Source organism: Dama dama, chromosome 29 (genome assembly GCF_033118175.1).
Source record: "Dama dama isolate Ldn47 chromosome 29, ASM3311817v1, whole genome shotgun sequence".
Taxonomy (NCBI): domain Eukaryota; kingdom Metazoa; phylum Chordata; class Mammalia; order Artiodactyla; family Cervidae; genus Dama; species Dama dama.
This window is the reverse complement of record NC_083709.1, coordinates 8,395,050-8,539,228: the sequence shown is the minus strand read 5'-3', so window position 1 is coordinate 8,539,228 and position 144,179 is coordinate 8,395,050.

Genomic DNA, 144,179 nt, shown 5'->3' with positions numbered 1-144,179 from the left:
AAGAGGGATCCTGAGGTCACTGTAGCAACACGAAAGTGCTCCGTGGAACCCAAATCAACTCGAGATGAGAGCTTAGTCCCTGGCTTCGACTCAAGAGGAATACCAACTTTCCACAAGCACCTCAAGAGGAGGCTTCTCTCAGCTACAGGTATGTGAGAGGGACCCTGAGTTTGTGGCCTCAAGTGGAATGGACACCGAGATGCTCTGACTCAAAGTAAGGCTGGATATCCCAACAGTGAATTGAATGCTGGCTCGTCTTGCATCTCCCAAGACGAAGGGATGTCTGAATCCCCTGTGGAGACAACAGAGAAAGACCTAGTCCTCCGCCTCATCGCGACCGGAGGCCTCACATCCTTTGAAAACTCGAGAGTTCTGCGGAGATCAATGCTTCCCAAGGAGACGATGCCTGACTCTTCTTGAAAATGGATAGGAGATCCAGGATCCCTGTGGCACGTGGAAAAGAACTCTGGGTCTCCCGCTTCACGTGGAGACGCGTCCCAATTGCCATGCCAAGACTCGAGGAGAATCCCAAGTTGTCCCTCAAACCTAGGCAGGAGTCCTGTCGTCGCTGAACAAACACGTGTCTGGAAGGGCCCTCCCCTTCGTAACTCGAGAATATACCCCAGGTTCCTGCTGCAACTCGAGATAAACCATGAGACTTCCCCCTCGCTGTGAGATGAGGCCCGATTCCCCTGCATTGCGTGCAGACCAATTCCGTGTTCCACATCAAACGTGAAAGGAGCCTTGATTTCCTTGATGGCATTCCAGAGAAAACCCAAGATCACTGTCTCAAGTCTAGAGGGATCCTGAGGTCATTGGAGCAACACGAAAGGGCTCCGTGGACCCCAAATCAACTCGAGATGAGAGCTAAGTCCCTGGCTTCGACTCAAGAGGAATACCAACTTTCCACAAGCACCTCAAGAGGAGGCTTCTCTCAGCTATAGGTATGTGAGAGGGACCCTGAGTTTGTGGCCTCAAGTCGAATGGACACCGAGATGCTCTGACTCGAAGTAAGGCCGGATATCCCTGCAGTGAATTGAATGCGGGCTCGTCTTGCATCTCCCAAGACGAAGGGATGTCTGAATCCCCTGTGGAGACGACAGAGAAAGACCTAGTCCTCCGACTCATCGCGACCGGAGACATCACATCCTTTGAAAAATCGAGAGGTCTGCGGAGATCAAAGCTTCCAAAGGAGACGATGCCTGATTCCTCTTGAAAATGGATAGGAGTGTCAGGATCCCTGTGGCACGTGGAAAGGGACCCTGGGTCTCCCGCCTCACGTGGAGACGTGTCAAAATTGCCATGCCAAGACTCGAGGAGAATCCCGAGGTGTCCCTCGCACCTAGGCAGGAGTCCTGACTTCGCTGAACAAACACGTGTCTGGAAGGGCCCTCCCCGTCGTAACTCGAGAATATACCCCAGGTTCCGGCCGCAACTCGAGAAAAACCATGAGACTTCCCCCTCGCCGCGAGATGAGGCCCGATTCCCCTGCACTGCGTGCAGAGCAATTCCGAGTTCCACATCAAACGTGAAAGGAGCCTTGATTTCTTTGATGGCACTCCAGAGAAAACCGAAGATCACTGTCTCAAGTCTAGAGGGATCCTGAGGTCACTGTAGCAACAAGAAAGGGCTCCGTGGAACCCAAATCAGCTCGAGATGAGAGCTTAGTCCCTGGCTTCGACTCAAGAGGAATACCAACTTTCCACAAGCACTTCAAGAGGGGGCTTCTCTCAGCTACAGGTAGGTGAGAGGGACCCTGAGTTTGTGGCCTCAAGTGGAATGGACACCGAGATGCTCTGACTCGAAGTAAGGCACAATATCCCTGCAGTGATTTGAATGCAGGCTCGTCTTCCATCTCCCAAGTCGAAGGGATGTCTGAATCCCCTGTGGAGACGACAGAGAAAGACCTGGTGCTCCGCCTCAACACGACCGGAGGGCTCACATCCTTTGAAAACTCGAGAGGTCTGTGGAAATCAATGCTTCCAAAGGAGACGATGCCTGACTCTTCTTGAAAATGGATAGGAGTCCCAGGATCACTGTGGCACGTGCAAAGGGACCCTGGGTCTCGCGCCTGACGTGGAGACGCGTCCCAATTGCCATGCGAAGAATCGAGGAGAATACCAAAGTGTCCCTCGCACCTAGGCAGGAGTCCTGACGTGGCTGAACAAACACGTGTCTGGAAGGGCCCTCCCCGTCGTAACTCGAGAATATACCGCAGGTTCCGGCCGCAACTCGAGAAATACCATGACACTTCCCCCTCGCCGCGAGATGAGGCCCGATTTCCCTGCACTGCGTGCAGAGCAATTCCGTTTTCCACATCAAACGTGAAAGGAGCCTTGATTTCCTTGATGGCACTCCAGAGAAAACCCAAGATCACTGTTTCAAGTCTAGAGGGATCCTGAGGTCACTGGAGCAACACGAAATTTCTCCGTGGACCACAAATCAACTCGAGATCAGAGCTTAGTCCCTGGCTTCGACTCAAGAGGAATACCAACTTTCCACAAGCACCTCAAGAGGAGGCTTCTCTCAGCTACAGTTATGTGAGAGGGACCCTGAGTTTGTGGCCTCAAGTGGAATGGACACCGAGATGCTCTGACTCGAAGTAAGGCCGGATATCCCTGCAGTGAATTGAATGCAGGCTCGTCTTGCATCTCCCAAGACGAAGGGATGTCTGAATCCCCTGTGGAGACCACAGAGAAAGACCTAATTTTCCGCCTCATCGCGACCGGAGGCCTCACATCCTTTGAAAATTCGAGAGGTCCGCGGAGATCAATGCTTCCAAAGGAGACGCTGCCTGACTCCTCCTGAAAATGGATAGGAGTCCCAGGATCCCTGTGGCACGTGGAAAGGGACCCTGGGTCTCCCGCCTCACGTGGAGACGCGTCCCAATTGCCATGCCAAGACTCGAGGAGAATCCCGAGGTGTCCCTCGCACCTAGGCAGGAGTCCTGACGTCGCTGAACAAACACGTGTCTGGAAGGGCCCTCCCCTTCGTAACTCGAGAATATACCCCAGGTTCCTGCTGCAACTCGAGATAAACCATGAGACTTCCCCCTCGCTGTGAGATGAGGCCCGATTCCCCTGCATTGCGTGCAGACCAATTCCGTGTTCCACATCAAACGTGAAAGGAGCCTTGATTTCCTTGATGGCATTCCAGAGAAAACCCAAGATCACTGTCTCAAGTCTAGAGGGATCCTGAGGTCATTGGAGCAACACGAAAGGGCTCCGTGGACCCCAAATCAACTCGAGATGAGAGCTAAGTCCCTGGCTTCGACTCAAGAGGAATACCAACTTTCCACAAGCACCTCAAGAGGAGGCTTCTCTCAGCTATAGGTATGTGAGAGGGACCCTGAGTTTGTGGCCTCAAGTCGAATGGACACCGAGATGCTCTGACTCGAAGTAAGGCCGGATATCCCTGCAGTGAATTGAATGCGGGCTCGTCTTGCATCTCCCAAGACGAAGGGATGTCTGAATCCCCTGTGGAGATGACAGAGAAAGACCTAGTCCTCCGACTCATCGCGACCGGAGACATCACATCCTTTGAAAAATCGAGAGGTCTGCGGAGATCAAAGCTTCCAAAGGAGACGATGCCTGATTCCTCTTGAAAATGGATAGGAGTGTCAGGATCCCTGTGGCACGTGGAAAGGGACCCTGGGTCTCCCGCCTCACGTGGAGACGTGTCAAAATTGCCATGCCAAGACTCGAGGAGAATCCCGAGGTGTCCCTCGCACCTAGGCAGGAGTCCTGACTTCGCTGAACAAACACGTGTCTGGAAGGGCCCTCCCCGTCGTAACTCGAGAATATACCCCAGGTTCCGGCCGCAACTCGAGAAAAACCATGAGACTTCCCCCTCGCCGCGAGATGAGGCCCGATTCCCCTGCACTGCGTGCAGAGCAATTCCGAGTTCCACATCAAACGTGAAAGGAGCCTTGATTTCCTTGATGGCACTCCAGAGAAAACCGAAGATCACTGTCTCAAGTCTAGAGGAATCCTGAGGTCACTGTAGCAACAAGAAAGGGCTCCGTGGAACCCAAATCAGCTCGAGATGAGAGCTTAGTCCCTGGCTTCGACTCAAGAGGAATACCAACTTTCCACAAGCACTTCAAGAGGGGGCTTCTCTCAGCTACAGGTAGGTGAGAGGGACCCTGAGTTTGTGGCCTCAAGTGGAATGGACACCGAGATGCTCTGACTCGAAGTAAGGCAAAATATCCCTGCAGTGATTTGAATGCAGGCTCGTCTTCCATCTCCCAAGTCGAAGGGATGTCTGAATCCCCTGTGGAGAGGACAGAGAAAGACCTGGTCCTCCGCCTCAACACGACCGGAGGGCTCACATCCTTTGAAAACTCGAGAGGTCTGTGGAAATCAATGCTTCCAAAGGAGACGATGCCTGACTCTTCTTGAAAATGGATAGGAGTCCCAGGATCACTGTGGCACGTGCAAAGGGACCCTGGGTCTCGCGCCTGACGTGGAGACGCGTCCCAATTGCCATGCGAAGACTCGAGGAGAATACCAAAGTGTCCCTCGCACCTAGGCAGGAGTCCTGAAGTGGCTGAACAAACACGTGTCTGGAAGGGCCCTCCCCGTCGTAACTCGAGAATATACCCCAGGTTCCGGCCGCAACTCGAGAAAAACCATGACACTTCCCCCTCGCCGCGAGATGAGGCCCGATTTCCCTGCACTGCGTGCAGAGCAATTCCGTGTTCCACATCAAACGTGAAAGGAGCCTTGATTTCCTTGATGGCACTCCAGAGAAAACCCAAGATCACTGTCTCAAGTCTAGAGGGATCCTGAGGTCACTGGAGCAACACGAAATTTCTCCGTGGACCCCAAATCAACTCGAGATGAGAGCTTAGTCCCTGGCTTCGACTCAAGAGGAATACCAACTTTCCACAAGCACCTCAAGAGGAGGCTTCTCTCAGCTACAGTTATGTGAGAGGGACCCTGAGTTTGTGGCCTCAAGTGGAATGGACACCGAGATGCTCTGACTCGAAGTAAGGCCGGATATCCCTGTAGTGAATTGAATGCAGGCTCGTCTTGCATCTCCCAAGACGAAGGGATGTCTGAATCCCCTGTGGAGACCACAGAGAAAGACCTAATTTTCCGCCTCATCGCGACAGGAGGCCTCACATCCTTTGAAAATTCGAGAGGTCCATGGAGATCAATGCTTCCAAAGGAGACGCTGCCTGACTCTTCTTGAAAATGGATAGGAGTCCCAGGATCCCTGTGGCACGTGGAAAGGGACCCTGTGTCTCCCGCCTCACGTGGAGACGCGTCCCAATTGCCATGCCAAAACTCGAGGAGAATCCCGAGGTGTCCCTCGCACCTAGGCAGGAGTTCTTATGTCGCTGAACAAACACGTGTCTGGAAGGGCCCTCCCCGTAGTAACTCGAGAATATACCCCAGGTTCCTGCTGCAACTCGAGAAAAACCATGAGACTTCCCCCTCTCCATGAGATGAGGCCCGATTCCCATGCACGGCGTGCAGAGCAATTCCGTGTTCCACATCAAACGTGAAAGGAGCCTTGATTTCCTTGATGGCACTCCAGAGAAAACCGAAGATCACTTTCTCAAGTCTAGAGGGATCCTGAGGTCACTGTAGCAACACGATAGGGCTCCGTGGAACACAAATCAACTCGAGATGAGAGCTTAGTCCCTGGCTTCGACTCAAGAGGAATACCAACTTTTCACAAGCACCTCAAGAGGAGGCTTCTCTCAGCTACAGGTATGTGAGAGGGACCCTGAGTATGTGGCCTCAAGTGGAATGGACACCGAGATGCTCTGACTCGAAGTAAGGCTGGATATCCCAACAGTGAATTGAATGCAGGCTCGTCTTGCATCTCCCAAGACGAAGGGATGTCTGAATCCCCTGTGGAGACAACAGAGAAAGACCTAGTTCTCCGCCTCATCGCGACCGGAGGCCTCACATCCTTTGAAAACTCGAGAGGTCTGCGGAGATCAATGCTTCCCAAGGAGACGATGCCTGACTCTTCTTGAAAATGGATAGGAGATCCAGGATCCCTCTGGCACGTGGAAAGGGACTCTGGGTCTCCCGCTTCACGTGGAGACGCGTCCCACTTGCCATGCCAAGACTCGAGGAGAATCCCAAGTTGTCCCTCGAACCTAGGCTGGAGTCCTGCCGTCGCTGAACAAACACGTGTCTGGAAGGGCCCTCCCACTTGTAACTCGAGAATATACCCCAGGTTCCTGCTGCAACTCGAGAAAAACCATGAGACGTCCTCCTCGCTGTGAGATGAGGCCCGATTCCCCTGCATTGCCTGCAGACCAATTCCGTGTTCCACATCAAATGTGAAATGAGCCTTGATTTCCTTGATGGCACTCCAGAGAAAACCCAAGATCACTGTCTCAAGTCTAGAGGGATCCTGAGGTCATTGGAGCAACACGAAAGGGCTCCGTGGACCCCAAATCAACTCGAAATGAGAGCTAAGTCCCTGGCTTCGACTCAAGAGGAATACCAACTTTCCACATGCACCTCAAGAGGAGGCTTCTCTCAGCTACAGGTATGTGAGAGGGACCCTGAGTTTGTGGCCTCAAGTCGAATGGACACCGAGATGCTCTGACTCGAAGTAAGGCCGGATATCCCTGCAGTGAATTGAATGCAGGCTCGTCTTGCATCTCCCAGACGAAGGGATGTCTGAATCCCCTGTGGAGACGACAGAGAAAGACCTAGTCCTCCGCCTCATCGCGACCGGAGACATCACATCCTTTGAAAAATCGAGAGGTCTGCGGAGATCAATGCTTCAAAGGAGACGAAGCCTGATTCCTCTTGAAAATCGATAGGAGTGTCAGGATCCCTGTGGCACGTGGAAAGGGACCCTGGGTCTCCCGCCTCACGTGGAGACGCGTCAAAATTGCCATGCCAAGACTCCAGGAGAATCCCGAGGTGTCCCTCACACCTATGCAGGAGTCCTGACTTCGCTGAACAAACACGTGTCTGGAAGGTCCCTCCCCGTCCTAACTCGAGAATATACCCCAGGTTCCAGCCGCAACTCGAGAAAAACCATGAGACTTCCCCCTCGCCGCGAGATGAGGCCCGATTGCCCTGCACTGCGTGCAGAGCAATTCCGAGTTCCACATCAAACGTGAAAGGAGCCTTGATTTCCTTGTTGGCACTCCAGAGAAAACCGAAGATCACTGTCTCAAGTCTAGAGGGATCCTGAGGTCACTTTAGCAACAAGAAAGGGCTCTGTGGAACCCAAATCAAGTCGAGATGAGAGATTAGTCCCTGGCTTCGACTCAAGAGGAATACCAACTTTCCACAAGCACTTCAAGAGGGGGCTTCTCTCAGCTACAGGTAGGTGAGAGGGACCCTTAGTTTGTGGCCTCAAGTGGAATGGACACCGAGATGCTCTGACTCGAAGTAAGGCACAATATCCCTGCAGTGAATTGAATGCAGGCTCGTCTTCCATCTCCCAAGACGAAGGGATGTCTGAATCCCCTGTGGAGACGACAGAGAAAGACCTGGTCCTCCGCCTCAACACGACCGGAGGCCTCACATCCTTTGAAAACTCGAGAGGTCTGTGGAAATCAATGCTTCCAAAGGAGACGATGCCTGACTCTTCTTGAAAATGGATAGGAGTAACAGGATCCCTGTGGCACGTGGAAAGGGACCCTGGGTCTCCTTCCTCACGTGGAGACGCGTCCCAATTGCCATGCCAAAACTCGAGGAGAATCCCAAAGTGTCCCTCGCACCTAGGCAGGAATTCTGATGTCGCTGAACAAACACGTGTCTGGAAGGTCCCTCCCCGTCGTAACTCGAGAATATACCCCAGGTTCCGGCCGCCACTCGAGAAAAACAATGAGACTTCCCCCTCGCCGCGAGATGAGGCCTGATTCCCCTGCACTGCGTGCAGAGCAATTCCGTGTTCCACATCAAACGTGAAAGGAGCCTTGATTTCCTTCATGGCACTCCAGAGAAAACCCAAGATCACTGTCTCAAGTCTAGAGGGATCCTGAGGTCACTGGAGCAACACGAAATTTCTGCGTGGACCCCAAATCAACTCGAGATGAGAGCTTAGTCCCTGACTTCGACTCAAGAGGAATACCAACTTTCCACAAGCACCTCAAGAGGAGGCTTCTCTCAGCTACAGGTATGTGAGAGGGACCCTGAGTATGTGGCCTCAAGTGGAATGGACACCGAGATGCTCTGACTCGAAGTAAGGCAGGATATCCCTGCAATGAATTGAATTCAGGCTCGTCTTGCATCTCCCAAGATGAAGGGATGTCTGAATCCCCTGTGGAGATGACAGAGAAAGACCGAGTTCTCCGCCTCATCACGAGCGGTGGCCTCATATCCTTTGAAAACTCGAGAGGTCCGCGGAGATCAATGCTTCCAAAGGACACGATGCCTGACTCCTCTTGAAAATGGATAGGAGTCCCAGGATCCCTGTGGCACGTGTAAAGGGACCCTGGGTCTCCCGCCTCACGTGGAGACGCGTCCCAATTGCCATGCCAAGACTCGAGGAGAATCCCGAGGTGTCCCTCGCACCTAGGCAGGAGTCCTGACGTCGCTGAACAAACACGTGTCTGGAAGGGCCCTCCCCGTCGTAATTCGAGAATATACCCCAGGTTCCGGCCGCAACTCGAGAAAAATCATGAGACTTCCCCCTCGCCGCGAGATGAGGCCCGATTCCCCTGCAATGCGTGCAGAGCAATTCTGTGTTCCACATCAAACGTGAAAGGAGCCTTGATTTCCTTGATGGCACTCCAGAGAAAACCCAAGATCACTGTCTCAAGTCTAGAGGGATCCTGAGGTCACTGGAGCAACATGAAAGGGCTCCATGGACCCCAAATCAACTCGAGATGAGAGTTTAGTCCCTGGCATCGAGTCAAGAGGAATACCAACTTTCCACAAGCACCTCAAGAGGAGGCTTCTCTCAACTACAGGTATGTGAGAGGGCCCTGAGTTTGTGGCCTCAAGTGGAATGGACACCGAGATGCTCTGACTCGAAGTAAGGCCGGATATCCCTGCAGTGAATTGAATGCAGGCTCGTCTTGCATCTCCCAAGACGAAGGGTTGTCTGAATCCCCTGTGGAGACCACAGAGAAAGGCCTAGTCCTCCACCTCAATGCAACCGGAGGCCTCATATCCTTTGAAAACTCGAGAGGTCTGCGGAGATCAGTACCTCCGAAGGAGACGAAGCCTGACTCCTCTTGGAAATGGATAGGAGTCCCAGGATCCCTGTGGCACGTGGAAAGGGACCCTGGGTCTCCCGCCTCACGTGGAGACACGTCCCAATTGCCATGCCAAGACTCGAGGAGAATCCCGAGGTGTCCCTCGCACCTAGGCATGAGTCCTGACGTCGCTGAACAAACACGTGTCTGGAAGGGCCCTCCCCGTCGTAACTCGAGAATATACCCCAGGTTCCGGCCTCAACTCGAGAAAAACCATGAGACATCCCCCTCGGCGCGAGATGAGGCCCGATTCCCCTGCCCTGCGTGCAGAGCTATTCCGTTTTCCACATCAAACGTGAAAGGAGCCTTGATTTCCTTGATGGCACTCCAGAGAAAACCCAAGTTCACTGTCTCAAGTGTAGAGGGATCCTGAGGTCACTGGAGCAACACGAAAGGGCTCCGTGGACCAGAAATCAACTCCAGATGAGAGCTTAGTCCCTGGATTCGACTCAAGAGGAATACCAACTTTCCACAAACACCTCAAGAGGAGGCTTCTCTCAGCTACAGGTATGTGAGAGGGCCCCTGAGTTAGTTGCCTCAAGTGGAATGGACACCGAGATGCTCTGACTCGAAGTAAGGCCGGATATCTCTGCAATGAATTGAAAGCAGGCTCGTCTTGCATCTCCCAAGACGAAGGGATGTCTGAATCCCTGTGGAGATGACAGAGAAAGACCGAGTTCTCCGCCTCATCGCGAGCGGAGGCCTCACATCCTTTGAAAACTCGAGAGGTCCGGGGAGATCAATGCTTCCAAAGGAGACGATGCCTGACTCCTCTTGAAAATGGATAGGAGACCCAGGATCCCTGTGGAACGTGGAAAAGGACCCTGGGTCTCCGCCTCACGTGGAGATGCCTCCCAATTTCCATGCCAAGAATCGAGGAGAATCCCGAGGTGTCCCTCGCACCTAGGCAGGAGTCCTGACGTCGCGGAACAAACACTTGTCTGGAAGGGCCCTCCCCGTCGTAACTCGAGAATATACCCCAGGTTCCGGCCGCAACTCGAGAAAAACCATGAGACTTCCCCCTCGCCGCGAGATGAGGCCCGATTCCCCTGCACTGCGTGCAGAGCAATTCCGTGTTCCATATCAAACGTGAAAGGAGCCTTGATTTCCTTGATTGCACTACAGAAAAAACCCAAGATCACTGTCTCAAGTCTAGAGGGATCCTGAGGTCACTGGAGCAACACATGAGGGCTCAGTGAACCCCAAATGAACTCGAGATGAAAGCTTAGTCCCTGGCTTCGACTCAAGAGGAATAGCAACTTTCCACAAGCACCTCAAGAGGAGGCTTCTCTCAGGTACAGGTATGTGAGAGGGACCCTGAGTTGTGGTCAAGTGGAATGGACACCGAGATGCTCTGACTCGAAGTAAGGCCGTATATCCCTGCAGTGAATTGAATGCAGGCTCGTCTTGCATCTCCCAAAACGAAGGGATGTCTGAATCCCCTGTGGAGACCACAGAGAACGACCTAGTTCTCCGCCTCATCGCGACCGGAGTCCTCACATCCTTTGAAAACTCGAGAGGTCCGCGGAGATCAATGCTTCCAAAGGTGACGATGCCTGACTCCTCTTGAAAATGGATAGGAGTCCCAGGATCCCTGTGGCACGTGGAAAGGGGCCCTGGGTTTCCCGCCTCACGGAGAGACGCATCCCAATTGCCATGCCAAGTCTCGAGGAGAATCCCGAGGTGTCCCTCGCACCTAAGCAGGAGTGCTGACTTCGCTGAACAAACACGTGTCGGGAAGGACCCTCCCCGTCGTAACTCGAGAATATACCCCAGGTTCCAGCCGCAACTCGAGAAAAACCATGAGACATCCCCCTCGGCGCCAGATGAGGCCCGATTCCCCTGCACTGCGTGCAGAGCAATTTCGTGTTCCACATCAAACGTGAAAGGAGCCTTGATTTCCTTGATGGCACTCCAGAGAATACCCAACATCACTGTCTCAAGTCTAGAGGGATCCTGAGGTCACTGGAGCAACACGAAAGGGCTCCGTGCACCCCAAATCAACTCGAGATGAGACCTTAGTCCCTGGCTTCGACTCAAGAGGAATACCAACTTTCCACAAGCACCTCAAGAGGAGGCTTCTCTCAGCTCCAGGTATCAGAGAGGGACCCTGAGTTTGTGACCTCAAGTGGAATGGATACCGAGATGCTCTGACTCGAAGTAAGGCTGGATATCCCTGCAGTGAATTGAATGCCGGCTCGTCTTGAATCTCCCAAGACGAAGGGATGTCTGAATCCCCTGTGGAGACCACCGAGAAAGACGGAGTTCTCCGCCTCATCCCGACCGGAGGCCTCACATCCTTTGAAAACTCGAGAGGTCCGAGGAGATCAATGCTTCCAAAGGAGACGATGCATGACTCCTCTTGAAAGTAGATAGGAGTCCCAGGATCCCTGTGGCACGTGGAAAGGGACCCTGGGTCTCGCGCCTCACGTGGAGACACGTCCCAATTGCCATGCCAAGACTCGAGGAGAAACCCGAGGTGTCCCTCGCACCTAGACAGAAGTCCTGACGTGGCTGAACAAACACGTGTCTGGAAGGGACCTCCCCGTCGTAACTCGAGAATATACCCCAGGTTCCGGTCGCAACTCGAGAAAAACCATGAGACTACCCACTTGCTGCGAGATGAGGCCCGATTCCCCTGCACTGCGTGCAGAGCAATTCCGAGTTCCACATCAAACGTGAAAGGAGCCTTGATTTCCTTGATGGCACTCCAGAGAAAACCCAAGATAGCTGTCTCAAGTCTAGAGGGATCCTGAGGTCACTGGAGCAACTGGAAAGGGCTCCGTGGACCCCAAATCAACTCGAGATGAGAGCTTAGTCCCTGGCTTCGACTCAAGAGGAATACCAACTTTCCACCAGCACCTCAAGAGGAGGCTTCTCTCAGCTACAGGTATGTGAGAGGGATCCTGAGTTTGTGGCCTCAAGTGGAATGGACACCGAGATGTTCTGACTCGAAGTAAGGCCACATATCCCTGCAGTGAATTGAAAGCAGGCTTGTCTTTCATCTCCCAAGACGAAGGGATCTCTGAATCCCCTCTGGAGACCACAGAGAAAGAACTAGTTCTCTGCCTCACCTCGACCAGAGGCCTCACATCCTTTGAAAATGTGAGAGGTCCGCGGAGATCAATGCTTCCAAAGGAGACGATGCCTGACTCCACTTGAAAATGGATAGGAGTCCCAGGATCCCTGTGGCACGTGGAAAGGGGCCCTGGGTTTCCCGCCTCACGGAGAGACGCATCCCAATTGCCATGCCAAGTCTCGAGGAGAATCCCGAGGTGTCCCTCGCACCTAAGCAGGAGTGCTGACTTCGCTGAACAAACACGTGTCGGGAAGGACCCTCCCCGTCGTAACTCGAGAATATACCCCAGGTTCCAGCCGCAACTCGAGAAAAACCATGAGACATCCCCCTCGGCGCCAGATGAGGCCCGATTCCCCTGCACTGCGTGCAGAGCAATTTCGTGTTCCACATCAAACGTGAAAGGAGCCTTGATTTCCTTGATGGCACTCCAGAGAATACCCAACATCACTGTCTCAAGTCTAGAGGGATCCTGAGGTCACTGGAGCAACACGAAAGGGCTCCGTGCACCCCAAATCAACTCGAGATGAGACCTTAGTCCCTGGCTTCGACTCAAGAGGAATACCAACTTTCCACAAGCACCTCAAGAGGAGGCTTCTCTCAGCTCCAGGTATCAGAGAGGGACCCTGAGTTTGTGACCTCAAGTGGAATGGATACCGAGATGCTCTGACTCGAAGTAAGGCTGGATATCCCTGCAGTGAATTGAATGCCGGCTCGTCTTGAATCTCCCAAGACGAAGGGATGTCTGAATCCCCTGTGGAGACCACAGAGAAAGACGGAGTTCTCCGCCTCATCCCGACCGGAGGCCTCACATCCTTTGAAAACTCGAGAGGTCCGAGGAGATCAATGCTTCCAAAGGAGACGATGCATGACTCCTCTTGAAAGTAGATAGGAGTCCCAGGATCCCTGTGGCACGTGGAAAGGGACCCTGGGTCTCGCGCCTCACGTGGAGACACGTCCCAATTGCCATGCCAAGACTCGAGGAGAAACCCGAGGTGTCCCTCGCACCTAGACAGAAGTCCTGACGTGGCTGAACAAACACGTGTCTGGAAGGGACCTCCCCGTCGTAACTCGAGAATATACCCCAGGTTCCGGTCGCAACTCGAGAAAAACCATGAGACTACCCACTTGCTGCGAGATGAGGCCCGATTCCCCTGCACTGCGTGCAGAGCAATTCCGAGTTCCACATCAAACGTGAAAGGAGCCTTGATTTCCTTGATGGCACTCCAGAGAAAACCCAAGATAGCTGTCTCAAGTCTAGAGGGATCCTGAGGTCACTGGAGCAACTGGAAAGGGCTCCGTGGACCCCAAATCAACTCGAGATGAGAGCTTAGTCCCTGGCTTCGACTCAAGAGGAATACCAACTTTCCACCAGCACCTCAAGAGGAGGCTTCTCTCAGCTACAGGTATGTGAGAGGGATCCTGAGTTTGTGGCCTCAAGTGGAATGGACACCGAGATGTTCTGACTCGAAGTAAGGCCACATATCCCTGCAGTGAATTGAAAGCAGGCTTGTCTTTCATCTCCCAAGACGAAGGGATCTCTGAATCCCCTCTGGAGACCACAGAGAAAGAACTAGTTCTCTGCCTCACCTCGACCAGAGGCCTCACATCCTTTGAAAATGTGAGAGGTCCGCGGAGATCAATGCTTCCAAAGGAGACGATGCCTGACTCCACTTGAAAATGGATAGGAGTCCCAGGATCCCTGTGGCACGTGGAAATGGACCCTGGGTCTCCCGCCTCACATGGAGACGCGTCCCAATTGCCATGCCAAGACTCGAGGAGAATACCGAGGTGTCCCTCGCACCTAGGCAGGAGTCCTGACGTCGCTGAACAAACACGTGTCTGGAAGGGCCCTCCCCGTCGTACCTCGAGAATATACCTCAGCTTCCGGGTGCAACTCGAGAAAAACCATGAGACTTCCCCCTCGCTGCGAGATGAGGAACGATTCCCCTGCACTGCGTGCAGAGCAATTCTTTGTTCCACATCAAACTTGAAAGGAGCCTTGATTTCCTTGATGGCACTCCAGAGAAAACCCAAGATCATTGTCTCAAGTCTAGAGGGATCCTGAGGTCACTGTAGAAACACGAAAGGGCTCCGTGGACACCAAATCAACTCGAGATGAGAGCTTAGTCCCTGGCTTCGACTCAAGAGGAATACCAACTTTCCACAAGCACCTCAAGAAGAGGCATCTCTCAGCTGCAGGTATGTGAGAGGGACCCTGAGTTTGTGGCCTCAAGTGGAATGGACACCGAGATGCTCTGACTTGAAGTAAGGCCAGATATCCCTGCAGTGAATTGAATGCAGGCTCGTTTTGCATCTCCCAAGACGAAGGGATGTCTGAATCCCCTGTGGAGACCACAGAGAAAGACCTAGTTCTCTGCCTCATTGCGACCGGAGGCCTCACATAATTTGAAAACTCGAGAGGTCCGCGGAGATCAATGCTTCCAAAGGAGACGATGCCTGACTCCTCTTGAAAATGGATAGGATTCCCAGGATCCCTGTGGCACGTGGAAAGGGACTCTGGGTCTCCCGCCTCACATGGAGACGCGTCCCAGTTGCCATGCCAAGCCTCGTGGAGAATACCGAGGTGTCCATCGAACCTAGGCATTGGTTCTGACTTCGCTGAACTAACACGTGTCTGGAAGGGCACACCCCATCGTAACTCGAGAATATACCCCAGGTTCCAGCCGCAACTCGAGAAAAACCATGAGACTTCCCCCTCGCCGCGAGATGAGGCCCGATTCCCCTGCTCTGCGTGCAGAGCAATTCCGTGTTCCTGATCAAACGTGAAAGGAGCCTTGATTTCCTTAATGGCACTCCAGGGAAAACCCAAGATCACTGTCTCAAGTCTAGAGGGATCCTGAGGTCACTGGAGCAACACAAAAGGGCTCCGTGGACAGCACATCAACTCGAGATGAGAGCTTAGTCCCGGGCTTCGACTCAAGAGGAATACCAACTTTCCACAAGCACCTCAAGAAGAGGCATCTCTCAGCTGCAGGTATGTGAGAGGGACCCTGAGTTTGTGGCCTAAAGTGGAATGGACACCGAGATGCTCTGACTCGAAGTAAGGTCGGATATCCCTGCAGTGAATTGAATGCAGGCTCCTCTTGCATCTCCCAAGATGAAGGGATGTCACAATCCCCTGTGGAGACCACAGAGAAAGACCTAGTTCTCTGCCTCATCGCGACCGGAGGCCTCACATCCTTTGAAAACTCGAGAGGTCCGCGGAGATCAATTCTTCCAAAGGAGACGATGCCTGACTCCTCTTGAAAACGGATAGGAGTCCCAGGATCCCTGTGGCACGTGGAAAGGGACCCTGGGTCTCCCGACTCACGTGGAAACGCGTCGCAATTGCCATGCCAAGACTCGAGTAGAATTCTGAGGTATCCCTCGCACATAGGCAGGAGTTTTGACGTCGCTGAACCAACACGTGTCTGAACGGGCCCTACACGTCGTAACTCGAGAATATACCCCAGGTTCCGGCTGCAACTCGAGAAAAACAATGAGACTTCCCCCTCGTCGCGAGATGAGGCCCAATTCCCCTGCACTGCGTGCAGAGCAATTCCGTGTTCCACATCAAACGTGAAAGGAGCTTTGATTTCCTTGATGGCACACCAGAGAAAACCCAAGATCACTGTCTCAAGTCTAGAGGGATCCTGAGGTCACTGGAGCAACACGTAGGGCTCCGTGGACCCCAAATCAACTCGAGAGGAGAGCTTAGTCCCTGGCTTCGACTTAAGAGGAATACCAACTTTCCACAAGCACCTCAAGAGGAGGCTTCTCTCAGCTACAGGTATGTGAGAGGGACCCTGAATTTGTGGCCTCAAGTGGAATGGACACCGAGATGCTCTGACTCGAAGTAAGGCCGGATATCCCTGCAGTGAATTGAATGCAGGTTCGTCTTGCATCTCCTAAGACGAACGGATGTCTGAATCCCCTGTGGAGACCACAGAGAAGATCTAGTTCTCCGCCTCATCGCGACCAGAGGCCTCACATCCTTTGAAAACTCGAGAGGTCCGCGGAGATCAATGCTTCCAAAGGAGACGATGCCTGACTCCTCTTGAAAATGGATAGGAGTCCCAGGATCCATGTGGCATGTGGAAAGGGACACTGGGTCTCCCGCCTCACGTGGAGACGCGTCCCAATTGCCATGCCAAGATTCGAGGAGAATCCCGAGGTGTCCCTCGCACCTAGGCAGGAGTCCTGACGTTGCTGAACAAATAAATATCTGGAATTGCCCTCCCCGTCGTAACTCGAGAATATACCCCAGGTTCCGGCCGCAACTCGAGAAAAACCATGAGACTTCCCCCTCGCCGCGAGATGAGGCCAGATTCCCCTGCACTGTGTGCAGAGCAATTCCGTGTTCCACATCAAACGTGAAAGGAGCCTTGATTTTCTTGATGGCACTCCAGAGAAAACCCAAGATCACTGTCTCAAGTCTAGAGGGATCCTGAGGTCACTGGAGCAACACGAAAGGGCTCCGTCGACCCCAAATCAACTCGAGAGGAGAGCTTAGTCCCTGGCTTCGACTCAAGAGGAATACCAACTTTCCACAAGCACCTCAAGAGGAGGTTTCTCTCAGCTACAGGTATGTGAGAGGGACCCTCAATTTGTGGCCTCAAGTTGAATGGACACCGAGATGCTCTGACTCGAAGTAAGGCCGGATATCCCTGCAGTGAATTGAATGCAGGCTCGCCTTGCATCTCACAAGACGAAGGGATATCTGAATCCCCTGTGGAGACCCCAGAGAAAGACCTAGTTCTCCGCCTCATCGCGACCGGAGGCTTCACATCCTTTGAAAACTCGAGTGGTCTGCGGAGATCAATGCTTCCAAAGGAGACGATGCCTGACTCCTCTTGAAAATGGATAGGAGTCCCAGGATCCCTGTGGCACGTGGAAATGGACCCTGGGTCTCCCGCCTCACGTGGAGACGCGTCCCAATTGCCATGCCAAGCCTCGAGGAGAATCCCGAGGTGTCCCTCGCACCTAGGCAGGAGTCCTGACGTCCCTGAACAAACACGTGTCTGGAAGGGCCCTCCCCGTCGTAACTCGAGAATATACCCCAGGTTCCGTCCGCAACTCGAGAAAAACCATGAAACTTCCCCCTCGCCGCGAGATGAGGCCCGATTCCCCTGAACTGCGTGCAGAGCAATTCCGTGTTCCACATCAAACGTGAAAGGAGCCTTGATTTCCTTGATGGCACTCCAGAGAAACCCCAAGATCACTGTCTAAATTCTAGGGGAATCCTGAGGTCACTGGAGCAACACGAAAGGGCTCCGTCGACCCCAAATCAACTCGAGATGAGAGGTTAGTCCCTGGCTTCGAATCAAGAGGAATACCAACTTTCCACAAGCCCCTCAAGAGGAGGCTTCTCTCAGCTACAGGTATGTGAGAGGGACCCTGAGTTTGTGGCCTCAAGTGGAATGGACACCGAGATGCTCTGACTCGAAGTAAGGCCGGATATCCCTGCAGTGAATTGAATGCAGGCTCGTATTGCATTTCCCAAGACGAAGGGATGTCTGAATCCCATGTGGAGACCACAGAGAAAGACGGAGTTCTCCGCCTCATCGCGACCGGAGGCCTCACATCCTTTGAAAACTCGAGAGGTCCGCGAAGATCAATGCTTCCAAAGGAGACGATGCCTGACTACTTTTGAAAATGGATAGGAGTCCCAGGATCCCTGTGGCACGTGGAAAGGGACCCTGGTCTCCCGCCTCACGTGGGGACGCATCCCAATTGCCATGCCAAGACTCGAGGAGAATCCCGAGGTGTCCCTCGCACCTAGATAGGAGTCCTGACTTCGCTGAACAAACACGTGTCTGGAAGGGCCCTCCCCGTCGTAACTCGAGAATATACCCCAGGTTCCGGCCGCAACCCGAGAAAAACAATGCGACTTCACCATCGCCGCGAGATGAGGCCCGATTTCCCTGCGCTGCATGCAGAGCAATTCCGTGTTCCACATCAAACGTGAAAGGAGCTTTGATTTCCTTGATGGCACTCCAGAGAAAACCCAAGATAACTTTCTCAAGTCTAGAGGGATCCTCAGGTCACTGTAGCAACAGGAAAGGGCTCCGTGGACCCCAAATCAACTCGAGATGAGAGCTTAGTCCCTGGCTTCGACTCAAGAGGAATACCAACTTTCCACAAGCACCTCAAGAGGAGGCTTCTCTAAGCTACAGGTATGTGAGAGGGACCCTGAGTTTGTGGCCTCAAGTGGAATGGACACCGAGATGCTCTGAATTGAAGTAAGGCCGGATATCCCTGCAGTGAATTGAATGCAGGCTCGTCTTGCATCTCCCAAGACGAAGGGATGTCTGAATCCCCTGTGGAGACCACAGAGAAAGACCTAGTTCTCCGCCTCATCGCGACCGGAGGCCTCACATCCTTTGAAAACTCGAGAGGTCCGCGGAGATCAATGCTTCCAAAGGAGACGATGCCTGACTCCTCTTGAAAATGGATAGGAGTCCCAGGATCCCTGTGGCACGTGTAAAGGGACACTGGGTCTCCCGCCTCACGTGGAGATGCGTCCCAATTGCCATGCCAAGACTCGAGGAGAATCCCGAGGTGTGCCTCGCACCTAGGCAGGAGTTCTGACGTCGCTAAACAAACACGTGTCTGGAAGGGCCCTCCCCGTCGTAACTCGAGAATATACCCCAGGTTCCGGCCGCAACTCGAGAAAAACCATGAGACTACCCCCTCGCCGCGAGATGAGGCCCGATTCCCCTGCACTGCGTGCAGAGCAATTCCGTGTTCCACATCAAACGTGAAAGGAGCCTTGATTTCCTTGATGGCACTCCAGAGAAAACCCAAGATCACTGTCTCAAGTCTAGAGGGAGCCTGAGGTCACTGGAGCAACACGAAAGAGCTCCGTGGACCCCAATTCAACTCGAGATGAGAGCTTAGTCCTTGGCTTCGACTCAAGAGGAATACCAACTTTCCCAAGCACGTCAAGAGGAGGCTTCTCTCAACTACAGGTATGTGAGAGGGACCCTGAGTTTGTGACCTCAAGTGGAATGGACCCCGAGATGCTCTGACTCGAAGTAAGGCCAGATATCCCTGCAATGAATTGAATGCAGGCTCGTCTTGCATCTCCCAAGACGAAGGGATGTCTGAATCCCCTGTGGAGACCACAGAGAAAGACCTAGTCCTCCGCCTCAACGCGAAAAGAGGCCTCACATCCTTTTAAAACTCGTGAGGTCCGCGGAGATCAATGCTTCCAAAGGAGACGATGCCTGACTCCTCTTGCAAATGGATAGGAGTCCCAGGATCCCTGTTGCACGTGGAAAGGGACACTGGGTCTCGGGCCTCACCTGGAGCCGCGTCCCAATTGCCCTGCCAAGACTCGAGGAGAATCCCGAGGTGTCTCTTGCACCTAGGCAGGAGTCCTGACGTCGCTGAACAAACACGTGTCTGGAAGGGCCCTCCCCTTCGTAACTCGAGATTATACCCCAGGTTCCGGCCGCAACTCGAGAAAAACCATGAGACTTCCCTCTCGCCTCGAGATGAGGCCCGATTCCCCTGCACCGCGTGCAGAGCAGTTCCGTGTTCCACATCAAACGTGAAAGGAGCCTTGATTTCCTTGATGGCACTCCAGAGAAAACCCAAGATCACTGTCTCAAGTCTAGAGGGATCCTGAGGTCACTGGAGCAACACGAAAGGGCTCCGTGGACCCCAAATCAACTCGAGATGATAGCTTAGTCCCTGGCTTCGACTCAAGAGGAATACCAAGTTTCCACAAGCACCTCAAGAGGAGGCTTCTCTCAGCTACAGCTATGTGAGAGGGACCCTGAGTTTGGGGCCTCAAGTGGAATGGACACTGAGATGCTCTGACTCGAAGTAAGGTCGGATATCCCTACAGTGAATTGAAAGCAGTCTTGTCTTGCATCTCCCAAGACGAAGGGATGTCTGAATCCCCTGTGGAGCCCACAGAGAAAAACCTAGTTCTCCGCCTCATTGCGACCGGAGGCCTCATATCCTTTGAAAACTCGAGAGGTCCGCGGAGATCAATGCTTCCAAAGGAGACAATGCCTGACTCCTCTTGAAAATGGATAGGAGTCCCAGGATCCCTGTGGCACGTGGAAAGGGACCCTGGGTCTCCCGCCTCATGGGGAGACGCGTCCCAATTGCCATGGCAAGACTCGAGGAGAATCCCGAGGTGTCCCTCGCAACTAGGCAGGAGTTCTGACGTCGCTGAACAAACACATGTCTGGAAGGGCCCTCCCCGTCGTAACTCGAGAATATACCCCAGGTTCCGGCCTACACTCGGGAAAAACCATGAGACTTCCCCCTCGCACCGAGATGAGGCCCGATTCCCTTGCACTGCGTGCAGAGCAATTCCGTGTTCCCCATCAAACGTGAAAGGAGCCTTGATTTCCTTGATGGCACTCCAGAGAAAACCTAAGATCACTGTCTCAAGTCCAGAGGGATCCTGATGTCACTGTAGCAACACGAAATGGCTCCGTGGACACCAAATCAACTCGAGATGAGAGCTTAGTCCCTGGCTTCGACTCAAGAGGAATACCAACTTTCCACAAGCACCTCAAGAGGAGGCTTCTCTCAGCTACAGGAATGTGAGAAGGACCCTGAGTTTGTGGCCTCAAGTGGAATGGACACCGAGATGCTCTGACTCGAAGTAAGGCCGGATATCCCTGCAGTGAATTGAATGCAGGCTCGTCTTGCATCTCCCAAGACGAAGGGATGTCTGAATCCCCTGTGGAGACCACAGAGAAAGACCTAGTTCTCCGCCTCATCGCGACCGGAGGCCTCACATCCTTTGAAAACTCGAGAGGTCCGCGGAGATCAATGCTTCCAAAGGAGACGATGCCTGACTCCGCTTGAAAATGGATAGGAGTCCCAGGATCCCTGTGACACGTGGAAAGGGACACTTGGTCTCCCGCCTCACGTGGAGACGCGTCCCAATTGCCATGCCAAGACTCGAGGAGAATCCCGAGGTGTCCCTCTCACCTAGTCAGGAGTCCTGAGGTCGCTGAACAAACACTTGTCTGGAAGGGCCCTCCCCGTCGTAAGCCGAGAATATACCCCAGGTTCCAGCCGCAACTCAAGCAAAACCATGAGACTTCCCCCTCGCCGCGAGATGAGGCCCGATTTCCCTGCACTGTGTGCAGAGCAATTCCGTGATCCACATGAAACAGGAAAGGAGGCTTGATTTCCTTGATGGCACTCCAGACAAAAAGCAAGATCACTGTCTCAAGTCTAGAGGGATTCTGAGGTCACTGTAGAAATGCGAAAGGGCTCCGTGGACCCCAAATCAACCCGAGATGAGAGGTTAGTCCCTGGCTTCGACTCAAGAGGAATACCAACTTTCCACAAGCACCTCAAGAGGAGGCTTCTCTCAGCTACAAGTATGTGAGAGGGACCCTGAGTTTGTGGCCTCAACTGAAAAGGACACCGAAATGCTCTGACTCGAAATAAGGCCAGATATCCCTGCAGTGAATTGAATGCAGGCTCGTCTTGCATCTCCCAATACGAAGGGATGTCTGAACCCCTGTGGAGACCACAGAGAAAGACCTAGTTCTCCGCCTCTTCGGGACCGGAGGCCTGACATCCTTTGAAAACTCGAGAGCTCCGCGGAGATCAATGCTTCCAAAGGAGATGATGCCTGACTCCTCTTGAATATGGATAGGAGTCCCAGGATCCCTGTGGCACGTGGAAACGGACCCTGGGTCTCCAGCCTCAAGGGGAGACGCGTCCCAATTGCCATGTCAAGACTCGAGGAGAATCCCGGGTGTCCATCCCACCTAGGCAGGAGTCCTGACGTCGCTGAACAAACACGTGTCTGGAAGGGCCCTCCCCATCGTAACTCGAGAATATACCCCAGGTTCGGTCCGCAACTCGAGAAAAACCATGAGACTTCCCCCTCGCCGCGAGATGAGGCCCGAATCCCCTGCACTGCGTGCAGAGCAGTTCCGTGTTCCACATCATACGTGAAAGGAGCCTGGATTTCCTTGATGGCACTCCAGAGACAACCCAAGATCACTGTCTCAAGTCTAGTGGGATCCTGAGGTCACTGGAGCAACACAAAAGGGCTCCGTGGACCCCAAATCAACTCGAGATGAGAGCTTAGTCCCTGGCTTCGACTCAAGGGGAATACCAACTTTCCACAAGCACCTCAAAAGGAGGCTTCTCTCAGCTACAGGAATGTGAGAAGGACCCTGAGTTTGTGGCCTCAAGTGGAATGGACACCGAGATGCTCCGACTCGAAGTAAGGTCGGATATCCCTGCAGTGAATTGAATGAAGGCTCGTCTTGCATCTCCCATGACGAAGGAATGTCAGAATCCCCTGTGGAAACCACAGAGAAAGACCTAGTTCTCCGCCTCATCGCGACCGGAGGCCTCACATTCTTTGAAAATTCATGAGGTCCGCGGAGATCAATGCTTCCAAAGGAGACGATGCCTGACTCCTCTTGAAAATGGATAGGAGTCCCAGGATCCCTGTGGCACGTGGAAAGGGACCCTGGGTCTCCCGCCTCACATGGATACGCGTCGCAATTGCCATGACAAGACTCGAGTAGAATACTGAGGTGTCAATCGCACATAGGCAGGAGTCCTGACGTCGCTGTACAAACACGTGTCTGGAAGGGCCCTACACGTCGTAACTCGAGAACATACCCCAGGTTCCGGCCGCAACTCGAGAAAAACCATGAGACTTCCCCCTCGCCGCGAGATGAGGCCCGATTCCCCTGCACTGCGTGCAGAGCAATTCCGTGTTCCACATCAAACGAGAAAGGAGACTTGATTTCCTTGATGGCACTCCAGAGAAAACCCAAGATCACTGTCTCAAGTCTAGAGGGTTCCTGAGGTCACTGTATCAACAGGAAAGGGCTCCGTGGAGCCCAAATCAACTCGAGATGAGAGCTTAGTCCCTGGCTTCGACTCAAGAGGAATACCAACTTTCCACAAGCACCTCAAGAGGAGGTTTCTCTCAGCTACATGTATGTGAGAGGGACCCTGAGTTTGTGGCCTCAAGTGGAATGGACACCGAGATGCTCTGACTCGAAGTAAGGCCGGATATCCCTGCAGTGAATTGAATGCAGGCTCGTCTTGCATCTCCCAAGACGAAGGGATGTCTGAATCCCCTGTGGAGACCACAGAGAAATAACTAGTTCTCCACCTCATCGCGGTCAAAGGCCTCACATCCTTTGAAAATTCGAGAGGTCCGCGGAGATCAATGCTTCCAAAGGAGACGATGCCTGACTCCTCTTGAAAATGGATAGGATTCCCAGGATCCCTGTGGCACGTGGGAAGGGACCCTGGGTCTTCCGCCTCATGTGGAGACGCGTCCCACTTGCCATGCCAAGCATCGTGGAGAATACCGAGGTGTCCATCGAACCTAAGCATTGGTTCTGACTTCGCTGAACTAACACGTGTCTGGAAGGGCACACCCCGTCGTAACTCGAGAATATACCCCAGGATCCGGCTGCAACTCGAGAAAAACCATGAGACTTCCCCCTCGCCGCGAGATGAGGCCCGATTCCCCTGCTCTGCGTGCAGAGCAATTCCGTGTTCCACATCAAACGTGAAAGGAGCCTTGATTTCCTTAATGGCACTCCAGAGAAAACCCAAGATCACTGTCTCAAGTCTAGAGGGATCCTGAGGTCACTGGAGCAACACAAAAGGGCTCCGTGGACACCAAATCAACTCGAGATGAGAGCTTAGTCCCTGGCTTCGACTCAAGAGGAATACCAACTTTCCACAAGCACCTCAAGAAGAGGCATCTCTCAGCTGCAGGTATGTGAGAGGGACCCTGAGTTTGTGGCCTCAAGTGGAATGGACACCGAGATGCTCTGACTCGAAGTAAGGTCGGATATCCCTGCAGTGAATTGAATGAAGGCTCGTCTTGCATCTCCCATGACGAAGGAATGTCAGAATCCCCTGTGGAAACCACAGAGAAAGACCTAGTTCTCCGCCTCATCGCAACCGGAGGCCTCACATTCTTTGAAAATTCATGAGGTCCGCGGAGATCAATGCTTCCAAAGGAGACGATGCCTGACTCCTCTTGAAAATGGATAGGAGTCCCAGGATCCCTGTGGCACGTGGAAAGGGACCCTGGGTCTCCCGCCTCACATGGATACGCGTCGCAATTGCCATGCCAAGACTCGAGTAGAATACTGAGGTGTCCCTCGCACATAGGCAGGAGTCCTGACGTCGCTGTACAAACACGTGTCTGGAAGGGCCCTACACGTCGTAACTCGAGAACATACCCCAGGTTCCGGCCGCAACTCGAGAAAAACCATGAGACTTCCCCCTCGCCGCGAGATGAGGCCCGAATCCCCTGCACTGCGTGCAGAGCAATTCCGTGTTCCACATCAAAGGAGAAAGGAGCCTTGATTTCCTTGATGGCACTCCAGAGAAAACCCAAGATCACTGTCTCAAGTCTAGAGGGTTCCTGAGGTCACTGTATCAACAGGAAAGGGCTCCGTGGAGCCCAAATCAACTCGAGATGAGAGCTTAGTCCCTGGCTTCGACTCAAGAGGAATACCAACTTTCCACAAGCACCTCAAGAGGAGGTTTCTCTCAGCTACATGTATGTGAGAGGGACCCTGAGTTTGTGGCCTCAAGTGGAATGGACACCGAGATGCTCTGAATCGAAGTAAGGCCGGATATCCCTGCAGTGAATTGAATGCAGGCTCGTCTTGCATCTCCCAAGACGAAGGGATGTCTGAATCCCCTGTGGAGACCACAGAGAAATAACTAGTTCTCCACCTCATCGCGACCAAAGGCCTCACATCCTTTGAAAATTCGAGAGGTCCGCGGAGATCAATGCTTCCAAAGGAGACGATGCCTGACTCCTCTTGAAAATGGATAGGATTCCCAGGATCCCTGTGGCACGTGGGAAGGGACCCTGGGTCTTCCGCCTCACGTGGAGACGCGTCCCACTTGCCATTCCAAGCCTCGTGGAGAATACCGAGGTGTCCATCGAACCTAAGCATTGGTTCTGACTTCGCTGAACTAACACGTGTCTGGAAGGGCACACCCCGTCGTAACTCGAGAATATACCCCAGGATCCGGCTGCAACTCGAGAAAAACCATGAGACTTCCCCCTCGCCGCGAGATGAGGCCCGATTCCCCTGCTCTGCGTGCAGAGCAATTCCGTGTTCCACATCAAACGTGAAAGGAGCCTTGATTTCCTTAATGGCACTCCAGAGAAAACCCAAGATCACTGTCTCAAGTCTAGAGGGATCCTGAGGTCACTGGAGCAACACGAAAGGGCTCCGTGGACCCCAAATCAACTCGAGATGAGAGCTTAGTCCCTGGCTTCGACTCAAGAGGAATACCAACTTTCCACAAGCACCTCAAGAAGAGGCATCTCTCAGCTGCAGGTATGTGAGAGGTACCCTGAGTTTGTGGCCTCAAGTGGAATGGACACCGAGATGCTCTGACTCGAAGTAAGGCCGGATATCCCTGCAGTGAATTGAATGCAGGCTCGTCTTGCATCTCCCAAGACGAAGGGATGTCTGAATCCCCTGTGGAGACCACAGAGAAAGACCTCGTTCACCGCCTTTTCGCGACCGGAGACCTCACATCCTTTGAAAACTCCAGAGGTCCGCGGAGATCAATGCTTCCAAAGGAGACGATGCCTGACTCCTCTTGAAAATGGTTAGGAGTCCTAGGATCCCTATCCACATGGACGGGGACTCTGGGTCTCCCGCTTCATGTGGAGACGTGTCCCAATTGCCATGCCAAGACTCGAGGAGTATCCCGAGGTGTCCCTCGCACCTAGGCAGGAGTGCTGAGGTCGCTGAACAAACACGTGTTTGGAAGGGCCCTCCCCGTCGTAACTCTAGAATATACCCCAGGTTCCGGCCGCAACTCGAGAAAAACCATGAGACTTCCCCCTCGCCGCGAGATGATTCCCGATTCCCCTGCACTGCGTGCAGAGCAATTCCGTGTTCCACATCAAACGTGAAAGGAGCCTTGATTTCCTTGATGGCACTCCAGAGAAAACGCAAGATCACTGTCTCAAGTCTAGAGGGATCCTGAGGTCACTGTAGCAACAAGAAAGGGCTCCGTGGACCCCAAATCAACTCGAGCTGAGAGCTTAGTCCCTGGCTTCAACTCAAGAGGAATACCAACTTTCCACAAGCACCTCAAGAGGAGGCTTCTCTCAGCTACACTTATGTGAGAGGGACCCTGAGTTTGTGACCTCAAGTGGAATGGACACCGAGATGCTCTGACTCGAAGTAAGGCCGAATATCCCTGCAGTGAAGTGAATGCAGGCTCGTCTTGCATCTCCCAAGACGAAGGGATGTCTGAATCCCCTGTGGAGACCACAGAGAAAGACCTAGTCCTCCGCCTCATCGCGACCGGAGGCGTCACATCCTTTGAAACCTCGAGAGGTACGCGGAGATCAATGCTTCCAAAGGAGACGATGCCTGACTCCTCTTGAAAATGGATAGGAGTCCCAGGATCCCTGTGGCACGTGGAAAGGGACCCTGGGTCTCCCGCCTCACGTGGAGACGCGTCCTAATTGCAATGCCAAGACTCGAGGAGAATCCCGAGGTGTCCCTCGCACCTAGGCCGGAGTCCTGACGTCGCTGAACAAACACGGGTCTGGAAGGGCCCTCCCTGTCGTAACTCGAGAATATACTCCAGGTTCCGGCCGCAACTCGAGAAAAACAATGGGACTTCCCCCTCGCCGCGAGATGAGGCCCGATTCCCCTGCACTGCGTGCAGAGCAATTCCGTGTTCCACATCAAACGTGAAAGGAGCCTTTATTTCCCTGATGCCACTCCAGAGAAAACCCAAAGTCACTCTCACAAGTCTAGAGGGATCCTGAGGTCACTGGAGCAACATGAAAGGGCTCCGTGGACCCCAAATCAACTCGAGATGAGAGCTTAGTCCCTGGCTTCGACTCAAGAGGAATACCAACTTTCCACAAGCACCTCAAGAGGAGGCTTCTCTCAGCTACACTTATGTGAGAGGTACCCTGAGTTTGTGGCCTCAAGTGGAATGGACACCGAGATGCTCTGACTCGAAGTAAGGCCGGATATCCCTGCAGTAAATTGAATGCAGGCTCGTCTTGCATCTCCCAAGACGAAGGGATGTCTGAATCCCCTGTGGAGACCACAGAGAAAGACCTAGTTCCCCGCCTTTTCGCGACCGGAGACCTCACATCCTTTGAAAACTCCAGAGGTCCGCGGAGATCAATGCTTCCAAAGGAGACGATGCCTGACTCCTCTTGAAAATGGTTAGGAGTCCTAGGATCCCTATCCACATGGATGGGGACTCTGGGTCTCCCGCTTCACGTGGAGACGCGTCCCAATTGCCATGCCAAGACTCGAGAAGTATCCCGAGGTGGCCCTCGCACCTAGGCAGGAGTCCTGACGTGGCTGAACAAACACGTGTCTGGAAGGGCCCTCCCCGTCGTAACTCGAGAATATAACCCAGGTTCCGGCAGCAACTCGAGAAAAACCATGAGACTTCCCCCTCGCCCCGAGATGAGGCCCGATTCCCCTGCATTGCGTGCACAGCAATTCCGTGTTCCACATCAAACGTGAAAGGAGCATTGATTTCCTTGATGGCACTCCAGAGAAAACCCAAGATCACTGTCTCAAGTCTAGAGGGATCCTGAGGTCACTGGATCAACACGAAAGGGCTCCGTGGACCCCAAATCAACTCGAGATGAGAGCTTAGTCCCTGGCTTCGACTCAAGAGGAATACCAACTTTCCACAAGCACCTCAAGAGGAGGCTTCTCTCAGCTACAGGTAGGTGAGAGGGACCCTGAGTTTGTGGCCTCAAGTGGAATGGACACCGAGATGCTCTGACTCGAAGTAAGGCCGGATATCCCTGCAGTAAATTGAATGCAGGCTCGTCTTGCATCTCCCAAGACGAAGGTATGTCTCAATCCACTGTGGAGACCACAGAGAAAGACCTAGTCCTCCGCCTCATCGCGACCGGAGGCCTCACATCCTTTGAAACCTCGAGAGGTCCGCGGAGATCAATGCTTCCAAAGGAGACGATGCCTAACTCCTCTTGAAAATGTATAGGAGTCCCAGGATCCCTGTGGCACGTGGAAAGGGACACTGGGTCTCCCGCCTCACGTGGAGACGCGTCCCAATTGCAATGCCAAGACTCGAGGAGAATCCCGAGGTGTCCCTCGCACCTAGGCCGGAGTCCTGACGTCGCTGAACAAACACGTGTCTGGAAGGGCCCTCCCCGTCGTAACTCGAGAATATACCACAGGTTCCGGCCGCAACTCGAGAAAAACCATGAGACTTCCCCGTCGCCGCGAGATGAGGCCCGATTCCCCTGCACTGCGTGCAGAGCAATTCCGTGTTCCACATCAAACGTGAAAGGAGCCTTGATTTCCTTGATGGCACTCCAGAGAAAACCCAAGATCACTGTCTCAAGGCTAGAGGGATCCTGAGGTCACTGTAGCAACACGGAAGGGCTCCGTGAACCCCAAATCAACTCGAGATGAGAGCTTAGGCCCTGGCTTCGACTCAAGAGGAATACCAACTTTCCACAAGCACCTCAAGAGGAGGCTTCTCTCAGCTACAGGTATGTGAGAGGGACCCTGAGTTTGTGGCCTCAACTGAAAAGGACACCGAAATGCTCTGACTCGAAGTAAGGCCAGATATCCCTGCAGTGAATTGAATGCAGGCTCGTCTTGCATCTCCCAATACGAAGGGATGACTGAACCCCTGTTGGGACCACAGAGAAAGACCTAGTTCTCCGCCTCATCGCGACCGGAGGCCTCACATCCTTGGAAAATTCGAGAGGTCCGCGGAGATCAATGCTTCCAAAGGAGAAGATGCTTGACTCCTCTTAAAATGGATACGAGACCCAGGATCCCTGTGGCACACGGAAAGGGACCCTGGGTCTCCAGCCTCACGGGGAGACGCGTCCCAATTACCATGCCAAGACTCGAGGAGAATCCCGAGGTGTCCCTCGCACCTAGGCAGGAGTCCTGACATCGCTGAACAAACACGTGTCCGGAAGGGCCCTCCCCGTCGTAACTCAAGAATATACCCCAGGTTCCGGCCGCAACTCGAGATAAACCATGAGACTTCCCCCTCGCCGCGAGATGAGGCCCGATTCCCCTGCATTCTGTGCAGAGCAATTCCGTGTTCCACATCAAACATGAAAGGAGGCTTGATTTCCTTGATGGCACTCCAGAGAAAAAGCAAGACCACTCTGTCAAATCTAGAGGGATCCTGAGGTCACTGGAGAAACACAATAGGGCTCCGTGGACCCAAATCAACTCGAGATGAGTGCTTATTCTCTGGCTTCCACTCAAGAGGAGTACCAACTTTCCACAAGCACCTCAAGAGGAGGCTTCTCTCAGCTACAGGTAGGTGAGAGGGACCCTGAGTTTGTGGCCTCAAGTGGAATGGACACCGAGATGCTCTGACTTCAAGTAAGGCCGGATATCCCTGCAATGAGTTGAATGCAGGCTCGTCTTGCATCTCCCAAGACGAAGGGATCTCTGAATCCCCTGTGGAGACCACAGAAAAAGTCCTAGTCCTCCACCTCAACGCGAACGGAGGCCTCACATCCTTTGAAAACTCGAGAGGTCTGCGCAGATCAATGCTTCCAAAGGAGACGATGCCTGACTCCTCTTGCAAATGGATAGAAGTCCCAGGATCCCTGTGGCCCGTGGAAAGGGACACTGGGTCTCGCGCCTCACGTGGAGCCGCGTCCCAATGCCATGCCAAGACTCGAGGAGAATCCCGAGGTGTCTCTCGCACCTAGGCAGGAGTCCTGACGTCGCTGAACAAACACGTGTCTGGAAGGGTACTCCCCGTCGTAACTCGAGAATATACCCCAGGTTCCGGCCGCAACTCAAGAAAAACCATGAGACTTCCCCCTCGCCGCGAGATGAGGACCGATTCCCCTGCACTGCGTTCAGAGCAATTCCGTGTTCCACATCAAACGTGAAAGGAGCCTTGATTCCCTTCATGGCACTCCAGAGAAAACCCAAGATCACTGTCTCAAGTCTAGAGGGATCCTGAGGTCACTGGAGCAACACGAAAGGGCTCCATGGACCCCAAATCAACTCGAGATGAGAGCTTAGTCCCTGGCTTCGACTCAAGAGGAATACCAGCTTTCCACAAGCACCTCAAGAGTAGGCTTCTCTCAGCTACAGGTATGTGAGACGGACCCTGAGTTTGTGGCCTCAAGTGGAATGGCACCGAGATGCTCTGACTCGAAGTAAGGCCAGATATCTCTGCAGTGAATTGAATGCAGGCTCGTCTTGCATCTCCCAAGACGAAGGGATGTCTGAATCCCCTGTGGAGACCACAGAGAAAGACCTAGTTTTCCGCCTCATCGCGACCGGAGGCCTCACATCCTTTGAAAACTCGAGAGGTCCGCGCAGAACAATGCTTCCAAAGGAGACGATGCCTGACTGTTCTTGAAAATGGATAGGAGTCCCAGGATCCCTGTGGCACGTGGAAAGGGACCCTGGGTCTCCCGCCTCACGTGGAGACGCGTCCCAATTGCCATGCCAAGACTCGAGGAGAATCCCGAGGTGTCCCTCACACCTAGGCCGGAGTCCTGACGTCGCTGAACAAACACGTGTCTGGAAGGGCCCTCCCCGTCGTAACTCGAGAATATACCCCAGGTTCCGGCCGCAACTCGAGAAAAAATATGAGACTTCCCCCTCGCTGCGAAATGAGGCCCGATTCCCCTGCACTGCGTGCAGAGCAATTCTGTGTTCCACATCAAACGTGAAAGGAGCCTTGATTTCCTTGATGGCACTCCAGAGAAAACCCAAGATCACTGTCTCAAGTCTAGAGGGATCCTGAGGTCACTGGAGCAACACGAAAGGGCTCCGTGGACCCCAAATCAACTCGAGATGAGAGCTTAGTCCCTGGCTTCGACTCAAGAGGAATACCAACTTTCCACAAGCACCTCAAGAGGAGGCTTCTCTCAGCTACAGGTAGGTGAGAGGGACCCTGAGTTTGTGGCCTCAAGTGGAATGGACACCGAGATGCTCTGACTTCAAGTAAGGCCGGATATCCCTGCAATGAATTGAATGCAGGCTCGTCTTGCATCTCCCAAGACGAAGGGATGTCTGAATCCCCTGTGTAGACCACAGAAAAAGACCTAGTCCTCCGCCTCAACGCGAACGGAGGCCTCACATCCTTTGAAAACTCGAGAGGTCTTCGCAGATCAATGCTTCCAAAGGAGACGATGCCTGACTCCTGTTGCAAATGGATAGAAGTCCCAGGATCCCTGTGGCCCGTGGAAAGGGACACTGGATCTCGCGCCTCACGTGGAGCCGAGTCCCAATGCCATGCCAAGACTCGAGGATAATCCCGAGGTGTCTCTCGCACCTAGGCAGGAGTCCTGACGTCGCTGAACAAACACGTGTCTGGAAGGGTACTCCCCGTCGTAACTCGAGAATATACCCCAGGTTCCGGCCGCAACTCAAGAAAAACCATGAGACTTCCCCCTCGCCGCGAGATGAGGACCGATTCCCCTGCACTGCGTTCAGAGCAATTCCGTGTTCCACATCAAACGTGAAAGGAGCCTTGATTCCCTTCATGGCACTCCAGAGAAAACCCAAGATCACTGTCTCAAGTCTAGAGGGATCCTGAGGTCACTGGAGCAACACGAAAGAGCTCCATGGACCCCAAATCAACTCGAGATGAGAGCTTAGTCCCTGGCTTCGACTCAAGAGGAAGACCAGCTTTCCACAAGCACCTCAAGAGGAGGCTTCTCTCAGCTACAGGTATGTGAGAGGGACCCTGAGTTTGTGGCCTCAAGTGGAATGGCACCGAGATGCTCTGACTCGAAGTAAGGCCGGATATCTCTGCAGTGAATTGAATGCAGGCTCGTCTTGCATCTCCCAAGACGAAGGGATGTCTGAATCCCCAGTGGAGACCACAGAGAAAGACCTAGTTCTCCGTCTCATCGCGACCGGAGGCCTCACATCCTTTGAAAACTCGAGAGGTCCGCGGAGATCAATCCTTCCAAAGGAGACGATGCCTGACTCCTCGTGAAAATGGATAGGAGTCCCAGGATCCCTGTGGCACATGGAAAGGGACCCTGGGTCTCCCGCCTCACGTGGAGATGCGTCCCAATTGCCATGCCACGACTCGAGGAGAATTCCGAGGTATCCTTCGCACCTAGGCAGGAGTCCTGACGTTGCTGTTCAAACACGTGTCTGGAAGGGCCCTCCCCGTGGTATCTCGAGAATATACCCCAGGTTCCGGCCGCAACTCGAGAAATACCATAGGACTTCCCCCTCGCCGCGAGATGAGGCCCGATTCCCCTGCACTGCGTGCAGAGCAATTCCGTGTTCCACATCAAACGTGAAAGGAGACTTGATTTCCTTGATGGCACTCCAGAGAAAACCCAAGATCAATGTCTCAAGTCTAGAGGGATCCTGAGGTCACTGTAGCAACACAAAAGGGCTCCGTGGACCCCAAATCAACTCGAGATGAGAGCTTAGTCCCTGGCTTCGACTCAAGAGGAATACCAACTTTCCACAAGCACCTCAAGAGGAGGCTTCTCTCAGCTACAGGTATGTGAGAGGGCCCCTGAGTTTGTGGCCTCAAGTGGAATGGACACCTTGATGCTCTGACTCGAAGTAAGGCCGGATATCCCTGCAGTAAATTGAATGCAGGCTCGTCTTGCATCTCCCAAGACGAAGGGATGTCTGAATACCCTCTGGAGACCACAGAGAAAGACCTAGTTCTCTGCCTCATCGCGACCGGAGGCCTCACATTCTTTGAAAACTCGAGAGGTCCGGGGAGATCAATGCTTCCAAAGGAGACGATGCCTGACTCTTCTTGAAAATGGATAGGAGTCCCAGGATCCCTGTGACACGTGGAAAGGGACCCTGGGTCTCCTGCCTTACGTGGAGACGCGTCCCAATTGCCATGCCAAGACTCGAGGAGAATCCCGAGGTGTCCCTCGCACCTAGGCAGGAGTCCTGACGTCTCTGAACAACCACGTGTCTGAAAGGGCCCTCCCCATCGTAACTCGAGAATATACCCCAGGTTCCGGCCGCAACTCGAGAAAAACCATGATACTTCCCACTCGCTGGGAGGTGAGGCCCGATTCCCCTGCACTGCGTGCAGAGCAATTCCGTGTTCCACATCAAACGAGAAAAAAGCCTTGATTTCCTTGATGGCACTCCAGAGAAAACCCAAGATCACTGTCTCAAGTCTAGAGGGATCCTGAGGTCACTGTAGCAAAATGAAAGGGCTCCGTGGACCCCAAATCAACTCGAGATGAGAGCTTAGTCCCTGGCTTCGAATCAAGAGGAATACCTCCTTTCCACAAGCACCTCAAGAGGAGGCTTCTCTCAGCTACAGGTATGTGAGAGGGACCCTGAGTTTGTGGCCTCAAGTGGAATGGACACCGAGATGCTCTGACTCGAAGTAAGGCCGGATATCCCTGCAGTGAATTGAATGCAGGCTCGTCCTGCATTTCCCAAGAGGAAGGGATGTCTGAATCCCCTGTGGAGACCACAGAGAAAGACCTAGTTCTCCGCCTCATCGCGACCGGAGGCCTCACATCCTTTGAAAACTCGAGAGGTCCGCGGAGATCAATGCTTCCAAAGGAGACGTTGCTCACTCTCTTGAAATTGGATAGGAGTTCCAGGATCCCTGTGGCAATTGGAAAGGGACCCGTGGTCTCCTGCGTCACGGGGAGACGGGTCCCAATTGCGATGCCAGGAGTGAAGGAGAATCCCGAGGTGTCCCTCGCACCTAGGCAAAAGTCCTGACGTCGCTGAACAAACACGTGTCTGGAAGGGCCCTCCCCGTCGTAACTCGAGAATATACCCCAGGTTCCGGCCGCAACTCGAGAAAAACCATGAGACTTCCCCCTCGCCGCGAGATGAGGCCCGATTCCCCTGCACTGTGTGCAGAGCAATTCCGTGTTCCACATCAAACGTGAAAGGAGCCTTGATTTCCTTGATGGCACTCCAGAGAAAACCCAAGATCACTGTCTCAAGTCTAGAGGGAACCTGAGGTCACTGGAGCAACACGAAAAGGCTCCGTGGACGCCAAATCAACTCGAGATGAGAGCTTAGTCCCTGGCTTCGACTCAAGAGGAATACCAACTTTCCACAAGCACCTTAAGAGGAGGCTTCTCTCAGCTACAGGTATGTGAGAGGGCCCCTGAGTTTGTGGCCTCAAGTGGAATGGACACCGAGATGCTCTGACTCGAAGTAAGGCCGGATATCCCTGCAGTGAATTGAATACAGGCTCGTCTTGCATCTCCCAAAACGAAGGGATGTCTGAATCCCCTGTGGAGACCACAGAGAAAGAACTAGTTCTCGCCACATCGCGACCGGAGGACTCACATCCATTGAAAACTCGAGAGTTCCGTGGAGATCACTGCTTCCAAAGGAGACGATGCCTGACTCCTCTTGAAAATGGTTAGGAGTCCCAGGATCCCTGTGGCACGTTCAAAGGGACCCTGGGTCTCCCGCCTCACGTGGAGACGCGTCCCAATTGCCATGCCAAGACTCGAGGAGAATCCCGAGTTGTCCTCCGCACCTAGGCAGGAGTCCTAACGTCGCTGAACAAACACGTGTCTGGAAGGGCCCTCGCCGTCGTAACTCGAGAATATACCCCAGGTTCCGGCCGCAACTAGAGAAAAACCATGAGACTTCCCCCTAGCCGTGAGAAGAGGCCCGATTCCCCTGCACTGCGTGCAGAGCAATTCCGTGTCCCACATCAAACATGAAAGGAGCCTTGATTTCCTTGCTGGCACTCCAAAGAAAACCCAAGATCACTGTCTCAAGTCTAGAGGGATCCTGAGGTCACTGGAGCAACATGAACGGGCTCCGTGGACCCCAAATCAACTCGAGATGTGAGCTTAGTCCCTGGCTTCGACTCAAGAGGAATACCAACTTTCCACAAACACCTCAAGAGGAGACGTCTCTCAGCTACAGTTATGTGAGAGGGACTCTGAGTTTGTGGCTTCAAGTGGAATGGACACCGAGATGCTCTGACTCGAAGTAAGGCTGGATATCCCTGCAGTGAATTGAATGCATTCTCGTCTTGCACCTCCCAAGACGAAGGGTTGTCTTAATCCCCTGTGGAGACCACAGAGAAAGACCTAGTTCTCCGCCTCATCGCGACCGGAGGCCTCACATCCTTTGAAAACTCGAGAGGTCCGTGGAGATCAATGCTTCCAAAGGAGATGATGCCTGACTCCTCTTGAAATGGATAGGAGTCCCAGGATCCATGTGCACGTGGAAAGGGACCCTGGGTCTCCAGCCTCACGTGGAGACGCGTCCCAATTGCCATGCCAAGACTCGAGGAGAATCCCGAGGTGTCCCTCGCACCTAGGCAGGAGTCCTGACGTCGCTGAAGAAACACGTGTCTGGAAGGGCCATCCCCGTCGTAACTCGAGAATATACCCCAGGTTCCGGCCGCAACTCGAGAAAAACCATGAGACTTCCCCCTCGCCGGGAGATGAGGCCCTATTCCCCTGCACTGCGTGCAGAGCAATTCCGTGATCCACATCAAACGTGAAAGGAAGCTTGATTTCATTGATGGCACTCCAGAGAAAACCCAAGATCACTGTCTCCAGTCTATAGGGATCCTGAGGTCACTGGAGCAACAGGAAAGGGCTCCGTGGACCCCAAATCTACTCGAGAAGAGGGCTTAGTCCCTGGCTTCGACTCAAGAGGAATACCAAGTTTCCACAAGCACCTCAAGAGGAGGCTTCTCTCAGCTACAGGTATGTGAAAGGGACCCTGAGTTTCTGGCCTCAAGTGCAATGGACACGTAGATGCTCTGACTCGAAGTAAGGCTGGATATCCCTGTAGTGAATTGAATGCAGGCTCGTCTTACATCTCTCACGACGAAGGGTTGTCTAAATCCCCTGTGGAGACCACAGAGGAAGACCTAGTTCTCTGCCTCATCGCGACCGGAGGCCTCACATCCTTTGAAAACTCGAGAGGTCTGCAGAGATCAATGCTTCCAAAGGAGACGATGCCTGACTCCTCTTGAAAATGGATAGGAGTCCCAGGATCCCTGTGGCACGTGGAAAGGCACCCTGGGTCTCCCGCCTCACGTGGAGACGCGTCCCAATTGCCATGCCAAGACTCGAGGAGAATCCCGGGTGTCTATCCCACCTAGGCAGGAGCCCTGACGTCGCTGAACAAACACGTGTCTGGAATGGACCTCCCGTCGTAACTTGAGAATATACCCCAGGTTCCGGAGGCAACTAGAGAAAAACCATGAGACTTGCCCCTTGCCGGGAGATGAGGCCTGATTCCCCTGCACTGCGTGCAGAGCAGTTCCATGTTCCACATCAAACTTGAAAGGAGCATTGATTTCCTTGAGGGCACTCCAGAGAAAACCCAAGATCACTGTCTCAAGTCTAGAGGGATCCTGAGGTCACTGGAGCAACACAAAAAGGCTCTGTGGACCGCAAATCAACTCGAGATGAGAGCTTAGTCCCTGGCTTTGACTCAAGAGGAATACCAACTATCCACAATCACCTCAAGAGGAGGCTTCTCTCAGCTACAATTATGTGAGAGGGACACTGAGTTTGTGGCCTCAGGTTGAATGGACACCGAGATGCTCTGACTCGAAGTAAGGCCGGATATCCCTGCAGTGAATTGAGTGCAGGCTCGTCTTGCATCTCCCAAAACGAAGGAATGTCTGAATCCCCTGTGGAGACCACAGAGAAAGACCTAGTTCTCCTCCTCATCGCGACCGGAGGCCTCACACCCTTTGAAAACTCGAGAGGTCCGCGGAGGTCAATGCTTCCAAAGGAGACGATGCCTAACTCCTCTTGAAATGGATAGGAGTCCCAGGATCCCTGTGGCACGTGGAAAGGGACACTGGGTCTCCCGCTTCACGTGGAGACGCGTCCCAATTGCCATGCCAAGACTCGAGGAGAATCCCGAGGTGTCCCTCGCAACAAGGCAGGAGTCCTGACGTCTCTGTACAAACACGTGTTTGCAAGGGACCTCCCTGTCGTAATTCGAGAATATACACCAGGTTCCCGCCGCAACTCGAGAAAAACCATGAGACTTCCCCCTCGCCGAGGGAAGAGGCCCGATTCCCCTGCACTGCGTGCAGAGCAATTCCGTGTTCCACATCAAACATGAAAGGAGCCTTGATTTCCTTGATGGCACTCCAGAGAAAACCCAAGATCTCTGTCTAAAGTCTAGAGGGACCCTGAAGTCCCTGTAGCAACACGAAAGGGCTCCGTAGACCCCAAAACAACTCGAGATGAGAGCTTAGTCCCTGGCTTCGACACAACAGGAATAACAAGTTTCCACAAGCACCTCAAGTGGAGGCTTCTCTCAGCTACAGGCATGTGAAAGGGACCCTGAGTTTCTGGCCTCAAGAGGAATGGACACCGAGATGCTCTGACTCGAAGTAAGGCCGGATATCCCTCTAGTGAATTGAATGCAGGCTCGTCTTACATCTCTCACGACGAAGGGATGTCTAAATCCCCTGTGGAGACCACAGAGAAAGAACTAGTTCTCCGCCTCATCGCGACCGGAGACCTCACATCCTTTGAAAACTCGAGAGGTCCGCGGAGATCAAAGCTTCCAAAGGAGACGATGCCTGACTCCTCTTGAAAATGGATAGGAGTCCCAGGATCCCTGTGGCACGTGGAAAGGGACCCTGGGTCTCCCGCCTCACGTGGAGACACGTCCCAATTGCCATGCCAAGACTCGAGGAGAATCCCGGGTGTCCATCCCAACTAGGCAGGAGTCCTCACGTCATGGAATAAACACGTGTCTGGAAGGGCCCTCCCCGTCGTAACTCGAGAATATACCCCAGGTTCCGGCCACATCTTGAGAAAAACCATGAGACTTCCCATCGCCGCAACATGAGGCCCGATTCCCCTGCACTGCGTGCAGAGCAATTCCGTGTTCCCCATCAAATGTGAAAGGAGCCTTGATTTCCTTGATGGCACTCCAGAGAAAACCCAAGATCACTGTCTCAAGTCTAGAGGGATCCTTAGGTCACTGTAGCAACACGAAAGGGCTCCGTGGACCCAAAATCAACTGGTGATGAGAGCTTAGTCCCTGGCTTCGACTCAAGTGGAATACCAACTTTCCACAAGCACCTCAAGAGGAGGCGTCTCTCAGCTACAGGTATGTGAGAGGGACCCTGAGTTTGGGGCCTCAAGTGGAATGGACACCGAGATGCTCTGACTCGAAGTAAGGCCGGATATCCCTGCAGGGAATTGAATGCAGGCTCGTCTTTCATCTCCCAAAACGAAGGGATGTCTGAATCCCCTGTGGAGACCACAGAGTAAGACCTAGTTCTCCGCCTCATTGCGACCAGAGGCCTCACATCCTTTGAAAACTCGAGAGGTCTGCGGAGATCAATGCTTCCAAAGGAGACGATGCCTGACTCCTCTTGAAAATGGATAGGAGTCCCAGGATCCCTGTGGCACGTGGAAAGGGACCCTGGGTCTCCCGCCTCACGTGGAGAGGCGTTCCAATTGCCATTCCAAGACTAGAGGAGAATCCCGATGTGTCCCTCGCACCTAGGCAGGAGTGCTGACGTCGATGAACAAAGACGTGTCTGGAAGGGCCCTCCGCATCGTAACTCGAGAATATACCCCAGGTTCCGGCCGCAACTCGGGAAAAACCATGAGACTTCCCCCTCGCCACGACCTGAGGCCTGATTCCCCTGCACTGCGTGCAGAGCAATTCCGTGTTCCATGTCAAACGTGAAAGGAGCCATGATTTCCTTGATGGCAATCCAGAGAAAACCCAAGATCACTGTCTCAAGTCTAATGGGATCCTGAGGTCACTGTAGCAACACGAAAGGGCTCCGTGGACCCCAAATCAACTCGAGATGAGAGCTTAGTCCCTGGCTTCGACTCAAGAGGAATACCAACTTTCCACAAGCACCTCAAGAGGAGGCATCTCTCAGCTACAGGTATGTGAGAGGGACCCTGAGTTTGTGACCTCACTTGGATTGGACACCGAGATGCTCTGAGTTGAAGTAAGGCCGGATATCGCTGTAGTTAACTGAATGCAGGCTCGTCTTGCATCTCCCATGACGAAGGGATGCCTGAATCCCCTGTGGAGACCACAGAGGAAGACCTAGTTCCCCGCCTCATCGCCACCGGAGGCCTCACATCCTTTGAAAACTCCAGAGGTACGCGGACGTCAGTGCTTCAAAAGGAGACGATGCCTGACATCTCTTTAATACGGATAATAGTCCCAGGATTCCTGTGGCAAGTGGAACGGGACCCCCTGGTCTCCCCCCTCAGCTGGAGAGGCATCTCAATTGCCCTGCCAAGCCTCGAGGAGAGTCACGAGGTGTCGCTCGCATCTAGGCACAAGTCCTGACGTCGCTCTTCACGCTCTTCATATTTTTCAGACCTTTTCATGCTCTTCATATGTTTCACACCTTATCATGCTCTTCATATTTTTCACACCTTTTCATGCTGTTAATATTTTTCACACCTTTTTATGCTCCTCATATTTAACACACCTTTTCATGCTCTTCTTATTTTTCAGACCTTTTCATGCTCCTTATATTTTTCAGACCTTTTCATGCTCTTCGTATTGTTCACAACTTTTCCTGCTCCTCGTATTGTTCACACCATTTCATGCTCCTCGTATTGTTCACTCCGTTTCATGCTCCTCATAATTTTCACACCTTTTCATGCTCTTCATATTTTTCACAGCATTTCATGCTCTTCATATTTTTCACACTTTTTCAATCACTTCATATTTTTCAGATCTTTTCATGCTCTTCATAGTTTTCAGACTGTTTCATGCTCCTCGTATTTTTCTGACCTTTTCATGCTCTTCTTATTTTTCAGATCTTTTCATGCTCCTCGTATTTTTTAGACCTCCTCATGCTCTTAGTATTTTTCAGACCTCTTCATGCTCCTCTGATATTTCAGACCTATTCATGCTCTTCGTATTTTTCAGAACTCTTCATGCTACTCGTATTTTTCAGAAATTTTCATGCTCTTCATACTGTTCACACATTTTCATGCTCTTCGTATATTTCAGACCTTTTCAAGTTCTTGATATTTTTCAGACCTTTTCATGCTCTTCGTATTTTTCAGACCATTTCATGCTCCTCATATTTTTCACACCTTTTCATGCTCTTTGTAATATTTCACACCTGTTCAGGCTCTTCGTGTTTTTGACACCTTTTCATACTCCTCGTATTTTTCACACCTTTTTATGCTCCTTCTATTTTTCAGACCTTTTCATGCTCCTCGTATTTTTCACACCGTTTAATGCTGTTCATATTTTTCACACCTTTTCATGCTCTTCGTATTTTTCACACCTTTTCATGCTCTTTTTATTTTTCACATCTTTTCATGGTCTTCGTAATTTTTTACAACTTTTCCTGCACTTCGTAATTTTTCACACCTTTTCATGCTCTTTGTATATTTCACACCTTTTCATGCTACTCGTATTTTTCAGACCTTTGCAAGCTCCTCGTATTTTTCAGACCTTTGCATGCTCCTCGTATTTTTCAGAACTTTTCACGCTCCTCGTGTTTTTCACAGCTTCTCATGCTCCTCACATTGTTCACACCTTTTCATACTCCTCATATTATTCACACCTTTTTATGCTCCTGGTATTTTTCAGACCTTTTCATGCTCCTCCTATTTTTCAGAACTTTTCATTCTGCTCGTAAATCACAGCTTTTCATGCTCCTGGTATTTTTCACACCTTTTCATGCTCCTCATATTTTTCAGAACTTTTCATGCTCCTCATATTTTGCACACCTTTTCATGCTCTTCGTATTTTTCAGACCTTTTCATGCTCTTGATAGTTTTGAAACCTTTTCAGGCTCCTCGTATTTTTCAGACCTTTTCATGTTCCTCGTATTTTTCACACATTTCCATGCTCCTCGTATTTTTCACACCTTTTCACGACCCTTGTATTTTTCAGACCTTTCCATGCTCCTCGTATTTTTCACACCGTTTCATGCTCTTCATATTTTCAGATAGTTTCATGCTCCTCATATTTTTCACACGTTTCATGCTCTTCATATTTTTCAGAAAGCTCTTTGTATTTTTCAGACTTTTTCATGTTCTTGGTAATTTTTCACATCTTTTAATGCTCTCTGAATTTTTCACAACTTTTCATGCTTTTCGTGATTTTTCACAACGTTTCATGCTCTTCATATTTTTCACACCGTTTGATGCGTTTGTACTTTTCACACTTTTTCATGCTCTTTGTATTTTTCACACATTTTAATGCTCTTCGTATATTTCACACCTTTTCATGCACTTCGTATGATTCACACCTTTTCATGCTCTTCATATTTTTCACACCGTTTCATGCTCTTCATATTTTTCACACCATTTCATGCTCTTCATATTTTTCACACTGTTTCATGCTCTTCGTATTTTTTACACTTTTTCATGCTCTTCGTATATTTCACACCTTTTCATGCTCTTTGTATATTTCACACCTCTTCATGCTCTTCATATTTTTCACACTGTTTCATGCTGTTCATATTGTTCACAACTTTTCAGGCTCCCCGTATTTTTCAGACCTTTTCATGCTCCTTGTGTTTTTCAGACCTTTTCATGCTCCTCGTATTTTTCAGACCTTTTCATCCTCCTCGTATTTATCAGACCTTTTCATGCTTCTCGTATTTTTCACACCTTTTCATGCTCCTCGTATTTTTCACACTTTTTCATGCTCCTCGTATTTTTCACACCTTTATATGCTCTTTGTATTTTTCACACCTTTTCATGCTCTTCCTGTTTTTCACACCTTTTCATGCTCTTCGTGTTTTTCACTCCTTTTAATGCTCTTCATATTTTTCAGGCCTTTTCATGCTCTTGATATTTTCCACACCTTTTCATGCTCTCCATGTTTTTCACACCGTTTCTTGCTCTTCATGTTTTTCACACATTTCATGCTCCTATTTTTCACACTTTTCATGCTCTTCATATTTTTCACACCTTTTCATGCTCCTCGTATTTTTCACACTTTTTCATGCTCCTCATATTTTTCAAACCTTTTCATGCTCTTCGAATTTTTCATTCATTTTCATGCTCTTCGTGTTTTTCACACCTTTTCATGCTCCTCGTATTTTTCACACTTTTTCATGCTCCTCATATTTTTCACACCTTTTCATGCTCCTCGTATTTTTCAGACCTTTTCATGCTCCTCGTATTTTTCAGACCTTGCCTGGTCCTCGTATTTTATAGACCTTTCCATGCTCTTACTATTTTTCAGACATCTTCATGCTCCTCTTATTTTTCAGACCTATTCATGCTCTTTGTATTTTTCAGAACTCTTCATGCTACTCGTATTTTTCAGAAATTTTCATGCTCTTCATACTGTTCACACGTTTTCATGCTCTTCGTATATTTCAGACCTTTTCAAATTCTTGATATTTTTCAGACCATTTCATGCTCCTCATATTTTTCACACCTTTTCATGCTCTTTGTAATATTTCACACCTGTTCATGCTCTTCGTATTTTTGACACCTTTTCATACTCCTCGTATTTTTCACACCTTTTCATGCTCCTCGTATTTTTCAGACCTTTTCATGCTCCCCGTATTTTTCAGACCTTTTTATGCTACTTCTATTTTTCAGACCTTTACATGCTCCTCGTATTTTTCACACCTTTTCATGCTCTTCGTGATTTTCACGCATTTTCATGGTTCTCGTATTTTTTACACCATTTCATGTTCCTCGTTTTTTTTCAGACCTTTTCATGCTCCTCGTATTTTTCACACATTTTCATGCTCCTCGTATTTTTCACACCTTTGCATGCTCTTCGTGATTTTCACGCCTTTTCATGCTCTTTGTATTTTTCAGACCTTTTCATGCTCCGGGTATTTTTCAGAACTTTTCATGCTCTTCATATTTTTCAGAATTTTTCAACCTCCTCGTATTTTTCAGATCTTTTCATGCTCCTCAAATTTTTCAGACCTTTCAAGCTCCTCTTATTTTTCAGACCTTTTCATGCTCCTCATATTTTTCACACCTTTTCATGCTCTTCATATAGTTCACACCTTTTCATGCTCTTCATATTGTTCAGAACTTTTCATGCTTCTCGTATTTTTCACAACTTCTCATGCTCCTCATATTGTTCACACCTTTTCATGCTCGTCATAATATTCACACCTTTTCATGCTCTTCATATTTTTCACAACTTTTCATGCTCTTCATATTTTTCAGAACTTTTCATTCTCTTCATGCTCTTCGTATTTTCAGACCTATTCATGCTCCTCCTATTTTTCAGACCTTTTCATATTCTGCGTATTTTTCACACCTTTTCTTGCTCTTCATATTTTACACACCGTTTCATGCTCTTCATATTTTTCACACCATTTCATTAACCTTATATTATTCACACCTTTTCATGCTCTTCATATTTTACACACCGTTTCAGGCTCTTCGTATGTTTCACACCTTTTCATGCACTTCGTATTTTTCACAAATTTTCATGCTCTTCGTATTTTTCACACCTTTTCAGGCTCTTCGAAATTTTTCACCCCTTTTCATGCTCTTCATATTTTTCACACCCTGTCGTGCTCTTCATATTTTTTACATCTTTTCATCCTCTTCGTATTTGTCCCATCTTTTCATGTTCTTCGTATTTTTCAGAACTTTTCATGCTCTTCGTATTTTTCACACTACTTCATGCTCTTCGTATTTTTCAGACATTCTGATGCTTCGTATTTTTCACAGCGTTTCATGCACTTCGTATTTTTCACACCGTTTAATGCTCTTCATATTTTTCACAACTTTTCATGCTCTTCGTATTTTTCACACCTTTTCATGCTCTTTTTATTTTTCACATCTTTTCATGGTCTTCGTAATTTTTCACAAATTTTCATGCACTTTGTAATTTTTCACACCTTTTCATGCTCTTCGTATTTTTCACACCTTTTCATGCTTTTCGTATTATTCACACCTTTTCATGCTCCTTGTATATTTTAGACCTTTTCATGCTCCTCGTATTATTCACACCTTTTCATGCTCCTCGTATATTTTAGACCTTTTCATGCTACTCGTATTTTTCAGACGTTTGCAAGCTCCTCGTATTTTTCAGACCTTTGCATGCTCCTCGTATTTTTCAGAACTTTTCACGCTCCTCGTGTTTTTCACAACTTCTCATGCTCCTCATATTGTTCACACCTTTTCATACTCCTCATATTATTCACAACTTTTTATGCTTCTGGTATTTTTCAGACCTTTTCATGCTCCTCCTATTTTTCAGAACTTTTCATTGTCCTTGTAAATCACAGCTTTTCATGCTCCTGGTATTTTTCACACCGTTTCATGCTCTTCATATTTTACACACCGTTTCATGCTCTTCATATTTTTCACACCATTTCATGAACCTCATATTGTTCACAACTTTTCATGCTCTTCATAGTTTTCAAACCTTTACATGCTCTTCGTATGTTTCAGAATTTTTCATGCTCTTCATATTGTTCACAGCTTTTCATGCTCCTGGGATTTTTCACACCTTTTCATGCTCTTCATATTTTTCAGAACTTTTCAAGCTCTTCCTATTTTTCACAGCGTTTCATGCACTTCATATTTTTCACACCGTTTAATGCTCTTCATATTTATCACACCTTTTCATGCTCTTTGTATTTTTCACCTTTTCATGCTCTTTGTATTTTTCACATCTTTTCATGTTCCTCGTAATTTTTCACAACTTTTCTTGCACTTCGTAATTTTTCACACCTTTTCATGCTCTTCGTATTTTTCACAACTTTTCGTGCTTTTTGTATTATTCACACCTTTTCATGCTCCTTGTATATTTTAGACCTTTTCATGCTCCTCGTATTATTCACACCTTTTCATGCTCCTCGTATATTTTACACCTTTTCATGCTACTCGTATTTTTCAGACCTTTGCAAGCTCCTCGTATTTTTCAGACCTTTGCATGCTCCTTGTATTTTTCAGACCTTTTCACGCTCCTTGTGTTTTTCACAACTTCCCATGCTCCTCATATTGTTCACACCTTTTCATACTCCTCATATTATTCACAACTTTTTATGCTCCTGGTATTTTTCAGACCTTTTCATGCTCCTTGCATTTTTCACACCTTTTCATGCTCCTCGTATTTTTCAGAACTTTTCATTCTCCTCGTAAATCACAGCTTTTCATGCTCCTGGTATTTTTCAAACCTTTTCATGCTCTTCATATTTTACACACCGTTTCATGCTCTTCATATTTTTCACACCATTTCATGAAGCTCATATTGTTCACAACTTTTCATGCTCTTCATAGTTTTCAGACCTTTACATGCTCTTCGTATTTTTCAGAATTTTTCTTGCTCTTCGTATTTTTCACAGCTTTTCATGCTCCTGGTATTTTTCACACCTTTTCATGCTCTTCATATACTTCAGAACTTTTCAAGCTCTTGATATTTTTCAGACCTTTTCAAGCTCTTCGTAGTTTTCACAACCTTTCATGCTCTGCACATTTTTCACACCATTTCAGGCTCTTCGTATGTTTCACACCTTTTCAAGCACTTCGTGTTTTTCACAACTTTTCATGCTCTTCGTATTTTTCACACCTCTTCAGGCTCTTCGAAATTTTTCACACCTTTTCATATTTTTCACACCTTTTCATCCTCTTCTCATTTTTCCGTTTCATGCTCTTTGTATTTTTCAGACCTTTTCATGCTCTTTGTATTTTTCAGACCTTTTCATGCTCCTCGTATTTTTCAGACCTTTGCATGCTCCTCGTATTTTTCTGAACTTTTCACGCTCCTCGTATTTTTCACAACTTCTCATCCTCCTCATATTGTTCACAACTTTCATACTCCTCATATTATTCACAACTTTTCATGCTCATTATTTTTTTCACACCTTTTCAGCTCTTCATATTTTTCAGAAATTTTCATGCTCTTCGTGATCTTCGTATTTTCAGAACTTTTCATGCTCTTCATATTTTTCATACCTTTTCATGCTCTTGATATTTTTCAGAAGTTTTCATGTTCTTGATATTTTTCAGACCTTTTCATGCTCTTCAATTTTTCACAACTTTTCATGCCTTTCATATTTTTCAGACCTTTTCAATCTCTTGATATTTTTCAGACCTTTTCATGCTCCTCCTATTTTTGAACTTTTCATGCTCTTCGTATTTTTCCCACCTTTTCATGCTCTTCATATTTTTCACACCTTTTCATGCTCTTCATATTTTTTAGAGCTTTTCATGCTCTTCTTATTTTTCACACCATTTCATGCTCCTCATATTTTTCACATCTTTTCATGAGCTTCATATTGTCACACCGTTTCATGCTCCTCAGATTTTTCACAGCTTTTCATGCTCTTCATATTTTTCAGACATTTTCATGCTCCACATATTTTTCACACGTTTACATGCTCTTCATATTTTACACAACTTCTCATGCTCTTCTTATTTTTTAAACCTTTTCTTGCTCTTCTTATTTTTCACACCGTTTGATGCTCTTCATATATTTCACACCTTGTCATGCTTTTCAAATTTTTCACACCTTTTCACGCTCTTCGTATTTTTTAAACCTTTTCTTGCTCCTCATATTTTACACAACTTTTCATGCTCTTCATATTTTTCAGAACTTTTCATTCTCTTCATGCTCTTCGTATTTTCAGACCTATTCATGCTCCTCCTATTTTTCAGACCTTTTCATCCTCTTCGTATTTTTCACTCCTCTTCATGCTCCTCGTATTTTTCAGACCTTTTCATGCTCCACATATTTTTCACACGTTTACATGCTCTTCATATTTTACACAACTTCTCATGCTCTTCTTATTTTTTAAACCTTTTCTTGCTCTTCTTATTTTTCACACCGTTTGATGCTCTTCATATTTTTCACACCTTGTCATGCTTTTCAAATTTTTCACACCTTTTCATGCTCTTCGTATTTTTAAACCTTTTCTTGCTCTTCATATTTTACACAACTTTTCATGCTCTTCATATTTTTCAGAACTTTTCATTCTCTTCATGCTCTTCATATTTTCAGACCTATTCATGCTCCTCCTTTTTTTTAGACCGTTTCATGCTCTTCGTATTTTTCACTCCTCTTCATGCTCCTCGTATTTTTCAAACCTTTTCATGCTCCACGTATTTTTCACATCTTTTCATGCTCTTCATATTTTACAGACCGTTTCATGCTCTTCATATTTTTCACACCATTTCATTAACCTCATATTATTCACAACTTTTCATGCTCTTCATATTTTACACACCGTTCAGGCTATTCGTATGTTTCACACCTTTAATGCACTTCGTATTTTTCACAACTTTTCATGCTCTTCGTATTTTTCACACCTTTTCAGGTTCTTCGAAATTTTTCACACCTTTTTATGCTCTTCATATTTTTCACACCTTTTCATCCTCTTCTCTTTTTTCACACCATTTCATGCTCTACTTATTTTTCACACCTTGTCATGCACTTCATATTTTTTACATCTTTTCATGCTCTTCGTATTTGTCCCATGTTTTCAAGCTCTTCGTATATTTCAGACCTTTTCATGCTCTTCGTATTTTTCACACTTTTTCATGCTCCTCATATTTTTCACACCTTTTCATGCTCTTCGTATTTTTCACACCTTTTCATGCTCTTCCTGTTTTTCACTCCTTTTAATGCTCTTCATATTTTTCAGGCCTTTTCACGCCCTTGATATTTTTCACACCTTTTCATGCTCTCTGTGTTTTTCACACCTTTTCTTGCTCTTCGTGTTTTTCACACGTTTTCATGCTCCTCATATTTTTCACACCATTTCATGCTCTTCATATTTTCACACTGTTTCATGCTAATCATATTTTTGACACCTTTTCATGCTCCTAATATTTTTCAGACCTTTTAATGCTCCTCGTGTTTTTCAGACGTATTCACGCTCCTCGTATTTTTCAGACATTCTGGCCCCTCGTATTTTTCAGACCTTTTCATGCTCCTCATATTTTCAGACCGTTTCATGCTCCTCATATTTTTCAAACCGTTTCATGCTCCTCATATTTATCACACCGTTTCGTGCTCCTTGTGTTTTACAGACATTTTCATGCTTCTCGTATTTTTCAGAACTTTTCATGCTCCTCGTGTTTTTCAGACATTAAGGCCCCTCGTATTTTTCAGACCTTTCCATGCTCATCGTATTTTTCATACCTTTTCATGATCCTCATATTTTTCACACCTTTTAATGCTCTTAATATTTTTCAGGCCGTTTCATGCTCCTCATATTTTTCACACCTTTTCATGCTCTTCATATTTTTCACACCGTTTCATGCTCTTTATATTTTCACACTGTTTCATGCTCCTCATATTTTTCAGATATTTTCATGCTCCTTGTATTTTCCAGACCTTTTCATGCTCCTCGTAATTTTCACAACTTTTCATGCTCCTTGTAGTTTTCAGACCTTTTCATGCTCCTCATATTTCTCACACCTTTCATGTTCTTCATATTTTTCACACCGTATCATGCTCTTTATATTTTCACACTGTTTCATGCTCCTCATATTTTTGACACCTTTTCATGCTCCTCTTATTTTTCAGACCTTTTCATGCTAGTCGTATTTTTCAGACCTTTTCATGCTCCCCGTATTTTTCATACCTTTCTTGGTCCTCGTATTTTTCAGAACGATTCATGCTCCTCGTATTTTTCAGACCTTTTTTTGCTCCTCGTATTTTCACACCTTTTCATGCTCCTTGTATTTTTCAGCCCGTTTCATGCTCCTCGTATTTTTCAGAACTTTTCATGCTCCTCTTATTTTACAGAGCTTTTCATGCTCCTCTTATTTTTCAGAATTTTTCGTGCTCCTCGAATTTTTCACACCTTTTCTTGCTCCTCGTATTTTTCACACCTTTTCATGCTCCTCATGTTTTCCACACCTTTCATGCTCTTCATATTTTTCACAGCGTTTCATGCTCTTCATATTTTCACACCGTTTCATCCTCCTCATATTTTTGAGACGTTTTCATGCTCCTCATGTTTTTCACACATTTTCATGCTCCTCGTATTTTCCAGACCTTTTCATGCTCCTCGTATTTTCCAGACCTATTCATGCTCCCCGTATTTTTCAGACCTTTTCATTTTCCTCATATTTTCAGACCTTTTCGTGCTCCTCGAATTTTTCACACCTTTTCTTGCTTCTCGTATTTTTCACACCTTTTCATGCTCCTCATGTTTTCCACACCTTTCATGCTCTTCATATTTTTCACAGCGTTTCATGCTCTTCATATTTTCACACCGTTTCATCCTCCTCATATTTTTGAGACGTTTTCATGCTCCTCATGTTTTTCACACATTTTCATGCTCCTCGTATTTTCCAGACCTTTTCATGCTCCTCGTATTTTTCAGACCATTTCATGCTCCTCATATTTTTCAGACCTTTTCATTCTCCTAGTATTTTTCCGATCTTTTCATGCTCCTTGTACTTTTCAAACCTTTTCATGCTCCTCATATTTCTCACACCTTTCATGCTCTTCATATTTTTCACACGGTTTCATGCTCATGATATTTTCACACCGTTTCATGCTCCTCATATTTTTGATAACTTTTCATGCTCCTCTTATTTTTCACACCTTTTCATGCTCCTCGTTTTTTTCAGACCTTTTCATGCTCCTCGTATTTTTCAGACCTTTTCTTGCTCCTCATATTTTTCAGACCTTTTCATGCTCCTCGTATTTTTCAGACCTTTTCATGCTCCTCGTATTTTTCAGACCATTTCATGCTCCTCATATTTTTCAGACCTTTTCATTCTCCTAGTATTTTTCCGATCTTTTCATGCTCCTTGTACTTTTCAAACCTTTTCATGCTCCTCATATTTCTCACACCTTTCATGCTCTTCATATTTTTCACAGCGTTTCATGCTCTTCATATTTTCACACCGTTTCATCCTCCTCATATTTTTGAGACGTTTTCATGCTCCTCATGTTTTTCACACATTTTCATGCTCCTCGTATTTTCCAGACCTTTTCATGCTCCTCGTATTTTTCAGACCTTTTCTTGCTCCTCATATTTTTCAGACCTTTTCATGCTCCTCGTATTTTTCAGACCTTTTCATGCTCCTCGTATTTTTCAGACCATTTCATGCTCCTCATATTTTTCAGACCTTTTCATTCTCCTAGTATTTTTCCGATCTTTTCATGCTCCTTGTACTTTTCAAACCTTTTCATGCTCCTCATATTTCTCACACCTTTCATGCTCTTCATATTTTTCACACGGTTTCATGCTCATGATATTTTCACACCGTTTCATGCTCCTCATATTTTTGATAACTTTTCATGCTCCTCTTATTTTTCACACCTTTTCATGCTCCTCGTATTTTTCAGACCTTTTCATGCTCCCTTTATTTTCATAACATTCATGGTCCTCGTATTTTTCAGACCGTTTCATGCTTCTCGTATTTTTCACACCTTTTCATGCTCTTCCTGTTTTTCACACCTTTTCATGCTCTTCGTGTTTTTCACTCCTTTTAATGCTCTTCATATTTTTCAGGCTTTTTCACGCTCTTGATATTTTACACACCTTTTCATGCTCTCCGTGTTTTTCACACCTTTTCTTGCTCTTCGTGTTTTCCACACCTTTTCATGCTCCTGATATTTCTTCACAGCACTTCATGCTCTTCATATTTTCACAGCATTTCATGCTAGTCATATTTTTGACACCTTTTTATGCTCCTCATATTTTTCAGACCTTTTCATGCTCCTCGTATTTTTCAGACCTTTTCACGCTCCTCGTATTTTTCAGACATTAAGGCCCCTCGTATTTTTCAGACCTTTTCATGCTCCTCGTATTTTTCACACCTTTTCATGCTCCTCATATTGTTCACAACTGTTCATGCTCTTCATATTTTTCACATCTTTTCATGCTTTTCATATTTTTCATACCTTTTCATGCTCCTCTTATTTTTCAGACCTTTTCATGCTCCCTGTATTTTCATACCTTTCATGGTCCTCGTATTTTTCAGACCGTTTCATGCTTCTCGAATTTTTCACACCTTTTCATGCTCTTCCTGTTTTTCACACCTTTTCATGCTCTTCGTGTTTTTCACTCCTTTTCTGGCTCTTCGTGTTTCCACACCTTTTCCTGCTCCTCATATTTCTTCACACCATTTCATGCTCTTCATATTTTCACAGCATTTCATGCTAGTCATATTTTTGACACCTTTTCATGCTCCTCATATTTTTCAGACCTTTTCATGCTCCTCGTATTTTTCAGACCTTTTTTTGCTCCTCGTATTTTTACACCTTTTCATGCTCCTCGTATTTTTCAGACCTTTTCATGCTCCTCGTATTTTACAGAGCTTTTCATGCTCCTCGTATTTTTCAGAACTTTTCGTGCTCCTCGTATTTTCAGACCTTTTCGTGCTCCTCGAATTTTTCACACCTTTTCATGCTCCTCATGTTTTCCACACCTTTCATGCTCTTCATATTTTTCACAGCGTTTCATGCTCTTCATATTTTCACACCGTTTCATCCTCCTCATATTTTTGAGACGTTTTCATGCTCCTCATGTTTTTCACACATTTTCATGCTCCTCGTATTTTCCATACTTTTTCATGCTCCTCGTATTTTTCAGACCTTTTCATGTTCCTCGTATTTTTGACATCTTTTCATGCTCCTCGTAATTTTCAGACCATTTCATGCTCCTCATATTTTTCAGACCTTTTCATTCTCCTAGTATATTTCCGATCTTTTCATGCTCCTTGTACTTTTCAGACCTTTTCATTCTCCTCATATTTCTCACACCTTTCATGGTCTTCATATTTTTCACACAGTTTCATGCTCATGATATTTTCACACCGTTTCATGCTCCTCATATTTTTGATAACTTTTCATGCTCCTCTTATTTTTCACACCTTTTCATGCTCCTCATATTTTTCAAACCTTTTCATGCTCCCTGTATCTTTCATACCTTTCATGGTCCTCGTATTTTTCAGACCGTTTCATGCTTCTCGTATTATTCACACCTTTTCATGCTCTTCCTGTTTTTCACACCTTTTCATGCTCTTCGTGTTTTTCACTCCTTTTCTTGCTCTTCGTGTTTTCCACACCTTTTCATGCTCCTCATATTTCTTCACACCATTTCATGCTCTTCATATTTTCACAGCATTTCATGCTAGTCATATTTTTGACACCTTTTCATGCTCCTCATATTTTTCAGACCTTTTCATGCTCCTCGTGTTTTTCAGACTTTTTCATGCTCCTCATATTTTTCAGACATTCAGGCCCCTCATATTTTTCAGACATTTTCATGGTCCTCGTATTTTTCAGACCTTTTCATGCTCCCTGTATTTTTCATACCTTTCATGCTCCTCGTATTTTTCAGACCTTTTCATGCTCCCTGTATTTTTCATACCTTTCATGGTCTTCGTATTTTTCAGACCTTTTCATGCTCCTCGTGTTTTTCAGACCTTTTCACGCTCCTCGTATTTTTCAGACATTTAGGCACCTCGTATTTTTCAGACATTTTCATGCTCCTGGTGTTTTTCAGAACTTTTCATGCTCCTCGTATTTTTCACACAGTTTCATATTCCTCCTATTTTTCACACCTTTTCACGCTCCTCGTATTTTTCAGACATTAAGGCCCCTCGTATTTTTCAGACCTTTTCATGCTCCTCGTATTTTTCACACCTTTTCATGCTCCTCATATTGTTCACAACTTTTCATGCTCTTCATATTTTTCACATCGTTTCATGCTCCTCATATTTTTCATACCGTTTCATGCTCCTCATATTTTTCACATCTTTTTATGTTCGTCATATATTTGATACGATTTAAAGCTCTTCATATTTTTCATACCATTTCATGCTCTTCATATTTTCACAACGTTTCATGCTCCTCATATTTTTCAGACCGTTTCATGTTCCTCATATATTTCACACCTTTTCATGCTTCTCATATTTTTGACACCTTTTCATGATCCTCGTCTTTTTCAGACCGTTTCATGCTTCTCGTATTTTTCACACCTTTTCATGCTCCTCGTATTTTACACAACTTTTCATGCTCCTCGTATTTTTCAAACCTTTTCATGATCCTCGTATTTTTCACACATTTTCATGCTCTTGTGTTTTTCACACCTTTTCATGCTCGTCGCATTTTTCAGACCTTTTCATGCTCCTTGTAATTTTCAGACCTTTTCATGCTCCTCGTATTATATAGACCTTTTCATGCTCCGAGTATTTTTCAGACCTTTTCATGCTCCTCGTATTTTTCAGACCTTTTTTTGCTCCTCGTATTTTTACACCTTTTCATGCTCCTTGTATTTTTCAGACCGTTTCATGCTCCTCGTATTTTTCAGACCTTTTCATGCTCCTCGTATTTTACAGAGCTTTTCATGCTCCTCGTATTTTTCAGAACTTTTCGTGCTCCTCGTATTTTCAGACCTTTTCATGCTCTTCGAATTTTTCACACCTTTTCTTGCTCCTCGTATTTTTCACACCTTTTCATGCTCCTCATGTTTTCCACACCTTTCATGCTCTTCATATTTTTCACAGCGTTTCATGCTCTTCATATTTTCACACCGTTTCATCCTCCTCATATTTTTGAGATGTTTTCATGCTCCTCATGTTTTTCACACATTTTCATGCTCCTCGTATTTTCCAGACCTTTTCATGCTCCTCGTATTTTCCAGACCTATTCATGCTCCCCGTATTTTTCAGACCTTTTCATTTTCCTCGTATTTTTGACATCTTTTCATGCTCCTCGTAATTTTCAGACCATTTCATGCTCCTCATATTTTTCAGACCTTTTCATTCTCCTAGTATTTTTCTGATCTTTTCCTGCTCCTTGTACTTTTCAGACCTTTTCATGCTCCTCATATTTCTCACACCTTTCATGCTCTTCATATTTTTCACACGGTTTCATGCTCATGGTATTTTCACACCGTTTCATGCTCCTCATATTTTTGATAACATTTCATGCTCCTCTTATTTTTCACACCTTTTCATGCTTCCCGTATTTTCCAGACCTTTTCATGCTCCTCATATTTTTCAGACATTTTCATATTCCTCCTATTTTTCACACCTTTTCACGCTCCTTGTATTTTTCAGACATTAAGGCCCCTCGTACTTTTCACACCTTTTCATGCTCCTCGTATTTTTCACACCTTTTCATGCTCCTCATATTGTTCACACCTTTTCTTGCTCTTCATATTTTTCACATCTTTTAATGCTCCTCATATTTTTCATACCTTTTCATGCTTCTCCTATTTTTCACACCTTTTCATGCTCTTCCTGTTTTTCACACCTTTTCATGCTCTTCGTGTTTTTCACTCCTTTTAATGCTCTTCATATTTTTCAGGACTTTTCACGCTCTTGATATTTTTCTCACCTTTTCATGCTCTCCGTGTTTTTCACACCTTCTCTTGCTCTTCATGTTTTCCACACCTTTTCCTGCTCCTCATATTTCTTCACACCATTTCATGCTCTTCATATTTTCACAGCATTTCATGCTAGTCATATTTTTGACACCTTTTCATGCTCCTCATATTTTTCAGACCTTTTCATGCTCCTCGTCTTTTTCAGACTTTTTCACGCTCCTCATATTTTTCAGACATTCAGGCCCCTCATATTTTTCAGACATTTTCATGGTCCTCGTATTTTTCAGACCTTTTCATGCTCCCTGTATTTTTCATACCTTTCATGCTCCTCGTATTTTTCAGACCTTTTCATGCTCCCTGTATTTTTCATACCTTTCATGGTCTTCGTATTTTTCAGACCTTTTCATGCTCCTCGTGTTTTTCAGACCTTTTCACGCTCCTCGTATTTTTCAGACATTCAGGCACCTCGTATTTTTCAGACATTTTCATGCTCCTCGTGTTTTTCAGACCTTTTCATGCTCCTCGTATTTTTCACACCTTTTCATGCTCCTCGAATTTTTCACACCTTTTCTTGCTCCTCGTATTTTTCACACCTTTTCATGCTCCTCATGTTTTCCACACCTTTCATGCTCTTCATATTTTTCACAGCGTTTCATGCTCTTCATATTTTCACACCGTTTCATCCTCCTCATATTTTTGAGACGTTTTCATGCTCCTCATGTTTTTCACACATTTTCATGCTCCTCGTATTTTCCAGACCTTTTCATGCTCCTCGTGTTTTCCAGACCTATTCATGCTCCCCGTATTTTTCAGACCTTTTCATTTTCCTCGTATTTTTGACATCTTTTCATGCTCCTCGTAATTTTCAGACCATTTCATGCTCCTCATATTTTTCAGAACTTTTCATGCTCCTCGTATTTTTCACACATTTTCATATTCCTCCTATTTTTCACACCTTTTCACGCTCCTCGTATTTTTCAGACATTCAGGCACCTCGTATTTTTCAGACATTTTCATGCTCCTCGTGTTTTTCAGACCTTTTCATGCTCCTCGTATTTTTCACACCTTTTCATGCTCCTCATATTGTTCACAACTTTTCATGCTCTTCATATTTTTCACATCGTTTCATGCTCCTCATATTTTTCATACCGTTTCATGCTCCTCATATTTTTCACATCTTTTTATGTTCGTCATATATTTGATACGATTTAAAGCTCTTCATATTTTTCATACCATTTCATGCTCTTCATATTTTCACAACGTTTCATGCTCCTCATATTTTTCAGACCGTTTCATGTTCCTCATATATTTCACACCTTTTCATGCTTCTCGTATTTTTCACACCTTTTCATGCTCCTCGTATTTTACACAACTTTTCATGCTCCTCGTATTTTTCAAACCTTTTCATGCTCCTCGTATTTTTCACACATTTTCATGCTCTTGTGTTTTTCACACCTTTTCATGCTCCTCGCATTTTTCAGACCTTTTCATGCTCCTTGTAATTTTCAGACCTTTTCATGCTCCTCGTATTATATAGACCTTTTCATGCTCCGAGTATTTTTCAGACCTTTTCATGCTCCTCGTATTTTTCAGACCTTTTTTTGCTCCTCGTATTTTTACACCTTTTCATGCTCCTTGTATTTTTCAGACCATTTCATGCTCCTCGTATTTTTCAGACCTTTTCATTCTCCTCGTATTTTACAGAGCTTTTCATGCTCCTCGTATTTTTCAGAACTTTTCATGCTCCTCGTATTTTCAGACCTTTTCATGCTCCTCGAATTTTTCACACCTTTTCTTGCTCCTCGTATTTTTCACACCTTTTCATGCTCCTCATGTTTTCCACACCTTTCATGCTCTTCATATTTTTCACAGCGTTTCATGCTCTTCATATTTTCACACCGTTTCATCCTCCTCATATTTTTGAGACGTTTTCATGCTCCTCATGTTTTTCACACATTTTCATGCTCCTCGTATTTTCCAGACCTTTTCATGCTCCTCGTGTTTTCCAGACCTATTCATGCTCCCCGTATTTTTCAGACCTTTTCATTTTCCTCGTATTTTTGACATCTTTTCATGCTCCTCGTAATTTTCAGACCATTTCATGCTCCTCATATTTTTCAGAACTTTTCATGCTCCTCGTATTTTTCACACATTTTCATATTCCTCCTATTTTTCACACCTTTTCATGCTCCTCGTATTTTTCAGACATTCAGGCACCTCGTATTTTTCAGACATTTTCATGCTCCTCGTGTTTTTCAGACCTTTTCATGCTCCTCGTATTTTTCACACCTTTTCATGCTCCTCATATTGTTCACAACTTTTCATGCTCTTCATGTTTTTCACATCGTTTCATGCTCCTCATATTTTTCATACCGTTTCATGCTCCTCATATTTTTCACATCTTTTTATGTTCGTCATATATTTGATACGATTTAAAGCTCTTCATGTTTTTCATACCATTTCATGCTCTTCATATTTTCACAACGTTTCATGCTCCTCATATTTTTCAGACCGTTTCATGTTCCTCATATATTTCACACCTTTTCATGCTTCTCATATTTTTGACACCTTTTCATGATCCTCGTCTTTTTCAGACCTTTTCATTCTCCTAGTATTTTTCCGATCTTTTCCTGCTCCTTGTACTTTTCAGACCTTTTCATGCTCCTCATATTTCTCACACCTTTCATGCTCTTCATATTTTTCACACGGTTTCATGCTCATGATATTTTCACACAGTTTCATGCTCCTCATATTTTTGATAACATTTCATGCTCCTCTTATTTTTCACACCTTTTCATGCTTCCCGTATTTTCCAGACCTTTTCATGCTCCTCGTATTTTTCAGACATTTACATGCTCCTCGTGTTTTTCAGACCTTTTCATGCTCCTCGTATTTTTCACACATTTTCATATTCCTCCTATTTTTCACACCTTTTCACGCTCCTTGTATTTTTCAGACATTAAGGCCCCTTGTACTTTTCACACCTTTTCATGCTCCTCGTATTTTTCACACCTTTTCATGCTTCTCATATTGTTCACACCCTTTCTTGCTCTTCATATTTTTCACATCTTTTAATGCTCCTCATATTTTTCATACCTTTTCATGCTCCTCGTATTTTTCAGACCTTTTCATGCTCCCTGTATTTTCATACCTTTCATGGTCCTCGTATTTTTCAGACCGTTTCATGCTTCTCATATTTTTCACACCTTTTCATGCTCTTCCTGTTTTTCACACCTTTTCTTGCCCTTCATGTTTTTCACTCCTTTTAATGCTCTTCATATTTTTCAGGACTTTTCACGCTCTTGATATTTTTCTCACCTTTTCATGCTCTCCGTGTTTTTCACACCTTTTCTTGCTCTTCGTGTTTTCCACACCTTTTCCTGCTCCTCATATTTCTTCACACCATTTCATGCTCTTCATATTTTCACAGCATTTCATGCTATCCATATTTTTGACACCTTTTCATGCTCCTCATATTTTTCAGACCTTTTCATGCTCCTCGTGTTTTTCAGACCTTTTCACGCTCCTCATATTTTTCAGACATTCAGGCCCCTCGTATTTTTCAGACATTTTCATGCTCCTCGCGTTTTTCAGACCTTTTCACGCTCCTCGTATTTTTCAGACATTCAGGCCCCTCGTATTTTTCAGAACTTTTCATGGTCCTCGTATTTTTCAGACCTTTTCATGCTCCTCGTATTTTTCACACATTTTCATATTCCTCGTATTTTTCACACCTTTTCACGCTCCTCGTATTTGTCAGACATTAAGGCCCCTCGTATTTTTCAGACCTTTTCATGCTCCTCGTATTTTTCACACCTTTTCATGCTCCTCATATTGTTCACAACTTTTCATGCTCTTCATATTTTTCACATCTTTCATGCTCCTCATATTTTTCATACCGTTTCATGATCCTCATATATTTCACACCTTTTCATGCTTCTCATATTTTTGACACCTTTTCATGATCCTTGTATTTTTCAGACTGTTTCATGCTTCTCATATTTTTCACACCTTTTCATGCTCCTCGTATTTTTCACAACTTTTCATGCTCATCGTATTTTTCATACCTTTTCATGATCCTCATATTTTTCACACCTTTTAATGCTCTTCATATTTTTCAGGCCGTTTCATGCTCCTCATATTTTTCACACCTTTTCATGCTCTTCATATTTTTCACACCGTTTCATGCTCTTCATGTTTCCATACTGTTTCATGCTCCTCATATTTTTCAGATATTTTCATGCTCCTCGTATTTTCCAGACCTTTTCATGCTCCTCGTACTTTTCACAACTTTTCATGCTCCTTGTAGTTTTCAGACCTTTTCATGCTCCTCATATTTCTCACACCTTTCATGCTCTTCATATTTTTCACACCGTTTCATGCTCTTTATATTTTCACACCGTTTCATGCTCCTCATATTTTTGATATCTTTTCATACTCCTCTTATTTTTCAGACCTTTTCATGCTCCTCGTATTTTTCAGACCTTTTCATGCTCCCCGTATTTTTCATACCTTTCATGGTCCTCGTATTTTTCAGAACAATTCATGCTTCTCGTATTTTTCACACCTTTTCATGCTCCTCGTATTTTTCAGACCTTTTCATGCTCCCCGTATTTTTCATACCTTTCATGGTCCTCGTATTTTACAGAACGATTCATGCTCCCCGTATTTTACATACCTTTCATGGTCCTCGTATTTTTCAGACCTTTTCATGCTCCTCGTATTTTTCACACCTTTTCATGCTCCTCGTATTTTTCACACCTTTTCATGCTCCTCATATTTCACAACTTTTCATGCTCTTCATATTTTTTACATATTTTCATGCTCCTCATTTTTTTCATAGCATTTCATGCTCCTCATATTTTTCACATCTTTTCATGGTCCTCATATTTTTGACACGTTTTAAACGTCTTCATATTTTCACACCGTTTCATGCTCCTCACGTTTTTTAGACCTTTTCATGCTCCTCATATATTTCAGACCTTTATATGCTCCTCGTATTTTTCACACCTTTTCATGCTTCTAGTATTTTACAGAGCTTTTCATGATCCTTGTATTTTTCACAACTTTTCATGCTCTTTGTATTTTTCACACCTTTTCATGCTACTCGTATTTTTCAGACCTTTTCATGCTCCCCATATTTTCAGACCTTTTCATGCTCCTACTATTTTACACACCTTTTTATGCTACTCGTATTTTTCACACCTTTTCATGCTCCTCGTATTTTTCAGACATTTTCATGCTCCTCGTATTTTTCAGACCTTTTCATGCTCCTCGTATTTTTCACACCTTTTCATGCTCCTCGTATTTTTCAGACCTTTTCATGCTCCTACTATTTTTCACACCTTTTCATGCTCCTCACATTTTCACACATTTTCTTGCTCTTCCTATTTTTCACACATTTTCATGCTCTTTGTATTTTTCAGACATTTTCATGGTCTTGGTAATTTTTCACACCTTTTCATGCTCTTCATATATTTCACACCTTTTCATGCTCTTCGTATTTTTCACACCTTTTCATGCTCTTCATATTTTTCACACCGTTTCATCCTCTTCATATTTTTCACACCTTTTCATGCTCTTCATATTTTTCACACGTTTTCATGCTTTTCATATTTTTCACACAGTTTCATGCTTTTCATATTTTTCACACAATTTCATGCTCTTCATATTTTTCACACCTTTTCATGCTCTTCATATTTTTCACACCTTTTCATGCTCTTCATATTTTTCACTCCGTTCTATGCTCCTCATATTTTCTCATCGTTTCATGGTCCTCATATTTTTACACCGTTTCATGCTCTTCATCTTTTTCACACCATATCATGCTCTTCGTATTTTTCACACCTTTTCATGCTCTTTATATATTTTACAACTTTTCATGCACTTCGTATGTTTCACACCTTATCATGCTTCTCATATTATTCACACCTTTTCATGCTCCTCATATTTTTCACACCGTTTCATGCTTCTCATATTTTCACACAGTTTCATGTCTTCATATTTTTCACACCATTTCATGCTTTTCGTATTTTTCACACCTTTTCATGCTCTTTGTATATTTCACACCTTTTCATGCACTTCGTATGTTTCACACCTTATCATGCTCCTCATATTATTCACACCTGTTCATGCTCCTCGTGTTTTTCAGAACTTTTCATGCTCCTCATATTTTTCAGACCTTTTCATGCTTCTCGTATTTTTCACACCTTTCATGCTCCTCGTATTTTTTAGACGTTGTCATGCTCCTCGTATTTTTCACACCTTTTCATGCTCCTTGTATTTTTCACACCTTTTCATGCTCCTTGTATTTTTCACACCTTTTCATGCTTATCATGTTTTACAACACCGTTTCATGCTCCTGCTATTTTTCAGACAGTTTCATGCTCCTCATATTTTTCACACCTTTTTAAGCTCTTCATATTTTTTACACCTTTTCAGGCTCTTCATGTTTTTGAACACCGCTTCATGCTCCTCCTATTTTCCAGATAGTTTCATGCTCCTCATGTTTTTTACTTGTTTTGAACCTATTCATATTTTTAACACCTTTTCATGCTCTTCATGGTTTTCAAAACCGTTTCATGCTCCTCCTATTTTCCAGACGGTTTCACGCTCCTCATATTTTTTAAAACCTTTTGAGGCTCTTCATATATTTCCCACCTTTTCAGGCTCTTCATGTTTTTCAACACTACTTCATGCTCCTCCTATTTTTCAGACCGTTTCATGCTCCTCATATTTTTGACACCTTTTGAAGCTCTTCATATTTTTCACACCTTTTCATGCTCTTCATGTTTTCAACTACGTTTCATGCTCCTCCTATTTTTCACGCCGTTTCATGCTCCTCATATTTTTGACACCTTTTGAAGCTCTTCATATTTTTCACAACTTTTCATGCTCTTCATGTTTTTCAACACCGTTTCATGCTCCTCCTATTTTTCAGAGTGTTTCATGCTCCTCATATTTTTGACACTTTTTGAAGCTCTTCATATTTTTCACACCTTTTCATGCTCTTCATATTTTGAACACCATTTCATGCTCCTCCTGTTTTTCAGACCGTTTCATCCTCCTCATATTTTTGACTCTTTTTGAAGCTCTTCATATTTTTCATAACTTTTCAGACTATTCATGTTTTCAAAACCACTTCATGCTCCTCCTATTTTTCAGACCGTGTCATGCTCCTCCTATTTTTCAGACCGTTTCATGCTCCTCATATTTTAGACACGTTTTGTAGCTTTTCATATTTTTCAAAACTTTTCAGGCTCTTCATGTTTTTTATCACCGTGTCATGCTCCACCTATTTTTCAGACCGTTTCATGCTCCTCATAAATTTGACACCTTTTGAAGCTCTTCCTATTTTTCACACCTTTTCAGGCTCTTCATGTTTTTGAACACCATTTCATGCCTCTCTTATTTTTGACACCTTTTGAAGCTCTTCATATTTTTCACACCTTTTCAGGCTCTTCATGTTTTTCAACACCGCTTCATGCTCCTCCTATTTTTCAGTCCATTTCATGTTCCTCATATTTTTGACACCTTTTGAAGCTCTTCATGTTTTTCACATCTTTTCAGGCTCTTCATGGTTTTGTACTCCGCTTAATGCTCCTCCTATTTTTCAGTCCATTTCATGTTCCTCATATTTTTGACACCTTTTGAAGCTCTTCATGTTTTTCACATCTTTTCAGGCTCTTCATGGTTTTGTACTCCGCTTAATGCTCCTCCTATTTTTCAGACCGTTTCATGCTCCTCATATTTTTGACACCTTTTGAAGCTCTTCATAATTTTAACACATTTTCAGGCTCTTCATGTTTTTCAACATCGCTCTATGCTCCTCCTGTTTTTCAAACCGTTTCATGCTCCTCATATTTTGGACACCGTTTGAAGCTCTTCATATATTTCACACATTTTCAGGCTCTTCATGATTCTGAACACCGCATCATGCTCCTTGTATTTTTCATACCGTTTCATGCTCCTCATATTTTGGACACCTTTTGAACCTCTTCATATTTTTCACACCTTTTCAGGCTCTTCATGTTTTTCAACACCGTTTCATGCTCCTCCTATTGTTCAGACCGTTTCATACTCCTCATATTTCTGACACCGTTTGAAGCTCTTCATATTTTTACACCTTTTGAGCTCTCCCTATTTTTCACACCTTTTCGGGCTCTTCATGTTTTTCAACACTGTTTCATGCTCCTCCTATTTTCACACCTTTTCATGCTACTCTTAATTTTCACACCTTTTGAAGCTCCTCATATTTTTCACACCTTTTCAGGCTTTTCATGTTTTTCAACACCGCTTCATGTTCCTCCTATTTTTCAGACCGTTTCATGCTCCTCATATTTTTGACACGTTTTGAAGCTCTTCATATTTTTCACATCTTTCCAGGCACTTCATGTTTTTGAACACCTTTTCAGGCTTCTCATGTTTTTCGACACCGCTGCATGCTCCTCCTATTTTTCAGACCGTTTCATGCTCCTCATATTTTTGACACCTTTTGAAGCTCTTCATATTTTTCACACCTTTTCAGGCTCTTCATATTTTTCAACACCGCTTCATGCTCCTCCTATTTTTCAGACCATTTCATGCTCCTCATAATTTTGACACCTGTTGAAGCTCTTCATATTTTTAACATATTTTCAGGCTCTTCATGTTTTTCAACATCGCTCTATGCTCCTCCTGTTTTTCAAACCGTTTCATGCTCCTCATTATTTGGACACCGTTTGAAGCTCTTCATATATCTCACACATTTTCAGGCTCTTCATGATTCTGAACACCGCATCATGCTCCTGGTATTTTTCATACCGTTTAATGCTCCTCATATTTTTGACACCTTTTGAACCTCTTCATATTTTTCACACCTTTTCAGGCTCTTCATGTTTTTCAACACCGTTTCATGTTCCTCCTATTGTTCAGACCATTTCATACTCCTCATATTTCTGACACCGTTTGAAGCTCTTCATATTTTTACACCTTTTGAGCTCTTCCTATTTTTCACACCTTTTCGGGCTCTTCATGTTTTTCAACACTGCTTCATGCTCCTCCTATTTTCACAACGTTTCAAGCTACTCTTAGTTTTCACACCTTTTGAAGCTCCTCATATTTTTCACACCTTTTCAGTCTTTTCGTGTTTTTCAACACCGCTTCATGTTCCTCCTATTTTTCAGACCGTTTCATACTCCTCATATTTCTGACACCGTTTGAAGCTCTTCATATTTTTACACCTTTTGAGCTCTTCCTATTTTTCACACGTTTTCGGGCTCTTCATGTTTTTCAACACTGCTTCATGCTCCTCCTATTTTCACAACGTTTCAAGCTACTCTTAGTTTTCACACCTTTTGAAGCTCCTCATATTTTTCACACCTTTTCAGTCTTTTCGTGTTTTTCAACACCGCTTCATGTTCCTCCTATTTTTCAGACCGTTTCATACTCCTCATATTTCTGACACCGTTTGAAGCTCTTCATATTTTTACACCTTTTGAGCTCTTCCTATTTTTCACACGTTTTCGGGCTCTTCATGTTTTTCAACACTGCTTCATGCTCCTCCTATTTTCACAACGTTTCAAGCTACTCTTAATTTTCACACCTTTTGAAGCTCCTCATATTTTTCACACCTTTTCAGTCTTTTCATGTTTTTCAACACCGCTTCATGTTCCTCCTATTTTTCAGACCGTTTCATACTCCTCATATTTCTGACACCGTTTGAAGCTCTTCATATTTTTACACCTTTTGAGCTCTTCCTATTTTTCACACGTTTTCGGGCTCTTCATGTTTTTCAACACTGCTTCATGCTCCTCCTATTTTCACAACGTTTCAAGCTACTCTTAATTTTCACACATTTTGAAGTTCCTCATATTTTTCACACCTTTTCAGGCTTTTCATGTTTTTCAACAACGCTTCATGCTCCTCCTATTTTTCAGACCGTTTCATGCTCTTCATATTATTGACTCCTTTTGAAGCTCTTCATATATTTCACACCTTTTCAGACTCTTCATGTTTTTCAACACCACTTCATGCTCCTCCTATTTTTCAGACCGTTTCATGCTCCTCTCATTTTTGACACGATTTGAAGCTCTTCATATTTTTCACACATTTTGAAGCTCTTCATATTTTGCACAAGTTTTCAGGCTTTTCATGTTTTTCAACACCGCTTCATGATCTTCCTATTTTACAGACCGTTTCATGCTCCTCATATTTTTGACACCTTTTGAAGCTCTTCATATTTTTCACATCTTTCCAGGCACTTCATGTTTTTGAACACCTTTTCAGGCTTCTCATGTTTTTCGACACCGCTGCATGCTCCTCCTATTTTTCAGACCGTTTCATGCTCCTCATATTTTTGACACCTTTTGAAGCTCTTCATATTTTTCACATCTTTCCAGGCACTTCATGTTTTTGAACACCTTTTCAGGCTTCTCATGTTTTTCAACACCGATTCATGCTCCTCCTGTTTTGCAGACCGTTTCAGGCTCCTCATATATTTCACACCTTTTCATGCTTTTCATATGTTTCACACTTTTTCAGGCTCTTGATGTTTTTGAACACCGTTTCACGCTCCTGCTATTTTTCAGACCGTTTCATGCTCCTCATATTTTTGACACATTTTGAAGCTCTTCATATTTTTCACACCTTTTCAGGCTCCTCAGGTTTTTGAACACCGCTTCATGCTCCTCCTATTTTTCACACATATTCATGCTTCTCCAATTTTTGACACCTTTTGAACCTCTTCATATATTTTACACCTTTTAAGGTTCTTCATGTTTTCCACACCTTTTCAGGCTCTTCATGTTTTGCAACACCCCTTCATGCTCTTCCTATTTTTCGGACCCTTTGAAACTCCTCCTATTTTTGACACGTTTTTAAGTTCTTCATATTTTTCACACCATTTTAGGTTCTTCATGTTTTTGAACACCGTTTCATGCTCCTCATATTTTTCAGACCGTTTCATGATCCTCATATTTTTGACACTTTTGAAGCTCTTCATATATTTCACACCTTTTCAGGCTCCTCATGTTTTTCAACACCGCGTCATGCTCCTCCTGTTTTTCAGACCGTTTCATGCTCCTCATATTTTTGACACCTTTTGAAGCTCTTCATATTTTTCACACCTTTTCAGTCTTTTCATATTTTTCAACACCGCTTCATGCTCCTCCTCTTTTTCAGACCGTTTCATTCTCATTATATTATTGACAAGTTTTGAAGCTCTTCATATTTTTAACACCTTTTCAGGCTCTTCATGTTTTTGAAGACCGTTTCATGCTCCTCCTAATCTTCAGAGCTTTTCATGCTCCTCATATTTTTGACACCTTTTGAAGCTCTTCATATATTTCACACCTTTTCAGGCTGTTTATGTTTTTTAACACCGCTTCATGCTGCTCCTATTTTTCAGACCGTTTCATGCTCCTCATATATTTGACACGTTTTGAAGTACTTCATATATTTCACAACTTTTCAGGCTCTTCTTTTTTTCAACACCGATTCTTGCTCCTCCTATTTTTCAGACCGTTTCATGTTCCTCATATTTTTGACAACTTTTGAAGCGCTTCCTGTTTTTCACACCTTTTCAGGCTCTTCACTTTTCAACACCGCTTCCTGCTCCTCCTATTTTTCAGACCGTATCATGCTCCTCATACTTTTGAAAACTTTTGAAGCTCTTCATATATTTCACACCTTTTCAGGCTCTTCATGTTTTGCAACACCGTTTCATGCTCCTCCTATTTTTCAGACCGTTTCATGCTCCTCCTATTTTTCAGACAGTTTCATGCTCCTCATATATTTGACTCCTTTTGAAGCTCTTCATATTATTCACACCTTTTCAGGCTCTTCATGTTTTTCAACACCACTTCATGCTCCTCCTATTTTTCAAACAGTTTCATGCTCCTCCTATTTTTGACACCTTTTGAACCTCTTCATATATTTCACACCTTTTCAGGCTCTTCATGTTTTTCAACACGGCTTCATGCTCCTCCTATTTTTCATACCGTTTCATGCTCCTTATATTTTTGACTTCTTCTGAAGCTGTTCATATATTTCACTCCTTTTTAGGCTCTTCGTGTTTTTCAGCACCGTTTCATGCTCCTCCTATTTTTCAGAACGCTTCATGCTCCTCATATTTTTGACACATTTTGTAGCTCTTCATATATTTCACACCTTTTCAGGCTCTTCATATTTTTCAACACCGCTTCATGCTCTTCCTATTTTTAAGACAGTTTCATGCGCCTCATAATTTTGAAACCTTTTGAAGCTCTTTATATTTTTCACACATTTTCAGGCTTTTCATGTTTTTCCACACCGTTTCAGGCTGCTCCTATTATTCAGACCGTTTCATGCTCCTTATATATTTGACACCTTTTGAAGCTCTTCATATTTTTCACTCCTTTTTAGGCTCTTCGTTATTTGCAACACCGTTTCATGCTCCTCCTATTTTTCAGAACGCTTCATGCTCCTCATATTTTTGACACCTTTTGAAGCTCTTCATATTTTTCACACCATTTCAGGCTCTTCATGATTCTGAACACCGTTTCATGCTCCTCATATTTTTACATGTTTGAAACTCTTCATATTTTTCACAACTTTTCAGGCGCTTCAGGTTTTCAACACCGTTTCATGCTCCTAATATTTTTCAGACCATTTCATGCTCCTCATATTTTTGACACCTTTTGAAGCTCTTCATATTTTTCACACCTTTTCAGTATCTTCAAGTTTTTGAACACCGCTTCATGCTCCTCATATCATTCACACCTTCTGAAGCTCTTCATATTGTTCACACATTTTCAGGCACTTCATGTTTTTCAACACCACTTCATGCTCCTCCTATTTTTCAGACCGTTTCATGCTCCTCATATTTTTGACACCTTTTGAAGCTCTTCATATTTTACACACCTTTTCGGGCTCTTCATGTCTTTGAACACGACTTCATTCTCGCCTTTATTTCAGACCGTTTCATGCTCCTCATATTTTTCACACCTTTTCAGGCTCTTAATGATTTTGAACACCGTTTCATTTTCCTCCTATTTTTCAGACCGTTTCATGCTCCTCATATTTTTGACAGCTTTTGAAGCGCTTCATATTTTTCACATGTTTTCAGGATCTTCATGTTTTTGAACACCATTTCATGCTCCTCCTATTTTTCAGACCGTTTCATGCTCTTCATGTTTTTCAAGACCGCTTCATGCTCCTCCTATTTTTCAGACCGTTTCATTCTCATTATATTATTGACAAGTTTTGAAGCTCTTCATATTTTTAACACCTTTTCAGGCTCTTCATGTTTTTGAAGTCCGTTTCATGCTCCCCCTCATATTCAGAGCGTTTTCTGCTCCTCATATTTTTGACACCTTTTGATGCTCTTCATATATTTCACACCTTTTCAGGCTGTTTATGTTTTTTAACACCGCGTCATGCTGCTCCTATTTTTCAGACCGTTTCATGCTCCTCATATATTTGACACGTTTTGAAGTTCTTCATATATTTCACAACTTTTCAGGCTCTTCTTTTTTTCAACACCGATTCTTGCTCCTCCTATTTTTCAGACCGTTTCATGTTCCTCATATTTTTGACAACTTTTGAAGCTCTTCATGTTTTTCACACCTTTTCAGGCTCTTCACTTTTCAACACCGCTTCTTGCTCCTCCTATTTTTCAGACCGTATCATGCTCCTCATACTTTTGAAAACTTTTGAAGCTCTTCATATATTTCACACCTTTTCAGGCTCTTCATGTTTTCAAACACCGTTTCATGCTCCTCCTATTTTTCAGACAGTTTCATGCTCCTCATATATTTGACTCCTTTTGAAGCTCTTCATATTATTCACACCTTTTCAGGCTCTTCATGTTTTTCAACACCACTTCATGCTCTTCCTATTTTTCAAACTGTTTCATGCTCCTCCTATTTTTGACACCTTTTGAACCTCTTCATATATTTCACACCTTTTCAGGCTCTTCATGTTTTTCAACACCGCTTCATGCTCCTCCTATTTTTCAGACCGTTTCATGCTCCTTATATTTTTGACTTCTTTTGAAGCTCTTCATATATTTCACTCCTTTTTAGGCTCTTCGTGTTTTTCAACACCGTTTCATGCTCCTCCTATTTTTCAGAACGCTTCATGCTCCTCATATTTTTGACACATTTTGTAGCTCTTCATAAATTTCACACCTTTTCAGGCTCTTCATGTTTTTCAACACCGCTTCATGCTCTTCCTATTTTTAAGACAGTTTCATGCGCATCATAATTTTGAAACATTATGAAGCTCTTCATATTTTTCACACATTTTCAGTCTCTTCATGTTTTTCCACACCGTTTCATGCTGCTCCTATTTTTCAGACCGTTTCATGCTCCTTATATATTTGACACCTTTTGAAGCTCTTCATATTTTTCACTCCTTTTTAGGCTCTTCGTCTTATTCAACACCGTTTCATGCTCCTCCTATTTTTCAGAACGCTTCATGCTCCTCATATTTTTGACACCTTTTGAAGCTCTTCATATTTTTCACACCTGTTCAGTATCTTCAAGTTTATGATAACCGCTTCATGCTTCTCATATTTTTCACACATTCTGAAGCTCTTCATATTTTTCACACATTTTCAAGCTCTTAATGATTTTGAACACCATTTCATTTTCCTCCTATTTTTCAGACCGTTTCATGCTCCTCATATTTTTGACACCTTTTGAAGCGCTTCATATTTTTCACATGTTTTCAGGATCTTCATGTTTTTGAACACCATTTCATGCTCCTCCTATTTTTCAGACCGTTTCATGCTCTTCATGTTTTTCAAGACCGTTTCATGCTCCTCCTATTTTTCAGACCGTTTCATGCACCTCATATTTTCACACGTTTTGAAGCTCTTCAAATTTTGCACACCTTTTCAGGCTCTTCATGTTTTTGAACACCGTTTCATGCTACTCCTATTTGACACCTTTTGAAGCTCTTCATATTTTTCACACCTTTTCATGCTCTTCATGTTTTTCAACACCGTTTCATGCTCCTCCTATTTTCGACACCTTTTCAGGCTCTTAATGATTTTGAACACCGTTTCATACTCCTCTTATTTTTAAGACCGTTTCATGCTCCTCATATTTTTCACACATTTTCAGGCTCTTCATGTTTTTGAACACCATTTCATGCTTCTCATATTTATGACACCTTTTGAAGCTCTTCATGTATTTCACTCCTCTTCAGGCTCTTCGTGGTTTTCAACACCATTACATGCTCCTCCTATTTTTCAGACCATTTCATGCTCCTCATATTTTTGACACCTTTTGAAGCTCTTCATATTTTTCAAACCTTTTCAGGCTCTCCATGTTTTTCAGCACCATTTGATGCTCCTCCTATTTTCAGACTGTTTCATGCTCCTAATATTTTTCACACCTTTTCAGGCTATTCATTTTTTTCAACTCCACTTCATGCTCCTCCTCTTTTTCAGACCGTTTCATGTTCCTCCTATTTGTGACACTTTTCAATCTCTTCATATATTTCACACCTTTCCAGGCTCTTCATGTTTTTCAACACCGCTTCATGCTCCTCCTATTTTTGAGACCGTATCTTGCTCCTCATATTTTTGACACATTTTGAAGCTCTTCATGTTTTTCAACTCCGCTTCATGCTCCTTCTATTTTTGACACCTTTTGAAGCTCTTCATATTTTTCACACATTTTCAGGCTCTTCATGTTTTTCAACACGTTTCATGCTCCTCCTATTTTTAAGACCGTTTCATGCTTCTTATATTTTTGACACCTTTTGAAGCTCTTCATATATTTCACACCTTTTCAGGCTCTTCATGTTTTGCAACACCCCTTCATGCTCTTCCTATTTTTCGGACCCTTTGAAACTCCTCCTATTTTTGACACGTTTTTAAGTTTTCATATTTTTCACACCATTTCAGGTTCTTCATGTTTTTGAACGCCGTTTCATGCTCCTCATATTTTTCAGATTTTTTCATGATCCTCATATTTTTGACACCATTTGAAGCTCTTCATATATTTCACACATTTTCAGGCTCTTCATGTTTTTCACACCTTTTCAGGCTCTTCATGTTTTGCAACACCGCTTCATGCTCCTCCTATTTTTCAGACCGTTTCATGCTCCTCATATTTTTGACAATTTTGAAGCTCTTCATGTATTTCACACCTTTTCAGGCTCTTCATGTTTTTCAACACCGCTTCTTACTCCTCCTATTCTTCAGACCTTTTCATGCTCCTCATATTTTTGACACCTTTTGAAGCTCTTCATATATTTCACACCTTTTCAGGCTCCTCATGTTTTTCAACACCGCGTCATGCTCCTCCTTTTTTTCAGACCGTTTCATGCTCCTCATAATTTTGACACCTTTTGAAGCTCTTCTTATTTTTCACACCTTTTCAGGCTTTTCATGTTTTTCAACACCGCTTCATGCTCCTCCTTTTTTTCAGACCGTTTCATTCTCATTATATTATTGACAAGTTTTGAAGCTCTTCATATTTTTAACACCTTTTCAGGCTCTTCATGTTTTTGAAGTCCGTTTCATGCTCCCCCTAATATTCAGAGCGTTTTCTGCTCCTCATATTTTTGACACCTTTTGAAGCTCTTCATATATTTCACACCTTTTCAGGCTGTTTATGTTTTTTAACACCGCTTCATGCTGATCCTATTTTTCAGACCGTTTCATGCTCCTCATATATTTGACACGTTTTGAAGTTCTTCATATATTTCACACCTTTTCAGGCTCTTCATGTTTTCAAACACCGTTTCATGCTCCTCCTATTTTTCAGACAGTTTCATGCTCCTCATATATTTGACTCCTTTTGAAGCTCTTCATGTTTTTCACACCTTTTCAGGCTCTTCATGTTTTTCAACACCACTTCGTGCTCTTCCTATTTTTCAAACTGTTTCGTGCTCCTCCTATTTTTGACACCTTTTGAACCTCTTCATATACTTCACACCTTTTCAGGCTCTTCATGTTTTTCAACACCGCTTCATGCTCCTCCTATTTTTCAGACCGTTTCATGCTCCTTATATTTTTGACTTCTTTTGAAGCTCTTCATATATTTCACTCCTTTTTAGGCTCTTCGTGTTTTTCAACACCGTTTCATGCTCCTCCTATATTTCAGAACGCTTAATGCTCCTCATATTTTTGACACATTTTGTAGCTCTTCATATATTTCACACCTTTTCAGGCTCTTCATGTTTTTCAACACCGCTTCATGCTCTTCCTATTTTTAAGACAGTTTCATGCCCATCATAATTTTGAAACTTTATGAAGCTCTTCATATTTTTCACACATTTTCAGTCTCTTCATGTTTTTCCACACCGTTTCAGGCTGCTCCTATTTTTCAGACCGTTTCATGCTCCTTATATATTTGACACCTTTTGAAGCTCTTCATATTTTTCACTCCTTTTTAGGCTCTTCGTCTTATTCAACACCGTTTCATGCTCCTCCTATTTTTCAGAACGCTTCATGCTCCTCATATTTTTGACAACTTTTGAAGCTCTCCATATTTTTCACACCATTTCAGGCTCTTCATGTTTCTGAACACCGTTTCATGCTCCTCATATTTTTACATGTTTTGAAACTCTTCATATTTTTCACACCTTTTCAGGCTCTTCATATTTTTCAACACCGCTTCATGCTCCTCCTATTTTTCAGACCGTTTCATGCTTCTTATATTTTTGACTTATTTTGAAACTCTTCATATATTTCACTCCTTTTTAGGCTCTTCGTGTTTTTCAACACCGTTTCATGCTCCTCCTATTTTTCAGAACGCTTCATGCTCCTCATATTTTTGATACATTTTGTAGCTCTTCATATATTTCACACCTTTTCAGGCTCTTCATGTTTTTCAACACCGCTTCATGCTCTTCCTATTTTTAAGACAGTTTCATGCGCATCATAATTTTGAAACCTTTTGAAGCTCTTCATATTTTTCACACATTTTCAGTCTCTTCATGTTTTTCCACACCGTTTCAGGCTGCTCCTATTTTTCAGGCCGTTTCATGCTCCTTATATATTTGACACCTTTAGAAGCTCCTCATATTTTTCACTCCTTTTTAGGCTCTTTGTGTTTTTCAACACCGTTTCATGCTCCTCCTATTTTTCATACCGTTTCATGCTCCTCATATACTTGCCACTTTTTCAAGCTCTTCATATTTTTCACACCTGTTCAGTATCTTCAAGTTTTTGATAACCGCTTCATGCTTCTCATATTTTTCACACCTTCTGAAGCTCTTCATATTTTTCACACCTTTTCAGGCTCTTAATGATTTTGAACACCGTTTCATTTTCCTCCTATTTTTCAGACCGTTTCATGCTCCTCATATTTTTGACACCTTTTGAAGCTCTTCATATGTTTCACACATTTTCAGACCCTTCATGTTTTTCAACACCGCTTTATGCTGCACCTATTTTTCAGAACAGTTTCATGCTCCTCATATTTTTGACACCTTTTGAAGCTCTTCATATATTTCACACCTTTTCAGGCTGTTTATGTTTTTTAACACCGCTTCATGCTGATCCTATTTTTCAGACCGTTTCATGCTCCTCATATATTTGACACGTTTTGAAGTTCTTCATATATTTCACACCTTTTCAGGCTCTTCATGTTTTCAAACACCGTTTCATGCTCCTCCTATTTTTCAGACAGTTTCATGCTCCTCATATATTTGACTCCTTTTGAAGCTCTTCATGTTTTTCACACCTTTTCAGGCTCTTCATGTTTTTCAACACCACTTCGTGCTCTTCCTATTTTTCAAACTGTTTCGTGCTCCTCCTATTTTTGACACCTTTTGAACCTCTTCATATACTTCACACCTTTTCAGGCTCTTCATGTTTTTCAACACCGCTTCATGCTCCTCCTATTTTTCAGACCGTTTCATGCTCCTTATATTTTTGACTTCTTTTGAAGCTCTTCATATATTTCACTCCTTTTTAGGCTCTTCGTGTTTTTCAACACCGTTTCATGCTCCTCCTATATTTCAGAACGCTTAATGCTCCTCATATTTTTGACACATTTTGTAGCTCTTCATATATTTCACACCTTTTCAGGCTCTTCATGTTTTTCAACACCGCTTCATGCTCTTCCTATTTTTAAGACAGTTTCATGCCCATCATAATTTTGAAACTTTATGAAGCTCTTCATATTTTTCACACATTTTCAGTCTCTTCATGTTTTTCCACACCGTTTCAGGCTGCTCCTATTTTTCAGACCGTTTCATGCTCCTTATATATTTGACACCTTTTGAAGCTCTTCATATTTTTCACTCCTTTTTAGGCTCTTCGTCTTATTCAACACCGTTTCATGCTCCTCCTATTTTTCAGAACGCTTCATGCTCCTCATATTTTTGACACCTTTTGAAGCTCTCCATATTTTTCACACCATTTCAGGCTCTTCATGTTTCTGAACACCGTTTCATGCTCCTCATATTTTTACATGTTTTGAAACTCTTCATATTTTTCACACCTTTTCAGGCTCTTCATATTTTTCAACACCGCTTCATGCTCCTCCTATTTTTCAGACCGTTTCATGCTTCTTATATTTTTGACTTATTTTGAAACTCTTCATATATTTCACTCCTTTTTAGGCTCTTCGTGTTTTTCAACACCGTTTCATGCTCCTCCTATTTTTCAGAACGCTTCATGCTCCTCATATTTTTGACACATTTTGTAGCTCTTCATATATTTCACACCTTTTCAGGCTCTTCATGTTTTTCAACACCGCTTCATGCTCTTCCTATTTTTAAGACAGTTTCATGCGCATCATAATTTTGAAACCTTTTGAAGCTCTTCATATTTTTCACACATTTTCAGTCTCTTCATGTTTTTCCACACCGTTTCAGGCTGCTCCTATTTTTCAGGCCGTTTCATGCTCCTTATATATTTGACACCTTTAGAAGCTCCTCATATTTTTCACTCCTTTTTAGGCTCTTCGTGTTTTTCAACACCGTTTCATGCTCCTCCTATTTTTCATACCGTTTCATGCTCCTCATATACTTGCCACTTTTTGAAGCTCTTCATATTTTTCACACCTTCTGAAGCTCTTCATATTTTTCACACCTTTTCAGGCTCTTAATGATTTTGAACACCGTTTCATTTTGCTCCTATTTTTCAGACCGTTTCATGCTCCTCATATTTTTGACACCTTTTGAAGCTCTTCATATGTTTCACACATTTTCAGACCCTTCATGTTTTTCAACACCGCTTTATGCTGCAGTATTTTTCAGAACAGTTTCATGCTCCTCATATTTTTGACACTTTTTGAACCTCTTCATATTTTTCACACCTTGTCAGGCTCTTCATGTTTTTGAACACCGCTTCATGCTCCACATATTTTTAAGACCGTTTCATGCTCCTCATATTTTTCACACATTTTCAGGCTCTTCATGTTTTTGAACACCATTTCATGCTTCTCATATTTATGACACCTTTTGAAGCTCTTCATGTATTTCACTCCTCTTCAGGTTCTTCGTGGTTTTCAACACCATTACATGCTCCTCCTATTTTTCAGACCATTTCATGCTCCTCATATTTTTGACACCTTTTGAAGCTCTTCATATTTTTCAAACCTTTTCAGGCTCTCCATGTTTTTCAGCACCATTTGATGCTCCTCCTATTTTCAGACTGTTTCATGCTCCTAATATTTTTCACACCTTTTCAGGCTATTCATTTTTTTCAACTCCACTTCATGCTCCTACTATTATTCAGACCGTTTCATGTTCCTCCTATTTGTGACACTTTTGAATCTCTTCCTATATTTCACACCTTGCCAGGCTCTTCATGTTTTTCAACACCGCTTCATGCTCCTCCTATTTTTGAGACCGTATCTTGCTCCTCATATTTTTGACACATTTTGAAGCTCTTCATGTTTTTCAACTCCGTTTCATGCTCCTTATATATTTGACACCTTTTGAAGCTCTTGATATTTTTCACTCCTTTTAAGGCTCTTCGTGTTTTTCAACACCGTTTCATGCTCCTAATATTTTTCAGACCGTTTCATGCTCCTCAATTTTTGACACCTTTTGAAGCTCTTCATATTTTTCACACCTTTTCAGGCTCTTAATGATTTTGAACACCGTTTCATTTTCCTCCTATTTTTCAGACCGTTTCATGCTACTCATATTTTTGACACCTTTTGAAGCTCTTCATATTTTTCACATCTTTTCAGTATCTTCAAGTTTTTGAACACCGCTTCATGCTCCTCATATTTTTCACACCTTCTGAAGCTTTTCATATTTTTCACAACTTTTCAGGCTCTTCATGTTTTTGAACACCGTTTCATGCTCCTCCTATTTTTCATACCGTTTCATGCTCCTCATATTTTTGCCACTTTTTGAAGCTCTTCATATTTTTCACACCTGTTCAGTATCTTCAAGTTTTTGATAACCGCTTCATGCTTCTCATATTTTTCACACATTCTGAAGCTGTTCATATTTTTCACACCTTTTCAGGCTCTTCATGTTTTTCAACACCGCTTCATGCTCCTCCTATTTTTCAGAACGTTTCAGGCTCCTCATATTTTTGACAGCTATTGAAGCGCTTCATATATTTCACACCTTTTCAGGCTCTTCATGCTTTTCAACACCACATCATGCTCCTCCTATATTTCAGAGCGTTTCATGGTCCTCAAATTTTTGACACCTTTTGAAGCTCTTCGATTATTTCACACCTTTTCAGGAATCATGTTTTTCAAAACGGCTTCATGCTCCTCCTATTTTTCAGACCGTTTCATGCTCCTCATATTTTTCACACCTTTTGAAGCTCTTCATATACTTCACACATTTTCAGGCTCTTCATGTTTTTCAACACAACCTTATGCTCCTTTTTTTTTTTTTTCAGACCGTTTCATGCCCGTCATATTTTTGACACCTTTTTAAGCTCTTCATTTATTTCACACATTTTCAGGCTCTTCATGTTTTTCAATATCACTTCATGCTCCTCTTTTTTTTTCAGACCTTTTCATGCTCCTCATATTTTTCACACCTTTTGTAGCTCTTCATATTTTTCACACCTTTTCAGGCTCTTCATGTTTTTCAACACCGCTTCCTGCTCCTCCTATTTTTCAGATTGTTTCATGCTCCTCATATTTTTCACACCTTCTGAAGCTCTTCATATTTTTCACACCTTTTCAGGCTCTTCATGGTTTTGAACACCGCTTCCTGCTCCTCCTATTTTTCAGACTGTTTCATGCTCCTCATATTTTTCACACTTTTTGAAGCTCTTCATATTTTTCACACCTTTTCAGGCTCTTCATGCTTTTCAACACCACTTCATGCTCCTCCTATTTTTCAGACCGTTTCATGTTCTTCATATTTTTGACACCTTTTGAAGCTCCTCATATTTTTCACACCTTTTCAGGATCTTCATTTTTTTCAACACCGCTTCATGCTCCTGCTATTTTTCAGACCGTTTCATGCTCCTCATATTTTTGACACCTTTTGAAGTGCTTCATATTTTTCACATGTTTTCAGGCTCTTCATGTTTTGAAACACCGCTTCATGCTCCTCATATTTTTCAGACCGTTTCATGCTCCTCATATTTTTCACACCGTTTCAGGCTCTTCATGTTTTTGAACACCGCTTCATGCTCCTCCTATTTTTCAGACCGTTTCGTGCTCCTCATATATTTGACACCTTTTGAAGCTCTTCATATTTTTCACACATTTTTAAGGCTCTTCATGTTTTTCAACACCGCTTCATGCTCCTCCTATTTTTCAGACCGTTTCATGCTCCTCATATTTTTGACACCTTTTGAAGCTCTTAATATTTTTCACACCTTTTCAGGCTCTTCATGTTTTTCAACACCGTTTCATGCTCCTCCTATTTTTCAGACCGTTTCATGCTCCTCATATTTTTTACACCTTTTGAAGCTCTTCATATTTTTCACTCCTATTCAGGCTCTTCATGTTTTTGGACACCGTTTCATGCTACTCCTATTTTTGACACCTTTTGTTGGTCTTCATATTTTCACACCTTTTCAGTCTCTTCATGTTTTTCAACACCACTTCCTTCTCCACCTATTTTTCAGATCGTTTCTTGCTCCTCATATTTTTGACAACTTTTGAAGCTCTTCAAATTTTTCACACCTTTTGAACCTCTTCATATATTTCACATCTTTTCAGGCTCTTCATGTTTGTCACACCTTTTCAGGCTCTTCATGTTTTTCAACACCGCTTCATGCTCCTCCTATTTTTCAGACCGTTTAATGCTCCTCATATTTTTGATATCGTTTGAAGCTCTTCATATATTTCACACCTGTTGAGGCTCTTCATGTTTTTCACACCTTTTCAGGCTCTTCATGATTTTCACACCTTTTCAGGCTCTTCATGTTTTTCAACACCGCTTCATGCTCCTCCTATTTTTCAGAACGTTTCAGGCTCCTCATATTTTTGACAGCTATTGAAGCGCTTCATATATTTCACACCTTTTCAGGCTCTTCATGCTTTTCAACACCACATCATGCTCCTCCTATATTTCAGAGCGTTTCATGGTCCTCAAATTTTTGACACCTTTTGAAGCTCTTCGATTATTTCACACCTTTTCAGGAATCATGTTTTTCAAAACGGCTTCATGCTCCTCCTATTTTTCAGACCGTTTCATGCTCCTCATATTTTTCACACCTTTTGAAGCTCTTCATATACTTCACACATTTTCAGGCTCTTCATGTTTTTCAACACAACCTTATGCTCCTTTTTTTTTTTTTCAGACCGTTTCATGCCCGTCATATTTTTGACACCTTTTTAAGCTCTTCATTTATTTCACACATTTTCAGGCTCTTCATGTTTTTCAATATCACTTCATGCTCCTCTTTTTTTTTCAGACCTTTTCATGCTCCTCATATTTTTCACACCTTTTGTAGCTCTTCATATTTTTCACACCTTTTCAGGCTCTTCATGTTTTTCAACACCGCTTCCTGCTCCTCCTATTTTTCAGATTGTTTCATGCTCCTCATATTTTTCACACCTTCTGAAGCTCTTCATATTTTTCACACCTTTTCAGGCTCTTCATGGTTTTGAACACCGCTTCCTGCTCCTCCTATTTTTCAGACTGTTTCATGCTCCTCATATTTTTCACACTTTTTGAAGCTCTTCATATTTTTCACACCTTTTCAGGCTCTTCATGCTTTTCAACACCACTTCATGCTCCTCCTATTTTTCAGACCGTTTCATGTTCTTCATATTTTTGACACCTTTTGAAGCTCCTCATATTTTTCACACCTTTTCAGGATCTTCATTTTTTTCAACACCGCTTCATGCTCCTGCTATTTTTCAGACCGTTTCATGCTCCTCATATTTTTGACACCTTTTGAAGCTCTTCATGTTTTTCACTCCTTTTCAGGCTCTTCAAGTTTTTGAACACCGCTTCAGCCTCCTCCTATTTTTCAGACCATATCTTGCTCCTAATATTTTCACACCTTTTGAAGCTCTTCATATTTTCACACCTTTTGAAGCTCTTCATATTTTTCACACCTTTTCAGGCTCCTCATGTTTTTGAACACCGCTTCATGCTCCTCCTATATTTCAGACCGTTTCATGCTCCTAATATTTTCACACCTTTTGAAGCTCTTCTATTTTCACACCTTTTGAAGCTCTTGACATTTTTCTCACCTGTTCAGTCTCTTCTTGGTTCTGAACATCGCTTCATTCTCCTCCTATTTCTCAGAACATTTCATGCTCCTCATATTTTTGACACCCTTTGAAGCTCTTCATATTGTTCACACCTTTTCAGGCTCTTAATGTTTTTGAACACCGCTTCATGCTCCTCCTATTTTTCAGACCGTTTCGTGCTCCTCATATATTTGACACCTTTTGAAGCTCTTCATATTTTTCACACATTTTTAAGGCTCTTCATGTTTTTCAACCCCGCTTCATGCTCCTCCTATTTTTCAGACCGTTTCATGCTCCTCATATTTTTGACACCTTTTGAAGCTCTTAATATTTTTCACACCTTTTCAGGCTCTTCATGTTTTTCAACACCGTTTCATGCTCCTCCTATTTTTCAGACCGTTTCATGCTCCTCATATTTTTTACACCTTTTGAAGCTCTTCATATTTTTCACTCCTATTCAAGCTCTTCATGTTTTTGGACACCGTTTCATGCTACTCCTATTTTTGACACCTTTTGATGGTCTTCATATTTTCACACCTTTTCAGTCTCTTCATGTTTTTCAACACCACTTCCTTCTCCACCTATTTTTCAGATCGTTTCTTGCTCCTCATATTTTTGACAACTTTTGAAGCTCTTCAAATTTTTCACACCTTTTGATCCTCTTCATATATTTCACATCTTTTCAGGCTCTTCATGTTTGTCACACCTTTTCAGGCTCTTCATGTTTTTCAACACCGCTTCATGCTCCTCCTATTTTTCAGACCGTTTAATGCTCCTCATATTTTTGATATCGTTTGAAGCTCTTCATATATTTCACACCTGTTGAGGCTCTTCATGTTTTTCACACCTTTTCAGGCTCTTCATGATTTTCACACCTTTTCAGGCTCTTCATGTTTTTCAACACCGCTTCATGCTCCTCCTATTTTTCAGAACGTTTCAGGCTCCTCATATTTTTGACAGCTATTGAAGCGCTTCATATATTTCACACCTTTTCAGGCTCTTCATGCTTTTCAACACCGCATCATGCTCCTCCTATATTTCAGAGCGTTTCATGGTCCTCAAATTTTTGACACCTTTTGAAGCTCTTCGATTATTTCACACCTTTTCAGGAATCATGTTTTTCAAAACGGCTTCATGCTCCTCCTATTTTTCAGACCGTTTCATGCTCCTCATATTTTTCACACCTTTTGAAGCTCTTCATATACTTCACACATTTTCAGGCTCTTCATGTTTTTCAACACAACCTTATGCTCCTTTTTTTTTTTTTTCAGACCGTTTCATGCCCGTCATATTTTTGACACCTTTTTAAGCTCTTCATTTATTTCACACATTTTCAGGCTCTTCATGTTTTTCAATATCACTTCATGCTCCTCTTTTTTTTTCAGACCTTTTCATGCTCCTCATATTTTTCACACCTTTTGTAGCTCTTCATATTTTTCACACCTTTTCAGGCTCTTCATGTTTTTCAACACCGCTTCCTGCTCCTCCTATTTTTCAGATTGTTTCATGCTCCTCATATTTTTCACACCTTCTGAAGCTCTTCATATTTTTCACACCTTTTCAGGCTCTTCATGGTTTTGAACACCGCTTCCTGCTCCTCCTATTTTTCAGACTGTTTCATGCTCCTCATATTTTTCACACTTTTTGAAGCTCTTCATATTTTTCACACCTTTTCAGGCTCTTCATGCTTTTCAACACCACTTCATGCTCCTCCTATTTTTCAGACCGTTTCATGTTCTTCATATTTTTGACACCTTTTGAAGCTCCTCATATTTTTCACACCTTTTCAGGATCTTCATTTTTTTCAACACCGCTTCATGCTCCTGCTATTTTTCAGACCGTTTCATGCTCCTCATATTTTTGACACCTTTTGAAGCTCTTCATGTTTTTCACTCCTTTTCAGGCTCTTCAAGTTTTTGAACACCGCTTCAGCCTCCTCCTATTTTTCAGACCATATCTTGCTCCTAATATTTTCACACCTTTTGAAGCTCTTCATATTTTCACACCTTTTGAAGCTCTTCATATTTTTCACACCTTTTCAGGCTCCTCATGTTTTTGAACACCGCTTCATGCTCCTCCTATATTTCAGACCGTTTCATGCTCCTAATATTTTCACACCTTTTGAAGCTCTTCTATTTTCACACCTTTTGAAGCTCTTGACATTTTTCTCACCTGTTCAGTCTCTTCTTGGTTCTGAACATCGCTTCATTCTCCTCCTATTTCTCAGAACATTTCATGCTCCTCATATTTTTGACACCCTTTGAAGCTCTTCATATTGTTCACACCTTTTCAGGCTCTTAATGTTTTTGAACACCGCTTCATGCTCCTCCTATTTTTCAGACCGTTTCATGCTCCTCATATTTTTCACAGCTTTTGAAGCTCTTCGTATATTTCACACCTTTTCAGGCTCTTCATGTTTTTCAACACCGCTTCATGCTCCTCCTATTTTTCAGACCGTTTCATGCTCCTCATATTTTTGACACCTTTTGAAGCTCTTAATATTTTTCACACCTTTTCAGGCTCTTCATGTTTTTCAACACCGTTTCATGCTCCTCCTATTTTTCAGACCGTTTCTTGCTCCTCATATTTTTTACACCTTTTGAAGCTCTTCATATTTTTCACTCCTATTCAGGCTCTTCATGTTTTTGGACACCGTTTCATGCTACTCCTATTTTTGACACCTTTTGTTGGTCTTCATATTTTCACACCTTTTCAGTCTCTTCATGTTTTTCAACACCACTTCCTTCTCCACCTATTTTTCAGATCGTTTCTTGCTCCTCATATTTTTGACAACTTTTGAAGCTCTTCAAATTTTTCACACCTTTTGAACCTCTTCATATATTTCACACCTTTTCAGGCTCTTCCTGTTTGTCACACCTTTTCAGGCTCTTCATGTTTTTCAACACCGATTCATGCTCCTCCTATTTTTCTGACCGTTTCATGCTCCTCATATTTTTGATACCGTTTGAAGCTCTTCATATATTTCACACCTGTTGAGGCTCTTCATGTTTTTCACACCTTTTCAGGCTCTTCATGATTTTCACACCTTTTCAGGCTCTTCATGTTTTTCAACACCGCTTCATGCTCCTCCTATTTTTCAGAACGTTTCAGGCTCCTCATATTTTTGACAGCTATTGAAGCGCTTCATATATTTCACACCTTTTCAGGCTCTTCATGCTTTTCAACACCGCATCATGCTCCGCCTATATTTCAGAGCGTTTCATGGTCCTCAAATTTTTGACACCTTTTGAAGCTCTTCGATTATTTCACACCTTTTCAGGAATCATGTTTTTCAAAACGGCTTCATGCTCCTCCTATTTTTCAGACCGTTTCATGCTCCTCATATTTTTCACAGCTTTTGAAGCTCTTCGTATATTTCACACCTTTTCAGGCTCTTCATGTTTTTCAACACCGCTTCATGCTCCTCCTATTTTTCAGACCATTTCATCCTCCTCATATTTTTGACAGTTTTTGAGGCTCTTCATATTTTTCACACGTTTTCAGGCTCTTCATGTTTTTCAACATCATTTCATGCTCCTCCTATTTTTCAGACCTTTTCATGTTCCTCATATTTTTGACAAATTTTGAAGCTCTTCATATTTTTCACACCTTTTCAGGCTCTTCATGTTTTTAAACACCGCTTCATGCTCCTCCTATTTTTCAGACCGTTTCATGCTTCTCATATTTTTGACACCTTTTAATCTCTTCATATTTTTCACACCTTTTCAGGATCTTCAAGTTTTTGAATATCGTTTCATGCTACTGCTATTTTTCACACGTTTTTAAGCTCTTCATATTTTTCAAATCGTTTCATGCTCTTCATGTTTTTCAACACCGTTTCATGCTCCTCCTATTTTTCAGACCTTTTCATGTTCCTCATATTTTTCACACCTTTTGAAGCTCTTCATATTTTTCATACCTTTTCAGGCTCTTCATGTTTTTAAAAACTGCTTCATGCTCCTCCTATTTTTCAGACCTTTTCATGCTCCTCATATTTTTCACACCTTTTGAAGCTCTTCATATTTTTCACACCATTTCCGGCTTCATATTTTTGAACACCACTTCATGCTCCTCCTGTTTTTCAGACCGTTTCATGCTCCTCATATTTTTGACACCTTTTGAAGCTCTTCATATTTTTCACACCTTTTCAGGCTCTTCATGTTTTTGAGCACCGTTTCATGTTCCTCCAATATTTCAGACCGTTTCATGCTCCTCATATTTTTGGCACTTTTTGAACCTCTTCATATTTTCCAATCCTTTTCAGGCTCTTCATGTTTTTCTACACTGTTTCATGCTCCTCCTGTTTTTCAGAACGTTTCGTGATCCTCTTATTTTTCAGACCATTTCATGCTCCTCATATTTTTACACCTTTTGAAGCTCTTCACATTTTTCGCACTTTTTAATGCTCTTCATATTCTTGAAAACCGCTTCATGCTCCTCATATTGTTGACACGTTTTGAAGCTCTTCATATTTTTCACACTTTTTCAGGCTCTTCATATTTTTCAACACCGCTTCATGGTCCTCTTATTTTTCAGACCGTTTCATTATCCTCATATATTTCACACCTTTTGAAGCTCTTCATATTTTTCACACCTTTTCAGGCTCTTCATGTTTTTGAACACCGCTTCATGCTCCTCCTAATTTTTAGACCGTTTCATGCTCCTCCTATTTTTGACAGCTTTTGAAGCTCTTCATATTTTTCACACCTTTTGAAGCTCTTCATATTTTTCACAGTGTTTCAGGCTCTTCATGTTTTGAACACTGCTTCATGCTCCTCCTATTTTTCAGACCGTTTCATGCTCCTCTCATTTCTGACACCTTTTGAAGCTCTTCATATTTCTCACACTATTTCAGGCTCTTCATGTTTTCAACAACAATTAATGCTCCTCCTAGTTTTCAGACCGTTTCATGCTCCTCAAATTTTTGACACCTTTTGAAGCTCTTCATTTTTTTCACAGCTTTTCAGGCTCTTTCAAGTTTTTCACACCGCTTCATGCTCCTCCTATTTTTCAGACGTTTTCATGCTCCTCATATTTTTGACACCTTTCGAAGCTCTTCATATTTTTCACACATTTTCATGCGCTTCATGTTTTTCAACACCACTTCTTGCTCCACCTATTTTTCAGATCGTTTCATGCTCCTCATATTTTTGATACCTTTTGAAGCTCTTCATATATTTCAACCTTTTGAGGCTCTTCATGTTTTTCACACCTTTTCAGGCTCTTCATGTTTTTCACAACTTTTCAGGCTCTTCATGATTTTCAACACCGCTTCATGCTCCTCCTATTTTTCAGACCGTTTCATGCTCCTCATATTTTTGACACCTATTGAAGCTCTTCATATATTTCATACCTTTTGAGGCTCTTCATCTTTTTCACACCTTTTCAGGCTCTTCATGTTTTTCACACCTTTTCAGGCTCTTCAAGTTTTTCACACATTTTCAGGCTCTTCATGTTTTTCAACACCGTTTCATGCTCCTTCTATTTTTCAGACTGTTTCATGCTCCTCATATTTTTGACACCCTTGAAGCTCTTCATATATTTCACACCTTTTCAGGCTCTTCATGGTTTTGAACACTGCTTCATGCTCCTCCTATTTTTAAGACTGTTTCATACTCCTCATATTTATGACCCGTTTTGAAGCTTTTCATATATTTCACACCTTTTCAGCCTCATATTTCAACACCACTCATGCTCCTCCTATTTTTCAGACCGTTTCATGCTCCTCATATTTTTGACACCTTTTGAAGCTCTTAATATTTTTCACACCTTTTCTGGCTCTTCATGTTTTTCAACACCGTTTCATGCTCCTCCTATTTTTCAGACCGTTTCATGCTCCTCATATTTTTTACACCTTTTGAAGCTCTTCATATTTTTCACTCCTATTCAGGCTCTTCATGTTTTTGGACACCGTTTCATGCTACTCCTATTTTTGACACCTTTTGATGGTCTTAATATTTTCACACCTTTTCAGTCTCTTCATGTTTTTCAACACCACTTCCTTCTCCACCTATTTTTCAGATAGTTTCTTGCTCCTCATATTTTTGACAACTTTTGAAGCTCTTCAAATTTTTCACACCTTTTGAACCTCTTCATATATTTCACACCTTTTCAGGCTCTTCATGTTTGTCACACCTTTTCAGGCTCTTCATGGTTTTCAACACCGCTTCATGCTCCTCCTATTTTTCAGACCGTTTCATTCTCCTCATATTTTTGATACCGTTTGAAGCTCTTCATATATTTCACACCGGTTGAGGCTCTTCATGTTTTTCACACCTTTTCAGGCTCTTCATGATTTTCACACCTTTTCAGGCTCTTCATGTTTTTCAACACCGCTTCATGCTCCTCCTATTTTTCAGAACGTTTCAGGCTCCTCATATTTTTGACAGCTATTGAAGCGCTTCATATATTTCACACCTTTTCAGGCTCTTCATGCTTTTCAACACCACATCATGCTCCTCCTATATTTCAGAGTGTTTCATGGTCCTCAAATTTTTGACACCTTTTGAAGCTCTTCGATTATTTCACACCTTTTCAGGAATCATGTTTTTCAAAACGGCTTCATGCTCCTCCTATTTTTCAGACCGTTTCATGCTCCTCATATTTTTAACACCTTTTGAACTCTTCATAATTTTCAGACCTTTTAAGGCTCTTCATGTATTTTACACCGTTTCATGCTCCTCCTATTTTTCAGACCGTTTCATGCTCCTCATATTTTTGACACCTTTTGAAGCTCTTCCTATATTTCACACCTTTTCAGGCTCTTCATGGTTTTGAACACGGCTTCATGTTCCTCCTATTTTTCAAACTGTTTCATGCTCCTCATATTTTTAACACCTTTTGAACTCTTCATAATTTTCAGACCTTTTAAGGCTCTTCATGTTTTTTACACCGTTTCATGCTCCTCCTATTTTTCAGACCGTTTCATGCTCCTCATATTTTTGACACCTTTTGAAAGTCTTCATATTTTTCACACCTTTTCAGGCTCTTCGTGTTTTTCAATACCTTTTCATGCTCCTACTATTTTTTAGACCGTTTCATGCTCCTCATATTTTTAACACCTTTTGAACTCTTCATAATTTTCAGACCTTTTAAGGCTCTTCATGTTTTTTACACCGTTTCATGCTCCTCCTATTTTTCAGACCGTTTCATGCTCCTCATATTTTTGACACCTTTTGAAGCTCTTCCTATATTTCACACCTTTTCAGACTCTTCATGCTTTTCAACACCGCATCATGCTCCTCCTATATTTCAGAGCGTTTCATGGTCCTCACATTTTGGACACCTTTTGAAGCTCTTCATTTATTTCACACCTTTTCAGGCTCTTCATGTTTTTTACACCGTTTCATGCTCCTCCTATTTTACAGATCGTTTCATGCTCCTGATATTTTTGACACCTTTAGAAGCTCTTCGTATATTTCACACCTATTCAGGCTCTTCATGGTTTTGAACACGACTTCCTGTTCCTCCTATTTTTCAAACTGTTTCATGCTCCTCATATTTTAGACACCGTTTGAAACTCTTCATATTTTTCACACCTTTTCAGGCTCTTCGTGTTTTTCAATACCTTTTCATGCTCCTACTATTTTTTAGACTGTTTCATGCTCCTCATATTTTGACACCTTTTGAAGCTCTTCTTATTTTTCACATATTTTCATGCTCTTCATGTTTTCAACACCGCTTCATGCACCTCCTATTTTTCAGATTGTATCATGCACCTCATATTTTTTACAGCTTTTGAAGCTCTTCATATATTTCACACCTTTTCAGGCTCTTCATGTTTTTGAACAAAGTGTCATGCTTTTCCTATTTTTCAGACTGTTTCATGCACCTCATATTTTTGACACGTTTTAAAGCTCTTCATATTTTTCACACCTTTTCAGGCTCTTCATGGTTTTGAACATGGTTTCATGCTCCTTCTATTTTTCAACCGTTTCATGTCCTCATATTTTTGACACCTTTTGAAGCTCTTCATGTTTTTCACTCCTTTACAGGCTCTTCAAGTTTTTGAACACCGCTTCAGCCTCCTCCTATTTTTCAGACCGTATCATGCTCCTAATATTTTCACACCTTTTGAAGCTCTTCATATTTTCACACCTTTTGAAGCTCTTCATATTTTTCACACCTTTTCAGGCTCCTCATGTTTTTGAACACCGCTTCATGCTCCTCCTATATTTCAGACCGTTTCATGCTCCTAATATTTTCACACCTTTTGAAGCTCTTCATATTTTCACACCTTTTGAAGCTCTTGATATTTTTCTCACCTGTTCAGTCTCTTCTTGGTTCTGAACATCGCTTCATTCTCCTCCTATTTCTCAGAACGTTTCATGCTCCTCATATTTTTGACACCCTTTGAAGCTCTTCACATTTTTCACACCTTTTCAGGCTCTTCATGTTTTTGAACACCGCTTCATGTTCCTCCTATTTTTCAGACCGTTTCGTGCTCCTCATATATTTGACACCTTTTGAAGCTCTTCATATTTTTCACACATTTTTAAGGCTCTTCATGTTTTTCAACACCGCTTCATGCTCCTCCTATTTTTCAGACCGTTTCATGTTCCTCATATATTTGACACCTTTTGAGGGTCTTCATATTTTTGACACCTTTTGAAATTCTTCATATTTTTCACACCTTTTCAGGCTCTTCATATTTTTCAACACCGATTCATTCTCCTCCTATTTTTCAGACCGTTTCATGCTCCTCATATTTTTGACACCTTTTGAAGCTCTTCATATTTTTCACACGTTTTGAAGCTCTTCATATTTTTCACACCTTTTCAGGCTCTCCATATTTTTCAACACTGTTTAATGCTCCTCCTATTTTTCAGACCGTTTCATGCTCCTCATATTTTTGACTCCTTTTGAAGCTCTTCATATTTTTCACACCTTTTCAGGCTCTTCATATTTTTCAACACCGATTCATTCTCCTCCTATTTTTCAGACCGTTTCATGCTCCTCATATTTTTGACACCTTTTGAAGCTCTTCATATTTTTCACACGTTTTGAAGCTCTTCATATTTTTCACACCTTTTCAGGCTCTCCATATTTTTCAACACTGTTTAATGCTCCTCCTATTTTTCAGACCGTTTCATGCTCCTCATATTTTTGACTCCTTTTGAAGCTCTTCATATTTTTCTCACCTTTTGAAGTTCTTCGTATTTTTCACACCTTTTCAGGCTCTTCATGTTTTTCAACACCGCTTCATGCTCCTCCTATTTTTCAGACCATTTCATGCTCCTCATATTTTGACAGTTTTTGAGGCTCTTCATATTTTTCACACGTTTTCAGGCTCTTCATGTTTTTCAACATCATTTCATGCTCCTCCTATTTTTCAGACCGTTTCATGTTCCTCATATTTTTGACAAATTTTGAAGCTCTTCATATTTTTAACACCTTTTCAGGCTCTTCATATTTTTCAACACCGCTTCATGCTCCTCCTATTTTCAGTCCCTTTCTTTCTCCTCATACTTTTGACACATTTTGAAGCTCTTCATATTTTTCACACCTTTTCAGGCTCTTCATGTTTTTCAACACAGCTTCACGCTCCTTCAATTTTTCAGATTGTTTCATGCTCGTTATGTATTTCACATCTTTTGAAGCTCTTCATATTGTTCACACCTTTTCAGGCTGTTCATGTTTTTCTTTTTTTTTTTCTTATTTTTATTTTTTTTCCAGTGGGTTTTGTCATACATTGATATGAATTAGCCATGGATTTACATGTATTCCCAATCCCGATCCCCCCTCCCACCTCCCTCTCCCCCCGATTCCTCTGGGTCTTCCCAGTGCACCAGGCCGGAGCACTTGTCTCGTGCATCCCACCTGGGCTGGTGATCTGTTTCACCATAGATAGTATACATGCTGTTCTTTTGAAATATCCTACCCTCACATTCTCCCACAAAGTTCAAAATTCTGTTCTGTATTTCTGTGTCTCTTTTTCTGTTCTGCATATAGGGTTATCGTTATCACCTTTCTAAATTCCATATACATGTGTCAGTATGCTGTAATGTTCTTTATCTTTCTGGCTTCCTTCACTCTGTATAATGGGCTCCAGCTTCATCCATCTCATTAGGACTGGTTCAAATGAATTCGTTTTAATGGCTGAGTAATATTCCATGGTGTATATGTACCACAGCTTCCTTATCCGTTCATGGATTAAAGATATAAATGTAAGACCAGAAACTATAAAACTTCTAGAGGAGAACATAGGCAAAACACTCTCCGACATAAATCAAAGCAAGATCCTCTATGACCCACCTCCCAGAATATTGGAAGTAAAAGCAAAACTAAACAAATGGGACCTAATGAAACTTAAAAGCTTTTGCACTACAAAGGAAACTATAAGTAAGGTGAAAAGACAGCCCTCAGATTGGGAGAAAATTATAGCAAATGAAGAAAGAGACAAAAGATTAATCTCAAAAATATACAAGCAACTCCTGCAGCTCAATTCCAGAAAAATAAATGACCCAATCAAAAAATGGGCCAAAGAACTAAACAGACATTTCTCCAAAGAAGACTTACAAATGGCTAACAAACACATGAAAAGATGCTCAACATCACTCATTATTAGAGAAATGCAAATCAAAACCACAATGAGGTACCATTACACCCCAGTCAGGTTGGCTGCTATCCAAAAGTCTACAAGCAATAAATGCTGGAGAGGGTGTGGAGAAAAGGGAACCCTCTTACACTGTTGGTGGGAATGCAAACTAGTACAGCCGCTATGGAAAACAGTGTGGAGATTTCTTAAAAAATTGGAAATAGAACTGCCATATGACCCAGCAATCCCACTTCTGGGCATACACACTGAGGAAACCAGATCTGAAAGAGACACGTGCACCCCAATGTTCATCGCAGCACTGTTTATAACAGCCAGGACATGGAAGCAACCTAGATGCCCATCAGCAGATGAATGGATAAGGAAGCTGTTCATGTTTTTCAACACCGCTTCATGATCCTCTTATTTTGCAGACCGTTTCATGCTCCTTATATTTTTGACAACTTCTGAAGCTCTTCATATTTTTCACATCTTTTCAGGCTCTTCATGTTTTTCAACACCACTTCATGCTCCTCTATTTTTCAGACCGTTTCATGCTCTTCTTATTTTTGACAATTTTGAAGCTCCTCATATATTTCACATCTTTTCAGGTTCTTCATGTTTTTCAACACCACTTCATGCCCCTCCTATTTTTCAGACCGTTTCATGCTCATCTCATTTTTGACACCTTTTGAAGCTCTTAATATTTTTCACACCTTTTGAAGCTCTTCATATTTTTCACACGTTTTCAGGCTCTTCATGTTTTTCAACACCGCTTCATGCTACTCCTATTTTTCAGACCGTTTCATGCTCCTCATATTTTTGACACCTTTTGAAGCTCTTCATATTTTTCACACCTTTTCAGGCTCTTCATGTTTGTGATCACTGTTTCATGCTCCTCCTATATTTCAGACCGTTTCATGGTCCTCATATTTTTCACACCTTTTGAAGCTCTTCATATTTTTCACACCTTTTCAGGCTCTTCATGTTTTTGATCACCGTTTCATGCTCCTCCTATATTTCAGACCGTTTCATGGTCCTCATATTTTTCACACCTTTTGAAGCTCTTCATATTTTTCACACCTTTTCAGGCTCTTCATGTTTTTCAACACAGCTTCACGCTCCTTCAATTTTTCAGATTGTTTCATGCTCGTTATGTATTTCACATCTTTTAAAGCTCTTCATATTTTTCACACCTTTTCAGGCTCCTCATGTTTTTCAACACCACTTCATGCTCCTCCTATTTTTCAGACCGTTTCATGATCCTCATATTTTTGACACCTTTTGAAGCTCTTTATATTTTTCACACCTTTTCAGGCTCTTCATGTTTTTGAACACCACTTCATGCTCCTCCTATTTTTCAGAGAGTTTCATGCTCCTCATGTATTTACACCTTATGAAGCTCTTCATATTTTTCACACCTTTTCAGGCCCTTCATGATTTTCAACACCGCTTCATGCTCCTCCTATTTTTAAGACCGTTTCATGCTCCTCATATTTTTGACACCTTTAGAAGATCTTCATATTTTTCACACCTTTTCAGGCTCTTCATGTTTTTTAACAACGCTTCATGCTCCTCCTATTTTTCAGACCGTTTCATGCTCCTCATATTTTTGACACCTTTTGAAGGTCTTCATATTTTTCACACCTTTTCAGGCTCTTCATATTTTTCAACACCGCATCATGCTCCTCCTATTTTTCAGACCATTTCATGCACCTCATATTTTTCACACCTTTTAAAGCTCTTCATATTTTTCACACCTTTTCAGGCTCCTCATGTTTTTCAACACCGATTCATTCTCCTCCTATTTTTCAGACCGTTTCATGATCCTCATATTTTTGACACCTTTTGAAGCTCTTTATATTTTTCACACCTTTTCAGGCTCTTCATGTTTTTGAACACCACTTCATGCTCCTCCTATTTTTCATAGAGTTTCATGCTCCTCATGTATTTACACCTTATGAAGCTCTTCATATTTTTCACACCTTTTCAGGCTCTTCATGTTTTTGAACACCGCTTCAATATTCTCCTATTTTTCAGACCCTTTCATGCTCTTCATATTTTGACACATTTTGAAGCTCTTCATATTTTTCACACCTTTTTAGGCTCTTCATGATTTTCAGCACCGCTTCATGCTCCTCCTATTTTTCAGACCGTTTCATGCTCATCTCATTTTTGACACATTTTGAAGCTCCTCATATTTTTCACAGCTTTTGAAGCTCTTCATATTTTTCATACCTTTTCAGGCTCTCCATATTTTTGAACACTGCTTCGTGCTCCTCCTAATTTTGAGACGGTTTCATGCTCCTCATATTTATGACACATTTTGAAGCTCTTCATATTATTCACACCTTTTCATGCTCTTCATGTTTCTAACACCGTGTCATGCTTCTCCTATTTTTCAGACCATTTAATGCTCCTCATATTTTTCACACCTTTTGAATCTCTTTATATTTGTCACACCTTTTCAGGCTCTTCATGTTTTTCACACCTTTTCAGGCTCTTCATATTTTTGAACACCGCTTCATGATCCTCCTATTTTTCTGACAGTTTCATGCTCCTCATATTTTTGACACCTTTTGAAGCTCCTCCTATTTTTCACACGTTTTCAGGCTCTTCATGTTTTTCAACACCGTTTCATGCTCCTCCTAATTTTCCTACCGTTTCATGCTCCTCCTATTTTTCAGACCGTTTCATGCTCCTCATATTTTTGACAATTTTGGAAGCTCTTCATATTTTTCACACCTTTTCAGGCTCTTCATGTTTTTCAAAACCGCTATATGCTCCTACTAAATTTCAGACTGTTTCATGCTCCTCATGTATTTCACACCTTTTGAAGCTCTTCATATTTTTCACACCTTTTCAGGCTCTTCATGTTTTTCAACACCACTTCATGTTCCTCCTATTATTCAGACCGTTTCATGCTCATCTCATTTTTGACACCTTTTGAACCTCTTGATATTTTTCACACCTTTTGAAGTTCTTCATATTTTTCACACCTTTTCAGGCTCTTCATGTTTTTCAACGCCGCTTCATGCTCCTAGTGTTTTTCAGACCGTTCATGCTCCTCATATTTTTGACACCTTTTGAAGCTCTTCATATTTTTCACACCTTTTCAGGCTCTTCATGTTTTTCAACACCGCTTCATGCTCCTCCTATTTTTCAGATCGTTTCATGCTCCTCCTATTTTTCAGACCGTTTTATGCTCCTCATATTTTTGACACCTTTTGAATCTCTTCATATTTTTCACATCTTTTCAGTCTATTCATGTTTTTCAACCCCACTTCATGCTCCTCCTATTTTTCAGACCGTTTCATGCTCATCTCATTTTTTACACCTTTTGAACCTGTTCATATTTTTCACACATTTTGAAGCTCTTCATATTTTTCACACATTTTCAGGCTCTTCGTATTTTTGAACACCGCTTCATGCTCCTCCTATTTTTCCGACCGTTTCATGCTCCTCATACTTTTCACACCTTTTGAAGCTCTTCATGTTTTTCACACCTTTTCAGGCTCTTCATGTTTTTCAACACCGCTTCATGCTCCTCCTATTTTTCAGACCGTTTCATGCTCCTCCTATGTTTGAGACCGTTTCAGGTTCCTCATATTTTTAACACCTTTTGAAGCTCTTCATATTTTCCATACCTTTTCAGGCTCTTCATGTTTTTGTACACCGTTTCATGCTCCTCCTATTTTTCAGACCGTTTCATGTTCCTCATATTTTTGACACCTTTTGAAGCTCTTCATATTTTTCACAGCTTTACAGGCTCTTCATGTTTTTAAACACCGCTTCATGCGCCTTCTATTTTTCAGACCGTTTCATGTTCCTCATATTTTTGACACCTTTTGAAGCTCTTCATATTTTTCACACCTTTTCAGGCTCTTCATGTTTTTCAACACCGCTTCATGCTCCTCCTATTTTCAGAACGTTTCATGCTCCTCATATTATTGACAACTTTTGAAGCTCTTCATATTTTTCACAGGTTTTCAGGCTGTTCATGTTTTTGAACACTGCTTCATGCTCCTCCTACTTTTCTGATCGCTTCATGCTCATCTCATTTTTGACACCTTTTGAAGCTGTTCATATTTTTCACACCTTTTGAAGCTCTTCATATTTTTCACACGTTTTCAGGCTCTTCATGTTTTTTTTTATATTTTTTTTTATTTATTTTTATTTTTTTTTCATATTTTTGAACACCGCTTCATGCTCCTCCTATTTTTCAGACCGTTTCCTGGTCCTCATGTATTTCACACCTTTTGAAGCTCTTCATATTTTTCACACGTTTTCAGGCTCTTCATGTTTTTTTTTTTTATATTTTTTTTTATTTATTTTTATTTTTTTTTCATATTTTTGAACACAGCTTCATGCCCCTCCTATTTTTCAGACCGTTTCATGCTCCTCATGTATTTCACACCTTTTGAAGCTCTTCATATTTTCCACACCTTTTCAGGCTCTCATGTTTTTGAACACAGCTTCTTGCTCCTCCTATTTTTCAGACCGTTTCATGCTCCTCATATTTTTGACACCTTTAGAAGATCTTCATATTTTCCACACCTTTTCAGGCTCTTCATGTTTTTGATCACCGTTTCATGCTCCTCCTATATTTCAGACCGTTTCATGGTCCTCATATTTTTCACACCTTTTGAAGCTCTTCATATTTTTCACACATTTTCAGGCTCTTCATGTTTTTGAACATTTCGTCATGCTCTTCCTATTTTTCAGACCGTTTCATGCTCCTCATATTTTTGACACCTTTTGAAGCTCTTCATGATTTTCACACCTTTTCAGGCTCTTCATGTTTTTCAACACCACTTCATGCTCCTCCTATATTTCAGACCGTTTCATGCTCCTCATATTTTTGACACCTTTAGAAACTCTTCATATTTTTCACAGCTTTTCAGGCTCTTCATGTTTTTGAATACCGCTTCATGCTCCTCCTACTTTTCAGACCGTTACTTGCTCCTCATATTTTTGACACCTTTAAAACTCTTCATATATTTCACACCTATCAGGCACTTCATGTTTTTGAACACCGCTTCATGATTCTCCTATTTTTCAGACCGTTTCATGCTCTTCGTATTTTTGACACATTTTGAAGCTCTTCATATTTTTCACAGCTTTTCAGGTTCTTCATGTTTTTGCACACCAGTTCATGCTTCTCCTAACTTTCAGACCGTTTCATGCTCCTCATATATTTCACACCTTTTGAAGCTCTTCATATTTTTCACACCTTTTTAGACTCTTCATTTTTTTCCACACCACTTCATGCTTCTCCTATTTTTCAGCCCGTTTCATGCTCCTCATGTATTTCACACCTTTTGAAGCTCTTCATATTTTTCAAACCTTTTCAGGCTCTTCATGTTTTTGATCACCGTTTCATGCTCTTCCTATTTTTCAGACGGTTTCATGCTCCTCATATATTTGACACATTTAGAAGCTCTTCATATTTTCACACCTTTTCAGGCTCTTCATATTTTTCAACACCGCTTCATGCTCCTCCTATTTTTCAGACGGTTTCCTGTTGATCTCATTTTTGACACCTTTTGAAGCTCTTCATATTTTTCACACCTTTTCAGGCTCTTCATGTTTTTCCACACCACTTCATGCTTCTCCTATTTTTCAGACCGTTTCATGCTCCTCATGTATTTCACACCTTTTGAAGCTCTTCATATTTTTCACACCTTTTCAGGCTCTTCATGTTTTTGATCACTGTTTCATGCTCCTCCTATTTTTCAGACCGTTTCATGCTCCTCATATTTTTCAAACCTTTTGAAGCTCTTCATATCTTTCACAACTTTTCAGGGTCTTCATGTTTTGAACACCACTTCATGATCCTCCTATTTTTCAGACCATTTCATGCTCTTCATATTTTTGACCCATTTTGAAGCTTTTCATATATTTCACACCTTTTCAGGCTCTTCATGTTTTTCAAAACCACTTCATGCTCCTCCTAATTTTCAGACCGTTTCATGTTCTTCTCATTTATGACACATTTTGAAGCTCTTCATATTTTTCACACCTTTTCAGGCTCTTCATGTTTTTGAACACAGCTTCATGCTCCTCCTATTTTTCAGACCATTTCATGCTCATCATATTTTTGACACCTTTTGAAGCTCTTCATATTTTTCACACCTATTCAGGCTCTTCATGTTTTTGAACACCGTTTCATGATCCTCCTATTTTTCAGACCGTTTCATGGTCATCTCATTTTTGACACCTTTTGAAGCTTTTCATAATTTTCACTACTTTTTAGGCTCTTCATGTTTTTGAACACTGCTTCATGCTCCTCCTATTTTTCAGAGAGTTTCATGCTTCTCATGTATTTCACAACTTTTGAAGCTCTTCATATTTTTCACACCTTTTCAGGCTGTTCATGTTTTTTAACACCGCTTCATGATTCTCCTATTTTTCAGACCGTTTCATGCTCTTCATATTTTTGACACATTTTGAAGCTCTTCATATTTTTCACAGTTTTTCAGGCTCTTCATGTTTTTCCACACCACTTCATGCTTCTCCTAATTTTCAGACCGTTTCATGCTCCTCATGTATTTCACACCTTTTGAAGCTCTTCATATTTTTCACACCTTTTCAGGCTCTTCATGTTTTTCCACACCACTTCATGCTTCTCCTATTTTTCAGACGGTTTCATGCTCCTCATATATTTCACACCTTTTGAAGCTCTTCATATTTTTCAAACCTTTTCAGGCTCTTCATGTTTTTGATCACCGTTTAATGCTCTTCCTATTTTTCAGACGGTTTCATGCTCCTCATATATTTGACACATTTAGAAGCTCTTCATATTTTCACACCTTTTAAGGCTCTTCATATTTTTCAACACCGCTTCATGCTCCTCCTATTTTTCAGACGGTTTCCTGTTGATCTCATTTTTGACACCTTTTGAAGCTCTTTATATTTTTCACACCTTTTCAGGCTCTTCATGTTTTTCCACACCACTTCATGCTCCTCCTATTTTTCAGACCGTTTCATGCTCTTCATGTATTTCACACCTTTTGAAGCTCTTCCTATTTTTCACACCTTTTCAGGCTCTCATGTTTTTGAACACAGCTTCTTGCTCCTCCTATTTTTCAGACCGTTTCATGCTCCTCATGTATTTCACACCTTTTGAAGCTCTTCATATTTTTCACACCTTTTCAGGCTCTTCCTGTTTTTGAACACCGTTTCATGCTCCTCCTATTTTTCATACCGTTTCAGGCTCCTCATATTTTTGACACCTTTTGAAGCTCTTCATATTTTGCACACCTTTTCTGGCTCCCCATGTTTTTGAAAACCGCTTCATTCTCCTCCTATTTTTCAGATCGTTTCATGCTCTTCATATTTTTGACACCTTTTGAAGCTCTTCATATTTGTCACAGCTTTTCAGGCTCTTCATGTTTTTCAGCACCGCATCATGATCCTCCTCTTTTCAGACCATTTCATGCTCCTCTTATTTGACACCTTTTGAAGCTTGTCATATTTTTCACACCTTTTCAAGCTCTTCATTTTTTTGAACACCGCTTCATGCTCCTCCTATTTTTCAGACCGTTTCATGCTCCTCATATTTTTGACACCTTATGAAGCTCTTCATATTTTTCACACCTTTTGAAGCTCTTCATATTTTTCACGCATTTTCATGCTCTTCATGTTTTTTAACACCGCTTCATGCTCCTCCTATTTTTCAGACCGTTCATGCTCCTCATATTTTTGACACCTTATGAAGCTCTTCATATTTTTCACACTTTTCAGGCTCTTCATGTTTTTCAACAGCACTTCATGCTTCTCCTATTTTTCAGACCTTTTCATGCTCCTCATATTTTTGACACCTTTAGAAGATCTTCATATTTTTCACACCTTTTCAGGCTCTTCATTTTTTTCACAACCTGTTCATGCTCCTCGTATTTTTCAACACCGCTTCATGCTCCTCCTATTTTTCAGACCGTTTCATGCTCCTCATAATTTTGACACTTTTTGAAGCTCCTCATATTTTTCACACGTTTTGAAGGTCTTCATATATTTCATACCATTTCAGGCTCTTCATGTTTGTCACCACCACTTCATGCTCCTCCTATTTTTCAGACCGTTTCATGCTCATTGAATCTTTGACAACTTTTGAAGCTCTTCATATTTTTCACATTTTTGAAGCTCTTCATATTTCTCACACCTTTTCAGGCTCTTCATGTTTTTCAACACCGATTCATGCTCCTCCTATTTTTCAGACCGTTTCATGCTCATCTTTTTTTGACACCTTTTGAAGCTCTTCATACTTTTCACACCTTTTCAGGATCTTCATGTTTTTGAACACCGCTTCATGCTCCTCCTATTTTTGAGACCGTTTTATGCTCCACATGTATTTCACACCTTTTGAAGCTCTTCATATTTTTCACACCTTTTCAGGTATTCATGTTTTGATCACCGTTTCATGCTCCTCCTATTTTTCAGACCGTCTCATGTTCCTCTTATTTTTGACGCATTGAGAAGCTTTTCATATTTTTCACACATTTTCAGGCTCTTCATGGTTTTCAACACCGCTTCATGCTCCTGCTATATTTCAGACCGTTTCATGCTCCTCATATTTTTGACATCTTTTGAAGCTTTTCATATTTTTCACACCTTTTCAGTCTCTTCATGTTTTTCAAAAACGCTTCTTGCTCCTCCTATTTTTCAGACCGTTTCATGCTCATCTCATTTTTGACACGTTTTGAAGCTCTTCATATTTTTCACAGCTTTTGAAGCTCTTCATATTTTTCACACGTTTTCAGGCTCTTCATGTTTTCCAACACCGCTTCTTGCGACTCCTGTTTTTCAGACCGTTTCATGCTCCTCATATTTTTGACACCTTTTGAAGCTCTTCATATTTTTCACACCTTTTCAGGCTTTTCATGTTTTTCAACACCGCTTCATGCTCCTCCTATTTTTCATACCGTTTCATGCTCCTCATATTTTTCACACCTTTTGAAGCTCTTCATATTTTTCACACCTTTTCAGGCTCTTTATGTTTTTCAACACCGCTTCATGCTCCTTCTATTTTTCAGACCGTTTCATGCTCCTCATTTATTTCACACCTTTTGAAGCTCTTCATATTTTTCACACCTTTTCAAGCTCTTCATATTTTTCCACTTCGCTTCATGCTGATCCTGTTTTTCAGACGGTTTCATGCTCCTCTCATCATTGACACATTTCGAAGCTATTCATATTTTTCACACCTTTGAAAGCTCTTCATATTTTTCACACATTTTCAGGCTTTTCATGTTTTCAACACCGCTTCATGCTCCTCCTTTTTTTCAGACCGTTTCATGCTCCTCATATTTTTGACACCTTTTAATGCTCTTTATATTTTTCACACTTGTCATGCTCTTCATGTTTTCAACACTGTTTCATGCTGCTCCTATTTTTCAGACCGTTTCATGCTCCTCATATATTTGACACCTTGTGAAGCTCTTCCTATTTTTCACACCTTTTCAGGCTCTTCATGTTTTTCAACACCGCTTCATGCTCCTCCTATTTTTCAGACCGTTTCATGCTCCTCATATTTTTGACACCTTTTGAAGCTGTTCATATTTTTCACACCTTTTCAGGCTCTTCATGTTTTTGAACACCATTTCATGCTCCTCCTTTTTTTTGACACATTTTGAAGGTCTTCATAATTTTCATACCTTTTCAGGCTCTTCGTGTTTTTCAACACCGCTTCATGCTCCTCCTATTTTTCAGCCCGTTTCATGCTCCTCATAGTTTTGACACCTTTTGAAGCTCTTCATATATTCACACCTTTACAGGCTATTCACCTTTTTCAACACCACTTCATGCTCCTCCTATTTTTCAGTCGTTTCATGCCTCTCATATTTTTTACACCTTTTGAAGCTCTTCATATATTCACACCTTTCCAGGCTATTCATGTTTTCAATACCACTTCATGCTACTCCTATTTTTCAGACCGTTTCATGCTCCTCATATTTTTCACACCTTTTGAAAGTCTTCATATTTTTCACACCTTTTCATGCTTTTCATATTTTTGAACACCGCTTCATGCTCCTCCTATTTTTCAGACCGTTTCATGCTCCTCATATTTTTGACACCTTTTGAAGCTCTTCATATTTTTGTCACCTTTTCAGGCTCTTCATGTTTTTGAACACCGCTTCATGCTCCTGCTATATTTCAGACCGTTTCATGCTCCTCATATTTTTGACATCTTTTGAAGCTTTTCATATTTTTCACACCTTTTCAGTCTCTTCATGTTTTTCAAAAACGCTTCTTGCTCCTCCTATTTTTCAGACCGTTTCATGCTCATCTCATTTTTGACACGTTTTGAAGCTCTTCATATTTTTCACAGCTTTTGAAGCTCTTCATATTTTTCACACGTTTTCAGGCTCTTCATGTTTTCCAACACCGCTTCTTGCGACTCCTATTTTTCAGACCGTTTCATGCTCCTCATATTTTTGACACCTTTTGAAGCTCTTCATATTTTTCACACCTTTTCAGGCTTTTCATGTTTTTCAACACCGCTTCATGCTCCTCCTATTTTTCATACCGTTTCATGCTCCTCATATTTTTCACACCTTTTGAAGCTCTTCATATTTTTCACACCTTTTCAGGCTCTTTATGTTTTTCAACACCGCTTCATGCTCCTTCTATTTTTCAGACCGTTTCATGCTCCTCATTTATTTCACACCTTTTGAAGCTCTTCATATTTTTCACACCTTTTCAAGCTCTTCATATTTTTCCACTCCGCTGCATGCTGATCCTGTTTTTCAGACCGTTTCATGCTCCTCTCATCATTGACACATTTCGAAGCTATTCATATTTTTCAGACCTTTGAAAGCTCTTCATATTTTTCACACATTTTCAGGCTTTTCATGTTTTCAACACCGCTTCATGCTCCTCCTTTTTTTCAGACCGTTTCATGCTCCTCATATTTTTGACACCTTTTAATGCTCTTTATATTTTTCACACTTGTCATGCTCTTCATGTTTTCAACACTGTTTCATGCTGCTCCTATTTTTCAGACCGTTTCATGCTCCTCATATATTTGAAACCTTGTGAAGCTCTTCCTATTTTTCACACCTTTTCAGGCTCTTCATGTTTTTCAACACCGCTTCATGCTCCTCCTATTTTTCAGACCGTTTCATGCTCCTCATATTTTTGACACCTTTTGAACCTCCTCATTTTTTCACAACTTTTGAAGCTCTTCATGTTTTTCCACACCATTCCATGCTGCCTCTATTTTTCAGACCGTTTCCTGCTTCTCCTATTTTTCAAACCGTTTCATTCTCCTCATATTTTTGACACCTTTTGAAGCTCTTCATGTCTTTCAACACCGTTTCATGCTGCTCCTATTTTTCAGACCGTTTCATGATCCTCTTATTTTTCAGACCGTTTCATGCTCCTCATATTCTTAACACTTTTGAAGCTCTTCATGTCTTGCAACACTGTTTCATGCTGCTCCTATTTTTCAGACCGTTTCATGTTCCTCATATTTTTCACAACTTTTGAAGCTCTTCATATTTTACAAAACTTTTCAGGTTCTTTATGTTTTTGACGCCTGCTTCATGCTCCTCCTATTTTTCAGAACGTTTCATGCTCCTCATATATTTGACACCTTGTGAAGCTCTTCCTATTTTTCACACCTTTTCAGGCTCTTCATGTTTTTCAACACCGTTTCATGCTCCTCCAATTTTTCAGACCACTTCAGGCTCCTCATGTATTTCACACGTTTTCAAGCTCTTCATATTTTTCACACCTTTTCAGGCTCTTCATGTTTTTGAACACCGTTTCATGCTCCTCCTATTTTTCAGACCGTTTCATGCTCCTCATATTTTTGACACCTTTTGAACCTCCTCATTTTTTCACAACTTTTGAAGCTCTTCATATATTTTACACCTTTTCAGGCACTTCATGATTTTCACGACCACTTCATGCTCCTCCTATTTTTCAGACCGTTTCATGCTCATCTCATTTTTGACACCTTTGGAAGCTCTTCATATATTTCACACCTTTTGAAGCTCTTCATATTTTTCACACGTTTTCAGGCTCTTCATGTTTTTCAACACCGCGTCATGCTCCTCCTATTTTTCAGACCGTTTCATGCTCCTCATATTTTTGACACGTTTTGAGGCTCTTCATGATTTTCACACCTTTTCAGGCTCTTCATGTTTTTGAACACCACTTCATGCTCCTCCTATTTTTCAGATCGTTTCATGCTCCTCATATTTTTGACCCTTTTGAAGATCTTCATGTTTTGCACACCTTTTCAGGCTCTTCATATTTTTGAACACCGTATCATGCTCCTCATATTTTTGACACCTTTTGAAGCTCTTCATATTTTTCACACCTTTTCAGGCTCTTCATGTTTTTCAACACCACTTCATGCTCCTCCTATATTTCAGACCGGTTCATGCTCCTCATATTTTTGACACCTTTTGTAGCTCTTCATATATTTCACACCTTTTGAAGCTCTTCATATTTTTCACACGTTTTCAGGCTCTTCATGTTTTTCAACACCGCTTCATGCTCCTACTATTTTCAGACCGTTTCGACCTCCTCATGTATTTCACACCTTTTGAAGCTCTTCATATATGTCACACCTTTTAGGCACTTCGTCTTTTTAAAACCGTTTCATGCTCATCCTATTTTTCACACTGTTTCATGCTCCTCATATATTTGACACCTTTTGAAGCTCTTCATATTTTTCACACCTTTTCAGGCTCTTCATGTTTATCAACACAGTTTCATGCTTTTCCTAATTTTCAGACCGTTTGATGCTCTTCATATTTTTGGCACCTTTTGAAGCTCTTCATATTTTTCACACCTTTTCAGGCTCTTCATGTTTTTCAACACCGCTTCATGCTCCTCCTATGTTTCAGACCGTTTTATGCTCCTCATATATTTGACACCTTTTGAAGCTCTTCATAATTTCCACACCTTTTCAGGCTCTTCATGTTTTTGAATACCATTTCATGCTCTTCTTATTTTTTTTTATTGTTATTTTTTTAAATTTTTTTTTATTATTTTTATTTTTTTTTCCCAGTCGGTTTTGTCATACATTGATATGAATCAGCCATGGATTTACATGTATTCCCAATCCCAATCCCCCCTCCCACCTCCCTCTCCACCCGATTCCTCTCGGTCTTCACAGTGCACCAAGCCGGAGCACTTGTCTCGTGCATCCTACCTGGGCTGGTGATCTGTTTCACCATAGATAGCATACATGCTGTTCTTTTGAAATATCCCAACCTCGCATTCTCCCACAAAGTTCAAAAGTCTGTTCTGTATTTCTGTGTCTCTTTTTCTGTTCTGCATATAGGGTTATCGTTATCACCTTTCTAAATTCCATATACATGTGTCAGCATGCTCTAATGTTCTTTATCTTTCTGGCTTACTTCACTCTGTATAATGGGCTCCAGCTTCATCCATCTCATTAGGACTGATTCAAATGAATTCTTTTTTAATGGCTGAGTAATATTCCATGGTGTATATGTACCACAGCTTTCTTATCCATTCATCTGCTGACGGGCATCTAGGTTGCTTCCATGTCCTGGCTATTATAAACAGTGCTGCGATGAACATTGGGGTGCACGTGTCTCTTTCAGACGAACCTATGGACACCTTATCTTTGACAAAGGAGGCAAGGATATACAATGGAAAAAAGACAACCTCTTTAACAAGTGGTGCTGGGAAAACTGGTCAACCACTTGTAAAAGAATGAAAATAGTACACTTTCTAACACCATACACAAAAATAAACTCAAAATGGATTAAAGATCTAAATGTAAGACCAGAAACTATAAAACTCCTAGAGGAGAAGATAGGCAAAACACTCTCCGACATAAATCAAAGCAAGATCCTCTATGACCCACCTCCCAGAATATTAGAAATAAAAGCAAAACTAAACAAATGGGACCTAATGAAACTTAAAAGCTTTTGCACTACAAAGGAAACTATAAGTAAGGTGAAAAGACAGCCCTCAGATTGGGAGAAAATAATAGCAAATGAAGAAACAGACAAAGGATTAATCTCAAAAATATACAAGCAAATCCTGCAGCTCAATTGCAGAAAAATAAATGACCCAATAAAAAATGAGCCAAAGAACTAAACAGACATTTCTCCAAAGAAGACATACAGATGGATAACAAACACATGAAAAGATGCTCAACATCACTCATTATTAGAGAAATGCAAATCAAAACCACAATGAGGTACCATTACATGCCAGTCAGGATGGCTGCTATCCAAAAGTCTACAAGCAATAAATGCTGGAGATGGTGTGGAGAAAAGGGAACCCTCTTAAACTGTTGGTGGGAATGCACACTAGTACAGCCCCTATGGAAAACAGTGTGGAGATTTCTTAAAAAACTGGAAATAGAACTGCCATATGACCCAGCAATCCCACTTCTGGGCATACACACTGAGGAAACCAGATCCTCTTATTTTTCAGACCGTTTCAAGCTCCTCATATTTTTTACACCTTTTGAAGCTCTTCATATTTTTAACACGTTTTCAGGGTCTTCATGTTTTTCAACACCACTTCTTGCTCCTCCTATTTTTCAGACCGTTTCGTGCTCCTCATATTTTTGACACGTTTTGAAGCTCTTCATATTTTTCACACCTTTTCAGGCTCTTCATGGTTTTCAACACCGCTTCATGCTCCTCCTATTTTTCAGACCGTTTCATGCTCCTCATGTATTTCACACCTTTTTAAGCTCTTCATATTTTTCACACCTTTTCGGCTCTTCATGTTTTTCAACACTGCTTCATGCTCCTCCTATTTTTCAGACCGTTTCATGCTCCTCATGTATTTCACACCTTTTGAAGCTGTTCATATTTTTCACACCTTTTCAGGCTCTTCATGTTTTTGAACACCGTGTCCTGCTACTCCTATTTTTCAGACCGTATCATTCTCCTCATATTTTTGACACCTTTTGAATCTTTTCATATTTTTCACAACTTTTCAGGCTCTTCATGTTTTTGAACACCGCTTCATGCTCCTCCTATTTTTCAGACCTTATCATACTCCTCATATTTTTCGCCCCTTTAGAAGCTCTTCATATTTTTCACTACTTTTGAAGCTCTTCATGATTTTCACCTTTTTGAAGCTCTTCATATTTTTCACATTTTTGAAGCTCTTCATATTTTTCACACGTTTTAATCCTCTTCAGGTTTTTCAACACCGCTTCACCCTCCTGCTATTTTTCAGAAGGTTTCATACTCCTCATATTTTTGACTTTTTTGAAGCTCTTCATATTTTTCACACTTTTTCAGGCTCTTCATGTTTTTGAACACCGTTTCATGATCCTCCAATTTTTCAGAACGTTTCATGCTCCTCATATTTTTGACACCATTTAATGCTCTTCAAATTTTTCACACCTTTTCAGACTCTTCACGTTTTTGAACACCACTTCATCCTCCTCCTATTTTTCAGACCGTTTCATGATCCTCATATTACTGACACCTTTTGAAGCTCTTCATATTTTTCACACCTTTTCAAGCACTTCATGTTTTTGAACACCACTTCATGCTCCTCCTATTTTTCGACCGTTTCATGCTCCTCATATTTTTCACACCTTTTGAAGCTCTTCATATTTTTCACACCTTTTGAAGCTCTTCATATTTTTCACACATTTTCAGGCTCTTCACGTTTTTCAACACCGCTTCATGGTCCTCCTATTTTTCAGACCGTTTCATGCTCATCTCATTTTGGTCACGTTTTGAAGCTCTTCATATTTTTCACACCTTTTGAAGCTCTTCATATTTTTCACACATTTTCAGGCTCTTCATGTTTTTCAACACCGCTGCATGATCCTCCTATTTTTCAGACCGTTTCATGCTCATCTCATTTTTGACACCTTTTGAAGCTCTTCATATTTTTCACACCTTTTCAGGCTTTTCATGTTTTTGAACACAGCTTCATGCTCCTCCTATTTTCAGACCGTTTCATGTTCGTCATAATTTTGACACCTTTTGAAGCTCTTCATATTTTTCACACCTTTTCAGGCTCTTCATGTTTTTAAACACCCTTCATGATCCTCCTATTTTTCAGACCGTTTCATTCTCCTCATTTTTCTGAAACCTTTTGAAGCTCTTCATATTTTTTACACCTTTTCATTCTCTTCATGTTTTTCAACACAGCTTCATGCTCCTTCTATTTTTCAGACCATTTCACGCTTCTCATGTATTTCACACCTTTTGAAGCTCTCATATTTTTCACACCTTTTCAGGCTCTTCATGTTTTTGAACACCGTTTCATGCTCCTCCTATTTTTCAGACCGTTTCATGCTCCTCTCATTTCTGACACCTTTTGAAGCTCTTCATATTTTTCACACCGATTCAAGCTCTTCATATTTTTCACACCTTTTCAGGCTCTTCATGTTTTTCAACACCACTTCATGCTTCTCCTTTTTTGCAGACCCTTTCATGCTCCTAATAATTTTGACACCTGTTGAAGCTCTTCATATTTCTCACACCTTTTCAGACTCCTCATGTTTTTCAACACCGCTTCCTGCTCCTCTTATTTTTCAGACCGTTTCATGCTCATCTCATTTTTTATATCTTTTGAAGCTCTTCATATTTTTCACGTCTTTTGAAACTCTTCATATTTTTCACAACCTCTCAGGCTCTTCATTTTTTCAACACCACTTCATGCTCCTCCTATTTTTCAGACCGTTTCATTCTCATCTCATTTTTGACACCTTTTGAAGCTCTTCATATTTTTGACACCTTTTGAACCTCTTCATATTTTTGGCACCTTTTCAGTCTCTGCATGTGTTTGAACACCGCTTCATTCCCCTCCTATTTTTCAGACCGTTTCATCTCCTCATGAATTTCACACCTTTTGTAGCTCTTCATATTTTGCACACCTTTTCCGGCTCTTCATGTTTTTCACAACGACTTCATGCTCCTCCAACTTTTCAGACCATTCCATGCTCCTCATATTTTTGACACCTTTTGAAGTTCTTCATATTTTTCACACATTTTCAGGCTCTTCATGTTTTTCAACACCGCTTCATGCTCCTGCTATTTTTCAGACCGTTTCATGCTCCTCATATATTTGACACATTTTGAAGCTGTTCATATATTTCACACATTTTCAGGCTCTTCATGTTTTTCAACACCACTTCATGCTCCTCCGATTTTTCAGCCCGTTTCATGCACATCTCATTTTGTACATCTTTTGAAGCTCTTCATATTTTTCACACTTTTCAGGCTCTTCATTTTTTTCAATACCACTTCATGCTCCTCCTATTTTACAGACAGTTTCATGCTCATCTCATTTTTGACACCTTTTGAAGCTCTTCATATTTTTCACACGTTTTCAGGATCTTCATGTTTTTCAACACCGCTTCCTGCTCTTCCTATTTTTCAGACCGTTCCATGCTCCTCATATATTTGACACATTTTGAAGCTGTTCATATATTTCACACATTTTCAGGCTCTTCATGTTTTTCAACACCACTTCATGCTCCTCCGATTTTTCAGCCCGTTTCATGCACATCTCATTTTGTACATCTTTTGAAGCTCTTCATATTTTTCACACCTTTTCAGGCTCTTCATGATTTTCAACACCGCTTCATGCACCTCCTATTTTTCAGACCGTTTCATGCTCATTTAATTTTTGAAACCTTTTGAAGCTCTTCATATTTTTCAAACCTTTTGAAGCTCTTCATATTTTTCACATTTTTGAAGCTCTTCATATTTTTCACAAGGTTTCAGGCTCTTCAAGTTTTTCAACACCGCTTCAAGCTCCTCCTATTTTTGAGACCATTTCATACTCTTATATTTTTGACATTTTTTGAGGCTCTTCATATTTTTCACACCTTTTCAGGCTCTTCATGTTTTTGAATACCGTTTCTTGATCCTCCTATTTTTCAGAACGTTTCATGCTCCTCATATTTTGACACCTTTTAAAGCTCTTCATATTTTTCACACCTTTTCAGGCTCTTCATGTTTTTGAACACTACTTCATTCTTCTCGTATTTTTCAGACCATTTCATGCTCCTCATATTATTGACACCTTTGAAACTCTTCATATTTCTCACACCTTTTCAGGCCCTTCATGTTTTTCAACACAACTTAACGCTTCTCTTATTTTTCAGACCGTTTCATGCTCCTCATGTATTTCACACTTTTTGAAGCTCTTCATATTTTTCACACCTTTTCAGGCTCTTCATGTTTTTGAACACCGTTTCATGCTACTCACATTTTTCAGACTGTTTCATGCTCCTCATCCTATTGACACCTTTTGAAGCTCTTCATATTTTTCACACCTTTTCAAGCTCTTCATGTTTTTCAACACCACTTCATGCTCCTCCTATTTTTCAGACCGTTTCATGCTCATCTCATTTTTGACACCTTTTGAAGCTCTTCATATTTTTGACACCTTTTGAAGCTCTTCATATTTTTCACACATTTTCAGTCTCTGCATGTTTTTGAACACCACTTCATGCCCTTCCTATTTTTCATACGGTTTCATCTTCTCATGAATTTCACACCTTTTGAAGCTCTTCATATTTTTCACACCTTTTCAGGCTCTTCATGTTTTTCACAACGACTTCATGCTCCTCCTACTTTTCAGACCGTTTCATGCTACTCATATTTTTGACACCTTTTGAAGCTCTTCATATTTTTCACACCTTATCAGGCTCTTCATGTTTTCAACACCGCTTCATGCTCCTCCTATTTTTCAAACCGTTTCATGCTCGTCATATTTTGACACATTTTGAAGCTCTTCATATATTTCACACATTTTCATGCTCTTCATGTTTTTTAACACCACTTCATGCTCCTCCTATTTTTCAGACCGTTTCGTGCTCCTCATATTTTTGACACGTTTTGAAGCTCTTCATATTTTTCACACCTTTTCAGGCTCTTCAAGTTTTTGAACACCGTTTCATGCTCCTCCTATTTTTCAGACCGTTTCTTGCTCCTCATATTTTTGACACCTTTTGAATTCTTCATATTTTTCACACCTTTTCAGGCTCTTCATGTTTTTGAACACCGTTTCATGCTCCTCCTGTTTTTCAGACTGTTTCATGCTACTCATATTTTTGACACCTTTTGAAGCTCTTCATATTTCTCACACCTTTTCTGGCTCTTCATGTTTTTGAACACAGTTTCATGCTCCTCCTATTTTTCAGACCGTTTCATGCTCCTCATATTTTTGACACCTTTTCAAACTCTTCATATTTTTCACAACTTTTGAAACTCTTAATATTTTGCACACCTTTTCAGGCTCTTGAAGTTTTTCACAACCACTTCATGCTCCTCCTACTTTTCAGACCATTTCATGCTCCTCATATTTTTGACACCTTTTGAAGCTCTTCATATTTTTCACACCTTTTCAGGCTCTTCATGTTTCTCAACACCGCTTCATGCTCCTCCTAGTTTTCAGACCGTTTCATGCTCCTCATATTTGTGACACCATTTGAAGCTCTTCATATTTTTCACACCTTTTCAGGCTCTTCATGTTTTTGAACACCGTTTCATGATCCTCCTATTTTTCAGAACGTTTCATGCTCCTCATATTTTGACACCTTTTAAAGCTCTTCATATTTTTCACACCTTTTGTGGCTCTTCATGTATTTCAACACCGCTTCATGATCCTCCTATTTTTGAGACCATTTCATACTCCTTATATTTTTGACATTTTTTGAGGCTCTTCATATGTTTCACACCTTTTCAGGCTCTTCATGTTTTTGAACACCGGTTCATGCTCCTAGTATTTTTCAGACCATTTCATGCTCATCTCATTTTGACACCTTTGAAGCTCTTCAAATTTTTCACACCTTTTGAAGCTCTTCATATTTTTCACATTTTTGAAGCTATTCATATTTTTCACACGGTTTCAGGCTCTTCATGCTTTTCAACACCGCTTCATGATCCTCTTTTTTTTAAGAACGTTTCATGTTCCTCATATTTTGACACCTTTTAAAGCTCTTCATATTTCTCACACCTTTTCAGGCTCTTCATGGTTTAGAACACCGCTTCATCCTCCTCCTATTTTTCAGACCGTTTCATGCTCCTCATATTATTGACACCTTTTGAAGCTCTTCATATTTCTCACACCTTTTCAGGCTCTTCATGTTTTTGAACACCGGTTCATGCTCCTAGTATTTTTCAGACCGTTTCATGCTCATCTCATTTTATACACCTTTTGAAGCTTTTCATATATTTCACATCTTTTGAAACTCTTCATATTTTTCACACCTTTTCAGGCTCTTCATGTTTTTGAACACCGCTTCATGCTCGTCCTATTTTTCAGACCGGATCATGCTCCTCATATTTTTCACACCTTTTGAAGCTCTTCATATTTTTCACACCTTTTCAGGCTCTTCAGGTTTTTGAACATCGCTTCATGGTCTTCCTATTTATCAGAACGTTTGATGCTCCTCATATTTTGGACACGTTTTGAAGCTCTTCATATTTTTCACACCTTTTCAGGCTCTTCATGTTTCTGAACATCGCTTCATGCTCCTTCTTATTTTCAGACCGTTTCATGCTCATCTTATTTTTGACACCTTTTGAAGCTCTTCATATTATGCACATCTTTTGAAACTCTTCATATTTTTCACACCTTCTCAGGCTCTTCATTTTTTTCAACACCACTTCATGCTCCTCCTATTTTTCAGACCGTTTCATGCTCATCTCATTTTTGACACCTTTTGAAGCTCTTCACATTTTTCACACCTTTTGAAGTTCTTCACATTTTTCACACCTTTTCAGGCTCTTCATGTTTTTCAACACCGCTTCATGCTCCTCCTCTTTTTCAGACCGTTTCATGCTCCTCATATTTTTGACACCTTTTGAAGCTCTTCATATTTTACACACCTTTGCAGGCTCTTCATGTTTTTGAACACCGCTTCAGGCTCCTCCTATTTTTCAGACCGTTTCATGCTCCTCATGTATTTCACACCTTTTGAAGCTCTTCATATTTTTCACACCTTTTCATGCTCTTCATGTTTTTGAACACCGTTTCATCATCCTCTATTTTTCCAACCGTTTCATGCTCCTCATATTTTTGACACCTTTTGAAGCTCTTCATATTTTCCACACCTTTTCTGGCTTCATGTTTTTCAACACCGCTTCATGATTTTCCTATTTCTCAGAGTGTTTCATGCTCCTCATATTTTTGACACCTTTTGAAAAATTTCGTATTTTTCACACTTTTCAGGCTCTTCATGTTTTTCAACACGGCTTCATGCTCCTCCAATTTTCAGACTGTTTCATTCTCCTCATATTTTTGACAACTTTTGAAGCTCTTCATATATTTCACACCTTTTCAGGCTCTTAATTTTTCTCAACACCACTTCATGCTCCTCCTATTTTTCAGACCGTTTCATGCTCATCTCATTTTGACCACTTTTGAAGCTCTTCATGTTTTTCACAACTTTTGAAGCTCTTCATATTTTTCACACCTTTTCAGGCTCTTCATGATTTTCAACACTGCTTCATGCTCCTCCTATGTTTCAGACTGTTTCATGTTCATCTCATTTTTGACACTTTTGAAGCTCTTCGTATTTTTCACACCTTTTGAAGCTCTTCATATTTTTCACACATTTTCAAGCTCTTCATCTTCTTCAAAACCATTTCATGCTCCTAATATTTTTCAGACCGTTTCATGTTCCTCATATTTTTGACACCTTTTGAAGCTCTTCATATTTTTCACACCTTTTCAGGCTCTTCATGTTTTTGAACACCGTTTCATGCTACTCCTGTTTTTCAGACTGTTTCATGCTCCTCATATTTTTGACACCTTTTGAAGCTCTTCATATTTCTCACACCTTTTCTGGCTCTTCATGTTTTTGAACACAGTTTCATGCTCCTCCTATTTTTCAGACCGTTTCATGCTCCTCATATTTTTGACACCTTTTCAAACTCTTCATATTTTTCACAACTTTTGAAACTCTTTATATTTTGCACACCTTTTAAGGCTCTTGAAGTTTTTCACAACCACTTCATGCTCCTCCTACTTTTCAGACCATTTCATGCTCCTCATATTTTTGACACCCTTTGAAGCTCTTCATATTTTTCACACCTTTTCAGGCTCTTCATGTTTCTCAACACCGCTTCATGCTCCTCCTAGTTTTCAGACCGTTTCATGCTCCTCATATTTGTGACACCATTTGAAGCTCTTCATATTTTTCACACCTTTTCAGGCTCTTCAAATTTTTGAACACCGTTTCATGCTCCTCCTATTTTTCAGACCGTTTCTTGCTCCTCATAATTTTGACACCTTTTGAAACTCTTCATATTTTTCACAACCTTTGAAGCTCTTCATATTTTTCACATTTTTGAAGCTCTTCGTATTTTTCACACCTTTTGAAGCTCTTCATACTTTTCACATTTTTGAAGCTCTTCATATTACACACACCTATTCCGGATCTTCATGTTTTCCAACACCGCTTCATTCTCCTCCTATTTTTCAGACCGTTTCATGCTCCTCACATTTTTGACACTTTTTGAAGCTCTTTATACTTTTCAAACCTTTTCAAGCTCTTCATGTTTTTGACAGCCGCTTCATGCTCCTCCTATTTTTCAGACCGTTTCATGCTGCTCACATTTTTGACACCTTTTAAGCTCTTCATATTTTTCACACCTTTTCAGGCTCTTCATGTTTGTCAACATCGCTTCATTCTCCTCCTATTTGTCAGACAGTTTCATGCTCCTCATATTTTTGACACCTTTTGAAGCTCCACCTATTTTTCACACCTTTTCAGGCTCTTCATGTTTTTCAACAGCGTTTCATGCTCCTCCTATTTTTCAAACCGTTTCATGCTCCCTCTATTTTTCATACCGTTTCATTCTCCTCATATTTTGACAATTTTGCAAGCTCTTCATATTTTTCACACCTTTTCAGGTTCTTCATGTTTTTGAACACCGCTTCATGCTCCTCCTATTTTTCAGACCGTTTCTTGCTCCTCCTATTTTTCACCGTTTCATTCTCTTCATATTTCCACAATTTTGGAAGCTCTTCATATTTTTCACACCTTTTCAGGCTCTTCATGTTTTTAAACACCGCTTCATGCTCCTCCTATTTTGCAGTCGTTTCATGCTTCTCATATTTTTGAAACCTTTTGAAGCTCTTCGTATTTTTCACAGCTTTTCAGGCTCTTCATGTTTTTCATCACCACTTCATGCTCCTCCTATTTTTCAGACCGTTCATGCTCCTCATATTTTTGACACCTTTTGAAGATCTTCCTATTTTTCACACCTTTTCAGGCTCTTCATGTTTTTAAACACCGCTTCTTGCTCCTCCGATTTTTCAGACCGTTTCATGCTCCTCATATTTTTGACACCTTTTGAAGCTCTTCATATTTTTCACACCTTTCCTGCTCTTAATCTTTTTCAAACCCGTTTCATTCTCATCCTATTTTTCAGACTGTTTCATGCTCCTCATATTATTGACACCTTTAGAAGCTCTTCATAGTTTTCACACGTTTTCAAGCTCTTCATGTTTTTCAACACCGCTTCATGCTCCTCGTATTTTTCAGACCGTTTCATGCTCCTCATATTTTTGTCACCTTTTGAAGCTCTTCATATTTTTCAAACCTTTTCACGCTCTTCATGTTTTTGAGGACTGCTTCATGCTCCTCCTATTTTTCAGAAGCTTCAAGCTTTTCATATTTTTGACACCTTTTGAAGCCCTCAAATTTTTGACACCTTTTCAGGCTCTTCATGTTTTTGAACACGGTTTCATGCTCCTCCTATTTTTCAGACTGTTTCATGCTCCTCATATTTTTCATACCTTTTGAAGCCCTTTATATTTTTCACACCTTTTCAGGCTCTTCATCTTTTTGAACACAGTTTCATGCTCCTCCTATTTTTCAGAGTGTTTCATGCTTCTCATATTATTGACACCTTTTGAAGCTCTTCATATATTTCACACCTCTTCAAGCTCTTCATTTTCTTCAAAACCATTTCATGCTCCTCATATTTTTCAGACCATTTCATGTTCCTCATATTTTTGACACCTTTTGAAGCTCTTCATATTTTTCACACCTTTTCAGGCTCTTCATGTTTTTGAACACCGTTTCATGCTCCTCCTGTTTTTCAGACTGTTTCATGCTCCTCATATTTTTGACACCTTTTGAAGCTCTTCATATTTCTCACACCTTTTCTGGCTCTTCATGTTTTTGAACACAGTTTCATGCTCCTCCTATTTTTCAGACCGTTTCATACTCCTCATATTTTTGACACCTTTTCAAACTCTTCATATTTTTCACAACTTTTGAAACTCTTTATATTTTGCACACCTTTTCAGGCTCTTGAAGTTTTTCACAACCACTTCATGCTCCTCCTACTTTTCAGACCATTTCATGCTCCTCATATTTTTGACACCTTTTGAAGCTCTTCATATTTTTCACACCTTTTCAGGCTCTTCATGTTTCTCAACACCGCTTCATGCTCCTCCTAGTTTTCAGACCGTTTCATGCTCCTCATATTTGTGACACCATTTGAAGCTCTTCATATTTTTCACACCTTTTCAGGCTCTTCATGTTTTTGAACACCGTTTCATGATCCTCCTATTTTTCAGAACGTTTCATGCTCCTCATATTTTGACACCTTTTAAAGCTCTTCATATTTTTCACACCTTTAGTGGCTCTTCATGTATTTCAACACCGCTTCATGATCCTCCTATTTTTGAGACCATTTCATACTCCTTATATTTTTGACATTTTTTGAGGCTCTTCATATGTTTCACACCTTTTTAGGCTCTTCATGTTTTTGAACACCGGTTCATGCTCCTAGTATTTTTCAGACCATTTCATGCTCATCTCATTTTGACACCTTTGAAGCTCTTCAAATTTTTCACACCTTTTGAAGCTCTTCATATTTTTCACATTTTTGAAGCTATTCATATTTTTCACACGGTTTCAGGCTCTTCATGCTTTTCAACACCGCTTCATGATCCTCTTTTTTTTAAGAACGTTTCATGTTCCTCATATTTTGACACCTTTTAAAGCTCTTCATATTTCTCACACCTTTTCAGGCTCTTCATGGTTTAGAACACCGCTTCATCCTCCTCCTATTTTTCAGACTGTTTCATGCTCCTCATATTATTGACACCTTTTGAAGCTCTTCATATTTCTCACACCTTTTCAGGCTCTTCATGTTTTTGAACACCGGTTCATGCTCCTAGTATTTTTCAGACCGTTTCATGCTCATCTCATTTTAGACACCTTTTGAAGCTTTTCATATATTTCACATCTTTTGAAACTCTTCATATTTTTCACACCTTTTCAGGCTCTTCATGTTTTTGAACACCGCTTCATGCTCGTCCTATTTTTCAGACCGGATCATGCTCCTCATATTTTTCACACCTTTTGAAGCTCTTCATATTTTTCACACCTTTTCAGGCTCTTCAGGTTTTTGAACATCGCTTCATGGTCTTCCTATTTATCAGACCGTTTGATGCTCCTCATATTTTGGACACGTTTTGAAGCTCTTCATATTTTTCACACCTTTTCAGGCTCTTCATGTTTCTGAACATCGCTTCATGCTCCTTCTTATTTTCAGACCGTTTCATGCTCATCTTATTTTTGACACCTTTTGAAGCTCTTCATATTATGCACATATTTTGAAACTCTTCATATTTTTCACACCTTCTCAGGCTCTTCATTTTTTTCAACACCACTTCATGCTCCTCCTATTTTTCAGACCGTTTCATGCTCATCTCATTTTTGACACCTTTTGAAGCTCTTCACATTTTTCACACCTTTTGAAGTTCTTCATATTTTTCACACGTTTTCAGGCTCTTCATGTTTTTCAACACCGCTTCATGCTCCTCCTCTTTTTCAGACCGTTTCATGCTCCTCATATTTTTGACACCTTTTGAAGCTCTTCATATTTTACACACCTTTTCAGGCTCTTCATGTTTTTGAACACCGCTGTTTCATTCTCCTCATATTTTTGACAACTTTTGAAGCTCTTCATATATTTCACACCTTTTCAGGCTCTTAATTTTTCTCAACACCACTTCATGCTCCTCCTATTTTTCAGACCGTTTCATGCTCATCTCATTTTGACCACTTTTGAAGCTCTTCATGTTTTTCACACCTTTTGAAGCTCTTCATATTTTTCACACCTTTTCAGGCTCTTCATGATTTTCAACACCGCTTCATGCTCCTCCTATGTTTCAGACCGTTTCATGTTCATCTCATTTTTGACACTTTTGAAGCTCTTCGTATTTTTCACACCTTTTGAAGCTCTTCATATTTTTCACATTTTTGAAGCTCTTCATATTTTTCACACGTTTTCAGGCTCTTCATGTTTTTCAACACCGCTTCATGCTCCTCCTATTTTTCAGACCGTTTCATGCTCCTCATGTATTTCACACCTTTTGAAGCTCTTCATAATTTGCACACCTTTTCAGGCTCTTCATGTTTTTCAACACTGCTTTATGCTCCTCCTATTTTACAGACCGTTTCATGCTCCTCATATTTTTGACACCTTTTGAAGCTCTTCATATTTTTCACACCTTTTCAGGCTCTTTATGTTTTTCAACACAACTTCATGCTCCTCCTATTTTTCAGACATTATCATGCTCCTCATGTATTTCACACCTTTTGAAGCTCTTCATATTTTTCACACCTTTTCATGCTCTTCATGTTTTTGAACACCGTTTCATGCTCCTCTATTTTTCCAACCGTTTCATGCTCCTCATATTTTTGACACCTTTTGAAGCTCTTCATATTTTCCACACCTTTTCTGGCTTCATGTTTTTCAACACCGCTTCATGATTTTCCTATTTCTCAGAGTGTTTCATGCTCCTCATATTTTTGACACCTTTTGAAAATCTTCGTATTTTTCACACTTTTCAGGCTCTTCATGTTTTTCAACACGGCTTCATGCTCCTCCAATTTTCAGACTGTTTCATTCTCCTCATATTTTTGACAACTTTTGAAGCTCTTCATATATTTCACACCTTTTCAGGCTCTTAATTTTTCTCAACACCACTTCATGCTCCTCCTATTTTTCAGACCGTTTCATGCTCATCTCATTTTGACCACTTTTGAAGCTCTTCATGTTTTTCACACCTTTTGAAGCTCTTCATATTTTTCACACCTTTTCAGGCTCTTCATGATTTTCAACACCGCTTCATGCTCCTCCTATGTTTAGGACCGTTTCATGTTCATCTCATTTTTGACACTTTTGAAGCTCTTCGTATTTTTCACACCTTTTGAAGCTCTTCATATTTTTCACATTTTTGAAGCTCTTCATATTTTTCACACGTTTTCAGGCTCTTCATGTTTTTCAACACCGCTTCATGCTCCTCCTATTTTTCAGATCGTTTCATGCTCCTCATGTATTTCACACCTTTTGAAGCTCTTCATATTTTTCACACCTTTTCAGGCTCTTCATGTTTTTCAACACTGCTTTATGCTCCTCCTATTTTACAGACCGTTTCATGCTCCTCATATTTTTGACACCTTTTGAAGCTCTTCATATTTTTCACACCTTTCCAGGCTCTTCATATTTTTGAACACCGGATCATGCTCCTCCTATTTTTCAGACCGTTGCATGCTCCTCATATTTTTGACACCTTTTGAAGCTCTTCATATTTTTCACACCTTTTCAGGCTCTTCATGTTTTTGAACACCGCTTCATTCCTCTCCTCTTTTTCAGACCGTTTCATCTCCTCATGAATTTCACACCTTATGAAGCTCTTCATACTTTGCACACCTTTTCAGGCTCTTGAAGTTTTTCCCAACCACTTCATGCTCCTCCTAGTTTTCAGACCGTTTCATGCTCCTCATATTTTTGACACCTTTTGAAGCTCTTCCTATATTTCACACATTTTCAGGCTCTTCATGTTTTTGAACACCGGTTCATGCTCCTAGTATTTTTCAGACCATTTCATGCTCATCTCATTTTGACACCTTTGAAGCTCTTCAAATTTTTCACACCTTTTGAAGCTCTTCATATTTTTCACATTTTTGAAGCTATTCATATTTTTCACACGGTTTCAGGCTCTTCATGCTTTTCAACACCGCTTCATGATCCTCTTTTTTTTAAGAACGTTTCATGTTCCTCATATTTTGACACCTTTTAAAGCTCTTCATATTTCTCACACCTTTTCAGGCTCTTCATGGTTTAGAACACCGCTTCATCCTCCTCCTATTTTTCAGACCGTTTCATGCTCCTCATATTATTGACACCTTTTGAAGCTCTTCATATTTCTCACACCTTTTCAGGCTCTTCATGTTTTTGAACACCGGTTCATGCTCCTAGTATTTTTCAGACCGTTTCATGCTCATCTCATTTTAGACACTTTTTGAAGCTTTTCATATATTTCACATCTTTTGAAACTCTTCATATTTTTCACACCTTTTCAGGCTCTTCATGTTTTTGAACACCGCTTCATGCTCGTACTATTTTTCAGACCGGATCATGCTCCTCATATTTTTCACACCTTTTGAAGCTCTTCATATTTTTCACACCTTTTCAGGCTCTTCAGGTTTTTGAACATCGCTTCATGGTCTTCCTATTTATCAGACCGTTTCATGCTCCTCATATTTTTGACACCTTTTGAAGCTCTTCATATTTTTCACAACTTTTCAGGCTCTTCATGTTTCTGAACACTGCTTCATGCTCCTTCTTATTTTCAGACCGTTTCATGCTCATCTTATTTTTGACACCTTTTGAAGCTCTTCATATTATGCACATCTTTTGAAACTCTTCATATTTTTCACACCTTCTCAGGCTCTTCATTTTTTTCAACACCACTTCATGCTCCTCCTATTTTTCAGACCGTTTCATGCTCATCTCATTTTTGACACCTTTTGAAGCTCTTCACATTTTTCACACCTTTTGAAGTTCTTCATATTTATCACACGCTTTCAGGCTCTTCATGTTTTTCAACACCGCTTCATGCTCCTCCTCTTTTTCAGACCGTTTCATGCTCCTCATATTTTTGACACCTTTTGAAGCTCTTCATATTTTACACACCTTTTCAGGCTCTTCATGTTTTTGAACACCGCTTCAGGCTCCTCCTATTTTTCAGACCGTTTCATGCTCCTCATATTTTTCACACCTTTTGAAGCTCTTCATATTTTTCACACCTTTTCAGGCTCTTTATGTTTTTCAACACAACTTCATGCTCCTCAAATTTTTCAGACCTTATCATGCTCCTCATGTATTTCACACCTTTTGAAGCTCTTCATATTTTTCACACCTTTTCATGCTCTTCATGTTTTTGAACACCGTTTCATGCTCCTCTATTTTTCCAACCGTTTCATGCTCCTCATATTTTTGACACCTTTTGAAGCTCTTCATATTTTCCACACCTTTTCTGGCTTCATGTTTTTCAACACCGCTTCATGATTTTCCTATTTCTCAGAGTGTTTCATGCTCCTCATATTTTTGACACCTTTTGAAAATCTTCGTATTTTTCACACTTTTCAGGCTCTTCATGTTTTTCAACTCGGCTTCATGCTCCTCCAATTTTCAGACTGTTTCATTCTCCTCATATTTTTGACAACTTTTGAAGCTCTTCATATATTTCACACCTTTTCAGGCTCTTAATTTTTCTCAACACCACTTCATGCTCCTCCTATTTTTCAGACCGTGTCATGCTCATCTCATTTTGACCACTTTTGAAGCTCTTCATGTTTTTCACACCTTTTGAAGCTCTTCATATTTTTCACACCTTTTCAGGCTCTTCATGATTTTCAACACCGCTTCATGCTCCTCCTATGTTTCAGACCGTTTCATGTTCATCTCATTTTTGACACTTTTGAAGCTCTTCGTATTTTTCACACCTTTTGAAGCTCTTCATATTTTTCACATTTTTGAAGCTCTTCATATTTTTCACACGTTTTCAGGCTCTTCATGTTTTTCAACACCGCTTCATGCTCCTCCTATTTTTCAGACCGTTTCATGCTCCTCATGTATTTCACACCTTTTGAAGCTCTTCATATTTTTCACACCTTTTCAGGCTCTTCATGTTTTTCAACACTGCTTTATGCTCCTCCTATTTTACAGACCGTTTCATGCTCCTCATATTTTTGACACCTTTTGAAGCTCTTCATATTTTTCACACCTTTCCAGGCTCTTCATATTTTTGAACACCGGATCATGCTCCTCCTATTTTTCAGACCGTTGCATGCTCCTCATATTTTTCACACCTTTTGAAGCTCTTCATATTTTTCACACCTTTTCAGTCTCTGCATGTTTTTGAACACCGCTTCATGCCCCTCCTCTTTTTCAGACCGTTTCATCTCCTCATGAATTTCACACCTTTTGAAGCTCTTCATACTTTGCACACCTTTTCAGGCTCTTGAAGTTTTTCCCAAACACTTCATGCTCCTCCTACTTTTCAGACCATTTCATGCTCCTCATATTTTTGACACCTTTTGAAGCTCTTCATATTTTTCACACCTTTTCAGGCTCTTCATGTTTCTCAACACCGCTTCATGCTCCTCCTAGTTTTCAGACCGTTTCATGCTCCTCATATTTTTGACACCTTTTGAAGCTCTTCCTATATTTCACACATTTTCAGGCTCTTCATGTTTTTCAACATCACTTCATGCTCCTCCTATATTTCAGTCCGTTTCATGCACATCTCATTTTTGAAAACTTTTGAAGCACTTCTTATTTTTCACACCTTTTCAGGCTCTTCATGTTTTTCAACACCGCTTCATGCTCCTCCTATTTTTCAGACCGTTTCATGCTTCTCATATTTTTGAGACCTTGAAGCTCTTCATATTTTTCACACCTTTCACGCTCTTCATGTTTTTAAGGACCGCTTCATGCTCCTCCTATTTTTCAGAAGCTTCAAGCTTTTCATATTTTTGACACCTTTTGAAGCCCTCAAATTTTTCACACCTTTTCAGGCTCTTCATGTTTTTTGACGACTGCTTCTTGCTCCTCCTATTTTTCAGAGTGTTTCATGCTTCTCATATTATTGACACCTTTTGAAGCTCTTCATATATTTCACACCTTTTCAAGCTCTTCATCTTCTTCAAAACCATTTCATGCTCCTCATATTTTTCAGACCGTTTCATGTTCCTCATATTTTTGACACCTTTTGAAGCTCTTCATATTTTTCACACCTTTTCAGGCTCTTCATGTTTTTGAACACCGTTTCATGCTCCTCCTGTTTTTCAGACTGTTTCATGCTCCTCATATTTTTGACACCTTTTGAAGCTCTTCATATTTTTCACACCTTTTCAGTCTCTGCATGTTTTTGAACACCGCTTCATGCCCCTCCTCTTTTTCAGACCGTTTCATCTCCTCATGAATTTCACACCTTTTGAAGCTCTTCATAATTTGCACACCTTTTCAGGCTCTTGAAGTTTTTCCCAACCACTTCATGCTCCTCCTACTTTTCAGACCATTTCATGCTCCTCATATTTTTGACACCTTTTGTAGCTCTTCATATTTTTCACACCTTTTCAGGCTCTTCATGTTTCTCAACACCGCTTCATGCTCCTCCTAGTTTTCAGACCGTTTCATGCTCCTCATATTTTTGACACCTTTTGAAGCTCTTCCTATATTTCACACATTTTCAGGCTCTTCATGTTTTTCAACATCACTTCATGCTCCTCCTATATTTCAGTTCGTTTCATGCACATCTCATTTTTGAAAACTTTTGAAGCACTTCTTATTTTTCACACCTTTTCAGGCTCTTCATGTTTTTCAACACCGCTTCATGCTCCTCCTATTTTTCAGACCGTTTCATGCTTCTCATATTTTTGAGACCTTGAAGCTCTTCATATTTTTCACACCTTTCACGCTCTTCATGTTTTTAAGGACCGCTTCATGCTCCTCCTATTTTTCAGAAGCTTCAAGCTTTTCATATTTTTGACACCTTTTGAAGCCCTCAAATTTTTCACACCTTTTCAGGCTCTTCATGTTTTTTGACGACTGCTTCTTGCTCCTCCTATTTTTCAGAGTGTTTCATGCTTCTCATATTATTGACACCTTTTGAAGCTCTTCATATATTTCACACCTATTCAAGCTCTTCATCTTCTTCAAAACCATTTCATGCTCCTCATATTTTTCAGACCGTTTCATGTTCCTCATATTTTTGACACCTTTTGAAGCTCTTCATATTTTTCACACCTTTTCAGGCTCTTCATGTTTTTGAACACCGTTTCATGCTCCTCCTGTTTTTCAGACTGTTTCATGCTCCTCATATTTTTGACACCTTTTGAAGCTCTTCATATTTCTCACACCTTTTCTGGCTCTTCATGTTTTTGAACACAGTTTCATGCTCCTCCTATTTTTCAGACCGTTTCATGCTCCTCATATTTTTGACACCTTTTCAAACTCTTCATATTTTTCACAACTTTTGAAACTCTTTATATTTTGCACACCTTTTCAGGCTCTTGAAGTTTTTCACAACCACTTCATGCTCCTCCTACTTTTCAGACCATTTCATGCTCCTCATATTTTTGACACCTTTTGAAGCTCTTCATATTTTTCACACCTTTTCAGGCTCTTCATGTTTCTCAACACCGCTTCATGCTCCTCCTAGTTTTCAGACCGTTTCATGCTCCTCATATTTGTGACACCATTTGAAGCTTTTCATATTTTTCACACCTTTTCAGCCTCTTCATGTTTTTGAACACCGTTTCATGATCCTCCTATTTTTCAGAACGTTTCATGCTCCTCATATTTTGACACTTTTTAAAGCTCTTCATATTTTTCACACCTTTTGTGGCTCTTCATGTATTTCAACACCGCTTCATGATCCTCCTATTTTTGAGACCATTTCATACTCCTTATATTTTTGACATTTTTTGAGGCTCTTCATATGTTTCACACCTTTTCAGGCTCTTCATGTTTTTGAACACCGGTTCATGCTCCTAGAATTTTTCAGACCATTTCATCCTCATCTCATTTTGACACCTTTGAACCTCTTCAAATTTTTCACACCTTTTGAAGCTCTTCATATTTTTCACATTTTTGAAGCTATTCATATTTTTCACCCGGTTTCAGGCTCTTCATGCTTTTCAACTCCGCTTCATGATCCTCTTTTTTTTAAGAACGTTTCATGTTCCTCATATTTTGACACCTTTTAAAGCTCTTCATATTTCTCACACCATTTCAGGCTCTCCATGTTTTTCATCAGCGATTCATGCTCCTCCTATATTTGAGTCCGTTTCATGCTCCTCATATTTTTGACACCTTTTGAAGCTCTTCATATTTTTCACACCTTTTCAGGCTCTTCATGTTTTTGAACACCGTTTCATGCTCCTCCTATTTTTCAGAATCGTTTCATGCTCCTAATATTTTTCACACCTTTTGAAGCTCTTCATATTTTTCACACCTTTTTAGACTCATCATTTTTTTGCACACCGCTTCATGATCCTCATATTTTTCACACCGTTTCATGCTCCTCATATTTTTCACACCTTTTGATGCTCTTCATATATTTCAGACCTTTTCAGGCTCTTTATGTTTTTGAACACCACTTAATGCTCCTCGTATGTTTCAGACCGTTTCATGCACCTCATATTTTTGACACGTTTTGGGGCTCTCATATTTTTCACACCATTCCAGGCTCTTCATATTTGTGAACACCGTTTCATGCTCCTCCTATTTTTCAGACCTTTTCATGCTCCTCATATTTTTCACACCTTTTGAAACTCTTCATGTTTTTCACATCTTGCTTCACGCTCCTCCTATTTTTGAGACGGTTTCATGCTACTCATAATTTTGACAACTTTGGAGCTCTTCATATTTTTCTCACCTTTTCAGGCTCTCCATGTTTTTCAACACCGTTTCATGCTCCTCCTTTTTTTCAGACCTTTTCATGCTCCTCATATTTTTGAAAATTTTGAAGTTCTTCATATTTTTCACACATTTTCAGGCTTTTCATATTATTGAACACCGCTTCATGCTCCTCCTATTTTTCAAACGGTTTCATGCTCCTCATAGTTTTCACACCTTTTGAAGCTCTTCATATTTTTCACACCTTTTCAGGCTCTTCATGTTTTTGAACACCATTTCATGCTCCTCGTATTTTTCACACCGTTTCATGCTCCTCATATTTTTCACACATTTTGATGCTCTTCATATATTTCACACCTTTTCAGGCTCTTTATGTTTTTGAACACGACTTCATGCTCCTCGTATTTTCAGACCATTTCATGCTCCTCATATTTTTGACACGTTTTGAGGCTCTCATATTTTTCACACCATTCCAGACTCTTCATATTTTTGAACACCGTTTCATGCTCCTCCTATTTTTCAGACCGTTTCATGCTCCTCATATTTTTGACACGTTTTGGGCTCTTCATATTTTTCACACCATTCCAGGCTCTTCATATTTTTGAACACCGTTTCATACTCCTCCTATTTTTCATACAGTTTCATGCTCCTCATATTTTTGACACGTTTTGGGGCTTTCATAATTTTCACACCATTCCAGGCTCTTCATATTTTTGAACAACTTTTCATGCTCCTCCTATTTTTCAGACCGTTTCATGCTCCTCTCATTTCTGAAATCTTTTGAAGCTCTTCATATATTTCACACATTTTCAGGCTCTTAATGTTTTTCAACACCACTTCATGCTCCTCCTATTTTTCAGACCGTTTCATGCTCATCTCATTTTTGACACCTTCTGAAGCGCTTCATAGTTTTCACAAATTATCAGGCTCTTCATATTTTTGAACACCGCTTCATGCTCCTCCTATATTTCAGACCGTTTCATGCTCCTCATGTATTTCACACATTTTGCGGCTCTTCATATTTTACACACCTTTTCAGGTTCTTCATGATTTTCAACACCACTTCATGCTCCTCCTATTTTTCAGACCGTTTCATGTTCCTTATATTTTTGACACCTTTTGAAGCTCTTCATATTTTTTACACCCTTCCAGGCTCTTCAAGTTTTTCAACACGGCTTCATGCTCTTCCTATTTTTGAGACCGTTTCATGATGCTCATATTTTTCACACCTTTTGAAGCTCTTCATATTTTTCACACCTTTTCAGGCTCTTCATGTTTTTCAACACCGCTTCATGCTCCTCCTATTTTTCAGACCGTTTCATGCTCCTCATGTATTTCACACCTTTTGAAGCTCTTCATATTTTTCACACGTTTTCAGGCTCTTCATGTTTTTCAACAAGGCTTCATGCTCCTCCTATTTTTCAGACCGTTTCATGCTCCTCTTGTATTTCACACCTTTTGAAGCTCTTCATATTTTACACACCATTTCAGGCTCTTCATGTTTTTCAACACCGCTTCATGCTCCTCCTATTTTTCACACCTTTTGAAGCTCTTCATATTTTTCACACGTTTTCCGGCTCTTCATGTTTTTGAACACCTCTTCATGCTCTTCCTATTTTTCAGACCGTTTCATGCTCATGTCAATTTTCACACCTTTTCAGGCTCTTCTTATTTTCAAACCAGTGAAGCTCTTCATATTTTTCACACGTTTTCAGGCTCTTCATGTTTTTCAACACCGCTTCATGCTCCTCCTATTTTTCAGACCGTTTCATGCTCCTCATGTATTTCACACCTTTTGAAGCTCTTCATATTTTTCACACCTTTTCAGGCTCTTCATGTTTTTCAACACTGCTTTATGCTCCTCCTATTTTACAGACCGTTTCATGCTCCTCATATTTTTGACACCTTTTGAAGCTCTTCATATTTTTCACACCTTTCCAGGCTCTTCATATTTTTGAACACCGGATCATGCTCCTCCTATTTTTCAGACCGTTGCATGCTCCTCATATTTTTCACACCTTTTGAAGCTCTTCATATTTTTCACACCTTTTCAGTCTCTGCATGTTTTTGAACACCGCTTCATGCCCCTCCTCTTTTTCAGCCCGTTTCATCTCCTCATGAATTTCACACCTTTTGAAGCTCTTCATAATTTGCACACCTTTTCAGGCTCTTGAAGTTTTTCCCAACCACTTCATGCTCCTCCTACTTTTCAGACCATTTCATGCTCCTCATATTTTTGACACCTTTTGAAGCTCTTCATATTTTTCACATCTTTTCAGGCTCTTCATGTTTCTCAACACCGCTTCATGCTCCTCCTAGTTTTCAGACCGTTTCATGCTCCTCATATTTTTGACACCTTTTGAAGCTCTTCCTATATTTCACACATTTTCAGGCTCTTCATGTTTTTCAACATCACTTCATGCTCCTCCTATATTTCAGTCCCTTTCATGCACATCTCATTTTTGAAAACTTTTGAAGCACTTCTTATTTTTCACACCTTTTCAGGCTCTTCATGTTTTTCAACAGCGCTTCATGCTCCTCCTATTTTTCAGACCGTTTCATGCTTCTCATATTTTTGAGACCTTGAAGCTCTTCATATTTTTCACACCTTTCACGCTCTTCATGTTTTTAAGGACCGCTTCATGCTCCTCCTATTTTTCAGAAGCTTCAAGCTTTTCATATTTTTGACACCTTTTGAAGCCCTCAAATTTTTCACACCTTTTCAGGCTCTTCATGTTTTTTGACGACTGCTTCTTGCTCCTCCTATTTTTCAGAGTGTTTCATGCTTCTCATATTATTGACACCTTTTGAAGCTCTTCATATATTTCACACCTTTTCAAGCTCTTCATCTTCTTCAAAACCATTTCATGCTCCTCATATTTTTCAGACCGTTTCATGTTCCTCATATTTTTGACACCTTTTGAAGCTCTTCATATTTTTCACACCTTTTCAGGCTCTTCATGTTTTTGAACACCGTTTCATGCTCCTTCTGTTTTTCAGAGTGTTTCATGCTCCTCATATTTTTGACACCTTTTGAAGCTCTTCATATTTCTCACACCTTTTCTGGCTCTTCATGTTTTTGAACACAGTTTCATGCTCCTCCTATTTTTCAGACCGTTTCATGCTCCTCATATTTTTGACACCTTTTCAAACTCTTCATATTTTTCACAACTTTTGAAACTCTTTATATTTTGCACACCTTTTCAGGCTCTTGAAGTTTTTCACAACCACTTCATGCTCCTCCTACTTTTCAGACCATTTCCTGCTCCTCATATTTTTGACACCTTTTGAAGCTCTTCATATTTTTCACACCTTTTCAGGCTCTTCATGTTTCTCAACACCGCTTCATGCTCCTCCTAGTTTTCAGACCGTTTCATGCTCCTCATATTTGTGACACCATTTGAAGCTCTTCATATTTTTCACACCTTTTCAGGCTCTTCATGTTTTTGAACACCGTTTCCTGATCCTCCTATTTTTCAGAACGTTTCATGCTCCTCATATTTTGACACCTTTTAAAGCTCTTCATATTTTTCACACCTTTTGTGGCTCTTCATGTATTTCAACACCGCTTCATGATCCTCCTATTTTTGAGACCATTTCATACTCCTTATATTTTTGACATTTTTTGAGGCTCTTCATATGTTTCACACCTTTTCAGGCTCTTCATGTTTTTGAACACCGGTTCATGCTCCTAGTATTTTTCAGAACATTTCATGCTCATCCCCTTTTGACACCTTTGAAGCTCTTCAAATTTTTCACACCTTTTGAAGCTCTTCATATTTTTCACATTTTTGAAGCTATTCATATTTTTCACACGGTTTCAGGCTCTTCATGCTTTTCAACACCGCTTCATGATCCTCTTTTTTTTAAGAACGTTTCATGTTCCTCATATTTTGACACCTTTTAAAGCTCTTCATATTTCTCACACCTTTTCAGGCTCTTCATGGTTTAGAACACCACTTCATCCTCCTCCTATTTTTCAGACCGTTTCATGCTCCTCATATTATTGACACCTTTTGAAGCTCTTCATATTTCTCACACCTTTTCAGGCTCTTCATGTTTTTGAACACCGGTTCATGCTCCTAGTATTTTTCAGACCGTTTCATGCTCATCTCATTTTAGACACCTTTTGAAGCTTTTCATATATTTCACATCTTTTGAAACTCTTCATATTTTTCACACCTTTTCAGGCTCTTCATGTTTTTGAACACCACTTCATGCTCGTCCTATTTTTCAGACCGGATCATGCTCCTCATATTTTTCACACCTTTTGTAGCTCTTCATATTTTTCACACCTTTTCAGGCTCTTCAGGTTTTTGAACATCGCTTCATGGTATTCCTATTTATCAGACCGTTTCATACTCCTCATATTTTGGACACGTTTTGAAGCTCTTCATATTTTTCACACCTTTTCAGGCTCTTCATGTTTCTGAACACCGCTTCATGCTCCTTCTTATTTTCAGACCGTTTCATGCTCATCTTATTTTTGACACCTTTTGAAGCTCTTCATATTATGCACATCTTTTGAAACTCTTCATATTTTTCACACCTTCTCAGGCTCTTCATTTTTTTCAACACCACTTCATGCTCCTCCTATTTTTCAGACCGTTTCATGCTCATCTCATTTTTGACACCTTTTGAAGCTCTTCACATTTTTCACACCTTTTGAAGTTCTTCATATTTTTCACACGTTTTCAGGCTCTTCATGTTTTTCAACACCGCTTCATGCTCCTCCTCTTTTTCAGACCGTTTCATGCTCCTCATATTTTTGACACCTTTTGAAGCTCTTCATATTTTACACACCTTTTCAGGCTCTTCATGTTTTTGAACACCGCTTCAGGCTCCTCCTATTTTTCAGACCGTTTCATGCTCCTCATATTTTTCACACCTTTTGAAGCTCTTCATATTTTTCACACCTTTTCAGGCTCTTTATGTTTTTCAACACAACTTCATGCTCCTCAAATTTTTCAGACCTTATCATGCTCCTCATGTATTTCACACCTTTTGAAGCTCTTCATATTTTTCACACCTTTTCATGCTCTTCATGTTTTTGAACACCGTTTCATGCTCCTCTATTTTTCCAACCGTTTCATGCTCCTCATATTTTTGACACCTTTTGAAGCTCTTCATATTTTCCACACCTTTTCTGGCTTCATGTTTTTCAACACCGCTTCATGATTTTCCTATTTCTCAGAGTGTTTCATGCTCCTCATATTTTTGACACCTTTTGAAAATCTTCGTATTTTTCACACTTTTCAGGCTCTTCATGTTTTTCAACTCGGCTTCATGCTCCTCCAATTTTCAGACTGTTTCATTCTCCTCATATTTTTGACAACTTTTGAAGCTCTTCATATATTTCACACCTTTTCAGGCTCTTAATTTTTCTCAACACCACTTCATGCTCCTCCTATTTTTCAGACCGTTTCATGTTCATCTCATTTTTGACACTTTTGAAGCTCTTCGTATTTTTCACACCTTTTGAAGCTCTTCATATTTTTCACATTTTTGAAGCTCTTCATATTTTTCACACGTTTTCAGGCTCTTCATGTTTTTCAACACCGCTTCATGCTCCTCCTATTTTTCAGACCGTTTCATGCTCCTCATGTATTTCACACCTTTTGAAGCTCTTCATATTTTTCACACCTTTTCAGGCTCTTCATGTTTTTCAACACTGCTTTATGCTCCTCCTATTTTACAGACCGTTTCATGCTCCTCATATTTTTGACACCTTTTGAAGCTCTTCATATTTTTCACACCTTTCCAGGCTCTTCATATTTTTGAACACCGGATCATGCTCCTCCTATTTTTCAGACCGTTGCATGCTCCTCATATTTTTCACTCCTTTTGAAGCTCTTCATATTTTTCACACCTTTTCAGTCTCTGCATGTTTTTGAACACCGCTTCATGCCCCTCCTCTTTTTCAGACCGTTTCATCTCCTCATGAATTTCACACCTTTTGAAGCTCTTCATACTTTGCACACCTTTTCAGGCTCTTGAAGTTTTTCCCAACCACTTCATGCTCCTCCTACTTTTCAGACCATTTCATGCTCCTCATATTTTTGACACCTTTTGAAGCTCTTCATATTTTTCACACCTTTTCAGGCTCTTCATGTTTCTCAACACCGCTTCATGCTCCTCCTAGTTTTCAGACCGTTTCATGCTCCTCATATTTTTGACACCTTTTGAAGCTCTTCCTATATTTCACACATTTTCAGGCTCTTCATGTTTTTCAACATCACTTCATGCTCCTCCTATATTTCAGTCCGTTTCATGCACATCTCATTTTTGAAAACTTTTGAAGCACTTCTTATTTTTCACACCTTTTCAGGCTCTTCATGTTTTTCAACAGCGCTTCATGCTCCTCCTATTTTTCAGACCGTTTCATGCTTCTCATATTTTTGAGACCTTGAAGCTCTTCATATTTTTCACACCTTTCACGCTCTTCATGTTTTTAAGGACCGCTTCATGCTCCTCCTATTTTTCAGAAGCTTCAAGCTTTTCATATTTTTGACACCTTTTGAAGCCCTCAAATTTTTCACACCTTTTCAGGCTCTTCATGTTTTTTGACGACTGCTTCTTGCTCCTCCTATTTTTCAGAGTGTTTCATGCTTCTCATATTATTGACACCTTTTGAAGCTCTTCATATATTTCACACCTTTTCAAGCTCTTCATCTTCTTCAAAACCATTTCATGCTCCTCATATTTTTCAGACCGTTTCATGTTCCTCATATTTTTGACACCTTTTGAAGCTCTTCATATTTTTCACACCTTTTCAGGCTCTTCATGTTTTTGAACACCGTTTCATGCTCCTCCTGTTTTTCAGACTGTTTCATGCTCCTCATATTTTTGACACCTTTTGAAGCTCTTCATATTTCTCACACCTTTTCTGGCTCTTCATGTTTTTGAACACAGTTTCATGCTCCTCCTATTTTTCAGACCGTTTCATGCTCCTCATATTTTTGACACCTTTTCAAACTCTTCATATTTTTCACAACTTTTGAAACTCTTTATATTTTGCACACCTTTTCAGGCTCTTGAAGTTTTTCACAACCACTTCATGCTCCTCCTACTTTTCAGACCATTTCATGCTCCTCATATTTTTGACACCTTTTGAAGCTCTTCATATTTTTCACACCTTTTCAGGCTCTTCATGTTTCTCAACACCGCTTCATGCTCCTCCTAGTTTTCAGACCGTTTCATGCTCCTCATATTTGTGACACCATTTGAAGCTCTTCATATTTTTCACACCTTTTCAGGCTCTTCATGTTTTTGAACACCGTTTCATGATCCTCCTATTTTTCAGAACGTTTCATGCTCCTCATATTTTGACACCTTTTAAAGCTCTTCATATTTTTCACACCTTTTGTGGCTCTTCATGTATTTCAACACCGCTTCATGATCCTCCTATTTTTGAGACCATTTCATACTCCTTATATTTTTGACATTTTTTGAGGCTCTTCATATGTTTCACACCTTTTCAGGCTCTTCATGTTTTTGAACACCGGTTCATGCTCCTAGAATTTTTCAGACCATTTCATCCTCATCTCATTTTGACACCTTTGAACCTCTTCAAATTTTTCACACCTTTTGAAGCTCTTCATATTTTTCACATTTTTGAAGCTATTCATATTTTTCACCCGGTTTCAGGCTCTTCATGCTTTTCAACACCGCTTCATGATCCTCTTTTTTTTAAGAACGTTTCATGTTCCTCATATTTTGACACCTTTTAAAGCTCTTCATATTTCTCACACCATTTCAGGCTCTCCATGTTTTTCCTCAGCGATTCATGCTCCTCCTATATTTGAGTCCGTTTCATGCTCCTCATATTTTTGACACCTTTTGAAGCTCTTCATATTTTTCACACCTTTTCAGGCTCTTCATGTTTTTGAACACCGTTTCATGCTCCTCCTATTTTTCAGAATCGTTTCATGCTCCTAATATTTTTCACACCTTTTGAAGCTCTTCATATTTTTCACACCTTTTTAGACTCATCATTTTTTTGCACACCGCTTCATGATCCTCATATTTTTCACACCGTTTCATGCTCCTCATATTTTTCACACCTTTTGATGCTCTTCATATATTTCAGACCTTTTCAGGCTCTTTATGTTTTTGAACACCACTTCATGCTCCTCGTATGTTTCAGACCGTTTCATGCACCTCATATTTTTGACACGTTTTGGGGCTCTCATATTTTTCACACCATTCCAGGCTCTTCATATTTGTGAACACCGTTTCATGCTCCTCCTATTTTTCAGACCTTTTCATGCTCCTCATATTTTTCACACCTTTTGAAACTCTTCATGTTTTTCACATCTTGCTTCACGCTCCTCCTATTTTTGAGACGGTTTCATGCTACTCATAATTTTGACAACTTTGGAGCTCTTCATATTTTTCTCACCTTTTCAGGCTCTCCATGTTTTTCAACACCGTTTCATGCTCCTCCTATTTTTCAGACCTTTTCATGCTCCTCATATTTTTGAAAATTTTGAAGTTCTTCATATTTTTCACACATTTTCAGGCTTTTCATATTATTGAACACCGCTTCATGCTCCTCCTATTTTTCAAACGGTTTCATGCTCCTCATAGTTTTCACACCTTTTGAAGCTCTTCATATTTTTCACACCTTTTCAGGCTCTTCATGTTTTTGAACACCATTTCATGCTCCTCGTATTTTTCACACCGTTTCATGCTCCTCATATTTTTCACACATTTTGATGCTCTTCATATATTTCACACCTTTTCAGGCTCTTTATGTTTTTGAACACGACTTCATGCTCCTCGTATTTTCAGACCATTTCATGCTCCTCATATTTTTGACACGTTTTGAGGCTCTCATATTTTTCACACCATTCCAGACTCTTCATATTTTTGAACACCGTTTCATGCTCCTCCTATTTTTCAGACCGTTTCATGCTCCTCATATTTTTGACACGTTTTGGGCTCTTCATATTTTTCACACCATTCCAGGCTCTTCATATTTTTGAACACCGTTTCATACTCCTCCTATTTTTCATACAGTTTCATGCTCCTCATATTTTTGACACGTTTTGGGGCTTTCATAATTTTCACACCATTCCAGGCTCTTCATATTTTTGAACAACTTTTCATGCTCCTCCTATTTTTCAGACCGTTTCATGCTCCTCTCATTTCTGAAATCTTTTGAAGCTCTTCATATATTTCACACATTTTCAGGCTCTTAATGTTTTTCAACACCACTTCATGCTCCTCCTATTTTTCAGACCGTTTCATGCTCATCTCATTTTTGACACCTTCTGAAGCGCTTCATAGTTTTCACAAATTTTCAGGCTCTTCATATTTTTGAACACCGCTTCATGCTCCTCCTATTTTTCAGACCGTTTCATGCTCCTCATGTATTTCACACATTTTGCGGCTCTTCATATTTTACACACCTTTTCAGGTTCTTCATGATTTTCAACACCACTTCATGCTCCTCCTATTTTTCAGACCGTTTCATGTTCCTTATATTTTTGACACCTTTTGAAGCTCTTCATATTTTTTACACCCTTCCAGGCTCTTCAAGTTTTTCAACACGGCTTCATGCTCTTCCTATTTTTGAGACCGTTTCATGATGCTCATATTTTTCACACCTTTTGAAGCTCTTCATATTTTTCACACCTTTTCAGGCTCTTCATGTTTTTCAACACCGCTTCATGCTCCTCCTATTTTTCAGACCGTTTCATGCTCCTCATGTATTTCACACCTTTTGAAGCTCTTCATATTTTTCACACGTTTTCAGGCTCTTCATGTTTTTCAACAAGGCTTCATGCTCCTCCTATTTTTCAGACCGTTTCATGCTCCTCTTGTATTTCACACCTTTTGAAGCTCTTCATATTTTACACACCATTTCAGGCTCTTCATGTTTTTCAACACCGCTTCATGCTCCTCCTATTTTTCACACCTTTTGAAGCTCTTCATATTTTTCACACGTTTTCCGGCTCTTCATGTTTTTGAACACCTCTTCATGCTCTTCCTATTTTTCAGACCGTTTCATGCTCATGTCAATTTTCACACCTTTTCAGGCTCTTCTTATTTTCAAACCAGTGAAGCTCTTCATATTTTTCACACTTTTTCAGGCTTTTCATGTTTAGAACACCGCTTCATGCTCCTCCTATTTTTCAGACCGTTTCATGCTCATCTCATTTTTGACACCTTTTCAGGCTCTTCATATTTTCAAACCTTTTGAAGCTCTTCATATTTTTCAGACTTTTTCAGGCTCTTCATGTTTTGAACACCACTTCATGCTCCTCCTATTTTTCAGACCGTTTCATGCTCCTCATATTTTTGAAACCTGTTGAAGCTCTTCATATATTTCACACCTTTTGAAGCTCTTCATATTTTTCACTCCTTTTCAGGCTCTTCATGTTTTTCAACAACGCTTCATGCTACTCCTATTTTTCAGACCGTTTCATGCTCCTCATATTTTTGAAACCTGTTGAAGCTCTTCATATATTTCACACCTTTTGAAGCTCTTCATATTTTTCACACGTTTTCACGCTCTTCATGTTTTTCAACACCGCTTCTTGATCCACCTATATTTCAGACCGTTTCATGCTCCTCATATTTTTGACACGTTTTGAAGCTCTTCATATTTTACACACATTTTCAGGCTCTTCATGTTTTTGAACACCGCTTCATGCTCCTCCTATTTTTAACACCTTTTGAAGCTCTTCATATATTTTACACTTTTTCAGGCTCTTCATGTTTTTCAACACCACTTCATGCTTCTCCTATTTTTCAGACCGTTTCATGCTAATCTAATTTTTGACACCTTTTGAAGCTCTTCATATTTTTCACACGTTTTTAGGCTCTTCATGATTTTGAACACGGCTTCATGCTCCTCCTCCTTTTCAGACCGTTTCATGCTCGTCATGTATTTCACACATTTTGAAGCTCTTCATATTTTTCACACCTTTTCAGGCTCTTCATGTTTTTGAACACGATTTCATGCTCCTCCTATTTTTCAGACCTTTTCATGCTCCTCACATTTTTGACACCTTTTTAATCTCTTCATATATTTTACACCTTTTCAGGCTCTTCATGTTTTTCAACACCACTTCATGCTCCTCCTTTTTCAGACCATTTCATGCTCATCTCATTTGTCACACTTTTTGAAGCTCTTCATATTTTTGACACCTTTTGAGCTCTTCATATTTTTCACACCTTTTGAGGCTCTTCATGTTTTTCAACACCGTTTCATGCTCCTCCTATAATTCAGACGGTTTCATGCTCCTCAAGTCTTTCACTCCTTTTGTAGCTCTTCATATTTTTCACGCCTTTTCAGGCTCTTCATGTTTTTCAACACCGCTTCATCCTACTCCTATTTTTGAGACCGATTAATGCTCCTCATGTATTTCACACCTTTTGAAGCTCTTCATATTTTTCACACGATTTCAGGCTCTTCATGTTTTTCAACAAAACTTCATGCTCCACCATTTTTCAGACCGCTTCATGCTCATCTCATTTTTGACACTTTTTGAAAGTGTTCATATTTTTCACACCTTTTGAAGCTCTTCATATTTTTCACACGTTTTCAGGGTCTTCATGTTTTTCAACACCGCTTCATGCTCCTCCTATTTTTCACACCTTTTGAAGCTCTTCATATTTTTCACACCTTTTCAGCCTCTTCATGTTTTTGAACAGCTCTTCATGCTGCTCCTATTTTTCAGACCGTTTCATGCTTCTCATATTTTTGACACGTTTTGAAGCTCTTCTTATTTTTCACACATTTTCAGGCTCTTCATGTATTTCAACACCACTTCATGCTCCTCCTATTTTTCAGACCGTTTCATGCTCCTCATATTTTTGACACCTTTTGAAGCTCTTCATATTTTTCACACCTTGTCAGGCTGTACATGTTTTTGAACACCTCTTCATGCTCTTCCTATTTTGCAGACCTTTTCATGCTCATGTCAATTTTCACACCTTTTCAGGCTCTTCTTATTTTTCAAACCAGTGAAGCTCTTCATATTTTTCACACTTTTTCAGGCTTTTCATGTTTATAACACCGCTTCATGCTCCTCCTATTTTTCAGACCGTTTCATGCTCCTCATATTTTTGAAACCTGTTGAAGCTCTTCATATATTTCACACCTTTTGAAGCTCTTCATATTTTTCACTCCTTTTCAGGCTCTTCATGTTTTTCAACATCGCTTCATGCTACTCCTATTTTTCAGACCGATTAATGCTCCTCATTTATTTCACACCTTTTGAAGCTCTTCATATTTTTCACACGATTTCAGGCTCTTCATGTTTTTCAACAACACTACATGCTCCACCATTTTTGAGACGCTTCATGCTCATCTCATTTTTGACACTTTTTGAAGCTGTTCATATTTTTCACACCTTTTGAAGCTCTTCATGTTTTTCACACGTTTTCAGGCTCTTCATGTTTTTCAACACCGCTTCATGCTCCTCCTAATTTTCAGACCTTTTCATGCTCCATATATATTTGACACCTTTTGAAGCTTTTCATATTTTTCACAACTTTTCATGCTCTTCATGTTTTTGAACACCATTTCATGCTCCTCCTATTTTGCAGACAGTTTCATTCTCCTCATATTTTTGACACCTTTTGAAGCTCTTCACATTTTTCACACCTTTTCAGGCTCTTCATGATTTTCAACACCGCTTCATTCTCCTCCTATTTTTCAGACCGTTTCATGCTCGTCTCATTTTTGATACCTTTTGAAGCTGTTCATATTTTTCACACCTTTTGAAGCTCTTCATATTTTTCACAATTTTGAAACTCTTCACATTTTTCACACCTTTTCAGGCTCTTCATGTTTTTGAACACCACTTCATGCTCCTCCTATTTTTCAGAACTTTTCATGCTCCTCATATTTTTGACTCCTTTTGAAGCTCTTCATATTTTTCACACATTTTCAGGCTCTTCATCTTTGTCAAACCACTTCATGCTTCTCCTATTTTTCAGAACGTTTCAGGCTCCTCATATTTTTGACAGCTTTTGAATCTCTTCATATTTTTCACACCTTTTCATGCTCTTCGTATTTTTCAACACCGTGTCATGCTTCTCCTATTTTTCACACGGTCTCATGCTCCTCATATTTTTCACACCTTTAAAGCTCTTCATATTTTTCTCACATTTTAAGGCTCTTCATGTTTTTCAACACCGTGTCATGCTCCTCCTGTTTTTCAGACGGTTTCATGCTCCTCATAATTTTCACACCTTTAAAGCTCTTTATATTTTTCACACCTTTTCTGGTTCTCATGTTTTTGAACACAGCTTCATGCTCCTCCTATTTTTCAGACCGTTTCATGCTCCTCATATTTGACACGTTTTGAAGCTCTTCATACGTTTCACACCTTTTCAGGCACTTCATGTTTTTCAACACCGCTTCATGCTCCTCCTAATTTTCAGACCGTTTCATGCTCCTCATATTTGACAAGTTTTGAAGCTCTTCGTATATTTCAAACCTTTTCAGGCTCTTCATGTTTTTCAAAACCGCTTTATGCTCCTCCTATATTTCAGAAAGTTTCATGTTCCTCATATTTTTGATACCTTTTGAAGCTCTTCATATTTTTCACACCATTTCATGCTCTTCATGTTTTCAACACGGATTCTTGCTCCTCCTATTTTTCAGACCGTTTCATGCTCCTCCTATTTCTCAGGCCGTTTCATGCTCCTCATATTTTGACACGTTTTGAAGCTCTTCATATTTTTCACACCTTTTCAGGCTCTTCATGTTTTTGAACACCGTTTCATGCTCCTCCTGTTTTTCAGACTGTTTCATGCTCCTCATATTTTTGACACCTTTTGAAGCTCTTCATATTTTTCACACCTTTTCAGTCTCTGCATGTTTTTGAACACCGCTTCATGCCCCTCCTCTTTTTCAGACCGTTTCATCTCCTCATGAATTTCACACCTTTTGAAGCTCTTCATACTTTGCACACCTTTTCAGGCTCTTGAAGTTTTTCCCAACCACTTCATGCTCCTCCTACTTTTCAGACCATTTCATGCTCCTCATATTTTTGACACCTTTTGTAGCTCTTCATATTTTTCACACCTTTTCAGGCTCTTCATGTTTCTCAACACCGCTTCATGCTCCTCCTAGTTTTCAGACCGTTTCATGCTCCTCATATTTTTGACACCTTTTGAAGCTCTTCCTATATTTCACACATTTTCAGGCTCTTCATGTTTTTCAACATCGCTTCATGCTCCTCCTATATTTCAGTTCGTTTCATGCACATCTCATTTTTGAAAACTTTTGAAGCACTTCTTATTTTTCACACCTTTTCAGGCTCTTCATGTTTTTCAACACCGCTTCATGCTCCTCCTATTTTTCAGACCGTTTCATGCTTCTCATATTTTTGAGACCTTGAAGCTCTTCATATTTTTCACACCTTTCACGCTCTTCATGTTTTTAAGGACCGCTTCATGCTCCTCCTATTTTTCAGAAGCTTCAAGCTTTTCATATTTTTGACACCTTTTGAAGCCCTCAAATTTTTCACACCTTTTCAGGCTCTTCATGTTTTTTGACGACTGCTTCTTGCTCCTCCTATTTTTCAGAGTGTTTCATGCTTCTCATATTATTGACACCTTTTGAAGCTCTTCATATATTTCACACCTATTCAAGCTCTTCATCTTCTTCAAAACCATTTCATGCTCCTCATATTTTTCAGACCGTTTCATGTTCCTCATATTTTTGACACCTTTTGAAGCTCTTCATATTTTTCACACCTTTTCAGGCTCTTCATGTTTTTGAACACCGTTTCATGCTCCTCCTGTTTTTCAGACTGTTTCATGCTCCTCATATTTTTGACACCTTTTGAAGCTCTTCATATTTCTCACACCTTTTCTGGCTCTTCATGTTTTTGAACACAGTTTCATGCTCCTCCTATTTTTCAGACCGTTTCATGCTCCTCATATTTTTGACACCTTTTCAAACTCTTCATATTTTTCACAACTTTTGAAACTCTTTATATTTTGCACACCTTTTCAGGCTCTTGAAGTTTTTCACAACCACTTCATGCTCCTCCTACTTTTCAGACCATTTCATGCTCCTCATATTTTTGACACCTTTTGAAGCTCTTCATATTTTTCACACCTTTTCAGGCTCTTCATGTTTCTCAACACCGCTTCATGCTCCTCCTAGTTTTCAGACCGTTTCATGCTCCTCATATTTGTGACACCATTTGAAGCTCTTCATATTTTTCACACCTTTTCAGCCTCTTCATGTTTTTGAACACCGTTTCATGATCCTCCTATTTTTCAGAACGTTTCATGCTCCTCATATTTTGACACCTTTTAAAGCTCTTCATATTTTTCACACCTTTTGTGGCTCTTCATGTATTTCAACACCGCTTCATGATCCTCCTATTTTTGAGACCATTTCATACTCCTTATATTTTTGACATTTTTTGAGGCTCTTCATATGTTTCACACCTTTTCAGGCTCTTCATGTTTTTGAACACCGGTTCATGCTCCTAGAATTTTTCAGACCATTTCATCCTCATCTCATTTTGACACCTTTGAACCTCTTCAAATATTTCACACCATTTGAAGCTCTTCATATTTTTCACACCTTTTCAGCCTCTTCATGTTTTTGAACACCGTTTCATGCTCCTCCTGTTTTTCAGACTGTTTCATGCTCCTCATATTTTTGACACCTTTTGAAGCTCTTCATATTTTTCACATCTTTTCAGGCTCTTCATGTTTTTCAACACCGCTTCATGCTCCTCCTATTTTTCAGAGAGTTTCATGCTCCTCATATTTTTGACACCTTTTGAAGCTCTTCATATTTTTCTCACCTTTTCAGCTCTTCATGTTTTGAACACCGTTTCATGCTCCTCCTATTTTTCAGACCGTTTCATTCTCCTATATTTTTGACACCTTTTGAAGCTCTTCATATATTCACACCTTTACAGGCTATTCACCTTTTTCAACACCACTTCATGCTCCTCCTATTTTTCAGAGAGTTTCATGCTCGTCATGTATTTCACACCTTTTGAAGCTTTTCATATTTTTCACACCTTTTGAAGCTCTTCATATATTTCTCAGCTTTCCAGGCTATTCAGGTTTTCAATACCACTTCATGCTACTCCTCTTTTTCAAACCGTATCATGCTCCTCCTATTTTTGACACCTTGTGAAGCTTTTCATATTCTTCACACCTTTCAGGTTCTTCATGTTTTTCAAGACCACATCATGCTGCTCGTATTTTTCAGACCGTTTCATGCTCCTCATATTTTTGACACCTTTTGAAACTCTTCATATATATCACTCCTTTTCAGGCTCTTCATTTTTTGAACACCACTTCATGCTCCTCCTATTTTTCAGACCGTTTCATGCTCGTCACATTTTTGACACCTTTTGAAGCTTTTCAGATTTTTCACACCTTTTCAGGCTCTTCATGTTTTTCAACACCACTTCAAGCTCCTCCAGGTTTGCAGACCGTTTCATGCTCCTCATATTTTTCACACCTTTTGAAGCTCTTCATATTTTTCTCACCTTTTCAGGCTCTTTATGTTTTTGAACACCGCTTCATGCTCCTGCTATATTTCAGACCGTTTCATGCTCCTCATTTTTTGACATCTTTTGAAGCTTTTCATATTCTTCACACCTTTTCAGTCTCTTCATGTTTTTCAAAAACGCTTCTTGCTCCTCCTATTTTTCAGACCCTTTCATGCTCATCTCATTTTTGACACGTTTTGAATCTCTTCATATTTTTCACAACTTTTGAAGCTCTTCATATTTGTCACACGTTTTCAGGCTCTTCATGTTTTTGAACACCGCTTCTTGCGACTCCGTTTCATGCTCCTCTTATTTTTGACACCTTTTGAAGCTCTTCATATTTTTCACCCCTTTTCAGGCTTTTCATGTTTTTCAACACCGCTACATGCTCCTCCTATTTTTCAGACTGTTTCATGCTCCTCATATTTTTCACACCTTTTGAAGCTCTTGATATTTTTCACACCTTTTCAGGTTCTTCATGTTTTTCAACACCGCTTCATGCTCCTCCTATTTTTGAGACCGTTTCATGCTCCTCATTTAATTCACACCTTTTGAAGCTCTTCATATTTTTCACACCTTTTCAAGCTCTTCATATTTTTCCACTCCGCTTTATGCTGATCCTATTTTTCAGACCGTTTCATGCTCCTCATATTTTTGACACCTTTTGAAGCTCTTCATATTTTTCACACCTTTTAAAACTCTTCATATATTTCACACCTTTCCAGGCTATTCATGTTTTCAACACCACTTCATGCTACTCCTATTTTTCAGAACGTATCATGCTCCTCATATTTTTGACACCTTGTGAAGCTTTTCATATTTTTCACACCTTTTCAGGTTCTTCATGTTTTTCAAGACGACATCATGCTGCTCGTATTTTTCAGACCGTTTCATGCTCCTTCTATTTTTGACACCTTTTGAAACTCTTCATATATATCACACCTTTTCAGGCTCTTCATTTTTTGAACACCACTTCATGCTCCTCCTATTTTTCAGACCGTGTCATGCTCCTCATATTTTTCACACCTTTTAAAGCTCTTCATATTTTTTACCTTTTTGAAGCTCTTCATATTTTTCACACATTTTCAGACTCTTCATGTTTTTCACCACCGCCTCATGCTCCTTCTATTTTTCAGACCGTTTCATACTCCTCATATTTTTCACACTTATTGAAGCTCTTCATATTTTTCACATTTTTGAAGCTTTTCATATTTTTCCACTCTGCTTCATGCTGATCCTATTTTTCAGACCGTTTCATGCTCCTCATATTTTTGACACCTTTTGAAGCTCTTCATATTTTTCACACCTTTTCAAGCTCTTCATATTTTTCCACTCCGCTTCATGCTGATCTTATTTTTCAGACCGTTTCATGCTCCTCATATTTTTGACACCTTTTGAAGCTCTTCATATTTTTCACACCTTTTGATACTCTTCATATATTTCACACCTTTTCAGGCTATTCATGTTTTCAACACCACTTCATGCTACTCCTATTTTTCAGAACGTATCATGCTCCTCATATTTTTGACACCTTTTGAAGCTCTTCATTTTTTTCACACCTTTTCAGGCTCTTAATGTATTTGAACACTGTTTCATTATCCTCCTTTTTTTTGACACATTTTGAAGCTCTTCATAATTTTCACACATTTTCAGGCTCTTCATATTTTTCAACACCACTTCATTCTCCTCCTATTTTTCAGATCGTTTCATGCTCCTCATGTATTTGACACCTTTTGTAGCTCTTCATTTTTTTCACACCTTTTCAGGCTCTTCATGTTTCTCAACATCACTTCATGCTTCTTCTATTTTTCACACCGTTTCATGCTCATCATATTTTTGAAACCGTTTCAAGCTCTTCATATATTTCACACCTTTTCAGGCTCTTAATGTTTTCAACACCGCTTCATGCTCATCCTATTTTTCGGACCGCTTCATGCTTCTCATATTTTTCACACCTTTTGAAGCTCTTCATATTTTTCACACCTTTTCAGGCTCCTCATGTTTTTGAACACCGTTTCATGCTGCTCCTATTTTTCAGACCGTTTCATGCTCCTCATATTTTTGACACCTTTTGAAGCTGTTCATATTTTTCAAACCTTTTCAGGCTGTTCATGTTTCACAACAACGCTTCATGCTCCTCCTATTTTTCACACCTTTTGAAGCTCTTCGTATATTTCACACCTTTTCAGGCTCTTCGTGTTTTTGAACAGCGTTTCAAGCTCCTCCTATTTTTCAGTCCGTTTCATGCTCCTCATATATTTGACACCTTTTGAAGCTCTACATATTTTACACAACTTGTCAGGCTCTTCACGATTTTCAACACCGCTTCATGCTCCTCCTATTTTTCAGACCGTTTCAGGCTCCTCATATTTTTGACACCTTTTGAAGCTCTTCATATTTTTCACACCTTTTCAGGCTCTTCATTTTTTTTGAACACCGTTTCATGCTCCTCCTATTTTTCAGACCGTTTCATGCTCCTCCTGTATTTCACATCTTTTGAAGCTGTTCATAATTTTCACACCTTTTAAGCTTTTCATATTTTTCACAACTTGTCAGGCTCTTCATGTTTTTGAACACTGCTTGATGCTCCTCCTATTTTTCAGACCGTTTAATTTTCCTCCTATTTTTCACACCTTTTGAAGCTCTTCATATTTTTCACAGCTCTTCAGGCTCTTCACGATTTTCAACACCGCTTCATGCTCCTCCTATTCTTCAGACTGTTTCATGCTCCTCATATTTTTCACACCTTTTGAAGCTCATTATATATTTCACACCTTTTCAGGCACTTCATGTTCTTCAACACCACTTCATGCTCCTCCAATTTTTCAGACCGCTTCATCTTCATCTCATTTTTTACACCTTTTGAAGCTGTTCATATTTTTCACACCTTTTGACGCTCTTCATATTTTTCACACATTTTCAGGCTCTTCATGTTTTTCAACTCCACTTCATGCTCCTCCTATTTATCCGACCGATTCATGCTCCTCAAATTTGTGACACGTTCTGAAGCTCTTCATGTTTTTCACAACTTTTCAGGCTCTTCATGTATTTCAACACCGTTTCATGCTCCTCCTATTTTCAGACCGTATCATGCTCCTCATGTATTTTACACCTTTTGAAGCTCTTCATATTTTTCACACCTTTTCAGGCTCTTCATGTTTTAGAACACCGCTTCATGCTCCTCCTATTTTTCAGACCGTTTCATGCTCCTCTTATTTTTCACACCTTTTGAAGCTCTTCATATTTTTCACACTTTTTCAGGCTCTTCATGTTTTTGAACAACGCTTCATGCTCCTCCTATTTTTCAGACCGTTTCTAGCTCCTCATGTATTTCACACCTTTTGAAGCTCTTCATATTTTTCACACCTTTTGAAGCTCCTCATATTTTTCACACATTTTCAGGCTCTTCATGATTTTCAGCACCGCTTCTTGGTCCTCCTATTTTTCAGACCGTTTCATTCTCATCTCATTTTTGACGCCTTTTGAAGCTCTTCATATTTTTTACACCTTTGAAGCTCTTCATATTTTTCACACCTTTTCAGGCTCTTCATGTTTTTTAACACCGCTTCATGCGCCTCCTATTTTTCAGACCGTTCCATGCTCCTCATATTTTTGACACCTTTTGAAGTTCTTCATATTTTTCACACCTTTTCTCGCTCTTCATGTTTTTGGACACAGTTTCATGCTCCTCCTATTTTTCAGACCGTTTCATGCTCCTCATATTTTTGACACCTTTTCAAACTCTTCATATTTTTCACAACTTTTGAAACTCTTTATTTTTGCACACCTTTTCAGGCTCTTGAAGTTTTTCACAACCACTTCATGCTCCTCCTACTTTTCAGACCATTTCGTGCTCCTCATATTTTTGACACCTTTTGAAGCTCTTCATATTTTTCACACCTTTTCAGGCTCTTCATGTTTCTCAACACCGCTTCATGCTCCTCCTAGTTTTCAGACCGTTTCATGCTCCTCATATTTTTGACATCTTTTGAAGCTCTTCATATTTTTCACACCTTTTCAGGCTCTTCATGTTTGTCAACATCGCTTCATTCTCCTCCTATTTTTCAGACAGTTTCATGCTCCTCCTATTTTTGACACCTTTTGAAGCTCCACCTATTTTTCACACCTTTTCAGGCTCTTCATGTTTTTCAACAGCGTTTCATGCTCCTCCTATTTTTCAAACCGTTTCATGCTCCCTCTATTTTTCAGACCGTTTCATTCTCTTCATATTTTGACAATTTTGCAAGCTCTTCATATTTTTCACACCTTTTCAGGCTCTTCATGTTTTTGAACACCGCTTCATGCTCCTCCTATTTTTCAGACCGTTTCTTGCTCCTCCTATTTTTCACCGTTTCATTCTCCTCATATTTTCACAATTTTGGAAGCTCTTCATATTTTTCACACCTTTTCAGGCTCTTCATGTTTTTCAACACCGCTTCATGCTCCTCCTATTTTGCAGTCGTTTCATGCTT